At 39.8% G+C, this 144,179-nt stretch overlaps 1 protein-coding gene across 1 annotated transcript; it reads left to right on the forward strand.

Annotated features, from left to right (window-relative positions):
- Positions 1-53,339: 53,339 nt before the first annotated feature.
- On the forward strand, positions 53,340-108,051 carry GUCA1C (guanylate cyclase activator 1C). Its single transcript, XM_068180827.1, has 4 exons — positions 53,340-53,865; positions 99,856-100,005; positions 102,804-102,891; positions 105,841-108,051. Exons 1-4 carry the CDS (start codon positions 53,662-53,664, stop codon positions 105,969-105,971), a joined length of 573 nt encoding a protein of 190 aa, XP_068036928.1. The 5' UTR covers positions 53,340-53,661; the 3' UTR covers positions 105,972-108,051.
- The last annotated feature ends 36,128 nt before the right edge of the window (positions 108,052-144,179 follow it).

A 144,179-nucleotide genomic window follows, 5' to 3' on the forward strand; every position in this document is an offset into this window, starting at 1 on the left:
GTTATTTTATATTGATTGCAATTATGTCTTCTTTAGTGTGCAGACTGCTCAGAGAGGTGCTCTCTGCTATGATATGGCACAGGTGGAGAGACAAGAGCAGCCAGCAACAGATCACAGGGAGGCATGCTGGACTGGCAACAAAGACCCAAATCACCTACTCCTCTTATTTCATCTTAGGAAGCAAGAGCAAGAGATGTGAACGATTTTTCAGGAAGAGGAGTCAAAAAAGTGGTAAAACAAAGGCCATAGATCCCAGATGATCCTGAGTAACCTAAGTCCAGGCTCCCAGAACCTAAAAATAGCCTTGCTCCCATGGTTTCCAAATAAAACCTGGAAAATATTACTTGTCTATATCCTTCACTGATGAAGTCTTGTGTCTGTTATAGGAAAAGTCTTCTCTGAGAGACACAAAATATCTTCTGGTAGGGTCACAAAACATGGTGGGTATGTTGCAATGCCTGGATTTGGCTCAGAGCTCAGAACACAAGGCTTTCTCTGCTGTAGAGTGGAACAGTGGTCAGCCAGATTAGGCTTTGATACAAGATCTGGGAATCAGCTAAATTACAGATAGCATGTCCCTTAAGACATAGAGATCCATGACACCTGAACGCTCCTCCAGTTTTCCTTTGTTTCATCCTCTATCCTGCCATGTTTGCTTCTTGTCTGATTCAGGCCTTGCTCTTGGCCCACACTCTGTCTTGTGTAGGCTGCCCAGCTCTGCATTCTTCCCCTAAGACATGTCTTCCCTCATTGTGTGTTTTGCAAGTTCACATAAAAAAGCATTATGCCTGAAAAACCCAACATCTTTAGATTGAAGAATTTATAGGTCTCTTACGAGGAGAGTGCCTTTCCAGTGTGATTTCCCTTTCCTCCTTTGGTGTCCTGTTTCTCATATCCACCAGGGGTGTTCAGCTCTGAGGTTCGCTCCCTCCCTACCTCCTACCCCAGTCCTGCAGTTGCCAAGTCTCACTTCTGCTCACAATAGCCAGTGTTTCTCCTGAAGCCCTGTAATGTGTACATAGTTTGGGGCTTGCATACGCCCTACTGGCTCACATACAAAAATTTTCAGAAGACAGATGAGTTCTTAGCAGTTCTTTGAGGGCATTATATAGGCAATCTGGATACCACTAAAAACCCATGAAAAGCATGAATTTTTTCATTGAATGTAAAATTTCAGCTGTTAGTCACTAACAGATATGTAGGCTATAATTTTTTGGAAGATTTGTAACTTGGCCCAAAGGCTCAAATTTTCATATGGAGGAATCAATCTTTGTATCATTATCTTATGATGCCCTCCCTCTCCTGTCAGACTTCTATTCCCTACTTTAAAACACAGAAAGCTTAGTCAAAGGAGTTGTCATCAGAATATTCAGTGCAAATTAAGCTTCCCCACACACATCCTTATCTCATTTGCAGAAATTATCAAGATATTGATTAAAGTGGTTCCAAAAACTTCAGCTTGATGCAGATACCTTAGAGAGTAAAAAAAAAAAAAAAAAAAAAAAAACCTAAAAAAACTCAGACCAAATTATAAAAGTTCAAACGAGTTATAGGTTAGTGAAAGTAGGATTATCAGAAGGGACATTTTAGTCTATCTACAATGCTACCAGACTTACCAAGAAGGTGTAAAGTAGACTTCAAGCAGCAGAACTCTGTTAGGAAAAGATCAGACCATTTTTCCTTTTACATTTCATAACCTTAGACAGTAAATCACCATTTCAGAGGAAAGATCTGTGTTCTTCCCCTAATAGTATGAATTATTTTTCTTTAAGGAAAAAGAGTAAAACCCCAAATCTTAGCTGATTATAAATGAAACCATTTTAGCAAGACAAGGATTAAAAGAGGTAGGACTAATCTTAAAAAACATTCTGAGGAAGTCGATGGTGACCAGCTATACAATGTGGTCTCCAGCTCCTTGAATTATTATTTTATGTATTTTTCACAGGTGGAGTGGTAGTAAAATATTTGAGAGGGTTGCTGAATATCCTTAAGATTATTTGTTGCTTCAATTTGTTTGAAAGCAGATAACATAGAAAGTTATTGGGAAGGAGAAGGCAGGTAGGAAATCTTAGTTGGGTTGGGAACAAAAAGCTGAACAACTTGAGCTGGAAAATCCATATTCTTTCTCTTCTTTGGCACCAGCTTCTCATCTGCCTAGGAAGCTTGATTCTTTTGGTTCAATTTCACCAGCTAAGTATAATGCTAATCTATAAGATTTTGTAAACCACTATGTAACTGTTGAATAATGTAATCTTCTGATGTATTTAATATGAAATTCCTCTTTTTTTTTAGCTTGTCTAACACTTAGCAGTTCTCTTTGTACATCTCTAAGATATCTTTGATTTAAGTAGCTATGCCAACACCAGTGTTTAACGTCAGGTTTTGTGTATCTGAAAATGCCTGTTATGTTGCTGTGGTATCTTTTCAGAGTAGAGATTAAAAAAGTGCTAGGTAATATTTAAAGGAACATGAAACATATAGAAAAACCTCTCTGAAGAAAAAGGACTAGGGAGAGGGAAAAGAAAATAATGACCATTGCTGTTGTGACCAGTACCCCATGATCTGTACAACCAACCATGTTGAAGCTCATGACTTGAAATCAGAGGCAGTAGCTTAGTGTTTAGTGTTTCTTGACTGATTCCTCAACACCTTAGTTTTGTAACAACTTCTAATATCCATTGATGAACAAGTTGCATCACTGAACCCTGCCCTTGATCATTATTTGGGCAACATTTCTTCTGTTACTTTTGTCTTGTGGGAAGAGCCTGGCATAATTCTACATCCTATTTCTTGCTTGTAAGAAGGGCAGGAAGGCTACAGTTTGACCTGTTTTCAGTGTGGGTGCTGCTGCAGTTCAGTAGAAAAGACGATCCTTGGAAGGAGTTTTGAGAATGTACCCCTTGACTTTCAGGATTTTGCATCAGTCACTGATTCCAGTGAATGTTTTCTATATTCTGTCCCAGAGCCTCTGAGCAGTGCAAGTCTGGAAAGACATCTGCAATCAGCCTGGCTCTGAAAGCATGTATCCGCACAGGAACTTGGGGAAGCATGCTGGTTCCAGCCATGGCAAGTAGTGCAGGAGAGGATACCTCTCTGGAGTCATCACTGCTGACTGACCTACCTTTAGAAAATATTCCCCCCTTACAGAAATTCATTATTTCCTATTTTTCCAAGGTGATGGTGTAAAGGCAGATTGTATAAATCTGTTTGCAGTGGAATTGAGCTGAGACCCAAAGGGAGGTCTAATTGTGAGCAAGTTAATTGTTGAGATCTTTTATTAACCACTACTTCAAATATCTGTCATGTTTTGAAGTAAGCCTACTGGCACAAGGTGAGATATTTAGCACAGCAGGCCTGTGCACTTTACACCTTTTGACTTGGACATGTGCTTTAGTTCAGTTTTTTCTTCCAAACAACTACAGCTCCACCAGTCCCATCCTGCTGCTCTTGTGCTTGAGCACTTTTGTTCCTCTTATATTTATGACTCCCAAGGCTCAAGTAACTCTCTCTTCATGGTGGGAGAAGACATGAATGCTTTATCTCGACTTGTCTTCCCAGAATTTCATTCTGTAAAACTCTTACCTTTCAACGACATGTATCCATGTATCCTCAGTTTACCAGTTCCAGGAGCAGATTGTGCCCTGGTATTAGTGCAGCACGGCCATGTCTGAGGCAGAATTCCCACACTGGTCTGCACTCCCTCTGGTTTTCTGGGTGTAGATAATAGTTTACAGCCTTGTTCTTTCCATGACCACAGACATTTCAAGCCCCCTACAAGTATCACCCACCAGCTCAAATATCGTAGTCCTTTTCTTAACATGAGTTACCAGCACACACAATGACTGATTGTGGTTTCCTTCCTCCAATTGGTGCAAAGTTTAAGAAAGGATGCCAACATCCAGAAAAGTGGACTAGAAAGCTAATCACTGCTTTAAATGGTCATCTGGTTCCCAAAGTCATGACCTTCATACCTGACTGTAATGCCTAAGAAGTACATTTCTTGTTGCTGAGATTGTGATGACTGAACTTTTAACATTCTTTGCAGAACATTATACATATGCCACAACCAGTATTTTTCTAGAATTTCAGCAACTTCATTATGCTTTGCAATATTTGGTAAAGCTGATTTGATACCTGTTGAGTGCCTTATTTTCATGGGATAATGGGTGTCTTCAATGCAGAGTGAAATTAGAGAAGCAACAAGTATGTGGATTGCCTAGATTTTTTCTTTAACAACTGAACTCAAGTACAGGTCCCAAGGTGTAACTGAGTGACCTGCTTAGTCACCCTCACTGATAACTGAGACACTGGCCTTGTTCTCAGTTCACCTGAATGCAGCTGTTCCAATGTAACAAGAAAATACAGTGGCATCAGAGTGTCCAAGAAAGTAGAGTAGTGTGCAAAATCTCCAAGAGGCTGTCAGTGATTTATCATCTGAATGGTTTCTTACTATTCTGCAGAAGATTATGCAGTCTGGGTGCCTTTTCCTATTTAAACGTCAGGTTTCTACTTTAAAACCTCTTTAAAACCTCTGACAAATTACAGAAAACACTGGGCTTATCTCTGCCTTGTTCCTTTCCTAAGAAATAAATGTAATACCTTGTTTAATTCTTCTACTGTCCACTTTTTCCCCTAGACTACATGTTCTTGATGGTGGTGAGACATAAGGGAGAAGATCTGTTAAAATATGTCATTAGAGGATGAGATAGGAAAAGGTAACTGTGATGAATCCACCTTTGTGAAATCTCTTCCGGTTTGGATCTGACCAGACTCTCACAGTTGGAAATGTGAAACTCCACCCACATCAGCAGCATTCAGGTGTTAATGAAAAATGATCAATAAAATTACAAAGTATCAGTGCTCAAAGGTACCCTCAAATGTCACATCAATCCTGTGATGCTGTAGACACATCCCTGCAAATTCCCTTGGAAAGTGCTGGGTGTTGCTGATGCACATTTAGTGAAGCACTTGCCTTGGCATGAAAACCAGATTGAAATATCAGGATCCTAAAAGCTGCATAACAACATCTGGAAGGCCTAAGGGCTATTTTATTATTTCTTAAGTGTCCCTGAGTTGTTTAAGCTTTGTGACCTTCCCCTTGCATCAGTAGCATTCCCTCCTTCATTTCTTGTGAAATATTCAGTAGCTTGCCTTCTAAAGTTTTCCACCTCTTAATCCTCTCATTGTCTCTCTTGATATCAACCTTAGCTGCTGATGTGACAGCTTTTTCTAATATATATTTGTGAACAAAATGGTTTGGATAAAAGCCAAGAAACATCTTGCCTCTTGGAGAATTGTAGTAAACATATATTGCATTAAGACCTTGCTACTCAGAGTTCAAAAAAAAATCCAAGCAAACTACTGCCTGAACAACAGCTTACTTCTACAAATTGTGTGAAGGACACACAGTACTCACAGCTCTTGGTCAGTCCCACTTGCTTAGAAGAGGTCATCATCCCTGAGCTTCCCACAGATGGGTAGTAATGGCTTTAAAGTTTAAATTACATTTATTCCTTGGAGTGGCTTTATTCCATTCCAGCAGATGACTTGTTAAAATGAAAGCTAAAGCTTTTTTGCATTTTTATTCTGCTTTTTTTACGCTTTTTTCTTTTGACAACATCTAGGTTGACTGTATGATGCTTTTATCCCCAATCATCTGTTCTGTTTATGCTGAATAATAAGTTTTGCACCTTCAAGACTTTTTCGAGGACTGAAGGGCAGGGAGAAGAAGCACGGAGTTTGTTTTCAGAAACTGCACTCACTTCTCCACATTCCTGCTCCTGGACTGTGTTGTCTGCAGACGGACAGACAGCGAAATAGAGCTCTCCTTTGCTTTTAGTTAGTTTTAGCTAGCTGAGGCAAAGAAGCTCCCTGGACTGTGGCTTTTCCTTTTCTTTGGACCTGTTTAAACCTGCTCTGCACTGAACACCCAGAAGAGCAGCAGCAGCTCACACCTCTGGCCCACCGGACCAGGCCTTGGCCGCAGCACTTCCAGTACCAGAGGGACTAATAAGAGACTGAGTGAGCTGAGCTGCAGCCTGGGGGGGATTTTTCTGAGTTTGTCTCTTTTGGAGTGGCAAGAGGTTTTATTGTTTAATATTGTTTAGGTTTTCTTGTTTAATAAACAGTTTTTTCCACTTTTCTCCTAGGAGGTATTTTTCCCGAACCGGTTGGGGGGAGGGGCCAATTGAATCTGCCTTCTAGAGGAACCCCTTTGGGGGTTCTCTCCCAAATTTGTCCTGAACCAGGACAGACTTTTATTCGGAAATCCCTCCCCACTTGGATGAGCCTGCCACGGAACTTTCTGGCACTGCTGGCCTCAGTCAGTGGCCACCAGGTGCTGACAGTTCCTTCAGGCTGATTTGATGTGTTAGACATCCATGTGCATCCCAGCGGCTCCCTCTTCCTATTGCCCCTGGACAAGGCTGGACCAGTCCCTGCTTGTATAAGTGATACCATCAATTTACTGAGGACAGGCCCAGGATGGTGCACTTGGAAGGAAGCCCAACCTGCCTTCACTGCTGCTTCCCTCCTCCTCAAAGGGGAGTGACCCAATCATCAGTATCAGGACTGAAAGGAGGAAATAGCTCTCTTTCCCCCACTGTTTGCATCTCAGGAGGAGGGAGTGAAAGGGGCAGGAGTTTGTTCTGATTACTCCTGTGTGGGAGAGGCTTTCAGCTCCAACTCCCCTCACTAACACTCTGTTAATGTTGACATTTACACAGCTCTTCAGAGGTGATGTTTCTTATAAGTCGTAAAGGCATTTCGAAACAAAAATAATTTTAAATAGTTCTGTGGATTGCTGAGAATTTTAAGAGCTTTGAAGTCATGTACCAGCACTGGTTAACAGCTCCCCCAAGCAGCCTGGTGTGGTCCTCAGGCACTCGGGGCTGCGCTGAGGAAGGGGCAATTCCTGACATCCTGCTGGCTGGGGCACCTCGCTGTTGGGTTGGTGCTTTCAGATTCCTCAGAGGAAGCCTCTAAGGCACGGTGCCTGTGTGTTTGCAGGAAACCTTCTGCCCCTGCATGAAGAATCCAGCTGGGCAAAAAGAAAGGAGGGGATAAATTAGGCAGCCCAAAAGTTTCCTTGAGACAGGTTTTTTGTTAAATATATTCTGGTTTTAAATATATTCTGGTATTCTCTGAGGATGTCACAGGGGACTGCAGAGAACTTTCTTTCAAAGGAATATTCAATTAAAATTGTTTGGTGGTTTTGGGGGGATTTTTTTGAGACCGTATAAGTTAGAAGGATTCATTTTTCAACCTAAAGGTTCTGTCAGTGACTTTGTAGTATTTATTTTCAGAGTGACCAGACCTGACATATTCACTGGCAAGCAGAGTGAGCCCCTTCATAGGGGAAGTGACACTAATTGCCCCAGGGAAACATATGGAGAATGTACTGGTCTGTGACTAGATCATCTATTTAACACTCTTGCTGGCATTCTGTCTCAGGAGTTGAAAGCTCAGCTTCAGAAATGTCAGGTGATGACATTTTCATTTCCCTTTGAAAACTATCCCACAGTCATATGGATCTTGCCTGTTGGGAAGCTTTTTTTCCTTTTTTTTTCCCTCTAAACTGTTTTATGCTTCAAATAGAAGGCATGCAAAACTGCATGTTTTGCATTTGTTTGCAAAGCCTACTTCATGTTATTATGGACATCAATGAGCCTGTGAAAGTACTATTTCTAGGTGAGCTGTTTTCCACTGACCTTTCTACTCTTTGTCATTGGTAGAAAGGAATGTCAGCTCCACAGAGCTGATCATTCTCAAACATGTTCTGCCAGTTAGCTTGCTAGAAACTGGAGTTGAGCTGATCTGATTCCCCTAACAGCACCAGTTTCTGACAATAAAGATCCAATCATAATTATTTTTATTATTATTATTGTTATTATTACTATTGTTATTATTACTACACAGGAGACTTATAAAACAACTCTTTTTATAGTTCTGTGATGTCTCAGAAGCCAGCCTTCACTTGTGCTCCTCCCTTCTTCCACCATGTGTGTCATTTCCTTCACATGCTGCCAGGAGCATCAGATGTGGCCTTGAACGGAGGCCAGCGTTTGCGTAGCTCTCATCAGGTTTGAAAGGGATGCCACGAAAAGTTTCCTTTCTGCACAGTGTGCAACAAAATGAAATATGGCCATATGTAAAACACAACTGCAGTAAATGGCAAAAAATTGAACTAGAATAGCACATCAGAACATTTTATCAGCTCTCTTCTGTGGGTGTAAGGGGAAACTTTTAACCAAAAGAGTGTTAATTTCCTGAATGGTTTTTTTTTTCCAATGTGTAGAGGTGAGCTAAAAGCAATAGCTATCATGTGACCTCAAGTAAGGTAGTTACATAAGTCCTGAGCTGCATAGGTAAATTTCTCTCTGCTGCTGAGAGGTAAATTTCTTTACATTTTTTGGAATACTATGCACATAGACTAATTTATTATAAAAGAAAAAATATTTATAGATCAATGAATATATGTACATTATTTTTATTAGAAGAAAAAAATTAATATGAGACTGGGGGGATTGCTTTTTATTGTTTCTAAGATGACTGTGCATTTTTTTAAAGGAATGTCAGATTGATCTTTAGAGAAGCCTCTCTAACTTGCTTTAAACAGTAGCACCACCACATGTCAGGAAGTGGTCAGAAGTTGAAAATACCATATTAACTCTTAATCCTCTGATTGGGAAATAAAAAACCATAAAAGTACGCTATAAGGTAGTTTTTGTTATTTCTATTAAAACAGGATATTAGTATTATTTGCAAGTCAGAATAATTTTCTAGCTAAATATCTTTCCTATGATTCTTCTTCCTTCTTTGCTCAGTTTTAATTTCTTATACTGTGGCTGAATTGTATAAGGTGGCAGAGAGTCCCCCCTGACTGTTGAACTGCCCTCTCTCCAGAGCCCGTATTTCATTTCTTGTTTGCTGCAGCCCTTGCTGTGTTGTCCTTTCAGTTTATCTCTGCATGTTGGGGTCCTCTGGCAGAAGAGGTAAAGTGAAAATCTAGCCAAAACCCCCAGGTGTGTAAGAATTATGTTTGGGAATCTCATGCTCTCTTAGAGATGTAGCCACAGTGAGAAATCAAAAGAGCACTTGAGAGCGCTCTTTGCTCTGAATTCTCCAACTCTCGTGCTGTACAGCTATTGCCATGGAAAGCTGACCTGCATCAGTGCCGCTGGAGCTCAAAAAAAAATTGTGGCATAAATGAATGTATATGACATTTTGCTTTGAAGTTAGTGAGGGAAGAAGCTTGCAAGGGATTCCCATTTACTTTCTGACCATCAATAAATGTGCTTACTTGTTACTGAGGTGTAGCTGGCACCTGAATTCCAGCCCTTGTATTTTGCTTAAACAAGGTAAAGTGTAACCATTGAAGTTCAGTTATCTGGATAAGGTTATATATTATCTAAATCCAATATGTTAAAGGAATCTGCCTTCAACACCATCTCTTTGCAAGGAAAGGGTCAAGGCAAACTTGCATCATTGCATATTATAGTTTTCTACATGGTCCCACACAGTTTCCTGAAGTTCTTTATAACAAGTGGCTGTAATGGTGGTAACTTTCATTGATTTGGAGGCTCTGTGGTAAAATTGTGTGCACAATTTTGCCATTGTGTTTTTTAAGCTCACATGTGAACACCATTAAAGTGTTCTGGTAAGACAGTGCTCTCATTCACGGGTCGCTTCTCCCTGGGATAAAAGCTACACACTGTTGTAGTAGGGAGCCCTTAGCTGTCTCAAAAGTGTTTTCTGTATTTCTCTTGCTCTCTCTTTATTTATATGTCTCTTTCTAAGACAACATTTGCCCTTTTTCTAGTAGCCAAATAGCATCGTAATCAAAAAAGTGTCTTTGTTATTTGATATCTCTACCACTGTCAAGTAAACAATGCAAAACCTGTCTCCTGGTATCTAAATTTGACACAGGCCACAAATAAGCTGTTCCTAACATGGTGTTGCCAGGTATGCTTGCAGGCCAGCTCTTTGTATTTAAGCCTGTAAAAGACATCAAGTATGTGGATTTTCCTAAGGAACAGAGCTCTTTGTTAGCTTCAGCAGGTACCAGTACCTCCCAGAGCTCCTGAATCTGCATATTTGTGTTCCTTTGCCATGGGATAGAAAATCAGGCTGGTCTCTGTGAAGCCACTCAGCTCTCTGATCTCAAGTATAAGACACTTGCTGTTAACAGTGTTCTCCTTATGCTAGAAATGGGAATACTGCCCTTACATCTTCTGAAGATGGAAGATCAATATACTCATGCTCCTGAAGTATCCAGAGCATTGTATCAAATATAATGCAAATATTGGCTAATTTGTATTTAAATATAAAATATAACTAATATAATATAATATAATATAATATAATATAATATATGATATGATTGATATGATATGATATGATATGATATGATATGATATATATTTATGGTTTTATATGAGTAGAGAGCTGATCCAGCCATTGGAATTTGGCCTCTTGTCTCTGAAATTCTTCTCTGGCTTCTGTTGGTGACTTGGTACAGGTGGAAGGGTGCACATGTTGGCTGTACTGTGCTGAGCAGGAGGAAAATGTGTTAGATTCCCACCAAACTCAACAGATAATATACACTTGAGTTCTGTTAACTGCTTTGTTTTGAAACATTGTGAGTGATAATAGCACTAAAAAAATTACTCTATGTTTTTGAAATTCTGTATTGCAAATAAAATTTGAGCTATTATCTGATGAATGCCTCATAGGCACAACTCAGTAAATGAAAAGCCTGTTTACATTTCAGACAAAGCAAATTATTTCACTTATGCTGGAAAGCTTTCTAAATGGACTTGAGGCTCCAAGATTATTAGCTACAATTGTCTCCAATCTTAAAAAGCTGTTCATTTAGTGACAAATTCTGAAAATCAGGCAGAATGAAGTATATGACTGTGAGTAGTCAAAAACTAATGAGTTATCTAACCCAGTGCTTAGATTACAGTTGTGGCTAATAATGCAGATGAAGCTCTGGAGTACTCATTTTCTGGTTATCTCTAATCTCTACATTTCTTTTCAGAAATGTATTTTTCCTAATCATCCTACTTCCCATTGTCTTACAAGTGTTCAGAAGAATTATGTCAACTGTTATTCATATTCTCACTTTGTATGGATGGAGTTTCTAACTGATCTATACAACTTCCTTGGGACACAAATTCTGCAGGGCAGCCTGGGGTTGAAATGGTTGTTCCCTTCTCCGGAAATCTTGGTTATGCTTGAGTTATAAGGAACACAACACTAGTACTGCAAATTTAACCTTGACATATCAGAGTAAGAGCATCAGATGTAAAATGATTTTAAAATAGAGTAGCATCTTGATAACAAGCTTTTGAGAGTAATCAGCTCTTTATTAATTTTATTGCATGTGAATATTATTCTCTGAAAAAGAAGAGACAATGACATAAATACTACCCTTAACTGTTTTCTCAGAAAGCAGATCTTAGGCAAATTGCTTTTCCTTATTTGCCACATAAGCAGTTTGGGTAAAGCTTTCAGTTAACTGTCTCTTCAGTCTGATCAAACTCAAGGGTATTTAATTAAGTGATGTTTCTAAATCAACAGTTTATATAGTTTTGAAAAGTGCTCTCACTAATAACCCTTCTTGCTCAAAGGCTTGCTCACTGTCTGCTGTTTGAGGAGGGAAAATTAAATGGATATAACAGGCTGTGTCTGACCTCTGTGCAACAGAAAAGAGAGAGAAAGGTAGTAGAGATAGAGTAATATAAAGTCTTACACTTTCACAAGAATTTATTTATGTTTGTCCCAGATTGAAAAGCAAGATGTATTCTATTTGCCATCTGTATGGCAGTTGTCTGGTGTTAAGTGGACAGTTTTTCCTTGTCACTACCACAATCAATCCTCCCTCCAGGGAGACATCTGCTGATAATCGGCCATTGAATGTCACTGCATGACTGGTAAGAACTATAACATCCCATTGTGAAATGCTCCGCCCAGAGGGAGGAGCCAAGCATCCCTACCTGCATATATAGTCTTGAGATTCTGGCCCACCAGCACAGTTTTTTCTGTGCTGGATTTTCCCAGTGGAACAGCTGCCTCTTCCACAGCCTCTTCAGAGGAAGACTACGCCCTTTTTTCTACAGGATCACTGCTCCAACAGAACCACACCTGACACTCCAGGAGGGCTGCAGCCACAATTCCAATTGGACTGCTACCAACACGCCATCCAACAGGGTGTCAGGTTGTATTCTGACTCTGTCAGTGTTGTTTTGGTTCACTGCATTGTTTATTTTATCTTTTTATTTTCTTCCCTAACAAAGAACTGTTATTCCTGCTCCCATATTTTTGCCTGAGAGCCCCCCTTAATTTCAAATTTATAACAATTCAGAGGGAAGGGGTCTACATTTTTCCATTTCAGGGGAGGCTCCTGCCTTCCTTAGCAGACACCTGTCTTTCCGAACCTAGACAATGTTTCTGGCAAAGACAAGTGAGAGTGGGTCTGTGTCCCTGTGAAAACTCCTGGGGAGCAGAAGTCTGAAGCATAATTCAATCTCTCCATAGATGAGACTCAGCATCCTGGCAGTTCATACGCTGGTGTGTTTAAATGCCCGTGAATAAGTAGTGGCCACCAACAACAGCTGATGGATATTTTCTCATACAGTCGAGGCCTCAAGTAAGAAACCCAAGAAATTTTCAGCAAGTGTTCTCCATCTGTAAATGCAGACTTGCATCTGCTGAGGAGAGATGTGAAACCAGCACAACAGTAAAAAGAAATAAAAAAGAAGGGCAAATATCTTCATACTATTAAAAACAAACAAAAAAAAACTGAAAAACATTTCAGGTGTGTTAGGGGAAAAAATTATAAGCTAGAAACCCCAAAATAAACATCATACTTCTGTAAAACAGTTACCAAGGGTAGGAAACTGTGACTGCAGAAAAACAATTTCTTATTATATATTCTTTTTCTGCCCTGCTTCATGTCACATGTTGCAATACACAAAGCATGGATCTAAGTTTCAGATGTGTTTTATATATGTTTTTGTTGCCTTTGGTAACTTTCCCACTCCAAATATATAACTCTGTAACAAGGGTATTAATAAATTCTTATGAGAAAGGACTGTGGGTAGCAGAAAGTGTGATCTGGGGTGTTCCATAACATTTTGTTCTATTAATATTTAACATAACAGTTCATGATGACAGCACTAAGAGCCAAAAAAGATAAAGAATGTTGCATGAGTTCCATTTGGGGTTAATCTTTCCCTAGAAGCATGCCATAGTTGTCTCCCTTGGTTTTGGTTTTGTTGTTTCAATTTTAGTTTGGTTTGGGATTTTTTTTTCTTTTTTTGTATGAGAAAAAGGTTTCTTTTCTTGGAAAAGTAAATTGTCTCTCTCACCTGTTTAGTCATTTCTCCTTGAGGTAATGCAGTAGTGCAGCTGCTTCAAGCATTCCAGATATCCTTATCTTAGTTAAGATATCTTATCCCTTCTTAGTTAACATTTTACAGATTTTGAGAATTTGGCAGTGAAGGCCAAATAGCAGGTAGTATCAAAAATTTTAGAAGAACCTTCCAAGACAGCACCCCTGTGAGAAGGACAGTGCTTTGAGCTGATCTCTAGTCATGCACTTGATTTCTTATTTGCAGTCATTCAATGAATGTGTGGTAGAGAACGGATCTGAACCCAGTTCTTTAGGCTGCAAAGTTACAACAACAAAGTAGTTCAGGCATTCTGCTGTAGGTTTGTCGCTGATATCCATTGTTGGTGTCTGGGTGATCAGCCAATTTTCTACCTTTTTCAGGGGTAGTTTTTGAAAAGATCTCCACAGAAATAGTAGTTCGCAGCATATATTTCAAAACTTTTAATCATATGTCTTGAAAATTTAATGAAAACTATTAGCAGATTTCTCTATGCTTTTCTTTTCCTGAGCTAAAACTCATTACAAATGCCACTCTTCTCATCCTTTCTTTTGTGAGGGTAAATATCTTGAAAGAATAATTCTTTCATTTGTGATTTCTCAAAGAAATTAAAAGTTCAAAAGTAAGAATGTTTCTTTTCTATTCATGAAAAACTAGTGCATGGAGTATACTTTTAATTATTTTAGATAGTTGTCCTAATGCTTTTAGAGTGACTGAGTACCAAAGAACCAATCACAGATTATATTTCTTCATGTTGTGGAGATGTCACTCACTTTTAACTAACCTTTTAAATATTGAGGCTGAATTTATGCAATGGTTTGGTGCCTTCTTTGGTGTAAAGAGTAAGTACACAAAGCTCCCATTTTAAGTGTGATAGTTTTTTTAATGATCTCAGAATATCATTTATATGCAGACATTTTAATGTGCAGTAACAATGAAGTATCATTTATGATGCCATGTAGTCACCACTTTTTATAGTGTTCAGTCCTTAATTTCACTTTGGCCAGGTTTGCCACTGTTAAAATACTTACAGAAAAAGCTGTGCTAAGTGACTCAGGCTACTACAACAGAAGTCAGCCAGACCTACTACATTTTGAGAAGAATTCATATAGATGCTATGTAGACATTTATGGTTTTTTTGCCCTACAGTTGCCTTTGGGGCTGTGCGTTTTTTTATAGTCTTTACATAGGGTGCAATAACATTTGTTTTAGCATGTGCCTTACACGAGTGACATAAATTAATGGGTTTTTTCCCCTCACCTTTACCGTTCTGATTTTACACTTTGAATTTCTCCATGATTTCTCTCAATTTCTTCTCTCATTGCCTTTGCCTGAATCAGCACAGGGTGTTCTCCTAGTTATGGTGTTCCAAGCAGCTAAAAGAGGCAAGATTTGGGAAGAGAGATCAGTGTGCTTCCTCCTCCCCAACACTACTTCTGCAGCAAAAAAAAAGTATTTACATCACTAGTGCCTTTCCTTGTAGGACTGGAACCTAAAACTATGAGCTTTACTTCCATGGTTTTGTCTGAACTGAAGCAGATTTTAGAAAATAATAGCCTTCTTTGTGTGTGTTTGGAAAACAAATATTTTTCTCTAGGACCTTTCATTTTTTTCAATGTCTTAAACTTTGGGGCAATGGCGAACCCAGCTATATACAGAAACAATTTGAATTTGCTGCTGGGCAGGTGGCATGGCTTCATTGGGCTACTGGGATCATTTCTTCAGCAGACACAGCAGGAGCATGGTCTGTTATTACAGCAAGCCAATAACACCTCTGGAGGTGAAAAATAACATGGAAATGGTGCTACTTTTTTAATAAAAAGGAATATGGAGGCCTGGTTGTGAAAATTAAATTAACTATGGAGGCAGTAACAAGGCTTTGTTGTGGAAAATAAATGGGACATCTTTATGGCAATACTCAGGCATTTTTCAGCGAGGTTGGATGAACACTAGAGAAAACATTATAAATAAATAAATAAATAAATCTACTGCCCGTGTTAGCCAGGATTTTTTTACAGGAGCTACCTAAAGGATAAAAAAAAAAAAAAGGCAAGTTCAGCTCTTAGAGAGGAGGAAGCCACACTGGAAATAGGGAATGTTTCAATTACTGATCAATCTTTGCATTTATTTTGGTGGTACTTTTGTGTCTTCCGATCCATAAGGGTACTTTCTGATAGTTTTTTAAAGTGCCATCTTCCGGTGGTACTTTTAGAGGAAAGTTCCAAATTGCTGGGATTTATTTTCTTTAGAGAGCATGTCAGATATAACAATAAATCCTGACTCTCAATTCTTAGAAGGACTTCCTTAGAAATCTTGAGCTTAGAGGCGAAGAAATAGACTAAACAGAAAGGCTGTACCTGGTAACCAAAAGAAGCTGTGAAAAAATAAAAAGAATTGAGGCTGTGAAAGACAAATCTGTGGAAAAGCTGTGGCAGCTGCTGGTGTTCCCTGTGCACAGTCTCCATGTTAATCTCCTGTGCTTTGTTGCAGGTTTCAGCAGGGAGGAACAGTGAGCACAAAGACAGGGAGACAAGGGGGGCTGAATCCTCCTTTGGTCCTGGAGCTGAGCACCCTGAAGATGGGTTGAAGAGCTCCCTAAAGCCACACTCAGTAGGCAGGAAACACAACCTTGTCCTTTGTGGTGAGTCTCCCAAAGCATTTGGCCAAGAACTGCAACCAGGAAAATGCTAACAAAGCAACCTAAGCAGGGCAGAGGAACAAGTCTGACTCTGTTTCTACCAGCAACCCATGCTTGTTTCCGACTTGTTTTTCACTACGACTTTTTTCACACTGACAGTAGTTCCTGCTGATTTAGTAACTCTGCAGGACAGCCATGTCTTGGACCTGCTGATCCGTCATTAAATCCCTCCAACTGGTAAATTTTCATGCAGCATAGCCCCAGTATTCTATTATATGTCTTGTTTCTGGCCAAGCATAGCCAGTGTTTATTTCTGTTAGATTCAACTCTAGTGAAAGTGCTCAACTGCAGGTTCCTTGCAAGGATCTGACAAACTTAACTGTGAGGAAAATTTACAAAATCCTTTAAATTTACACAAAGCTTGTGTAAATTTAGGTCATCTAGGACACTTCAGTCTAATAATTATGTGATGATTGTGTCTTCTTTGCTTATTAAGCACTTCATATTCACTATATAATAGAGTTTTCACTTTGAGATCTGCAAATAAACTTATTTACATGTTAAACATTTCAGCCTTCCAGGATGACAATCACTGGAAGACTAGGTAGCTATTATTGTGTTTTGACCCACAGATGAGAGCATTTCTTCAAGTTGAGAAGGCAGTTGCAAATCACTTGCCTTCTTTTTTTTCTCTAGACTCAGTTGAGCAGATTTGCATTATTATTGCACTCTTGGATATTTTAATTTTCAAACTAATGCACTTGAAAGTTTAAATAACCTTTTTGGTCATAGTGGGAATTGACTTAGATTGTGGGGTGACTTATAATTTAAGTAAAGTTCAAATCACACTGGCAGGCAAGTCTGTTTAAGAGTAACCATCTGTGACAAAAAAAAGGCTTGACAGTCACTGCCACCTAAGGCAGCAAACATGGTACAAAATATCACCTTAATATGGCCCTCTTTTTTTTTACCTTGTCTCCAAAGTGTATTAAAGTTGCCACATTGGAACACAGGTCACTTATGCAGGTGTTTTAAAAGGGACCCTTAATCTTTTAACACATCATTTACACAGAATTGCTCCTGAAGTAAATCTTTCTATACCTAATTAGTGAACAAATTCCCACTCCTGCTGGGATCTGATCCAGCTCTCTCAGATACCAGCATAGAGATTCTAAGTGTACAACCTGAAGCAATCCATTATTTAGCAGCTAAGTTGATAATACAGGTCCTTAATGGAAAGACCAATCATTGGCCTTATCAGTCTGGACCACAGGTACATATGTAAAATGTTGCTGAGTCTTGTCGTGGAGGTCTGAGTAAAAGGGCTCTGCTAAAGCTTTGTTTGAAATGTAGCTCAGCCAAATGAAGATACTGGAATTTCAAAACCCAGACAAATGGCACAGTGTTGGCCTGGATTTTCTGGGTGTTCAGCGTATGTCAGATATGTTCAAGTCTAACACAGCTCTGTAAGAGCTTTGAGTAAGTCTTTAGGAAGGCTTGCTTCCAGTCCTCTTTGTTATGATAAATTACAAGTGTTGGCATGCTGTTCCCTGGGTGATGTATGAACAGACTTGATTTTTATCTTGATCTGGTTGTTGGTTTTTTATCTAGATTAAGTTTACTGCTGTTTAGATGCACATTTTTTTGCATCCTTTGTAGCTGTGGAGTCCAGGAATAAATTTTTCAGTGTTTAACCTTGACCTTATTTCTGTCTTTTTGAGTTAATGGTGTTTGGCCAGTGCTCTTTCCCTGCCCGCTGCTTGTAATCTACCTGCTTGCTGCGGGGTGAGGTGCAGATTATACCTGTCATATACACAGCTGGATTTCATAAATGATTCACACCTATTTTCAAACAAGTGTACTTTTCATAAAATTCCTTGTAGTAGGTGTTTTATAAACTCAGCAAGCCCAATGAGTCCAACAATATAAATCAGAAAAGACCAAGGTTCTGCGGGGGTTTTTTTATTATGACCTTGCCTGTCCTTAAACCTAGATTTCAATCACAAAACCTGCCTTTTCAGCTCAAACTTCTGAAACTGGATCACAAACTCGTGGCTTTCCTCTTTCTTGTCTCATGTTTTCCCAGTGGATTTACTGTCACAAGTAATTCTTGCTCTGTACCTTTAATTTTGTACCCCACCGAGCTTGACTAAGAGCTCTTTTAAGGAATTCTTTTGCGTGAGGTATATAAATTCAAATATTTGGGTTCTATCTAGCAGTGTTAGCATTTTTCCTACTTCTTTTTCTAATTGTGATAAGTGCTTATTTATAATAAGCATAATAAAGTAATTGTTCCTGCTAGGCAGTTTTCCAATCAGAGTGTAAAAAACTTGTACAGTTGCTACCACTCTTTGGATAAATTCAGAACTTATCCAAGTATTTGTGTGAATTTTGTAAACATTTAAGCAGAAAATAGATATCTAAAGTCAACTGTTGAGCTCAGTAGAAAGCAGCACACATAAAACTTAAAGGTACATTTGGTTGGAGGAGCAATATCAAAGTGTGGGTGACATTTTGGAAAATGCTGAGCACAAACTTATTGGGATAACGAGGTACATTAAAGATTGCTGGCTTGAAGAAAGTGAATGTTCAAAAATTGTGGTATTAACATTGTGAAATCTTTAGCTCCTGCCCTAAGGAGTTGCTTTTCATTGCTTGAAGTCACAAGGTGGCTGCCTGTCAAGTAGTGTCAAAAAATGAGTCGCTGCAGGTTTCCTGCTTTGAATTGGAAAGCACTCTGGATCAGAAAGGATTGAAGGAACCTAAGCCTTTCAGTTTCTTCAGCATAAAGCAAGTTAGCTGATGTCTTCTAGATGACCTCTGAAAGTTACTTTTAATTCTTCAGCAGGCTGGAGCCACTGCTGCAATGCCACCGCACCTTGTGCCACGTTGTGATCTGAGTCTGCTGGAACAATAATCATCCAGAGCCACCCTCACTGCAAATGCTAGGTAAATATTAAAATAATTTTTGAGGAACCAAAAAGTCATTCCTGCCAAAAATAAACTACAATTCTTCTATTCTAAATATGTGGAATAGTGACAATATTCACTTTCCCCATCATTTTTGGAGTTGTATCAGTTTTTTGCATAGTATTCATTTCATTTGCATGTTCCTTCTTTGTTCAATCACTTTTTAAATATTAAGCCCATTATCTTGGTTCTCAGTCATATTTAATGGACTTTTCTGTGATTTGTTCTATTTTAAGTATCTATTGCCAGTTCTCTTTTTTTATGTATCATATTTGATTTCCCCTTTTTTACTTAATTTTACTATGTAATCAGAATCTCTTCAAATCTTATAATATGCTGCTACATTCTTACTTTTGTTACAGATTGAGAAAGAGATATTAGAATGAAATTAGGTCTAATGAACTCCATATATTACCTCCCTCACCCAAGAGTTTAGAGCTTTGTTCAGTTGGACTTCACCTGCTCCTTTTCTTCCTCCAGCAATGTGTGCTATTTCAAAATCCTTTTATTTAGTGGGGAGAGGCAGCTGTAAGGCAAAAATTTCAATCCAACTGATTCTTGATTTCCTATAATTCATAAATTGTTTTTGTAACTTGCTCAGTAGTGGAAATGTCACAAAGAGTCACGTTTGTTGTTCATGTCAGCTAAATCCAGTATGCTCTCCACGTTCTTCAGCTTTTCCACAAAACATGTAAATTCAAAAGAGTCTGTGCTGAATGCTGTCATTACTGTTCAACAACCCAAACCCTGAGGTTTGAGTTCCTGGCTTTTATATCTCTTTTTCTTCATTCACTGATTCCATAAGAATCAAAGATGAAAAGGGGATGGCTCATGCTATAAATATCCAATTTTTAAGTCTTGTTTCTTCACGTCCATAGGAATTGCCATCTTCATCCATTCTTGGCTTTTTCAGGACTAGCATCCTTTGAGCTATATTTCCCCCATGCCTGATGTTCCTGCTGGCTTGGGATCCAAGTCTGCACTTCAGATTGTGATTGTTAAGAAAATTCCTTCACACAGACAAGTGTCAAGCAAAATACTCTATATGCAGGACCAAGATGCTCACAACTGTGTCTACCTTTCAAGGAGTCTGACTCCACATTCCCTATCCACTGATGTAAATGGTTTCTTTTTAACATAACTTAAGTTGTTTAATTACAGCATGAAAACATTAGGCATATGTTCATTTTCCAGTTATTATCAGTGTCATTTCTTGTTTGGTTTATGTGCCACAAAGGTTCTTTTTTTAAAAAATATCATTTTGTTTTGACATTCCAGGTTCTGTATATTTTGAGCTGTGCTGTTGCCAGTGCTCTGTGGGTGTTTGGTCTCTGGGAACCCTCTGGACTAAATAAATGCCTTGTCATTCACATTTTATATCTGGCATGTTCTTGAACACTTCATTGCTTCAGGTCCAATATTTTGTTCTGCCTACTTTCTGACTCAGAGAGAGTCATTCTGACTAACTGTAAGAATATTTCAGGTAGCATGAAACATTTATGCTATTCACACTCCTGTTGTGCTGTGCTGCTGTATTTCTTTGTGCTTTTCTTCTTGTGCTAAACACTAGTTATTGATTAAGAACTATTGCTGCAACATCTTTCACTTATTTCTCCCCTGTCAATGTGGTCTCAAGGTGTAGGAAATGCTTATCTGATCTCCTGTTGTCTTAAAGGTTTCTGCAATAACCAGAATTTCTGGCTCTGAGCCACTCTGTGGTCCCATAAGGCATAGATGGATAGATAGATAGATAGATAGATAGATAGATAATAGATATCTAAAACCAGCATTCATTGAAATTGCGTATTTGACTCATGCTAACTGTCCTTAAAGAGATTAATCTTTTGCTAAAAGCATAGCTACACATATTTTTTTCAAAGTGTTTTTTTTAAGCTCCCTGCTATTCCTCCAGCTCAAAGTGAACTTCACATTGGCCAATCTTTTCTTTAGTTTTTGTCATCCAAAAAAAAGTATGCCAAAAGGGTGAGTAAATGCTTGTTCACTTATTCTTGAATAAACAGAGTGTCTGTTGCTTCATCAAAAACACCAGAGTAACAGCATCCTTCTGAAGTGACAAATCTTGACTTTTGTGGTAGTCAGTCACTATAGGAAAAGGCAAAAATGAACTCTTTAAAATTCCTGGGAATTTCAAAAACAAGCTGCTGCTTCAAACAGAGCAAGTTGATTGACTTACATGACTTCAGTATGTATCTGATACGACCTGATCTTAAGCAGGAGTACAAGCACTGATCAGACACCTGTGGCAAATCTGTTCCAGGGTCTACACAGACCCTCAGTTGCTCCAGTTCATTACACTGAGTAATTATACCCCTTCCAATCATTTCTTATTGCTTCAGTAGGTGGAGCTGTAACACGTCCAGATTTTCCCTTGGCTAATATGTGTCATTGCTGGTGCACTGAGAAGCACAGCATCCACCTCCCAGCACTGCACATATTTATCCCTTTTATACAAGTTGGCATTTTGCATCATACTGAAATTGCACATAAAAAGGAAATACAAGTTCTGCGCTCATTCTGTTAGCTGGGAAAAGCAATCAGTCTCTGTTTCTAATATGCAGTCATCAGCTCTTTGATGGCTGTTGTCCACTGTTCAAAAGAACACAAAACATATCTAGACTCAATTTTGGTGTTTTGGGGAAAAATAATCTCTAGCACAGTACATTTTTCTTATTTTGCCAGTTGCTGGTTTGAAACAGACTCTTTGGAGCAGTTGAGAATTCATGAAATCATCTCATTCATTTTTTTTTTCAATGTTAAAATCATATCAAATGCACTGACAATTGTTAGTTTTCATGATCTCAGGAATGTTTACTCTTTATATTGCCAATGAAAGCTCTTTAAATAATAGGACACTATTGTATAAATGGACATTTCTGATAAGTTTTGCAAAATTGCTCTTAAAATTCAGTGCTAGTGAAAAAAAGAAGAGCCTGGTAATGAGGCTAATTTACTCTTCAAATGTTACAGCATCATTTGAACATTGTCACATCATCTCAAATCATTCTTAATTCTAAAAACCCTTTTCCATTTCAATTTTCTCCAGAAAGCTTTCTGCAAAAGCAATGAGAGTATCCAAATTAATTTTAAAGATCACAAAATTGCTATTTCCTTTTAGAGGAAGAGCTGTCTTCTACAGATCTCCTGCATGCAAAATTATCTTAATGGTATCTTCTTTAATCTTAGTATTCTCTCTTGAGCAGTTTGAGTGCTTTCTAGTTCTCTTTGGTTGCAGCTCAATATTTCGAGCAGGCATCAGAAACATTACCAATTTTGGCTTCTCTCCTTTGAGTTCCAAGAGTGTCTCTGATGGGGGCTGGCTGTTCACATCTTTTCTCTGTGCACCGTATAACCCAGCAGTTACTATCATTTTTCTCTACATTTTATTTTTCTAGGAGTTTCTAAGGTCCATGAGTTTTTCTGCCACTTCGCTGCCCTGGCCAGGCACGCCCCCATCTCTCAAAGCACAGCGGGGCTGCTGCAGTGAGTGTCTCCAGCCTTGGCCTTCATCCTTGCCCTGTCTCTTGGGCACATTGCGCTTCTCAGGGGCAGAAGGAATTTAATGGGGTCAGAGGGATGGAGAAAGGACAATTCATTTGCAGATTTAGTGTCTCTCTTGGCTAGCCTGTGTTGCCAGCTCCAGGGTTTATATGCCCAGCAGAGCTCAGCAGCTTGTACACTGACATATCTCTTGATTAAGTTATGCAGCCCCTAGAAACCTCTAGTATAAACAAGGACTAGAAAAGAACCAATCTTTCATAAAATACCTGCTTTTTCTTATTAGCTCTTGTACAAGCTTTTTCGTGATCTCTAACAGCAATTGTACATTCATTTTCAGCTTGAAACGTAGCTGTCCCATTTGGAAAATGTAATTATTGACACTTCATTTTTCTAATCACCAGGGTTGTCAGGTTGAGTTAGCAAATCCATTTGTATGAATCACAGAGAAGCTTGTAGCCCTGGTGTATCTGTTTATGATATTTATTAGGTACGTATGCTGGATAGTCTGGATGCAGAAATTACAATTCTTTTGCCAAAGTCCTATGCAATTCGCCATATGCAAATAATTCTGAAAATCCCTGTGAAAATAGTACTGCAGAGATGAGAAAAAACTTGAGGATTTTACATTGGAGTTGGGTGGCAGACCATATTTTGAGGAACTTGCTTAACATTATAGCTAGCAGGTGCTGTGCATTGTAGAGCCATGTGTTATTGCTTTGTCAGAAGGTAAATTGGTCAAAAATGTGGTAATCCATTACACAGGCCTTAATGTGTTAAGAAACATTGTATGTGCTTGCAAATGTCTTGAGGCGTCTGTAAAATCCACCCTTTGAAGAAAAGATTATAAAGATTTGCTGTACTCCTTCATAACATGTATCCCTTCACCTCAATCATCAATAAAAAGGCTGCAGTAAATGAAGTTAAGAGGCAGAAATGTAGCTGAAGATTGATATGCCGTACCAACCTGCTGGCACTGTTTTGTTGCATTGTGTGCAGTCTCACATTGCTGTTTAGTACATCCTTGTGGTTTACAAAGGTGAGCTAATTAACATTAAAACTCAGTAACATTTTCTTGCGAATCTTCACACTTTGTTCATAGATCTCTATACTTCTAGACTGTTTAAACACAGCATCAACAGTGATAAGTGACCATTATTTAGGGATACCTTCTTTTAGAGAAGAATCTTGCTTATCAAGTGAGATTTTGTGATTGCTCTTGGAACTGGTAAGTGCGAAAGGAGGGGAGAAAGGTCCAGTGTAAAATGTAAACAGGAAAATGAAAATTTACAAAATATATCAGTTTGTTAATGCATAGAGTTCTGTATATTTTCAGTTAAAAAAATAAAAGCAAACTTTTTACTTTGATCAACTGATTTCTCCATGGCAATGGACCTGAATTTTAATAGCAGCAATGAACAACTGTGGAAGCACATTTATTTTCTTTTCTTTTTCCCCATCACTTTTCTCATCCTTAAAAATAAAAAAAAAAAAAAAAGAAAAACACAACAAAGCAAAACCATAACAAAACCCAAAAGTACCTTTCTTTGAAATACATATATCTATATATACATATGCACATGTGTATGAATTACAAATAAAAAACATGTTATTGCTTCATAATTATAGTAAAGAATTGAATTCCAAGTTTCTTAGAAGAAAGAATTGGAAAACAATAATTCTCAAGGAACTAATTAACCCATTGTAGTTAATCTCCCTCTGTCTGGAAGTCATGAAATCCCATCTCTGGGGGGCAGCCATCTTTTCATCTGTACATACCTAAGTCTGCCATCCCATTCCCCTGCACTTCCCCTCTTGCATTTGTAAAAAACATTCATCAGTCAGCATGCTGCTAAGGAATACTTTGGGTTTACTGAACAAGTGTTTTCTGATTGTTGCAGGTTGCATTATTTGCTACTCCTCCTGCATCTCTAGGTCTGCAAACGAACTGCACTTTCTCACTTACACTGGGGTTATTGTGAGATATCCTGAAATGTGAGTGGGGAACACACAGGCTCAGAAACCTCTGGCTAATTGTTGTTGGGGTTGTGCATATGGCTGGGGCTGGGGTGGGTGGCAATGCCCCTCTGCCATCCGCAGTGGCTGTAGCCACACAGCACCAAGGCAGCTCTTAAGGAACAGGTGCCTCCAGGCAGTTCAGCCGGAGCTCCTAGTGCCTGTGTATGCCTGGAGGTGAACAAGGACTCAGTATCTCACAGATGCAAAACTAATGACTTTTAAATCTAATATGGCCAAGTTTTCATGCCAATTATCAAATAAATGTTCCTATTTCCTGTAAAGATTTATAATCTCGCAGCTACACTTTAACTGTGACTACGTGGTGCAGTCTGTCTGGGTGAATAGGCTGTAAAAGAAGCTAAGTGCCAATTAAAGCTTTGGGAAGCAGCTCTTTTGCACGAACCCAGCGAGGCACTGTAGCATACATAATATCACTTATACACATCCTGAATTGCTGCCTTTCATTTCCAATACACTGCAGCAACACCTGGCTTATAGGACCCAGGACATTCCCGTGGAAAATCAACAATGGCAGGCTTTTGGAAAAACATTGTTTATTTTTAATCTAATTGTTCCAAACCATATCAAGAACAAACTGAAGAAAAGGTACTTGGCATTATCCCTCTGGTAGACTTAAATGATAGAGAAGATCAACAGAGCAGTTCGCTGTTAATTACATATTTACTGTTACCAAGCTAGAAGTATTTAGTAGCTTTGGGATAAAATTCTGTCAATCCTCCAAGGCAAGATCTTAAGTACTGAATTTTTTATATTTCCTTTTAAAATCAATTGTCTTGTTTGTGGGAGACAACAAATAAATGTTTTTTTTCCCATTTACTTCTTTCTACAGTCTCCTGTCTCTATATGTACACAGACTAGAATTCTCACTGTAGTTTCTCTAGGGATGATAATAGCAAGGCTTTTTTTCTCTGCAAATATATATAACTTCGGTGAATTAATAAAAATTTGGAGAAGGAGGACCAGCAGTAGATGCAGGTAGGTAAAAAAATTTCTAACCATGGAACTAAATTACTTTCGAAATTATTTTTTCACAGTATTCACACTTTTCAGTATTTGGAAGGAGTCTGCTTGATTTTTACAATTTATTTTATATTTAGTTGCCAAAGCCATTGGTTTTATTTTTTCAATCTTTTTCTCATCTTCTCATCTCACAGGACTGTTTTTGCTTTTTCTTTTTTTTTTTGTGGAGAGAAAATTCCTTCAAGAGGCCAACATCAATGTATCCTGCTGTTGCTTTCAGCTCCATCTCCTCTACTGAAAAGTGTGAGCAAAGGCTTGGCAGCCTTTTAAACTTATTTTGATTCATTTTCCAGCTTACAAACATTCAGAAGAAGCACCAAGTCAGTTTTCTGAATAAGGGGTAGCTTTGCAACTAACATGAGATGCAGATTGTATTCTCTTTTACAGGAGAATGTAACTTGCTCTGTTTTACTTTATGCAATATTATATTTATTTTCTTCCTTCTTCCCCTGAAAAAATAGCCTGCTCAGCTGTACTAGTATCTGTACAGGAAAGCATAGAAAGAATGTGTCAAGAACTTGAAGAGAAACAAGGACAGAATGCAAAATATGAAAAGATTGGTTCCTCCATCTAAGGGACAGAGAAAAAATGCTCTGGGATAATTGTAATGCATAAGGATAGCAGTGTCTCACATTCTGGTTCCCTTTGTTAGAAGTGTGGGGGGAAATCTTCTTCTGTGCCTGGGAGATTAATTTAAAACTATGTCAAAGTGGGTTCTGGAGCCCCCAGTTGCAGCTAAGCCACTCAGGACAGCAAGTATGCAACAGGCAAGGCTGCTGGTAGTTTATAAAGCTGGGGGTTTTGAGGGGAATATTCTGCTGTTAGATTCCAGCTGGTATATTCCTGTACTGGTTTCTGGGTGGAGCCTGTAATTGCTTCTCTGCAACATCCTGTTAAAAAAAAGATTTTTATGAGTATGAATTTGGCTCATATTTCCTAATGTTAGAAATATTTTTATTCATTTAGTGTATTCTTTTGGAAAGCATGAAGGAAATAGAGATCCTGGATTGTCTTTCTTGGCCAGGTCATCTTCAGAGTAGATCTTGGATATCCTTGGGAATACCACATGAAGACACCAGTATTCTGTAGGTACGCTGAGCCTTTTTGTTCGCCTTTTTGAGCCTTTTGTACACTGTGACTTTGTGTTCTCTGGAAGAACAACTGAAATCTAAAGCTATCTCAGTTTTTCTTAAAAACTCTACTTATCTTCCCTTTCAGCCAAGTGCTTTGATTTTTCATCAAGATTGCAGTAGGAATTCTTTGGTGGTTCATATTGTCTGTATCAGTTACCAGTATTCAGAAGCCTCTGACTTTTCTTGCTATCAGAAAGGGCAGATTAGTAATTTTTTTTCTTGCTTTTGCTATTATTTTCTCTCACATATTGACAGCTATTCAATATCAGTGAACACATTCTTTCCAAACACAGCTTGGAAATTGCCATTAAACAGGAAATATGTAAAGCATTAAAAAAAAAAAAATTAGAAGTAACAGCCTGTACATTTTTCACAATCTAGAAAATTATGTAAGTCAAAGAAGTGCTATCAAATATTTGGAATAAATGTAGAAAACAGAATTTAGGGTGGATATTTAAATTGTAACAACTTCTGTGGGATCAGAATGCATGAAAAATTACAACCCAAAAATAAACCACAATCTGAGCAAGGTTTATATTTGGGAGTTTTTTAATCATAAGACCTTGCTTAAAAACTTACATGTGCTTTCCCAGGAAACAACAATTTTTAGTTTATGACAAGACATTTACCAACATTTGTAATATCTGAAATTTGGGATATCTAAAATTATGCCAGGATAAAATAATTTGTAGGAAAGCTAAAAAAGAACTAACTGGTTCTTGCTTTCTTCCAAGTCATCCTGCCTACAAAGTTGTTACTCCTGATTATGCTGTTTCAAGTTGGGGTTTTTGCCGTGGCAAGATAAAAGCAGAGGAAATGTCTTTGTTACTTCCTCAAGCTCCAAAAGCTCTTCCTTTCTCTCATCTGCTATACATTTTCATTTGTTTTATTCACTGTTGCAAGTGCTTTGGGTTTCAACTGGTTTTCTTTGGGTTTGGAGCTCCTGTAATAGTTATGGTGGGTGTGCCTTTGGATGTACTGTGAGCAACTCATGATACACAGACTTTTACTGGGAATGAAGCTCCTTGGAGTCATCCTCGCAATGTATTCAGGTGGAACACTGGGAGGGCACAGCCACAAACAAGTGTGGCCATTTGGCCCAGATAAGCAGGGTTTCTTAGGTTCTTGTTTTTCATGTTGTTTGGTTTTTCTCTCTGGATGTCACTGCTAAACCATTAAATATACTTGGTAAAGTAGAAGGGAAGCACAGCGAGAGGGCATAAGTCAAAAATGGTACCCGTGGCAATTTCTGGATAACTTTTGCACACTGAGCATAAATAGTAAACAGATAACTGATGTATTTGCTCTGCAGCTGTCATCTTGTCTGGGAATATATGTAGGAACAAAGACCAGTAAATACCCTGACACCTCTTAAGAGGCATATTTGGTGTAGAAGGATATTAGCAACTCAAAAGCTAAACTGGGATCTAAGAAAGGTCATTTTCTGGTCAGCCAGTTTATTTTTGACCTAAGCAGTCTTTAATTTAAGAAGCAGAAGGACTGGGATAAGCAAGTACAAACCTAAATAGGCAGCTGGCTGCCAGGTGACGTTGAAGCTAAGTCACCCTGAAGGGCAGCCCACTTGTACCCTCCATCAAGAGAGGAGAAAGATAAAGACAAGAATGAGAGAAAGCACACCTTCCCTGCCCATATGATGCTTTGGTATCAGTGAAATCAAGCCATTTCTGTTACAATAACAAAGAATGAAAGAAAAGAAAAGCAAATAGAGAAAGATGTAAATTTTGAATAAAATCTGCCTATGTATGCTTGCAAATTAGCTGAAACCCTTGGTTTGTCCAAGTAAAAGCCATGTTTTAAAGGTGGCAAACTGGTTTTTGTAGTATTTCTTAATTCCAGTGTGTATTACAAATGTATACAGTATGAATAAATCCTGAGCTTTCTCATAACAACTCAGGAGTGCAAGTAATGAACAATCTTAGTACAGCTTTCTTATTAAAAAAAAAAAAAGCTAATATGTTTTGTTTAGGGTCTTAAGTCCTCAGCTCTATGCTGGTGGCTCGAATGATCATGTTCTTGTTTTAAGGTTGTGATTTTTTTTCAGTATAAGCATTATTTTGTCACTCTTAAAAAGGAACTTTGTTCTGTTTCAGATAATATTTTTCTCATAGTTTGGGCCTCTTTCATCACCCAGCTCTGTTTCTTGACAACTCTATTTTCCTCATCCTTCACTACCATCAAGAGTGTTCTTTTGGGGAGGAGCTTTTGGCTGCCTCAGAAGAGTTGCTGTCTTTTCTATTTCAGCTTAGGTTTCCCTTATAGACCTCCCTCTTCCACCTTGGGCACAGAGGTGTTGTTGCAATACTTAAAAGCAGTATCTAATAGATCAGGTGTGACAGAACTCCCAAAAACCTCTGTAAAAAGTTTTTCGCCCAGTTCCCTCCTGAAATATCACTGAAGTGGTTGTTTCACAGATTTGTGTAGCTATAAAAGCTCTCAATTGCTATTATTACACAAGTCTCTAAAAATATATTGATAGGCTAAAGTCTCCCTATTTCTGATTCCACCCACTAAATACAGCCCCAGTCTGTTTCTCTGGCTGACTACCTTTTTCCTCTTGTCCACTTTCATCTGTTTGTTTGACTCTGGAAGGAAAAAAAATTCATTGCCATGGCCTTGACAGTAGGAAAAAACAGGGTGAAGGAATGAAATATTTCCAGTGCTCCAGTGCATAAATCACCAAAGGCTGAAGAGGAATACCTGCTTAGCACATCCCAGTGCATCAGAAGCCACTTCTGGTGACTTCACCACAGCTCTGACCTGTGTCTGAGAGCCCAGACACCTGTGTCGAGCACACGCTAGGATCTCAGAGACAGAAATGTGGAGTGGAGGAGAAGGTGCCAGTCATCTTTTGAGGCTGCCAATACCTCTGGGTGCAGCATTATGGCTTGTTTGCTTGTTGTTTATGAGATTTAGAAAACTAGTAATAGTTGCTGAGTCATATGGATCGCCTCAAAAGCAATTTGGCTTTGGTAAAGCATAAAATTAAGCGAAGTCCCTCCTTCAAAAAGATGCACAGAGGCCCATAGCTAACCTGGTCAGATGTGCAGAACCCAAGGATGTTTTAAGAGGAGAGGGGCTGGACTGGGGCAATGAACTGCCAGTTCTGCTGTCACAAGAAGCAAGGGTGGTAATTGCAGGGGAAACAGTCACATAGGCTGTGCTGTCATTAACTTTTCCTGCCCGTCTTTGCCCCATCATGCTGTGCAGCAAAGCTGTGGACTTTTTGTGCAGAACACAAACTGAAAGAACTGTCTGGACACCCAGGTAACTGGGCAGTCAAGTCTATTTCCCTGGGACCAGGGCAGAATTTTCAGCAGTTCTCAATGAGCTTCAAACCTAGAGTAAGAAAACAAATTATACCATGTACCATTATAATACACCATATATGGTATGTTTTACCATTATACCTGTGTATGCCTGGTACACTTATCAACACTTCCTGTACTGTGTGCTCCACATGCTTCACCAAAACAAAATTCTCATTCTTCTGGGACACATTCTGTTGGAGACAATGAAAGGATGAGAAATATTTTCTGGAAGTTTAGTCAGCTCTGTATTTTTTGACAGTAAATCTTCCATCGTTTCCTGTGATCATGAGATTCTCAACAATTTATTTTCCAAACCTAAATGCATATGGGTAGGTTTATAAATGTTTTGGAGTTAAAATATGTAGGTTTTAAGCCCCGGAATTAAATATTATACAGAGCATTTACATAATTTAGGACTCAATTATTATTAATTGCTTTGATACAGACATGCCCTTTAAACTGATGAGCTCTCCTCATTTTTTTTAGTTCCTCAGTAAAGTTTTCCCAGAATTTAAATGCATCTGCATTCAGAAACTTTGCCTGGTCTGCCTCTGTTTTTCATCATAGGAGACTGTAATATATTTAGCTTCAAGAAAAATTATTTAGTTAAAGTGTAGTTTGAAAGCTTCCATGGCACTGGAGATTTTTTTAGGGAATGTATTTTACAAATTGATGCTAAAGTATCTTCTTTAGCTTACATTTGTGTCTTGGGGTTTGGGCAGGCTTTCACTCTGAAAAGAAATAACAACACATCTCTGGAGAGTGCTCTACTATCTGTACATCTCCACTTCTATTTTGCACTAGGCACTTTAAGCATGTCTTCAAATTATAGGTATGCAGGAGTTCACAATTTACCGAGTGGAGTTTAATGATTAAGATATGCTTCCTATGCATTTAAGGATTTTCATTGGACTTAGCAGAAATGAGATAATCAATCTTGCTGCAACCCTTATGTCAGGTAGGTAGTTAATTGAAAAAAAGACAACTCTGATGCTTCTGTGGCCTCTGGAAGAAAGCCCTTGAAGGGCAGCATAATGTCACACAGGCCTGTGTCCTGGCAGCTACTTCCTTCAGTTAGCCTCTTGTCCAGGTGTGCTTCTTGATATGGATAAAATTTTCTTCCCATATGTACATTCTTCAGCCATAAACTCTGAAAACTACTCCAACATGTAACTCATGCACAGGATAACTGGCTTTTTTTCGAGTTTAGTTTGTTTGGGTTTTTTTTTAAATGCAAAGATGGTAGCTTCATTCTGGAACATGTTTAGTTTGTAAGTGACAAATGGTCTGGGAAAGCCTCAGGGGCAACTCAATATTAATGAGGCCAGGCAGCAAAAGTCCCCATTGTTACTCAGTGTGGTGAGCCAATGTAATTGGAACTATATAAAGTGAAATAGAGTTAGAATTTTGCAAGGTAGTACCCCTAAAAAGTCATAAAAATAAAACACCTTGATGCTGCTCTTACCAGCACCTCAAGAATACATTGCCATTCTCTCATTTGATTCTTCCCACATATGTTTTATTTCTTAATGCCCCCTTCCTTCATTTTTCATCTCTGCCTAAAAATTGTGTTAATATTTTGTAAAGGCTGATTTGCTGATTTCATTTTTGTCAGTTTTTGTTTGGTCACTTCTGAAGACACACAAGAGACTGCAGCAGTTCAGAGCATCACAGTATACCAGGACTCATTACTTCAAGAAAGGAAGAATGGAGGCAAAATTTTTAATCTAAGTCTAACCATCTAAATCTAACATTAATCATCATTCTAAACTCCTCTTATGAGTATTATCTTACAGAAGTGTGCTCCCTTTAAAGTTGTCTCACTCTTCCTTGCATACCAGAGGCATGCAAGGCAGGACTCTTCGTATCAGCAACACACTGTGAGCAGAGGCCTTGCCAGTTTAGTTCAGATTTAATTTGCAACCTTTTTTTCTCACAGCTTCCAGCCATCCCATGGAAATATTTACTTTACAGATGGTCGGCTTGACCTACTGACTTTATAATAGGGAGCCATTCCTATGTCTCAGTTTATCATAACACGGTTAAACAAGTGCAGCACAAGTCATTCCGAAGAACTGAGGAGACAGATGTTCCAAGTCAAAAGTTTACTAAGAGGTGTCTTCAAGGAGAACCTCCTGTAACAGGGTGGGTATTCTTTCCCCTCAATATCTCTGAAATACAGTATTTTCTTGTTTAGGTTGTCTGTTTTCATGAAGGAGACTACTAATAGTAGTTAGTAATAACACTAAGAGTGAAGAATGTGACATTTAAATTGCGTTTACAGTTAAAAAGGAAAAAGACACAGATGGTGTATGAAATTTTAAATGTCTCTATATTATATATGTTCCTCTGTTCAGTGTAGAGTCAAAAATATAAAATTATTTTCTTTGTCCATGAGATACATTTATTTTCATACACCAAAGATTGAAAAATTGTTGCAGAAGAACCAAATATTTGACTTTTATTTGCACTTAATGCTCAGCCTATGTCAGTGGCAGAAAAGTCTCCACTGTGACACAGAAAAACTATTGATAAATATTAAATGAATAGGACTCACTAAAATTTGCATTAGATCAGAACCTCACACTGACAAAGTAGCATGCAAGGTACTCATTTTCAGATTCAGAAAGACACAATGACTTGAATAATAAATTGCAAGTCCTAAAATTTAATATCTGTCTGATTTTCCTGGGGCACTTGAATTCAAATCCAATTTATCACCTTCTGGAGCAAAACCAGTAAAACAGGAAGTTAAGCCAGAGCTGAAGTGTCAAACTGCTGCTTCCACAACAGCAGCACAATCCTTTGTGCATTTCTGTGACTTCCGTGACACTAAGAGTGTTGGAATTCAGTGGAGTGGGAAAGAAAGCCAGCAGTGTGAATTGCAATATGACAGCAGATTTACTGGTTAGTCATTTCTCAACTATCTTTAAGATGTTGGACGGATAATTAGAAAAATATTGATTTCTCTCACATAGGAAGCAACATTTAGAAAATATTCTCCTCCCTTTATTACTGTTTAAGTCACACAAAAAGACTGTATACAACACCAGATTATCTCAGTTTTGACCAAGTAGGAACCAAAGGAGTGTAAGCATTTAAACTACTGCTAGATAGCAATGAACTTTAAAAAAATCTACCGGGAAAAACAAATCACATGGTTGAGCAGTTTTGATTTTAAATTTGGATGAGTGAAGGAAGGAAATTATTATTCTTTTGAATAACACATACTAATTATGCAAAATCCTCGCACAGAATGGCCTCTGTAAGCAAAATCATACCTACATATCATTAACCTCACATTTTTATTAAGGGTAAAAAAGAAGCACATTATGTGTAATGCCAAGAATTTAATTTAAATCCAAATTGAAAATTTACTCTCTAATTAAATAGTGTTTATTATCCTATTGACGTCATCATTGAAAAAAAATAATTTAAAAGGAAAAGTATAATATTATAGAACTGTCATATTCATGCTTCATAGTATCTTCTACTTCTCCTGATATTATTTTCAGACTTCCCTTGGGCATTGAAGCTTTCAGAAATAACAAGGGATCATGCAGCTCAAATCTTTAGCCATGAAGAATACGATCTTTTTGATTTCTCCTGTCTCATCTTGGGAGCCTCTTGAGTAATGTTTCTATGTTTGCTAATGTGTCATGCACCTTGCTTGCTCATTACTGAGTAGTTCATGGTGCAGCTGAATTTCCTAGAATTCCTAGGATTCATGGGCTATTTCACATAAGCTGCATGTTTGTTCTCCATTTTCTTTGTATCTCTGAAGGAGGTGTTGCTCAGTTGTCAGTCTGCATTTCTCCAGCTGACCATTGGTGAGTTGTGAATAGTGCAAAGTCTCCTGTGTGAGACTGACCCATCTCTTACCATCCCATGCCTGCACTTCTCTAGACCATCTCCTGTGTACCCACTTTCCAAGGTGCTGTCATACCATGTCTTTTACGGAGAATATCTGGATAAAGCTATTGTACCATACAAAGATAAGCAAAAAATAAAGCAAATTAAGCATAACCACATAGTCATTTGAAAAATTTCTATTGCAGTTAAGATGGGAAATTGCAAGCAGCTCATGAGAAGCTTAGGCAAAGTAAACTTGGAGAGCTGCTGTCCTGAGGCCTTGCAAACTCAATACTGCTGCTAGCATGGCAATACACTATGTACTGGGCACCAGGGCTACACTGCACCAGCTGCAAAATTATATATGTTGTCTTCATTAGTATTGTGATTCCTGTTCGGGACATCATTCTTGGAAACCTTTTGGAAATACTTCAGTTAGTTTTTTATGTGTCATGTCATTTCTATGGCACCATATTTTCTCTCCTTGAAGCATTTATGCTTCCAGGTCCTGCCTTTTTAATGAGAAGGCTGACAGCAGGTTTCAGTCATTCCTACTCCTGCATGGGCCATCATCTCTCACACTTCAAGTCATGGCACTTCATCTACCCTGAGAGTTACCCATTCTGGGATGTGGCAGTAGGTCAGGGAATATGAAAAGCAGGCCCCTCTATGATGGGCTACTCTGAAGATTTGCTTTTGTTTTTAACAACAGCTGTTTGCTTGCATTCATCTTGATACATTAAATTAATACAAGGTCCAAGAAATGATTGGTCATGAAGGATGCAGTTAAACATATTATTCAGAAGAAATGGAAAAATGGGGCACAGGGTTAGACATTAGGTCCCACATTTACAATAATTTGGTAACTGCTTTGGTTTGCTGTCTCTGGTTGTCGCCTAGTTTGTGTCTTACATGGAGAGTTCAAACATACTCCTCTAGTGTAGAAGGCAGGGGTTCTAAGGACTTGTGCAAAATATTCCCATGGCTTTGGAGGAAACTAATCTTTCAATTCATCACTTGAGTCCTTTTGATGTTGTTTTTCCTCCACTAGCTACCTTCCATGCTGATACAGTAACAAATTACACCCAGTAAAATATGTGTAGAAACTGAATGTTGAATGACCTTTTGTGTTTATTATTTGCTCTATTATTGCATATACATGTCTAAATGTAGCTATAGGGAATAAAATACATAGCATCTTTTGACAAGGCCCAGCTGACAGCAAATTCCCTCAGATAAATTCACTCTCATGACCAAATAATAGAGCGTGGCTCTGTTCCATCTCTGCAAACATACATCAAGTATTTATAGCTCCTGTTGGACCCAGCCTAACAGTGAATTTAAACATTTGAGTCACCCAACTTTTTCTCTCATGTTCATAGTTTCAGTTTCCAAAGCCTCATCCTGGTGAGGGTAAACCGATGTGTAACTGAAAACCAGAACCAGGCAGCTTTGTGGGATCTTATCGAAAAACTGTTCTGTGTGGGAAGTGGAGGAGACACATATCCCATGGAGAGAGTTGGAGACCCTTTTCTTTGGGCAGAGGGTACAAAGTCATGTTGGAGACCTGCATGCGTGGTGTAGTTCTAGTCTGAAAATTAACTTTGCAAACAAAATTTCAAATGAAACCTTGCTTCCGGTAGCTCTACTAAAAGAAACTAAGTGACAAGGAAAGGCTGTTGTCCTTGTGATGCTCAGACAGTCTCCTCACATCAGTGCTCTATTCTGGTTGTATAATTTTAGCACCATCTTTACAAATAAGTGGCTTTTACCTGCCTCCATTGCAATTAGCAACTAGCCTTTCTTGCAGATACAGTAAGCAGTGGGACTGGGCATGTGTCTGAGAAGTGTATGCTTCCTAGAGCTGACAGCTAAAATTAAAAATGCCTGTTTTATCATTTGATGTTAACAGGAATGATGCAGAGTGCATTCAGAGAAGGATCTATTGTATAAAACAAAGCCTTTCTTCCAGTCACTCTGGAGAACAACACTGTGTGAGAACAGTGCTGTGCTTTAAATCATTAAAGATAACCTCTTGCCAGGTAATGCGAGATAATGATAGCACATAATATTCTTCTCTTGCTGCTTCTTTCTCATGTATTGATTGTCTCTATATTGTAGGTGTGATAGACCAGGGTGCTTGCCCTCTATTCCTCTGAGCACTTTGAAGAAATTACTACATTTGTCAAATGACAAAAAAAAAATCATCCTAAAAGAGTCAATTGAGAGACATCAAAAGCAACTGGAAAATCTGCAGTCACAGGTGAGCTGTTACTTGAAGATTATCCAGCTTTTGACTAATTTGCAGTTTGTCTTCAAAAAGTTCTGCTGAACTCTGCCGCTGTGCTCTCTCTGAAGCCCCCTAGCTTCACCTGCCCAGCAAAGGCACGGTCAGCAGTGAGGACACTCTCCTGTCTCTCTCGTGGCAGATTCAGGGAGCAGCTAAGACAGAGCGCTTCGCTGTCTGCCTTGTATGGAGGAGAGGCGGCATCTGAGAAGGTGATGAGGGAGTCGACTCATGGCCGGGGAAAAGTTTCAGGTTTATTGCAAGCTCCGAGGAGCTTGGAGTTCCATGTCCCTGCAGCCGAAAGTGAGTCACATGGCTTTCGTAATCACCTTAAGTACTGGGGCGGAGACAAGGGGGAAGGACGCTCACCGCCCAGTGGGGGAGTTCGGGGGAGTGGAAGGCAGGAGGACAGACAGAAACACAAACCAATGGGTGAAGGTTAAGGGAGGGACCCCTGGCCTTTGTCCACTCACTCGATGCTCAAGGTGGAAGATTTTGGGAGGGTGGGATTAGGAGCTGTGTGATGGACAAGGCACCAGGGAGGGGGTGGCATTGGAGGAAGGGCGGGAGAGCTCAGGGTGGAACCATTGGGAGAAAATGGGGGGTGAAAGGGCAAACCATTACAGAACTGTTACAAAGATATAAAAACACAATACAACAGAACTCAGTCTGGATTTGAGAACTGAACAGTGGATATTTTTTGTTTGTTTTCTGGGTTCCCTTCCCTCCCTATGTCCTTGGAAGAAAAGATAAAAAAGCAGAGTGGTTAAAGGAATTGTGGGCCACAGGTACTTGTCCCATGGCATTGACTATACATCACCTATACTATACATCACCTAGTCAAAGATTATTTGTTTGAACACACATTTTGTAAAAAAAAAAAAAAAATCACAAAAAATCTCTAAATCCATCTGTTTTCCACAAAAAATTTTCTGACTGTACAAACACTAAAACAATTATACTACATTTAATATATTAATGTTTTTTAAGTTTGTGTTAACTCAGGGGTTTTCATATGGGCATTAAGAATCTACAATCAGCTGCTGTAACCTCTTATCCAAATGCACTGCAGATGCAAATAACATCTGAAATAATTATACATTTTTGCCAAACACCAAGTTTGCTGGGAATGAAACAGATGTTGACAAGCTTGAAGGACATAGACCTTCTTCTTCCTAAACCTGAAATACAGAAATCAGTGTTTGCTTTAAAGTAGTAATACGTTTAAGAAATTTAGGTTGTAAGGAAGAGGGTATATTAGTAGTTTACAGTCAAGTTGTTTCCTAAATGCTGTTAATGAATTGTTTTCCTTAGTCCCTGGAAGGAGTGGTCAAAAGTGGTTCAAATGCAAGTATGTCTTTCAGGTTCTAGAGCCTAAGCCCAGCATATGGTTTCCAAGGAGGAATCTTGCATTAAGAACTGTTGCACTAGATCAAGGGGCAAACATTTGCTGTTCACAGGAATATGCACCACAAAACCGTATAGTTTAGTGCTTCTTCAGATTACAAAGTTCTTGTTCTCAGAAACAAACTTCTAATAGTGTGAGCTAGGACATCTGCTTGTTTCTGCCATATTTAGGGAACAGAAAATTACTGCTTGGTCAAATTTATCATTTTGTGATGCATAATACCATTCTTTTAATCCTCATTTCTGAATATGTCTTTTCTTGAGAGAAAAAGCGATCATAAGACTCTTCTTAAATATATTTGATGTCTAATTGCTGGCTTAATCGTTGAAATTTTCCTTACGGAAAATTAGATATGCAGTGGTTGCATAGTTCTAAAAATTACTTGGTATGTTCATTTTTAGACTACCTCGTTCCATCTTTCTGTCCCATTATGCTCTTTTTCAAACTATTCCACTATTTTCCAAGAAGAGGACTGACAGAGTTGTTACTAATAATCAGAGATGAAGGCACAGCATCTCAGGTAATTTCTGCCCTTTGCTAGGTAGCAATAAAAGGATAGAAAATTGCTTTATGTTTTATTTGTCATTATAGCACCACGAGTGTATATTAAGCTGATTTTCTTAACTGATATGAAATCAGTTCTCCTGTGTCCATTGTGCTGTGTGCTCACAGGTTATGCAGTGTCACACAAACCCTTCTGCCCCCTGCAGCAGCTGGAGCTGCAGTAGTTGTGCCATGGCACCAGCTGCTCTTCAGCTGCACAGGGAGCACCTCCAGAGCCTGGGTCTCAGCACCACAGCCTGTTCTGTGACAGAGAGACAGCTATTGAAGCTTCCTTCAGGAAGTGGGACTTCTCCACCCTGGTTTCTGAACACAGTTTATATAAGAATCAGATGCTTGGACACATCTCAAGTCTTGCAAAAGTTGCCAGCCAGAAACATGCTCACATAAGGATGGTCAGTAGTTGTGTGGATTATCTTTGAATCTGTTTTTAATAAAAAAACTGAAATCACTCCAGCTACAGGAAAGCACTCTGACTCCACCTCTCATGATCTTCTTTGCAAGGCTGGTAATACTCTTCTTTTATCCCTTCAGCTCATCTATATACTTGATCATTTTTCTGCTCTTAAGGGATTTGCAAACAATTTCCTCATTACCAAACATCACAGTTCCTATTTATATTTCTTTCTCTCTAGAACAAATTACATCTTCCTATATAGTTGATACATTGATCAGAAATTACCAATAATTTAAGTTACAAGTAAAATTACCTTTATTTCAGAATTTCTCCTTTAGTTTGCCAAATGCACACGTTTTCTTAGTATTATTTGCTTAAAATTTCTTTTGGGAATGTTGCTTCTCACCAAGTCAACCACTTGGATTACTCTTGTCTTCATCTAGTTTTCTCTTTTTTTCTGAAGCTTGTCTATTCCAGCATTTATTATCTTTCTTTTTGTTGTGCATATCTTCTATATCTTGGTATTTAATTGCTTAGTAGCATAATCCCTATGTTCTATTTAGCCCAATGTTTTCAGTTCTTACTTAATCCTGGTTCATTTATGCCAAGTTGTTTGCTCTCCCAGAAGAATTATGAGACAAGAATTTTAAAAAGTTAGGAGTTTGGAGCATGTAGAATATAGGAATACACTAATGGTCCATAAATTAGGCAAATAAAGGTTTCAGGAGTCATCATGCACCAGCTATCACAGAAATGCTGAAACTTTAAAATTTAATTTGATACACTTGTGTTACTGCCATACTGACTTTTATTTTTCCTTAGAACATCTCACATTTATCTAAACTATATATAAACTATTGGCTTTTCAGTCTGAGGGCAGACTCTAGCTCCTAGAACTGACTCTCCAGAGGGTAGAAAGGGTGCAGGATTGGAGCCTCCTCTGCTGAACTGAAAGCTTCCCGCTATGAAGGATTTTTTTTTTCCTTTGGACAGCTTTATTATTCCATATTCTGTTGTACCTTCTTTGATTTAAATCCCTTGCCAATTGCTCCTGAAAAATCTAAATATAACTCCACCCTCTGAATTTGCCTTTATCTTAGTGGTAATACCTTCAAAGGACCCTTGCAGTTAAGATAAATGTTTTTTCCACTGTACAAATGAATAAGGAATAACACTTCAGTTGTGCATGGATCCAAAGGAATTTTGACAAATGTATGCATTTTATCATGGTGGCTTTTTACTACCTCTTTATACACCAGTCTTTTCAAGTAGAACACCATTGCTTTCACTAGAGTCCCTTTTTCCTAAATTCTCTCTCAAACTACAAAATCTTTTGAGGATTTCCAAGTGAAGAGGGGTAAAGCTCTTTATTGCAGGCTTCTTGAAATTAAGTCACTTACCAAAGAATAGTAAATGAATTCCAAAAATGTAGTGATAGCACAATACAGAAAAGTGATGCATAATATATACTTTTCAAAATGCAATGCAAACCTTTATTCTTAGGAAAGAAAAAAGAAAAAAAAGAAGAGAAAATAGGCATTGTTACACATGGTTTAAGTGGTACTAATTTTTTTCCCAGAAAGGAAGTATAAATGCATTCATAATTTGAGAATTTGTGTTAGGTTTTATGTATAAACATACTTTAGCTATTTTCTAAAAAATGAATGGAAATCTCATGTAAAAGAATTCAGCTGAAAGTAGCTGAAAGTTGTTGCAGCAGTATTACATATGGCTTGCCCTGTTCCTCTTCTTCCTTTAGAATTTTTTATAGCATTTCTGGCAACAGATTAGGTGGTGAGAAGGGCCCTTGGGCTAAACCAGATCACAAATTTACCTGTAGGATTTTGGCCTCACACTTATGAAATTGATACATGCATTTATTCCATCAAGAAATTCGAAATATAATTTTATGCTGAGTGACCACTTTTACAAAGCCACTATTCTTTGTGCAAAGAATATTATGGAAAAAATTTCTGCATATAATGTGGTTTTTATGTGTTGAAAATGTATGCAAAATAGCTCTTAAAGAATCTCAAAGTGTGATATAATTTAGAGTTGAACTAGTGTGATCTACGAAAATTTACCATGCAAACTGCTCATATTAAAACATATTCCTATTCCCATTTTTGGTAAGTAGTTTTATTTGATAAAATTGCATTCTGCTCATCCTCCAGTCTTCTTGAGAGTCTAGTTAACACCCGACCTCAAGACCTTTGAGAAGAAAAAATGAAGGGACATTTCATATTTCCATTTTTTAAGTTTTCTAAGAACATACAGAGTTCCAGTGGTAACGCCCAGAAAATTGTATGCTTGCAGTTTGTGTCTTTGCCCTGCATGGGAGTAGGGAGAGGTGGTTTGATATTACCAGAACAGGCTGAACAATCTCTGAGAAAGGAGATGTCCATGGCTGAAGTGACCTTTTTTTCCCACCTGCTTGTAAGGGTAGTTATGCATTTGGAAAGGGGGGTTTACAGCTTATTTCTGTAGTTGTTTCTTTGTGCTGCTACATCAGGGGGCATGCTGAGTCTGAGCATTAACTTAAAATGTCAGTAGCTAACCTTTTGAACAGTCATTCAGTGAGTCTTTACCGTTTTAATGAGAGGCATATATAATGACTTGCCAAAATTTCACGCACCTTTTTCCTAGAGGGCTTTTCATTAGGACCACAAACAGCTAGCTCTTCATTATGGAGGCAGCAGAGCTCCAGGAACATATTTATTTCTTTGGTTTCATGCTTTCTAACAAATACTTATGAAATGGTGCTAGAATAAAAATGAAAATGCTCCATGCACACAGCCAGCTTTTGGCTTAACATAGTGCAAAATAGAAACTCGTCCCCAGAAAATTCATGCTGTGTCTCACAGGGATAGTCTACCTCATTAGAAACCCATTCAGTGTTAGCAGGGAACTAGAAAAGGTCAAACTTTACACTTACTCGTGAGTTATTCTGTAAAATCAAACATGGGTAATTCTTAAGTAGTCTAACCAAGCAGAAGTGATGGAGGTCTCAGCATAGTTGGCCTCTTCCCATCTCTGAGGAGTACATGAATGCTCACAAAAACAAGCAGCAAAACTAATTTTACTTGAGTGATCAGTTCTGTCATTTCTCTGCCCAGAGAACTGTAGGGGGAAAAGGGCCACTTGCAAAAAGTGGGTTCTAAAAGCTGCTGTACTCAGGATAAAGACTTCCCATCTCCAAAGAAAACTAGATCACCTGGATGATGAGCATATTGTCTTTCCCTTTGGATCCATGAGGATCATCCCATGCTCCTGATATAGAGTATCACAGTCTCTCTTTCTTCACCTTACCTTTAGCTCTGCAAAGTGTTTCTTTTGTAACCAAGCAGGTTCAAATGTGCTTTCAGAAACACGGAAGATTATGCAAATGCTGTCAAAAGTGATTTGCCAGACCTAATTAGAAGTAAAATATTTGTTCTTTCTTTGTGAGCCCTGCTTGATGGCTGACACACAGCTTGTGGGAGAGGTGTGCAGGTGAGCCACACAGGTCTCCCCACCACGGCTGTCTCCTGGGCTGCCCCTGAGCTGGGTTTGTGCAGCTCTCGAGCTGCTGGGCCACTGTGGTAGCAGTCACTTGCTTCACTAAAGCTCTGTGCACTAAACACCAAGAGATTAAAGCAAGACAAACTTCCAAAAGGCATTTGTCACAAAGCAGGAGCTGATGTAAGACAGCCCCACATGCTGAATCTTGCTTGTTTTAGACTCATTGAAGAGTGAATTTCTTGAAGGAGGAATTGTTCTCCGTATTTTTTAAAGGGTTCTTGCACAAATAAAACAAACCCTGGGCTGAAAATGTTTTTGGAGTGTGCATAGTAAATGCTTTTGTGCTTTCTTTTCCAAGAGCATTAGAAACCTCATTTCAAATTCTGAGGTAGTTTTAATAATTAAATAACCACTGATTTTTCCCAGGGGATCATTTGTGTGCATAGGCCAGAGTGTCACTGAAACACAAGTTTTTCCTTTTGTCATTTGACAGACAGAGGCACATAGAAGAGGAGACACAGTAAAATTTTTAAAAAATTAAAAAAAAATCTGTTCTTTTAAATACCACATAGGGGAGACCAAACAATCAGATCAAATAAAGGGCAGCCTATGGCGCAGTTGCAGGAACTTCTGTACTCTGTAAGTGGTATTTGACTTTATAGGAAAAATTAACAGATTTAATGTTGAGCTGGTTTAGTTAGGTTTTAATGTATAAATTATGACATTCCTTAGCACTTCAATGGATACTAACTTTCCTGGAACAATCTCCAGGTCTCCCAGAAATAGGTGTGTGCTGCTTTTGCTATTGTTACACACTTATTTTCATTTAACTCTCTATTGTTTCACTTACCTTTCCAAATGATGGCGGTACTAATACTTCTCTAGAAAGGGTTGGAAGAGTTTGGAAGAAGTGGACTGAAAACAGCTCAGGTATTAAATGTCTGCTTGTGCTTTGGGAATAAGAGTATATGTTTTTTGGAAAAGCATGGAATCCTTGACTACCTAGCTGTACAGGGTAGAGTGTAAAACACACAGTGCAAGCTGGATAAATGTTGATTAAATAGTTTATTTTGCCCATTGGAGTTCAATAGTGTCGGTCAGGGATGAACAGAAGTCATCCAACATATTCTTTCATCCAGGAGGAGACAGGTGCTTTTGAAGCAGGGAGACAAGTGAATTAGAGTTGTAAATTTTATTCAAGAACAAATAAGAAGTGAAGTGAAACCTTAGAAATGAATTAACTTAAACATGCAAAATCAAACAACAGATGAATAGGCACTTCTGCATAAAAATAAAGTTAAGCAGACTAAAACCTTTAAGAAACACCTAGTGTTCTTTATTTTGGATTTTAAAAAAGTGTTGGATATTTTTCATTAAAATATCTAGTATTTCAGTACCACACCAATATTCTAACTGTTGCCATCTTCAGAAATATTACATTATTTGAGAAATAAGCTAAAACGAAAACTTTGGCAGGCTTCCTTTCACTGACCTTTAAAAGAAGCACAGGAAAAAATTCAAAGCAACAATCCCCAGTTTTGATATGTACTGTAAAGTGCAGAAATTGATGCTTCACACAGCAGCAGTTCAAGATACCATATAAAGAGTTGACCTGCAGTCCAGTTCTTTACATTTAATCAAATTATACATTATGTTGGCCAGATGGTTTGGTTTTACTTTATACAGCTAGTTGAAAAAAACAGAATTAATTATCATAAAAATGAGAAGTTTTCAGCTACTTAAAAGTGTACTAAATTAGAAACTGCCCATTAAGGACATTTTCTGCTACTTCTTCTGGTGGAATGGTGTGCACTGAAGTCTTGTAAGCACTTTGTATATATGATTTTAATCTTTCTCCGTAAAAGCCCTGACCAAGTTACATGAAGTTAAAGCCTTGTAGAATTTAAAAACATTGGTTTCATTTGTTGCACATAGTTTGTTTCCCTCCACTGTATGAGGAGATAGCTGCATTACAAAATTCTTAGTAAGATGCCCTGATTGAGTGACCCAGACATGGCTTTCCTAGCCTTGGTGCTTTGGAAATCTTCATCACTGATGTGTATTTGCTTTTATTGTCATTGAACTTTTCAGAGATCTGCTGTTGTTTTTTTTCCAAACATAGGCTATTAAGAGAACAGTTTGCCTGCACACCTGGAGGTCTTACATCTGTGTTTACAGTCTGAAAACCAACAGCTGCCTCATTGTATTCACTCAGAATGCAGAACGCCTGTTTTATGATGACCCTGACTGTGGCATTGTCACAATTTTTTCAGTGAGTTTTTTATGGGAAGTGATAGGTTTCTCCTGTGTTTTGATACAGACAGACAGGGTCTGCTTTTGTCCCCATCCTCAGCTACACTGAAATTGTGGTTGAAGCAATGTACAGGGTGCTGGTGGGGGGCTGCAGAGTGGCCTTGGTGAGGAGTGGTGAGGACTGCCCCATACTGAGCACAGCCAGTTCCAGCTCATTCCACGAGGCTGACCACAAGGCACAGCTGAACCCTGCAGCCACAATGGCAGTGCCTTGGGAAAAGTCCATGTGAGAAAGGGCAAAAGGGCACAGTCAGTGAGGAGTGAGGGGAGGGTGTGAAAAGCAGCCCTGCAGACACCGAAGTCAGAGGACAAGAAGATGTTCCAGGTGTCCAAGCTGAGATTCTCCCTGCAGGAGCTCACACTGGAGCAGGCATCCACACTGCAGCCCATGGAAAGGACCACACTGTGGCAGGTGCACATGCCCTGAAGGAGCCATGGTCCATGGAGAACCCATGTTGGAGCAGGTTGATCCTGAAGTGCTGTAGCCCATAGGAAGGAGCCACTCTGCAGGAGAGGAAAAGAATGCAGAGGAAGGAGAGGCAAAGAGGAGCTGTTATGGACTTACCACAGCCCCCATTCCCTGTACTTCTTGGAAGGAGGGAGTAGAGAAGTCAGGAATGAGAGAGAGAATTTGAGCAGGTCACAAAGAGGGACTTTGGGGAAGTTTTTGTTTTGTCTTTCTGTCTTTCTCTGGTTGGTACTCTATTTTAATGGAGAATAAACTAAATTAATTTTCTCCAAATCAAGACTGTTTTCCTCATGAGAGTAATTGGTAAGCAAACTCCCTCTCTTTAACTTGACCCTCGAGCTTTTTGATCTTCTTTTTTCCCCTGTCCTGCTGAGGAGATGGAATCAGAACAGTTGGGTGGGCATCTGGCCACAGGCAACCCACCCACAACAGAAGTTGTTACACTTCAGGAGTCACTCTGGCTAAGTACAGCTATTCAGCTTGATTATTTTTACCACTCCAAGTTACATGTGCTTAGTTGCCATGTTTTGCCTCTGTGGACAAATTTGCCTCCAATTGTTTCTACAGCTGTAGAACTGTAGCACTGCAGCACCATTCAGAGAAGCTACAGCTTACCCTCTTCCCATTAATAAGTTGCTTTTCTGCAGCTTCTGCAAACTGCTAATTCAATTTAGAATTAAAAGCTTTCAGATACCTTTAAGGTGAAAAGGTGAAAAGTAAAGATCAGATATTTGTATGCAAAGTTTGAATTGTTTCCCCATCAAGGACCCAGGACTTTTTTTTTCAGAGACATTTACTCCAGTACTGCAGACTTACTATTTTTAAATACTCCAATGTCACCTTTAAGGCATAAGAGGACAAATCAACTGTCATTATTCACCTACTGATGATAAAGAGTTAATTTGTTCAGCTAGGGCTTCTATACCCTCCTGAATGTAATTACCATTCTCTCTCTATTAGCTTTTGTTCAGTATTTCTTCTTTACAAATTTTTTGACTCCTCTTATACACACACTATACCTTGTGAATGTAAATGCTAATTATTTTTCTTTCTAAATAAGATTCCTCCTAAATAATTAAAATAATCCTATGTCCAAGTAAAAAAATTTTCTTTAAAGACATGCTACTGAATAGGTGTTACAATGCTTTGTGGACGCTCTTTCCAAAAAAAAGAGCATGATTTTATTTGTATTCTTGAATTTATTAACAAAAATATGTTTAATACTTCAAAGAGTTTTCTTAAATTATGTGAAGTAGACACACAGGTCAAGCCTAATTCAGAAAACCTGAGCATGGCTTTAGCCTTCAGTTACTGTTGCAAAATATTTTGGCAGTTAAAACTAGCAAAAGAGTAATGAAGACAGAATTTATTTCACTTAACTGGTTTTTGTGGGGGTTTTCTTTGTGGCTTTTTTGTTTGCTTTGTTGATTTTTTTGTTTGTTTTCTTTGGGGTTTTTGGTGGGGTTTTTTTTTGGGTTTTTTTGGTTTTTTGTTTTGTTTGGTTTGGTTTGGTTTGGTTTGGTTTTTTTTTTTGTTTTTGTTGTTGTTGTTTTGGTTTTTTGTTTTTTTGAGAAGGAGGAGGAGAGTGAATACATTAATTTCTTTGCTAACAGCCTGGAAAATTGGTCTCCAACTCATTAATGCAAAAGCAAGGAATAATTTTGAGTAACTCTTCATACTGAGAGAATTGCTCTAAGAGGTGTATCTTATGTTTTAGACAAATCATATCAACATGGTGATTTTTAAGAACTGTGAGAGAAAGAAAAACTAGTCTATAAAAGGTCTTAGTCTAACAGCTGAGGGCAACCTACCTGGTTTCACAAACAGTATAGGAAACTCCCACTTCTTAAGCTACAGAGCACATTTCTTTTCATGAAATTAAACCTTCAGACAGTTTTGGAACCCCAATCTGTTTTTTTCCCCCTTAGCTTCTTTTCAAATTGTGATTGCAAGTCTGAATCAAATTTTTCACAGCTTAGAGTTCAAGTGATTTACTCTTAATAGTGAATGCTGATATTATGACCTGTTCCACGATGATGAAAACACTTTAAAAATGCAAAAAAGAAGTCTGCAATAGATCAGCAAAAATGTCTGGAAACAATGATCTTTGCATTCTAAACACTAACAGATTTTCTTACCTTTATTTTAATTGCATGTGCTGATTAAGCACATGCATTCCTCCTCTAAATACACTGGAGTTGTGCCTTCTTACTCATAGAGTGCAGCTTCTCAGTGTAAGTTCTCTAACGTGCATTTTTATCAGTTTTGCAGACAAAAACACAGAGCAATAGTCTTTGTCAATACTCAATTAAAAGAACACTCGAATAAATGTTGTTCATGCCAGTATTTTTCATATCTAAAGTTGGTCAAGAATTCCAGCAGCTGGGAACTACCTTGAGATTGCTGTGGCAGCATGAGACAACTTTAGAGCATAGTCAGAACTGCATAGCACAGTGGTTATGAAATTCCTCTTGAAGAATATAAACTATAAAAGGTTGAAAGACCTTCATGCATCTTTTTTTTTTAATTAAATTCCATGCTGGTTTCATTATTGTGCATTGCCTCTCAGGATGCAATATCAAATATTGCATATTTGATATCAGCAATATCAAATGCTGATAGTAAGATAAAAAGATATTATTTTCCTCTTTGTTTTCTTTGTCCTATCCCATTATTATTATACTTTGTTCTCAACCCTTCAGAGTCCTTCGACAGAAAAATACAGGAGTAAAAAAAGTTACCAGGTTCTTTCAGTCTGAACTCATGTAAAAAATTGGCATCGCGGCTAGCCAGAGGCTTTGGATATGGTACAAAATAAGTGACTGGAATCACACAAGTCCATTCTACATCAGTTGCTGCTGACCAGGCATGAACCATGGATGGACCTTACAGGCCATTCCTTGCATGTCCTCTGTTAGGGATTATTAACCATGCTGAGTTACTAGCTAATAGTTCTCTACATGCTTATGAATATTTGTGGGAGTTCTCAGTAGTTCTCACTAGAAATACATTTTAAAGGGAATTTCAGGTTGCCTATATTCAGGATATAAAATGAAATGTTCTGTTTAGATTTAAAAGATCTCATACTGTTTAAAAATGAAAGAGAAAAATTCTATCCATCACCATATCCACAAAGCGGACTATGTTTGCAAACTGCAGCAAACCTGTGAACTGCCATCATAGCTTTTCAAGGGAAACTTAGTCTGAGGGGAAACATGGCAGAATATCTGAAGTCCTTTCACAGGGTAAATTACATTAAATTACATTTAATTTTCAAATATTTTCTCCCATATGTTTTCTCTCAAATTTCCCCTAAACCAGAACATTTTGTTGTTTAACAAAAGAAGCAAAATGTGGCTGATTCTGGGCTTCCAGAGCTAGTAGCATGTTCAGCTATAAGCACAGATACACACAGATAGCACAGATATCCATCTTTGGATTTTTCGTAGGGAGGCATCCCCTGCTGCACTGGACTTGAACATGTGGACTGCACTTGTGTTTCCCACTGAGTCCTTCTGGTTTGTGAGAGAATCTGGTGCTTTGTGTGCCATGAATTCCTCTGCCTCTTCACTTTGCACTAATCTTGCCACTTAGATAATCCCAGACTCTGTCTCAGGGAGGGACTGACAGATTACATGCAATACTTCTCTCAAATCAAATTGTGACTTATTAAATGTCAGAATTCTTTTAAAGGTGGTGTAAGCATGTTATGTATGTTCTTCAAATTGAGTTTATATAATCACTAACCAAATTTATTCCATTTTTTCACTAATTCCTTTTAGTGAATTTTATTATATTTACTATCCTTCTGAAGAAAAAAAAAAAGCTTTTTTTATCCTATCTCTTTTTTCTACTTAGGTAGAAGAAAGGGGATGGTTGCCTTTCTTTTTTTCTTTTTTTTTTTTTAATACAGAGTAGTGTGTGTTGTGTAAGAGTCCCGGAAAGATTATGGTGTCACCTTAATGCTTTATAAAGGGCTTTAGTAGCATTAGGGTATTACTTAAGTAACCTTAACAACAATTCAGAACCCAGTTACAAAACTAATTTTAAAAGGCATCTAATGAAGTTTGAGAACCACAAGAAATTATTATTAATTGCAAAAAGAGAAGAGGAAGAATTAAAGTTTAATTGCCATCTAGTAATCTCCTCAGTATAGGCTACCACAACAATTTGTTCTCTTATAAGTTGGTATCAGTAGAACCTTGTTGTTCCTTTATGCTTCATGACTTTGATAGCAGACAGATTCTTGCAAAAGTATTTTTGTCATGTAAGAAAACAGATACAGGACCTAAAACAATAACAAGGCACTAATTTACAGGTTTATTATTGTGTATTCAGAGTTGTGTATTTTCACATACAAGCACACTGTGAAGCTTACAAGCAAATTAAATCAGAAAATATCCTGATAAAGAAGCATTAAACCTGTGTGAAGAAAAAATTATAGGAAGATGCAAATAGAAACTGTAGAGAAAATATAATTTACATTAATGTTTTTATGGTAAATATGCAATTTACAAATAAACCTTTTATTTATAAGTAAACCTGCAATGAAGGCAAACCTGCATTGTACCCAGACATCCATCTAAGACAAGACCTTCAGAACACCGTAATTTTTCCAAAATTATTGATCTTCAGTCAGTCAGTCTGACCACCAGCTGGATAAAGGTAAGCCAGTTAAACACTCTCTGGGTCATGTCTGGTATAAAAATAGCTACACTTCACTAGGCAGGTCTAAGATACCCAGGTCAACTCTCCTGTCTCTGCTCTCCTGTCTCTGGCAAAAGCCAGGAGCATATGCCTAGGGAACAGGCACCCCTTAGTCACCCTCTCAGCTTCCAGCAGCCTGTGGCCACTCATTCAAATAAGAGATTCAACAAATGAGTTAAATGTGCTTTTCCTGCCTGAAATTATCTGTTTTTTTTAAACTCATATTTACTTTTAGACTCCATACCACCTCGTGCTAATCAGTTCCACATTATAATTGCACAAACATTCTTTTTTCTTTTTTCTTTCTTTTTTTTTTAAGACATCTAATTCTTTCTCAAATTGTTTTGCACCAATGTTTCAAAGAATTCCAGAAAGGCTGCCTTGACGTTAAAGGAAAATAAGACTTTTCATTTCAGGGACCTGTGGTTTTTATGTCTACACATAAGATTATTGCCTGCCACTGTAGTAGGGAGATCAGATAAAACATTTAAATGGTGCTGTCTTCCTACATCTTTAAGTCCAAATATTTTATTCTTGTGGCTTGCAGAGACTGATGGTGCTAATATATAACATTGAGAGAGACTTAGTGTGAATTTTACTTTGGGGAAAAGTTGGGGTCAGAGTTTAGTCTCTTGAAGCTTCTCCCTATAATAGATGTGGATTTCTCTGTCCTGATATTGTTGTCCTCATTGTCTGCAATCCTTAAGTTTCAAATGCTTCATTGAACTTTCCCCTATCTTTTATAGCATCATCTATAGAAAACTTGAAATTTCCTAGATATAGTCTATCACACCCTTAAGGCTTTTTATTTTATAACCTATGTTAGTAGCCTTGAGTCCCTACCATCACATATGAAGGTCTAAGTGCCATCTGGAACAGGGCTAGGAGGTTCCAGGTGACATGGGTGGTTCTTTACAATCATATTCAGAGGCAAATAAGCACATACTTATTTGAAAGAGACACTGCTCAATAGGCAATAGGTTTCTGTGTGTGTGACCATTGTTACTGGATTTAAGTCTTTGGAACTAAATGTTGTTTTTTACTGTAAGCATAAGTTCAGTTTTTTTCTCTTCAGGCCTCACATTTATGGCATAATTTAATATATAATTTTTTCATCCTTTCTTGGAGAGCCTTTCATTCAGTCCCTCTGATAGGTGTTGCTTTTCTTTTCCATTTGCCTTTCCTCCCTTTTGTATTACATTGCTTGCAGACCTACAATGAGAGTTCCCTGCTTCTACATTCTCTTTCATTCTACTTCTGGACTTTGTTGGAGGGTAATACACATGAAAAAAAATGTACTTCCCAGCTAATGTGGATGTGGACATGCAATAGGTCTGTGAAAAGCAGCTTCTTCTCCTACTTGCACCTAATTCTAGCTTCTGTGTTTCCATTTTAGTCTGGTTTATTGCACTGCTTCTTGAAGTCTTCTCATGTTTTCTTTTAATTATTTTTAAATAATGACCTTTGCTGATAAGCATGTCATGCTTGTTCATATGCTTATTTTTTCAAATGTTCCACCTTAAAATTTGATGGGTTTTTTTCAGATTCATCAAATAGATAATTTAGAATAGCTTGATGATTATCATTAAGAGTTATTTAAATGAACTGTAGATTTTTCTGACATTTTAACCTTGTCTTCCAGAAGGAAAATAACAACAGAGTTCGGAGAGTCTTCCATGCCATATTTAAGAAATATGCACATTTTCAAGGACTGAGATGGCTTATTTCTTAATATACCCATTTATGCTGTTGCTTTTTTCAGAAGAAAGTTTGAAAATGAAAATGTACAAAAACAATTGCAGGCCACTTTATTTACTAAAAAACCCCGTCTATGGCTTCTTAAATCTGTGGTTCAAAGGTTTGATTTTTTTGTTTTCCTTTGAACACTGCTGTTATTTCGGGAGGGCAGGGGGTGAGGGGGAATGAATTCTGAGTAACATTTAAGGTTTTTAAAACTTCCTCTTTTCATTGAACAAGAAATTTGGTAGATATATACTTGGGAAATTCTGTGTTGGCATTTCCAATTCCTAACTATTGAAAATTTAAATGTGATGAAAAACAATAAAAGACTGAAGATTTCCATTTTAAGCTATCTTTCTTTTGCCTGTTGTTCTTTGTTATTTAAAATATGGCATTCTCTGCCTGCTAGGGATATTTTGAAGTGATATATTTCCAAATACCACTTCACATGTTTCAGATTCTAGTTTTATTCAGTATTTCATAGAGAAAATCCCTGCTGTTTCTCAGTATTGAAGGTCTTGATCTTATAACTGACAGGATGTTAGTGGGCAGCTATTTTTGCTCTGGGGAGACTGTTAGAAGTGATGCAAAGAATGAGTAGAGATTAGGAAAAAATCACATTTTAATGATAACTACATTATATGTCTCTGTTGAAGTCCTCCAGGTGTTCATGTACACTTTTTTCCCCCTTCTCTCCCTCCTGAGCAGCATTGCCCTGACTAGCTGCAGACTCTGGTTTACGCAACATAGGTGCAAATATGTGCTGAAAGTCTGTCCTAGCAACAGCCCAGCTCATTGCCCTTTTACACTGAAGGCTTGTACCCATTTCTGAAAACTATCTTGCAATTCTGATCTTACATGATTAGCAATTCATAGCTCTTTATTTGCCTAAAAATACTGAAGAACCACATGAACCTGCATGCTGTGATCCTAAACGTTATGTATCAGGGGCAGCTTGCCTAGCTGGTTCCGCCACCAGTGCACACTCCATGGATGCACCACGACAATGCTCATCACTCCTAGCACCTGAAAACCAGGACTCCTGACATGTCCAACAGTAGCATTCAGTTCTTTTGCCATCTTGAAGGAACTCTCCTGACTGTTGATGCTGCTTTTGCAACTGAGCAAGCAGGAGCCTTGGCCCAGAGGAAAATTGATCTCATGCAGCTGCACAGCCCTCAAAGGCAATGGGACTGTGCCCTGCTCTCCAGAGTAAAGTTGCTTGAGTGGTGCTCACCTTCCTCTGGTGAGACATCACTGCAGTGCCAGTAGTGAGACACTGTCTTGGCAGCAGCCTTAGGTGTAACAGCTGTATCTTTACATTCTACCAGGGTAGTCTCTAACCACTGCATGCCATAGTATCTGCTGTAGGCCTCAAATGCTGTAAACCCATACACTGCTATCTACTGCAATACAGCACAGTCATGACACTACAAGTTTCCACAAGCAATTTTGAAGCAGCAGAAGCAGCAGTCCTGCACCCCCCATACTGCTGGCCACCCTTTCCACCCTCACTTTATCAGTTCTCTTGTAAAACCCACTATTGTGACACCAGGCAATGCAAAAATGTAAGCAATGTTTTCTAAATCTAACTATATTTATTTTGCAATCTTATTGCAAGCTTTGCCATGAATCTGTTCTAACAATTGTCCCCAAGTGCAACCACAAACACTTCTGCTGGCCTAAGGGAAGGGAAAGGATGGGATTGAAAGAGAAGTGGCAGTGGGGAAGAAATTTTCCAGACAACATTGGCTTACAGGAGACTCAGTTGCTTGTAGAACTCCTGTTTAAAGACAACAAGTTTTTTGTGCTTAGTGTATGGCCACATTCAGTTTTTTCAGGTTATCCAAGTCAAATTGTGTTGCAGTTTTGACCTGTAAGGTAAGATTTGTATCACCATATATACAGAAATAATAAAAATTAAAAGTCAGCTGCACAAAATGTATACAAGTTCCAAGGCAGCTGTCCAAAATTTATACAAGTATTAAAATGGTTCTAAGCTTTTGTTAAAACTTTATAAATTGTAAAAATGAAGGTTTAGAAACTACCCTCAAAGTTCCTGTGTGTTGCTTTTTTAATATTCATCCAGTTTAAACACCTTTAGGACCACAAGTGCAAGTGCAAGATGAGAACTGGTATAATCAGTTCATCTGAGCGTCTGCAGACTGACTGTGCACAAAGACTCTAATTAGCTGCTAAAACCAGAGGGTACTAAAACTGGGTGCCAGTAATCTTTCTAGGGTGCTATATTTACTTAGTCTATCTTGGTAGTGATCTGTAAGAGGTTTAAACTAGCTCTCAAAGGCAGAGTTGGTGTTTGAATGATCATTGTTGGGAAGCGAGAATCAACATTTGGATTAATAAATACTGAAAAAGATTACTTGGTATGTTTGATGCAATGGGTGCTGCTGGATCAGCAGATGACATTAATGCTATGGAAATTCACCACTGGTACACAAAGTTTATGAAGGAGTGCCCATCTGGACAGCTTTGCCTGCATGAATTTAAACATGTCCTGGATCTACACGGACTTACTCCTGAAGCTAACAACTATGTTGAACAAGTATTTCACACATTTGACATGAATAAGGTAAGAATTCATTCTTGACTTCCTGGCTTTTTTATCGCTGTATCATTTGGTGCACTCAGAGACATGTCTCAGAGAGCTGCAAGCTCCCTGCTCAGAGGTAATAGAAAACTCCGTGCCGATAACCAAGAATGGCTGGCAAACAATGTTGAATGCTCTGATCCCAGTACATTTGCAAATTTGAAAGTTTCATACAGTCATTCTAATACATGCTGATGGTTTCTTATTTTTGAAAACCAGATTTTTATTGATATTTTCAGTGTGCATTAATAATTGCATTTTTTTTATATAGCTGCTTGAAAAATCTTTCTAAGGCAGTGAGTGTTCAGCTGGATCCATATGTATTAGTGCTTTCAGATTATGCAACATAGACACAATAAGATTGCTTCTGTTGAGGGATTCATTCGGAACACCTTCTGTGGCCTAATTTGGTATCAGTCAATCCCCCTTTTTCCAAAGGCACTTCTGTTTGGTTTTGATCCATCATCCCAATTTTACTGCTTAACATCCTAGGTCCTGCTAAAGATCTGTCCAGCAGCTGTTAGATGTGTTGCTGTATTATGTTATTCCAACTCAGACTTCGTACAGGTTCCTCCTAGCTACAAGACTCATGCAGAGTCATTTTCCCCTTAAGCCGCAGTAACACTTTCTACCAAATGTGACAAAAGGAGTGAAGAGTCATCTGTAATTCCTAAAAGAGTCACAGAAATTAGGCTCAGGCTGAATTGTCAATAATACAAACTCAGCTTTCAGCTAATAGAGCAGATGGGCCCATCTTGGTATAAAAAAATATTTTAAAAAAACAATAAAGCATTAATGTTCTCTACCCATATTATTTATCTCAATGAGTTCAGAGATATTGAATTATGTAATTAATTATACTAGTTTCAGAAAATGCTGAGAGTATAAGGTACTTTGTGTGTTTTTACATGCAGCAGTAACTCTATTACACTGTTTTCTTGTGTTTCCATACACATCTCCACTCCCAATTCAGCTTGCTTTTTTGGAATTTTGTAATTCTTTTCCATAATCTTCAAGGACTCTTCCTATAAAACAGGGCTCCTTGCATGCTCTTTTCTTCCCACTGCCAATTACCAGATGGTTAAACATACTGAAATTTGATTAAGTAGTATCACCTAACTCAATAAATGTGCTAATTACAGATAATGAGCAAACTTCCAGTCTGCCTGACTGGCAGAAATTGTTGATTTGCTGTCCTCTTTTGATCTAAAAATTTGATGCATTAAGTTCCCCAGAAAAGCTTTATGAATGCTAACCTTCCTGGACAGCGCACATGGACAGTGTCTGATCTCACCTAAGAGCTTTTCCAGTTTAAGTTGTTTAAGCATTAATGTCCACTGCAAAAAGCCCTTGACACTTCAGTGCTCTTGAAAAGTGTGGGGAGCTTTGAGTGTTGGGGATTTTGACTCTTTATTTTATGGGGGAACATCTTTTTGGTATTGTTGGTATTTTAGAAATTCCTAATAGCCTTTCCCCCACTACAACTAGCTTATCAGCCATGGAGCAGTTTGCTCAAGTCATCTGAGGAATATTAAGATGCATGCCTTAAAGTTCTCAGGTTATGTACACATCAGTTAGACTCTTGCTACCAATCAAGTTCTCATCCCCTTCTCTGGTATCCCCAGAATTTTTTAATCAATTGGTATATTTCCACCAAATTTCAAAGAGTAAGCATTTCAGTTAATCAGTTCCTAATGTTTTCATAAAATTTGGCAGCTGGGTAGCAGGGACATACCCAGAATGAATGCCCCATTCATGTAGAATTAAGCTTTTATTCATTGTTTAAGGCAACAGTTGGCCGACAGAATCATCAGGAACTTGTTTTCTTTGGCCTAGAGAAAATAAAGGATGGAGCTGGGGTACCAGCATTTGGGGTTTTAGGGGACAAAAGACATCGTTTGTATGGGTCTAAGCTTTTGTTTTGCTATTCTCAGAAGGGCTTTTTAAATTAATGTTCCGTGTTAGACAGAAAAAAGATGCTTCAGTTTTTTATCAGTTTGGAAGTCTTCCCCCCCATTTAAATGAAATTTAACAATGATTTGGCCTTTAGGGCTTCATAAATTCCACTGTAAACCTGCTTTTCCTAGGCTTAAAGCCTCATTATTTAATAATGTGCTCACACTAAATATCTGATATTCATTTCCTGTTCTGCAAGATGCTGTAACAATCCTCCACTAGCTACTACTAATCTGAGGCATAGATTTTATTGTGTTCTTTCTTAATTGAGCTGTTGCTCAGCTCCAGCAATAGGACCAGGCAAAGTTATTTAGAAAGCAGAATAGTAATGGCACATTTAGAATTGTCAGTTACACAAGATTGTACAGTCTATATCCATTTGGATATGGAAATAAGATAAAGAATGGGGCTTCCATTCCTAGAAAAAACGGCTGGCAAGTTTTAATCCCTGCCCGATCCATTTGTATAATTTAGTAGTTGGAAAGGCTTAAACACTTAGGAAAATTAATCAAGTGACCCAGAATGTTTTATTAGAATGTTTCATGTTTTTTCTTTAAATACTAATTTTAAAAATCTATTTTTGATTAAATGGCAACAGTTTAGCTGCATTATTCAGATACAGCACACAACACCTAGATAAGCTGTAGCTCGGTTTTATTCTTATCTTGCTTTGAATAAAGTCTTGTGAAAGCCTCATTGAAAACCCTGTGGCAAACAAGAACCAGGACTTCTCAAACAGCGTGCCAGGATTTCATAAGTTTCCTCTTTGGCATTTACACTGCATCTGTTTAGTTAGACATGATGTGTATGTTTATCTGTTGTAATTTATGTTTTCTTTGAAGTCATTCTGTGGGGCTTCAGGCTGGCTTAGGGGGCTGATTTACGTAACAAGCAGAATGAGCTGTGCCCATACCAGCTTTCCAAGAGAAATGCATTTGTGAGCTCGATGGCTTGGTGTGACTTTCTCAATAACAGTATCCTCATAGTATTTTTGGTCATTCCAACTGTATCAACACTTCTAACGAGAGGATGGCTCAGGCAGAGTACAATGGAAAAGCATTTGTCTTCTGGATTCTGGTCTTAATGCAGAAATCCAGTTCAAGACTCCTTTCCATGCTTAGCAGAGACAAAGGATCTTACTTCAAGATGACTCAGCTCTTTCCAAGTTAGATGAACCAAGTCTCTCTGCCCTGCCTCATGCATCAAGAGAAAAACAACCTACATGAGTCAGTGGAAACTAACTCTTGCTTAACAGAAGATTTTTTTTTAATCAGTTTATGAAAAAATCCTACACGTAAATCAAGGTTCCGAAGTGGCATAATACACACAGATGTAAAAAACCATAATGCCGTTTTATTTTGCCATTGAAAATTGCACCATTCATTTTCTTTTGTTTTCTTCACCCTGTCCCTTCCAAACACACTCCACCCTGAATTCTGCATGTTAATTTTCTCTCATCGAGGATCAAATTTTCTCTGCTGCCATGGTGGTAAAAATCACTATCAGATCTATGACATTAGTGGATGAGGAAAAGAATTTGAGATGAAATTTCTTGCAGCATGCATGCATTTAGATTTTAGGAAGTGAGATTCCAAGAAAACAACAAACTTATGTGAATGCAAGCTTCTCCCTGAACCTGAAATTGCTGAAGATTACTCTGTCAACTTCCAGTTTCTATGATAACAAAAGTGCTAGGCTTTAAATATTCAAATTTCTATCACTTTATTATCTGAAAACCCATCACTAAGCCTGTGAACAGAACATGTGTGTTAAGTGGATTATGCAAATAAAGCAATATGATTACTTTTTAGTGTCTCCCCATGCTCTTGCTGTTTCAGAATTATATACATAAAGACATTTTGCTAGATCTTTTTAACCTTAGGATTATATTAGGAAGAGTACTTATGCCATGCTTAGTTTAGATGGGATTTTAAATCAAAGTACGTACCTTTAATTGGAGAGTCATGAAGAGTCTGTTTTCACTAAGAAGTTTCCTTCCCAAATTTCACTAGCCCTGATTTATACCCTTTCTTCAGGTGCTCTCATGTGAATTTCATCCGTGTTTGTATTTAAATAACCTGATATTTTCTATGAGACATTTCTGTGAGATCTGAACATTTTTTTCCCAATGCTAACGATGCTGTATGGTCTATTTCAAGTCCAGCAAGAGTACCAAGGCTGCAAACCTGACACAAGCTCTTATACAACATGAGCATAAATGTCATGTTTTGTCTTCAAGAGAGTCCTTGCAGAAGCACCTGAGAACGTGTCAAGGTCACTCCAAAGAGAAGGACCCACCTATTGACAAGCTCTTCAAAAATCTCCTAAACAAGTCTGTTTCCTTGTAGGTGGGGATGGATGAGAGCCTTAAAACCCTCAGGTTTTCCCCTTTCACTACTGGTAGGTTGCGTGAATATTTTTGTCTTCATTCTCCTTTTTCAAAATTACTTTCTCCACCATTTCTAAAGTAAATTCTGTTCAGAGCTGCATTTTCAGACAGTTACAATAGATCTTTTTTGGTTTTCTTCTTTATTTTATCATTGCCATTTTTATTCTTATTTGGAAAGCTTTTAAAAGAGTTATATACCTGTTTTACTTCCTTGTTCACCTTTTTTAAAAAACAACTTTTAAAGCTAGGTAGTGGAAGGAAGGCAGACTTCAATTTTTGCATGGATCAGAAAGAGGATTTTTTATAATTTTTTTTTTTTTTTTTTTACTTCAAGAAGATAAATGGAAATAATTGATAAATGGAGTGGGAGGAATGCAGTCAAAAAAAAACCCAGGAATACACAGGAATAAATAGATAACAGCTTTTGAGGAGAGGAAAAAAAACAAGTGAAATGTAAAAAAAGCAAAATTTACAAAATCGAGGCACAAGTATAAAGAGATGGGAATAAGTGTTCAAGAAGTAGCAGGAGGAAATAGTGCATAACCCCTTCTTTGTATATTAATTTAAATCCTTGTGGAACTGAAATGCCAGCTATGGAGAAAAAGTGTTGAAAAGATAGTTAAAATCTTAACCAGAGATTCATTCTCCATCAGAAAGAGAGCTGACAGTCGGACAGAAACAACATGCGGGAAAAAATGTGGTTGGTTGCTCTCTATAGTGAGAGGGGGAGAGGGCTGGCAGTGGCAGCCACAGGATCCAACCCCTGGAGGTGTCTTTCCACAAAGCCTCCCCAGTGTCCCAGACAAGCACTGGAACAGGGATTACTGGACAGAAATACCAGCGTGCTCATTAGCAAGAACACGAGCCCTTGTGTTGCGAGCCCAGGCCACTAGGAGATGCCAGTGGCTCAGCGTCTGCTCAGCTGGGGAAAGACTTCAAACACTAGGAAGGAAAACGTCTCCAATCAAAACAACGGCACCTAATTAGGGAAGACAGCCTCGTCTTTTAATTAAATGTTTGCCGATGACTCTGTTGGTTTGGCTTTCCTTTTTCCAAAGTGCTTAACTCCGGGAATTCTATTGCTAGTAAGAAAGAAAAGGAAAAAAATTGAAATGTTTTCCAAATAGCTGTGCCATGTAGGCAGATAAAAACAAGAAGTCAGGATTTAGAGTTAAGGATCTATATGTAGCATTATTAAATGGAAAAATCCAATTTGTCTAAGCTGAAATCCTTCATGAAAACAGCCTGTGGCATCAAAACATTGTTGGGGGTGAGAGTGAATTTGGATCTAGTACCATTAACACAAAGATTTCTGCAGATCTCCCATCTAGTTTATCAGCATGGAAAAGCTCAGTGATTTTTTTTTCTTCTTAGTTGTCCCAGCTGGAGACAGGATATTTCATTGGCCTCTCAGATTTTCCCTGGATGACAGGACTCTTTCACTTCATTTCTAATAAGACCACTGAAAAGTAGCAGGTTGGCAGTAGTAGGGATTGTTAGTCCCACTTGCAGTTCCCTGATGCCCACCGGACCAGGTGCAGCCTAAGCTCTTGCCCACCCTGAGTTCAGGAAAATCAGTGAATTCACAATAGCTACTAAAAGAAAGTATTCCTGACTCATTCTCCTGACAAAGGAGGATGCACCTCTTCGGCAACTAGAAACTTTGATGAAAATAACAGCTTCAGCAGCGGGTCTTCATTGTAAATCATGAACCAAAAAATGGAAAATGTAAAATTGGTATTTCAGAGCACTTCCCATAATCATTGAAACTAAAGGAATGGCACCACAAATGGTTCTGTGGGATGAGTAAGACTTGTTATTTCATTATGCATGGTTTGCTGGTTATTTATAGATACAGGCACACTGTAGCATGTGTGGCTAACAGCACCCACAAAATTATGTCTGTAACTGGTTTAGTGACCAAAAAAACCTCTTGGTCTGGGCTCTGCACAACTAAGATAAGCACAGTTGACTTTCTAATCACCAAGATGTGTTTCACTGAGCAATACTCATAATCTCCATGTCAGGAATAATGAAGCAGTACTACAAAAAGAAATCAGACATAATAGGCTCTTATAGATGTATTGCTTTAATGATCACTGCCTTCTTTTTCAGTTTTAAAGCTATACAAAAACTCAAGGAGTTAATTGTTTGTACAACTATGGTAGGATGCACACAAGAAATGTGGCTGTGAACTAGCAAAGTTGGGCCAGCGCTTGACCAGTATTTTTAATGAGAGAATAATTCAGCAATTGTGTGTCTCACAATGGTGCCAGGGTTTAAACACCACAGAAAGCAGCAATGACCTCTCTTTTCCCCATCCCCACTCTTGAGTTAGCAAGAATTTGTGAGTCCTCTTACCTCAGATTAGGGGGTTGTGTCCTACTAGAAATTTGTCTCATTGGGGCAAAATCTTTCTGGTTTATAAAGGAGAGAAGTACAGCCCTTAAAAGCAAGATACATTCTGATGAAGATAATAGAAAGGTCAGCTTGGTCTTCCCCCTTGTATCATGCATAGAAGAAATGCAGAATTTAGAAGCTAAACACTCATTCAAATAGTTAGAAAACTGTTGAGTGGTCCATAGGGAGAAGATGGTGATGGTTGGGATCTAATAGTCTGGGTCTTAAAAATAAAAAAAAAGAAAAATTAAAATTTAAAAAAAGCCCTTAACACTGAAAGCCTTCCTAGGTACATTTTCTGACTAGGATAGGCCATTCCAGCTCTTCTGGGAGGATAGCCTTCTCTTTCCAAAATTTTGTGTCTTGTCCAGATGACTGTTTCATTTGTCCAGGCAGTCTCTCTGAAAACACCTCAACCAGATTTGTTTGAGCTGGGAGGTAGGTTGCATCTACCTTAAGGACATAAATGGACTCTGAAGTTGGCTATAGATGATGACTGGCCACATGCCTATGGGGAGCTGGAAGGTACTAGAGGAAGATGGCAGGATAGGGGTGTTATAAATGCCAATCACTTGGTTTTTAAAATTTTAAAAGTTTAATAATAATAAAATAGTTATAAAAATAGTAATACAATTAGAGTAATGAAAATTTAGAGTTAGGACAATTACAAGACAATAAAAAGCAAAGAATTACGGACGTCCGGATGCTCTCGGGCACTTAAGCCCAATAAGCATGCCTTGTGAACAAAGGAATAATCTTTAAAAGCAGTAGCCTGTTGCATATTCATACATCTCATACATGATGCATAAATTCCTTGCAAATTAAGAACTTTTCTGGTTTTTGTCAACTTCTTCCCCTTAATCCTGGTGGTTCCATAAAGACGGAGAGAAGGTGGAAGAATGTTTGTCTTTTCCGATAAGGAGGCAGTAATTCTTTATGGGCCCCCATCATTGTCATCTCTGTGTGAAGAGTTTCTTCATTATCTCATCTCTTGCTTGAGCTAGTAAAAAAAAACCCCACATACATAGGCTCTATTTTAACTACAAAACTACATTTACCATACTATTAAAATGTTAATACAGCACTTCTAATCAATATAACATAATACATATAGTATTCAATTTAATATTTGCGAAAAGCCAATCATAAAATATGCATTTTTCACAATCCCTCCTCTTATTCTTTATAAATCATTTGGCTTGAGCAATATTTCTTATCCAATTGTATTCTTTAGACTATGTTAGTAATCAAATAAAAGATGGGATTAAACAAGGAAGAAACATCAGAACAGTTGTAATCCTAATTTCTTCCACTATCCATTCTTCAATACATTACCCCATTAGTTAGTTTTTAACATTGTTTTCCCACTTTTGGACCAGTATCTGGGTTATTTCTTTAATTCTAATGCCTGAGTGGCTTTATTTGTTATCTTCTTTATGACTGCTTGGAGTCTTATAATACGATTTAGTATATAATTTGGGTTTAATACAGAGGTAGATTGCTGTGCTGGTTTCACCTTTTTGTTTACTAATGGCCTTTTCGCCAAATCTTGGATTGTATTCCTGAAATCAAATGTAAAACAAATCCATCTCTCATTTTGGACATTCAATGCCCTATCTATTACCACTTTTTCCTAAGTTCCTTGTAATTCAATATTTTTCCCTATTTTTTTTTTCTTGCAGGTACTCAGTTTGGATGGGTTATAACAGTGGCTGTTGACATGGGGGTGTGTAACAAAAAAGGAACTTTGGTTTCTTTCCATGTAATATTTTTTTGTAGCATTTGTGACACGATCTTGCCAGTATCTCAAAAGGTAAAAGACAACAAATGAGAGACAAAAACAGGAATAACAGAGGTCTGGTATGGCTTATACCCCCACCTCCCCTGCCTATGGAGTTGCTTCCCATAGCAGGTATGTGTGATCTTCTCGCTGGCGAGTACAGTGGTCAATCCAGGCTTGCCCTCTGTTTCCTTTGTTACTCCTTTTTACTAAATATTTTTAGGCAAGTCCTTTTCAACACTCTTTAACTGAGGTTTCTTACCATTCCTCAGGTATCTCTCAGTCAACAGGCACTGATAATTCCCATCCACAAAACAAAGTTATTACTTCAGTTGCTTTGAGTTCTATCTCTATAGGGGATAGATTCAGTACTCAATACTTATTACAATGAGAACATAGATTTTGTGAGGTCCAATACCAATCATTCTCATAATTTGAACATTTACTTATAACCCAGTTAGCATGTCCAGCACTGGGATGAATCAAATAAAGTATACAGTATAATACTAATGGTAATTTCCCTTCTTCCTTGTACAAGTCACAGGCTAAGGCCAGAATGTGAGAACTCTGATTAAAATAATCTTGATCTTCCTGTTTGAAGTGGCAATGTTCCTCTCCTAAGGAGGCGTTGGAGGCGTCTGAGGCAGTGCTTAAAACCAGTGATGTAAGCTTTAGTGAGTGATTTAAGCACTTATTTAGGCAGTGCTTAAAACCAGTGATGTAAGCTTTACCTTATTCTCAGTTAGGTGTTATTCTTTGTACCTTCTTTGGTTCATTTGGGTTTTCTCAAACTATTACCACCCAGTCCCAGTCGAAAGTCAATTTGGTATCACACAGTTTAGATGTGATAGTCCACTCTTCAAGGTTCTTCACAAGTTCTTTGATTTTGCTGTCGTGAATTCACCCTCTTTCTGTAGTTCAGATTGCTGCTTTAGTGGTATCTGGAAAGGACTTCTTAATAACACAGTGTTAAAAGAAAGACAATACTGCATTAACTTTTACCATTAGTTTTCTTCAAAACTTTCTGGGTTTAACTAAAAGCTTTTTCTACAGCTGCTTCTTCTTCTTGTGTCCAGCTGTTTTAATAGCTACAGAGGCCAATTCTTCTTCTTGTGAGCTATAAGTAATTAAATAGAAAGACCAGGCCAATTTTAACACAACATGTATCACATCTCTTGTTTTTTACTTTTTGGGCAACATTTAACCCATTCTTCAGAACAAAAAGCCTCCTCTTCTTAACAACAAAAAACCAGAAAGAGAAAAGAGTTCTTGCTTAAACAAATAAATCACTTTGTGAAAGTCAGCTATCTCTGCCTTGATCTTATCTCTAGTGGTGGTTCCTTTCTTTTATTTTTTTTTTTTTAACAGTCTTGCGTTTAACTCTGTCCTTTGCCTGCCTCTCTCTTTTTCTCTCCCTCTCTTTCTCTCTTCACATTTTAACATCCACATTCCAGCATCAGTCCACCTTCTAAGATCAGTCCACATTCCAGTGTCTCAGAGAGGTAAGTCTGCCAATCACCCCTCCCCCTTTTTCAACGTCTTTACAAATTAAATTACTTTTGTTATGTGCGTTCTGCAAGCATGCAATTCATGGCACTCTCCACCAAGGCTACTAGCCACTCACAGCTGACACAGTACTAAAACTAAAGACTTGTTTTTCTAACACAATTTTTTCCATTCACAAGCTCAAAAAGGTTGTAGGAACATGGTAAACAACAACTTACTTCCAAAGTGACCCTACCTGCACCAAAAAATTTAAGACAATGCTAGTTAGTGCAATACAATTTGCAACGAAGCCAAGGTTTGATTTGGGAAGGGCATCTGAGGACACAGAGCATGAGTTTTACACATCCATATTTTGAAGAGAGAATGGACAAAACATGAATACAGTGGGGGGAGACAGAAAGTAAGGAATTTGTCTCTGCAATACCTTCTCTTTGACTGCTAGGAAACGCTGTTCAAAGAGGCTTCTGTGGTACAAACAATAATTGGATGGAAAGAGGCACTCTTGAATTTAAGCTTTAATGTCACAATAGGAAACAGCACCTGAGCACTGCAGTGGTGAAGCACCCTGCCTGCAAACTCACTAGAGGCAAGCTACTGCTGCCACGCTGCACGGCTACCTGCAGCACAGAGGGAATCACGACAAAGCCCTCCCTGCAGGCCTGGGTAAACCACACAAGGAGCCCACAACTTCTTCATAGCTGTCTAACTCATTCCAGAAATAAAACTATAGCAAGCAGAGATTCCCCCCTACCGTCTTTTTTTTTTTTTTTTTTTTTTTTTTTTTTATGTGTGTGTGTCACACACCCACAGTGATGCTGAAAGTAACAAATTAACAGCTTATATTAGAAGATACTGAAACCTTTTCTTCATCCAGCTTTGTGTGTTCCCATTTATATATGTAGCCATCTCCAATTCGAGGTCAAAAAAATAAGCCCTATTTTTCAAAAGTGCTATGCATGCACAACTCTAGCTGCTGTTCTAGGTGCACTGCAAGTAGTCAGCACTTCCAAAAACACAAACAAAACAAAAAACTAAAAAAGCAAAACACATTTGGGTACATGTAAAAGGACTGGCTGGAAGAAAAAAATGTTTCTCATTGACCTGCCAAGTAGCTGGTGTTACCTTTAGTTTAACTTTACACACTGAGAACCATGTGATTGAACAGCTTCACATCGATTCAAAATAAATTAAAAGTAGGTCTGGTTATGTCACAGCTGTAAACTAGTTTCTCAACTTTAGAGTATAGCAAGTTACAAATTTCAAAATAAAAAATCACAATGCAAATTGAAAGAAATAATTTAAACTACTTGTACACAGTAATGGGAAAAGAATTAGCTGAATCAACAGCTCAGTTAAGACATTTGCTCAGTATGAAGCATCCTTCCCCTATTTCCTTCTCTAGCCCAAACTTCCTTGTTATTTTTTTTTTCTTGTTACTTTTACAGTATCTTTGCTCACACTATAATATTTTAGAATATTTAACAGACAAGTTCTTTTTGCCCCTGTGTCTACTACAAATTCTAATTCTTTTTCTTGGGGACCCACTTTTAAAGTTATCACAGACTCTAGATGGTATTTTTCCCTTAAAAAAATAGAGCCTCTAATCGACAGCGAGTGGTGTGGTTCCCTCTTGTTCCACTCTCTTTTCCCCTTTTTTTTTCTTTTTTTACTGGTTTTCTGTCCCATTTTTTTTTTCCCAAAATCTTATCTATTCATTCCATGCTCTGTTTTTTTTTTCTCACATTTTCTAACAACCTAAATACTACCTTCTTTCAACTACCCATGCAAAAAATCCTTTCTCTCACAAACCATTCGACATAATACACCTCCCTCTAAAAAATAAAGCTCAAAATAAACAATCTACATTACATATCTTCCACTCATTTCCATTTACTCACCTTTATCTCTCGCTCACTCTCACTCACATTCACACCCTCAAGCCTGTTCATTTATACTTCTGGACTTCACAATACTGTTACATATACTTTCATTCGTGCACACTTACTTTTATTTAGCTCAAAACAAACAATCTACATTGCATATCTTCCACTAATTTCCATTTACTCGCCTTTATTTTCCACTTACTTTCGCACACACATCCACACCCTCAGGCCTGTTCATTCATACTTTTACATTTCCCTTTATTTTATTGCACAGAGGAAGGAAACGTTAGCAAACCTCTTAGACTTACACAAAGGGATTTCTGTTGCCAGAGAATCATGAATTGTGTAAGCCCCCACCCTGACCCCTTCCACCTCCCCGAGGTTTGGCTATCCCTCTTCCCTAGAGATAGCCTCAGAGTCAGGGGTTCGGACCTCCGTACCTTGCCCGATCTGGACTCCCCACACCCCCTCCTCCCAGGGGGAATGGGTTAGACGACTACTTTACGCAGCCGTGGAGCTAAAAGGTCCTATGATACTGAGCCTTCCTTGCTTTGGGGGCAGCCTCTCTGGGCTTCAGTACCGCTGGGCCTCTGGGAAGTGCCCTGAGTTACTCAATCCTGGGTGCTCTCGAAGGTTAATATCTCAACCCAGCAGACTTTTTCACTCAAGTTTATTTTTGGTTGCCTCTGGTGCCAATTCACCTTTGAGGCTGGCTGCATGCGACTCACACTTGGTGCGAGTCACAGCTTCCCCCTCACGCCCGGGGGAACAAGGCTAAGTTTGCAGGGTTTTGCCTAAGCTCCCACCCGCAGGGGACTTGTTGGTGCAGGACCCACCCTCGCGTACACAACAAGGAAAGGTACCTTTTGTTTGCCTCTGATTCCAATTCACCTTTGAGGCTGGCTGCAGTCACAACTTCCCCCTCACACCCAGGGGAACAAGGCTAGTTTTGTGGGTTTTGCCTAAGCTCCCACCCACAGGGGACTTGGTGCGGGACCCACCCTCGCGTACACAACAAGAAGGTACCTTTTGTTTCACCTAATAGGTGTTACTGGCCAGTGTTGGTATTCTTGGATATCCCTCAATCTAGCTGTGTTGTCCAAAGCAGAATTTTTAGGGGCCCCTCCCACACATTATACCTTTTGAATTTTTTTCTCCAATTAATTATGCCAAGAAAACCCTCTTTTTACCTTTTATTCTTCTCTAATTAATTATGCCAAGAAAACCCTCTTTTTACCTTTTATTCTTCTCTAATTAATTATGCCAAGAAAACCCTCTTTTTACCTTTTATTTTACCCAATGGATTATACCAGGAACACCCTCGGCTTCTTCTCTCCAAGGGGTCCCACTCCTTCCCCGAGACCCAATCCCAATTTTCCCCGGGGGGATTCTCTCACTCTTTTATCATTCGCTTCGTCTCTGTACTGGTCGCTTTTCTCGCGAAAAAGAGGGAAACGCAGCATACGAAACTCTGCAATCGCTTAGCAGGTCTGGGGTACCCAGCCCGCCTCTCATTCACACACATTCATCCCCCCTTATCCACCCCATCCCAACAAATACTTACCTATCCCTTGTCCTTGGGTCTTTGTTCTTTGTGTACACTTTGGTCTTAGGGGCTAATTACCACGGTTTTAGGGAATCCTTTCCCTTTTCTTTGTTTTATTGTCTCCTTTTGTCCATCGGATCGTAACCTGTATCCCTCGGTAGCACCAGGGGAGCAGAGTGAGGCTGCCTAATCAGGGCAGGACGCGTCTCCCTCACTCTGACTCTCCTAAGGCACCGGCAGAGAGGTGTTAGGAACCATCCTCTGCTACCATTTGTTATAAACGCCAATCACTTGGTTTTTAAAATTTTAAAAGTTTAATAATAATAAAATAGTTATAAAAATAGTAATACAATTAGAGTAATGAAAATTTAGAGTTAGGACAATTACAAGACAATAAAAAGCAAAGAATTACGGACGTCCGGATGCTCTCGGGCACTTAAGCCCAATAAGCATGCCTTGTGAACAAAGGAATAATCTTTAAAAGCAGTAGCCTGTTGCATATTCATACATCTCATACATGATGCATAAATTCCTTGCAAATTAAGAACTTTTCTGGTTTTTGTCAACTTCTTCCCCTTAATCCTGGTGGTTCCATAAAGATGGAGAGAAGGTGGAAGAATGTTTGTCTTTTCCGATAAGGAGGCAGTAATTCTTTATGGGCCCCCATCACTGTCATCTCTGTGTGAAGAGTTTCTTCATTATCTCATCTCTTGCTTGAGCTAGTAAAAAAAAAAAAACCCACATACATAGGCTCTATTTTAACTACAAAACTACATATACCATACTATTAAAATGTTAATACAGCACTTCTAATCAATATAATACATATAGTATTCAATTTAATATTTGTGAAAAGCCAATCATAAAATATGCATTTTTCACAACCAGTGTCTGCAAAAGGTCATGTGAAGAGATGGAAGGGAGCTGTTATTGCCCAAGAGAAAGAGAGAAAAGAGGAAGGATGATTAGCACTGGGTGACTTACTGATGGACAGCTCTTAACCTTACCATATCATGTCACATTTTCAACCTGCTTAAGTCTTGTTCCTGACACTCTGTTTTCTTGGTTTCAGCTGGGATAGAGTTCATTTTCTTAGTATCCAATACAATACAGTGGTTTTGATTTAGTAGGAGCAATATTGATAACACACTGATGCTTTGGTTGTTGCTGTGTAGTATTTATTCTAACTCAAGGACTTTTCATTGTCTCATGCTCTGCTACTGAGGAGGTGCACCAGAAGCTGGGAGGGATCACAGCAAGGATAGGTGACCCAAACTGGCCAAACAGATACTCCATACCATAGAATGTCATGCTCAATATATAAACTAAGGGGAGCTGGGAGTGGCCAATTTTTGCTCAGGGACAGACTGGGCATCTCTCAGAGGGTGGTGAGAAATTGTATTGTACACCACTGTTTTTTCTTGGGTTTTATTCCTCTCCTGCATTATTATTATTAGTTACTATATTTATTTTATTTCAATTATTAAACTATTCCTATCTAAACTCACTAGTTCTACCCAGGTTTTTTTCCTAGTCTCCTCTCCATCCCACCAGGGGCAGGGTGGGGTGAGAGTGAGAGCACAACTGTCTCAGCTGTGCTCAGCTGCCACTTGGGGTTAAACCACAATACCTGTCTTTGTTGTTTGACACAATCGCTGGTCATTTCTTTAAGAGCAGGGCATGATGGCAGAAAAAGCAAGTTCAGAATTGTCATCAGACTGTGCATCCCCAAGAGGTTTGTCTGCTTTCCTTTCACCTCCCTTGTCCTTGCACGCCCTTCATTCACCCTCAGTGTTCTAGCCAGTACACTCCTGCAGATGAAATGTCTGCACAGGGTGTGTTCCCATTCTCTCTCAGTCACTGGGCTCACACAGCAGGTCTAGGGCTGGTACATGGTCTCTGCAGAAAAGGCAACACACTGACTATCCACTTTGCTCTATGTTCTTTGCCTATTAAACCAGTTTTGGCTAAACTGAAGGCAGTGTCTGTATCTTTCTGTTTGATCTTCAGAGGTTCATGGGCACCTGAGAAGTGTTCAAGCTTTCTTACTAGTATGCCATATTTTGAAGTATATGATAATAATCTTGTTGATATCCTTGTGAAGAAAGCTGAAGCACAGACCATTAGGAGTGTGGGAGTCCTTCTCAAAAACTGATCTGATCCTATAATATTAATTGTTCCCTGGCTGAATTCAGATTGGAGGATGGTTGTCATTTTTCATGGGCACTCACCACCTCAACAGGACTGTGCTCTTAAACTCCCCTGATTATAAATAAAAAGGGTAAGTGGCAGTGTCTTGTTTCTGTGTCACAAACATCCTATATGTTTACACTGGTATTTACAGCTCCTCTTTTCTTTGTCCTATAGTAACGCTCCTGAGCTGCTCATCTCCTTGTATAAAAGCTAATCAGTACACAAGTATTACTGATACCTAACCCCTTCCCTAAGCTTATGGAGGAAGAAGGAATTCAGCTCCTGAAAGCTGTAAAATAAAAAGCATGACTGCAGCACTGACCAAGAGCAAACCTGTTTTTAATTTACTTGCCAGACTAGGTTGATTCCTGTTAAGGAAGTTACTGTAAAAGATTCCTCTTCTACTCAAATTCTGTGACAAAACCGTGACCAAAACCGTGTGTTATATCTGGAAACCTATGCTGAGAGGGAAGAAATAGGATGCAATTTGCACACAAATACAAGATCCTGCACAGCATATTTATGATACAAAGTACATAAAGGAGGAATCCAAAGGGCTCAATTTTTAGAAAGGCTTAATCCACTTACAGCAAAGAGGATGTAATTACAGGCATTGCTGTTTGCACTCTCAACTTTTCCATCCTTATTTGCAGCAAAAATTATAGATATTCCTTATAATTATTCCAGAATTAGTCTCTTGTGTTTTGCTAATGGTTTGTACATAATTCAAAATCAATCATTTTTATAATATTCTCTTTATTTTTTTAAAAACAGACATGTTTGTAGTCAATGGAAGCATGATGAACTATAATTTAATTATGGTGCTCTTTGCTTCTACTTTAGCCACAATTTGAAATCCCATCTATTTTAGACTTGAGCATTAAAGGTAATCTCATGAGTAGAGATAGGCATTACATAAAAATAGAAACTTATGCTGTAAGATGTTTAACGTAGCCATTTAAAAGCCATATTAACCTGAGCTGTGGTCATGAGCAAGACTTTGAACCTGGGAGATAGAAATGTGAACAGACAAAAAGGGACACTTCCTGTGTAACAACATGGGCTCCCAAGAATCCTTACCAGATCCCCCTGCACAGATGCACCATTATTACAGCAAATTTATGAGAGAATGTCCATCTGGGCTGCTTAGTCTGCATGAATTCAAGAAACTTTTGGATCTTCAAGGGCTGGATCCTCAAGGAGACCTATACATTAAACGAGTGTTTGATATCTTTGACCTGAACCAGGTAAACCTTCTTTTTTTTTTTTTTTTTTTTTTTTAATCTCATACTATTGCTTTGTTTGCGAGTTGTAGACTGCAGGCTCTTTTTTGTGCTATCCTCTCAAAACTGCTCTTATGGACAGGCTTGCCATTAAGGTGCACTAGAAGTGAAAAAGTGCAACTGTGCTTTGAGGGTTTGGATTAGGACTTCTGTTAGTATTTTCTGGGGACACTTAAAAAATGTCAGGAAGCAATTCTTAAAAAGACAGGTAATTTCCAGTTCACTGGTTATTTTTGTATTCATTGCTTATCCTGTGCTTGTATATAAGCATATGAAAACATTGGTGTGCTCAAAGTTAGTAAGTTCTTACAACAATGTTAGACAAAGGGGAAATATAGTCTGCACATAACTGAAGATGAAGTGCAGTGTATATAAATGGATTTAAGTGGATTTTCTTAGAGTACTATATTGAACGTGCGGCAGAGGGGGAAACAATGCAGATAAGGAGTTCACACTCGGTGTACAAGTCACAAGATCAAATACTACTGAATGAAGAGGTCAAGAAGTTTCTCCAGCCTATACTTCTAATTTACTCTCTTTTCTACTGCAATAACTGCTTATGATTGCAATCATCTCTCTGTAATGTAGCTGGCTCCCAGAGAGACGAGATATATTTTCCTTAGTAGTACAGACAAGGCTGAAGACACGGTCATCTGGTACTTCTGTGTAGCACTCTTTTATAGGTCTGTCTTGAGCACTGCCTCATGTTTGTAAGGTCCTGGAGCTTACCTTGAGCCCTCCACTCATTGTGATGCTGAGTGGCCTGGGGCACATGCTCTGCAGTACTGTGAAACCTTCATATTTGCTGAGACCTCCAGATTCTGGATTAATGTAGAAGTGAGGAGAGTGGAATCAAAGCAGGTTAGAGAAAGAGCTGTGGCAGTGGCCAAAGACACTTAAAACAAAATAGGAATCATCTGCTAATTGCTGCTACTCTATTTGGTGTTACAGAGTTGTGTCACTCCTCTGCAGGCTGTCATCACTTGTACACAAAGTGGTTAAGCTGCCAGACACTAAAACAGCTGCTTTTATGAGAAATAGAAGACAGATGCTTGGGGGGATTTAACACGCATTTTAAATGTAGATGGGAGGTATGTGTGGCGTCAGAAACAGAGAGGCATGAAGAGCTGCACCAGGAGTGTGAGCTGGAGAACACACTGCCTTTTCAGCGCAGCTTTCAGGATCGCTGTCCTGAAAGATCTCAGCTGCCTAATCTGTGTGACTGAACTCTCTTTTACTGCAAACTTTCTGGCTGCATCTTTCTGAACTTTTGTCTTCATCCTTTTGTCTTCCTCAGATGTGCTAAGATCAATACAGGCTAAAGAATGGGGTAATGACCAGGAATTCAGTCTCACAGGAAAACTAGTTCATTGCCCATCCCATTGCTGACCATCACAACTTTCAGTAGCACATCCCTGGGGGACTGTGGAGTATGGTGTTGCATCGTGGTTTGGGGTTTAGGTCAGGGGTTCTGATCTGTTAGCTAGCCGTGTTCTGTGTACCCCCGCGCACCCCCTGTGTTTGTTCCCCTTTCTCCCCTCCCCCGCGGCTGTTCACTCCGGGTCCCTGGCTGTTGGAGTCACTCTGAATTCCCATCCCCGTCCGCCCCAGCGCCCAGGGTTCGCCCTGGTCGCATCCCCATTGGGTGCCGTGGTCCACATCATCGCCACAGCACCTGCCCCCATTGGGCAGGAGGGCCCCTGCTCTCCTTGCTCTCTCCCCGATACAATCCGGTGCTTTGGTGCTTCAGAGTGCCCGAGGCCGTGTTTCCTCACGCACCAGCTGGGAGCGGGTCACGGCGCCTCGGCACAGCTCCCCGCAGCAATAAAGGACTTTCAGCCTTCCACGCGTGGGGAATCTGGACATTCCTTCACTCTTTACTGGTGTCTCTTGCTCGCAGTGGTAAGAATCCGCTGGCACCCCCGCCCGGACTGCGGCACGGAGCCGAGTCTGGAAACACACGGCGATCCCGGATCCCGGATGGAGGCAGTACTGCTCTAGGTGCCGGAGATGCCCAGGGATCGGGAAAACACAGAGAGACGCGCAGTACGGCTGTATAGTCAGCACGGGAGAAAGCATTTCCCCCTACTGTCTTCTCCCTTGTCTGTATTTTGTAATTCTTGGGGTCACATATACCAGACCAGTGAGTGCTGTCCTGTTTGACTACAGAAATTGGGTAGGTTGGAATGCAGTCCCTTCACCAGAGAAGGTCATGTGTGTCCATATAGTGTCTTAGTGTAGCACTCTACCAGTCCCTACAGATATCCTTTCTTTTCAGGTGTCTCACAACTAGTTTTTCTAAAATATTCAGCTTTCCACATAATGTGTAGTTGAACGGTGATTACACCAAGCACACCCCAACCTGTAGATCACTTTCCAAGCAAAAAGAAAAATGAGGAAATAACCCCCCAGAAAGCAGGGTAGAGAAATAGGTATTAAACAGTAGAGCAGCTGGGAATCAAGCTAAAGTGCAGCAAAGCTCAGAAATCTATGCTGATCAATAGCCTGTGAGCATTTGTAAAGGTACGTTAGATATTGAGAGGATCAACCTTGCTAGGGAAGGATGTCAGGCAAATGAAACCAAAACTGGCATATTTGAGACCAACAGATATTTTTATTCAGAAAAAAATGGAAAGGAGCAATTTAAGAAGCAAGATTTATATCCTGTGCCCATGGCAACTTTTTACAGAGCTTTACAGATTTGCTGTATTTTAATTTCTATTCAGTATAATGATTATATTACTTTTCTTTTTCTAGCATTGTTAAAAGCACTCTGTTTTCATAAATTTAATTTTTTTTTATTTATTACCATGATGAATGGCCACTATGTTCAAGGAATACTTTTAGAAACAAGAAGCATCGATCAAATGTTTTTCAAATACATGGCTGTGATGTTTTTTATGTTATTAAGCTGAGAATAAAGTGGCAACAGCCAGCTTCTTAGGGTGGGAAGAAAGGAATGTATGTAGTTGATGAGGTAAAATAAGAGTATCTCTTTATTCCATATACTCGCTTTTTGTCCTATAAGCTTTCTACAGATTTTTCTCTGCCCCAGGATTGTTGACAAAAATGTAGAATTTCATCCTGAAAAGTTTTTAGTTAAGTACAGATGCCTGAAGAGCCGTCAATGGATGGCTGACTGGGGGTATCACACTATAGGCTCTGAAATGGCAGCTATTATTGTATAAATAAGGTGTCTGTGACATTATGTAGAACATTTAAGCACTGTTCTGTACTAAACAGATGAGAATCTTTCATCTCCAAGCCACAGAAGTTATTGGATGTAAGTGCATAATGCACAAATTCAGAAATAATTTGGTCATTTTTGCTTGCATTCAGTTCCTTCCGTATTTTAACAGCATCTGTGGTATAAAGATCAAAATTTTGCTTCCTTTTCTGCCACATTCAAACAGGTATACTTCAACAAAACTTAAAGTCATCTTCACTAAAACTTAACCTTAATAAATATATCTAAAAGTGAAAATTTGTCATATAACAATCAAACATCAAAATAAACAACATGTAAGTAAACAACTGTACTGAAATCTTTACAATAAAATTATCTTGTTAGAACTATGGAGTAAAAAGCAAGCACTTAATAAAGCTGACAGTGGAGTTCATGTATTAATTATAGTTAAGTCTCAAGTAACTGCTGCAGATAAAGTTCAAGGTTTGTCTTGAATGTGAGCTAAAGAATCTTGAATTTATGACTCATCCAATTACTCTCAGTGAACCATGTAGTTTTGCTATGTTATTAATACGTAAAAAGACAACACCTCTGTATGTACCAACACCTTTGAATTTTTCTAGTAACAATCCTGTTAAAAATCACAATTCACAAGTTAGAAGGTAAATTTTAACACTGGCTGGTGCCAGGCAGGGGGGGGGGGCCGCACCCCCCGCAACAGCTTTAAAGATTGCTTGTACGATAGATTTAAGTTTGGCTTAGTAAGAGTAATAGGATATAAACACTGAAGGCTAAAACAAAGAGATTTAGTTATATAGTACTAAATGGCTGTACCAAAAAATTCACAACAAAATACATTGTTAATAAAAAACAAGCGACTGGTAATATAATCAGTTTGACTAGGGCTAGGTGTCCCTCAGGGCTTTAGATCTGTATCAAGTGTCCCTTTGAAAGTTGCTGCTCCTTCCAATGCTTGCAAGTGCCTGAGGCAGTTTAGCCAGGGACCATTGTCGGGGTGTCCAGTGTCCCCAATGACTCCTGTACAAAATTTGAATGCATAAAAATTTCCCACCGTGTCAACAGATCCCTCTCCCTCAAAACCAGGGAGACAGCACAAAAAGTTTAACTGTGGCGATCCGCCCCATCAGGCCCTGTTATTTGCGGCGGGTGCTGGCTTTGCAGGCTTTCGCTCTTTCCGTCCACGCCGGAGTCCCTGAGGCACAGTCATTAGTGGCCACTCACCGGGCTTTTTGAGATAGCATCGGCTCCTGTATCAATAAGTCCTGTCAGGACTATGTCTTTACCTTTCAGTGACACTTTGCATTGGCATGTTAGACGTTCAGATGTAATACAGTTGTGTCCATAAAATCTGCGGGACCTCTGTGGAACCGAATCCCCCCTCCCTCTGCTCAGCTATCGGGGGTGCACACGGGTGCTGCTGGAAAAGTGTAAGTTGGGCTGTACTGCTCCCGGACGGGCCTACACAGGGCGGCCCTGGGGTCCATGCCATCAGTCAGAGTCAATAGCTCCAAGGAGAACAAAGAAAGTATGTATACAAATAAACAAAGTATGTCCAGGTGGTCCGAAAACTCCTGTGGGAATCAAATGAACAGATGAATGAAGTAACGTTACTGTGGTTGATATGTCCCGTTCTGTTCTCCCTGGTGTGGCTGGTCATGTCAGCGACAGTGGTCTGGCCAGGGCTGCCTGTGGTCCGGCGAAGGCTGCGTGGGGAGACTGGGCTGAGGCTTGCGGCAGTTGCAGTCCACTGAGGAGTTGGCTGGGGCATCTGTGTCTTCGCGTGGTGCCGCTTCGTGCTTCGGCTCGTTTCCCGATAACGGACGCCCTTCAAAATCATACTTGGACTGACATTGATTACTGCACCGAGGGCAAATACCGGGAGTTTTGGATCTGGCCTCCCCAGCTTCAAAACAGTCCTTTTTCAAATGCCCGGATATCCCATACCCGAAGCAAGTTTAGGGGTCCCCCTCCTTAAGAGCCTTTTTCTTTAGTTGCATCCAGTTATCATGAGGGTCAGGAGGGAACGGATCAGTTTCATAGTCTGAATCTATTGGTCCTGGATCGAAAGGCTTCCCCTCCTCCTTACTGCTAGAGCCGCGGTCAGCGATATAAACTGCTAACGACCGTGAGAAAGGATGCTTTCCCCTCCTTTGTCTGGGCGTGAGAGGTGCCAGTTTCAAGTGGGCAGGGAGAGTCAGAGCGAGGCAGGGGGCCGGCGGCATCCACAGAGGATACAGCCCAAGACTGCTCTTGCTTTTTTAATGTCTTAAAAAGTATTCTCCAGGACGGAAGCATATGTGATACCCATTGTGAAAGTGACTTAAGGTCCTCCTTTAGGATGAGGGAGTCATGCTTGTCCAGAAGGGCGAGCATGGTTTCATAGACTTCTGTCTGTTTGGACATTTCTTTTCTCATTTTTAGTTCTTATTTTAGTTCCCCTGGCTCACCTGTCAGATGCAACAGACAGGTGATTGTGGGCCCAGACGCAGTTCTCTCACCCTCATGATCAGTTCCAGAGGCTCGCCGACTGCCGCCAGTCAGGCCAATTCATTTCCTCACACGGAGGTACCAATTGTCGGCAATGGAGAGAGACAGGGAAGACTGACTCGGTGATCAGAATCCGCATTTATTGTGCACTACCAATGCTTATATACTGTTTTAGGAAGACTAGTAATGTTTGCTACAATGATTAGGTTAAAATCACATACACAAACTTATGCATATCACAACATCTCTTGCGTACTGAGTTTAATGTGATTTTCTTTTTCCAGTAAACCTGTCTGATTGAATCTTCCTGCAATCTAGGTCTAATTTTCAAAGTTCCATTTGCTTTTGCCAAGGCATCCTGTTATCAAATCTCTTATGTTAACCAGGTCCAAAGTACATAGTCTGTCTTGCGTCCCCTAACATCCCAATAACATTATTTTCTGGTTTTTGCTTCCTAATCAGGGAGTCACTATCCCAGTGACTGGTGAAGTATACAAAACTTTTTGATAGAAATTATTTCCTTTGACTTAAAGGAAATATAAAAGTGCTGTTATAAATAGATGGTTGGCAAACTTGAACCTCCTCCCATGCTTCCCCCAGCTGAATTTTATAGATATATGACCTGATTTTTTCCTGCTCTAACCATGGTTTAATAGCGTGATTTACTAAAATATGAATATTGATCTAATATCGATATCCAACTGAGACGGATATCAAAAAACTAACAGTTTAAAGTTAGAAAGGGTATGTTTATTACAACCACCGGGAAGTACGTGGGATAATTCCCTAATACGCACTGCAAAAATTACAGGTATTACAAAACCCTTTTATTTACAGAAGTCTTGAATACACAAAATATGAATGCATATTCATATCCCTGTCACTTCCTCTGCTCCACTTCCTATGCTAATTGGCAAAAAGGCTATTAAGCATGCGTAGTTTTGTTCCCTGAAATGAGTCAGGGGTCCATTTTGGGGAGGGGTCTCCAAAATGAAGAAGTAAAATAAGTCTTCCTCGTTCTGACCCTTCTACCTTTTCAATGCATATGTGACAAATGAATCCTTGTAGTTTTCCTGTGTTCAATGGATTCCTCAAGTATGAGAAGTCTGCAACTGTTTTTGTGTCCCTGAAATCTGTTTATCTCATTCTGTTTTTCATGATAAGCGCAGCTACCCAAACATAAAGTTGAAAAGCAATGAGTTACGAGATCCTGGATATCTTATCTAAGATCCAGCTACTGTTAACTATGAACAAAGCCTATATATCTACTTCTGCCAACTCAGCAACATAACATCCCTAAAATTCTTAATTCTTCAAAATTAATGCCTCAAGTGGACTTTTACAGTTTAAAATTGTTATGACTTCCATTGCTGAAGCTTATAAAAATAATATAGTTTAGGGACTTGTTTACAGTTGATCTAAATCTAGAGAAACCCATTATGGAAAACTTGAGTAATTTAATACGGTCTTCTCAGCATAAAATGTATTTTTCACATGTAGGCTTCTGTTTTCTCAAAATAGGAATCTGCTCAGAAAGCTCTGCTAAAGAATTAGTCCTGTGATTAATCTACAATTCCAATTATAGCAGCCTAATGCCTCGAGTTGATGTGACAACATCCATGTATGGAGGTATTTAACATAGAACAAGATGGTAAAACACTCTTGAAAGGTGCATAGATTTTCTCCTCTGTGTTTCATGTGTACCCAGTTTAAAACCTCTAGTATGTAAGGTGTGGAAAATTAACCTCATAGGCTGCCAGTGCAACTGTGGGATGTAATTACTGATGTGAATTTCACCTCATCAGCTTTGCTGCTTCCAGCTGAAGCCTGTTACAGACACTCTTCTCCCTCTTAGGATTTCCAGCAAAACCAATAAATTTCCAGTAAACCCAAAATAGTTTAAAAGGAATAATAGCAGCATGGTAAGATTTTTTTTTTTGACAATTTGTGATAGATAGAAAGCCCATTCAAAACTCATTACATTCAAGTTATCCATACAAATACCTACAGGAATACAGTTGCAACTGTAATCCAAACCTTATCATTCCCTGCCTTTCTTTATGTTGGAGATAAAAAAGTAGTTCAGCTCCCCACTCATGGAAATTAATGGCCAGTGGACAAATGACAGGGAAGGGGACATCTTCACAGAGTAATTTAATGCCATGTGGAGATTGTGGTCTCCTCTGGTCTCACAGCAGGCAAATCATTTCATGCCAAAGAGGCAATGGTTCTGTAGCTGTTTGGCTTCTTGGGTTCAGTTATCTCACATGCTAATGTGTGTGAGGGCACACCTGTGAGGTACAGGCACACCTGTGAGGTACAGGCACACCTGTGAGCACTGTACAGGTATTCATAACTCTGGCTCACCAGAGTGCCCCTGTTCAATGCACAAAGACCACTTCCAGGCAGGGCCTGTTTCTGTGTGAGGTTAGCGACAAAGGCTGTGTCTGAAAACCTTTCTTCCCAGGAACATACTAAATAAGCACTAACCCTTTCTAGTGTGTCTCTTGTGCAGACCACCAGTGGTTTCAGAACTAAATTACTCTATACATCAGGGACACAGATGTCTTTTAAATGTTTTTTGAGTTCAGCCCTTCCTCACCCTTTGTGGGATGCTTTGCTAATAATTAAACATACAAACAAGCAAACAAATACGCTAGTGACATTTGAAAGCTGTTCTTGATCATTCTTAACAGCATTGAAAAGTAAAGGTGCTGAACATTCAGAACTGTAATTGCAAAATTCACTTTCCTTGAGATTATCACAAGGAGTGCAGAAGGTAGCATTTCAGCAAATGCTTTGTTGATGACTCATACATTAATACTGGTAAGCATTATTTATATAATGACATTGACAGGATAATAAGTGATAGGTTTATATTTTGTCACAGCTTTCCAATGAAAACTTTCAAAAATAAAGTGTTTATTAAAATACAAGTGCAACCAAATTATTTTTTAAGGATTTCCTTTCTTAGATTTGAAGAGTCCCTTCTTAGGGAAAAATTATCTCTGTCTTCTTTGCCCTTAAGCTATTTGTAATACAAAAAGGATAAACCTGCAAGCACATACAAACACATTTAATTCTTCCTACTCTTTTTCCTTCCCTTGTGTCTCAGTCCACTCATAACTAGCAGTCCTAGTTCATGCATCCTAATGATGAATTTTAGAGAGGAAACGGTTATGTTCACCTAAAATATCGCAGTAGTTGCCAAGTATAGTGATATATATTTGGTTTTCAGTGAGAATATGTATCATATTTTAGTGCTATTATATCCATGAAAATGAGGTTTCACTGATGTTGAAGGAGAAAACATATCTAGAAAAATAATGTCTGGTGTATCCATAATACATTGGAAGTGTTATTTGCTCTTAGGCAGAAATAAGGACAAATTCTACTGTCAGCACGGCTACTATTCAAAACTTATTCTGAAATATCTTCTTTCTTTAAATCAGAAACCCAGATCACTGCCATTCATTTCCCATTAGCTTGCAGATAGGTTTTGCCACCACTAAAAATAAAAATTGAACATTGTGATTGATTGATTGATTGATTGAGCTCTTATGACCTCTGAAGGACAAAATTTGCATAGCCATTTAACAAGTGAAGCAATGGACTGAAAATGGGATGCTGCTGTTGTAGTTCTCTTACTGCTTCTTTTGGCATTAATTGAAACTAGCTACAGGAATAAGTGTATGTTGCTTTGTAAGAAAATTGGATTTTAAAAGTTAGGATTACTGTGAAGAGTAAAGAAGATTAACGGGTATGTGGCACTGAGGGAAAATTATGCAAGCTCAAGGATTTCTGTTAAAATTTATAAATAATTGGACAGACCACGTCAGAGTACACTATTTTCTGCTACTTCTTATGTAGAGCTAAAGTTGGTAGATACACAAAAATGGACACTCCACAGCAGTTTTAGAAATATTTAGATAAGGAGCCACCAGCTGATGTCAATCCTTAATCATTTTTCTACTTTGTGCTTTTTGTTTAAAATGTAAAGTAGTTCTCTGATAGAGTTCATCTGACATCATTATACAGATTAGAATGATTTTAAAAGATTTTTTAATTAATCCATTTGAAACATAAAGAAGAAAATTTTAAAAGGATGTTTGATGTAGAACAGATAATAAGAAATGCAAAAATGTGTTACTTCAATAGAACTTTGTTGTGAGTATGGCTGACTAATAGCAATGTAAACTAAATCTCAAGTTAATTTTTTTTTTTTTCTTTACTGAAGAATAACTGTTTCCCTTCACTCCTTATACTCTGAACAAAGTTAAGAAGTGTTGGGAGGTAGACCATCTTTCCTTTTTTTCCTCATCCTCGCTCCTTCCCCAGTGTCCTGCTGTCTTTATAATTCCAATTATCATGTAGACTTTTCGGCATCTGATTTTGTGTTCTGGATATAAATAGATGTTATCTTCTTTTGGTTATAGGGACATGAATGTGGTTAGCCAAGTACAACATCTTCAGTATTGTAGTAGAAGGAAATGAGAGTCCTTTGGCAATGAAATTCTCTATTAAAGCAGTGGTTGCACCTCATATTCCATGAAAAGCATACCAATGTCCACAGAAAGATATAATAATTTTCAGAGGTCTTTTGCTGCTTATTGTAATTTATTCTTCATTTGACTTTCAGTTGTTTATTTCCTTCCACTTTTTCCACCTTAAGAATTGTGTGTGAGAGAGAGAGGAATGTTATTTTCATCTCTATGAAGCATCTAGTCTAGAGAGTCTAGTGAAGACATTATTTTGTTAAAGACTGCAGGGCCAAACTGAGCAATTGTTACTTAGCACGATGTGTTAGCTGCCTTCCACATGATCACAGAAGGTACGAAGAGCTCTTAAAGGATTAAAAATATGGGTTGTAGAGAGTAATGCCTCAAAAACTACCTGGAACCTAAATTTTAAGTATTTCCAATTCTTGTAGGATTAACTGTAATGGCTCTGGATAACTTTGCTAACTGTCCTTTCCTGGAAAATATAATTTTCAGTTGGGCTTCCTTTCCCAGACTGTCTTGCTCTGCTGTGTCCTCTGAACTGGGAATAGCAGCTGTAATATGAATTGTCAGGCTGCCTAAGGAGCCACTTAACCCCTTTGCTACATCCTTACATGTTTGCAGGCATTACCAAAAGTGACACAACAAAATTGGGTGCAATAGTTAATAGAAAGTAAGGATGATAATCAGAGAAATATTTCCCCAAACTTTCCTGAACTACATTCTTTTTTGTCATGAGTCTCTGAATAATTGAGCAAACATTAAGTTCAGCAGCACACATAAACTTCAGGGATGCCTTCAGCCTGAAATGACTCCTTGGACACTTTTCTTAGCCTACTCTAACCAATCAGCTTAGCCAATTCAACAAAGTTGCAGCAGCAACATCTGCATTACATTACACTATGGGCCAATAACCATATAAACTTATACTGCATTGGGGCAGGATGTTTTACGTTATTCCTTTTCCATGGTTATTGTATTGGCCCAGCACGTTCATTTTGCCCAGAGAAGTCTAACTCTTGCTTTTTGTGATTTTGAACACTTTGTCACTCTCATAAATGTCCCCACAACAATAAAAGCCTAGAAAGCTTATTTCTGTTTTATGACAGTCATTGCTATCACATTGTAGTCAGCAATAAAAGCCTGTATGTCAAAAAATTAATCACCTTCTAAACCAAGGGCTAGAAAAAAATAAGGCACTAGATATGTCTTAGAAAGAATTCTTCTGTCAGAAGTAACAAAAATCTACAGCCCCTACTTCCCGATATATTTGGACATTTTGAAGGTGACATGTAAAAATCCTGTTCCCATTAGTTTCAAACACAGTCCAACAAAAGCAACAAAAAGAACAAATCCAAATAATTTGCTTCTCCTTAATTTGGAGTAATGTTGCATAAAATTATCTCAAATGTAAAGCAACTAGCCTGATTACTGTAAATGAAGAGGTTAAATTATGCTTTGCTGTGTTCAAGGCAGTATAGTTACCTTTTTTTTCTCAGTATGCTTAAGTGCCTTTGAAAGGTGCAGTGCCCTGATAAAAAATTCCATGTTCTATGAATATTTAATCTGTTTGCAAATACTACTCTATTTATTTACAACTATACTAAAGAATGGCTTTATTCTCCCTCTAAACTGTCTCCCAAAATTTTTACATTCAATTTTATATATTGGTTCCAAAAAAAAAAAAAAGTATTTTATAAGCTAAAAATTTCAGACCAGAGGTAATTCCCCAGTAGTGACACAGCACCATCAAGCATGGAGGCCAGTGCTTTACATGGGACATTAAAGAAATGCCTGTCTCAGATCTCTGCTACAGCACTGCAGAATTCAGTGGCCTCCTTTGTTCTGTTCTTGGTTTTTTGGGTGTTTTTTTTTTGTTGTTGTTGTTTTTTGTTTTTTGCATTTCGAAAAGGGCAATCTGAATTTCCAATAAATGTTTATCTTTAAAATCTAAATTTTAAAATATTCAAGTAGGTAAGTGTTACAGATTAATACTCAATTAAATTTTCCTTGCACCATACAGCCTTGATACATAGCTGGTCTGGATTAGGTTAGGGTTTCTTTGAAATGTTCATTTAAGTACAAACAAATTAACATGTATTCTGCAGCTGTCACTGAGCTTAAGAAGCATTTGGAGCATGCCATTATTAAGTAACACTGTAATTTTGTCACATTATGTGACTAGGCAATGGAGATTAACTTTGGACAATTAATCTTAATTATTTTTAAGTATTACTTGTTAAATTATTGTGAAGATAAATGAGAAATTAATTTTAATGGGAAACAGTTCAGGAAGGTGCTTCTATTATTCAAAGAAATTTTAAGATTTCTTTTAAGGCATAGCTGTCCTTTTTTCTATTTATTTATAAATTAATTAAGAATAAAGTTATTATAGTAACAGCCTATTATAATAATACAAGTAGTTTAGGCAATGATAGTATATGTATGTAACTTTTAGGAGCTTTCATACATCCCTTGAGATTCACAGAGCATTATACAGAAGCACCCAAATCTGCCCAATAGAACATCTTTGCCACTAGAAAATATATGTCTTCAATGTACCTTTGTTGGCAGTTAGGATTTTTCCTTTTGTTTCTTTCTCTCATGGAATTTTGTCCCATCTGTTGGCAAGAGACAGAATGACTGGTACCTCGTAGGTGTAGAAGAAGGGATTACAGGTGACCTTTCTCCTGATAAATCACAGTTGTACTAATTACCAAAAGAACAGCCTTGCCCTGAATGGGTCACAGCTGTGACTAATAAAGATAAGTGTGATAAAAAGGGTGGGTCCATGGGTCAGGGGGTGCCTACAGGAAGAAGACCTTAAGGAGGTAGATGAGCCCTGAGGAAGAAGTAATGCTCCAGAAACACACAAAGAAGAATGAAACAAGGAAGAGAGTTGCTGCTGCAAAAGATCTGCTGTGAGGTCAGTCTGGGTCTGATAGAGCTGGAGCCTGTGGTCAGAGGCAGCAAGGAAATAAATACTTGCAGTCATATTCTAGCAGGATATAGCCAGCAGTCAGAGACTGACAGAGAAGCCGACTGTAGGAACTTGTTGCAGTCAGAGTCAGGATGGCTAAGCTGTAAAGAAGAATAAACTGGGACCCTTTTCACATTGTTAAATGAGAGTGTATCTTGGCTCATTTCTACCCCTAATGAAAGGTCTGCTGTAACAGAGAGACAAGAGAAATGGCCAAGGTGGAGGAATTAATGGTAGAGATGAACAGCACAGTAGTGATACTGACAAGGTCAGGTGCACATGGCAGATGTTGTGGGCTCTGGAAGAGCTAGGGACATCTCAATACATTACCTTCATTGCAATTATTAATGCCATTAATAGCAGGAACAGCTATTACAAAGACCCAAAGTGACTCAGATGGGCTTTTGACATAGCTGCTGTGGAGGCAGAGGGCATTAAGCAATTGAACACCTTGCCTGGACTATCAGAGAATCCTTCTGCAGCTGGACTTTGGAAAGTGGAGGAAAAACAAGTACCAATTGCCACCTTGACAGTGCACTGCTGGCAGTACCAGATGAATTGAGATGCTGTGATCCACATCCACAAAATGATCCATGAACTGGAGAGCCAAGGGGTAGTCAGCAAAACCCACTGCACCAGTCTGAGAGGGAATGGAGACTGACTGTGGACTACCATGCATTGAGCGAAGTTACTCCACCACTGAGCGCTGCTGTGCCGGACATGCTGGGATTCCAGTATGAGATGGAGTCCAAGGCAGCAAAGTGGTATGCCACTGTTGACATTGCTAATGCATTTTTCTCCATTCCTCTGGCAGCAGAGTGCAGGCCTCAGTTTGCTTTCACCTGGAGGGGTGTGCAGTACACCTAGAACCAACTGCCTCAGGAGTAGAAGCACAGTCCCACCATCTTCCATGGACTGATCCAGGCTACACTGGAAAAGGGTGAGTCTCCAGAACATCTGCAGTACATCAGTGACATCATTGTGTGTGGGAACATGGCAATAGAAGTATTTGAGAAAGGAGAGCAAATAATTCAAATTCTCCTGGAAGCTGGCTTTGCCATAAAGAAGAGCAAAATTAAGGGAGCTGCTTGAGAGATCCAGTTCCTGGGAGTAAAGTGGCAAAATGGATGGCATCAGATTCCTACCAAGGTCATCAATAAGATCACCCTCAATGTCTCCACCAATCAGCAAGAAGGAAACACAAGCTTTCCTAGGTGCCGTAGGTTTTTGGAGAATGCATATTCCTGAGTACAGCCAGATTGTGAACCCTCTCTACCTGGTCACCCGCAAAAAGAACGATTTCCACTGGGGCCCTGAGCAGCAACAAGCCTTTGCCGAGATCACTCATGTGGTATCCTTTGGCTGAGTCAGGACAGGACCAGAGGTGAAGAATGTGCTTTACTCTGCTGCTGGGAACAATGGCTTGTCCTGGAGCCTTTGGCAGAAGGTGCCTGGGGAGACTCAGGTCACTGGGATTCTGGAGCCAAAGGTACAGAGGGTCCAAAGCCAGCACTGCCGTGATAATACAAACTTTTGCTGCAATAATTTGTCATTACCAACTAAAAGCCTACATTATCATTAAAATCATCACTTGCTTAATGCAAGTACAGTTGAATTCTTGACTGTAGGATTTAACATCATGAATTTTGAGTTATGATCGGAATGTTTTAGACCACGTGAGGAAGATGTGATTGTGCTTGTGCCACAGCGCCCCCTGCAGCTGTGGGGGAAGCATTGCACCTGCCCTGCCTGGCCAGGAGCCAACAGTGCCCCTGCTGGCTTGTGGATGTAACCACACCGAAGGGGAAGTGCCTGACAGCCGATAGAAGGCTGTGGTTGGGATTCTGGTTCTGCCTGCTGTTGTTTGCTTGTTTGCCTTGTTATACATACTAGTAAAGAACTGTTATTCCTTTTCCCATATCTCTGCCTGAAAACACCTGAATTTTAAAGTTATAATAACTTGGAGGGAAGGGGGTCATATTTCTTCCAACATTCCTAGGGAGATATCTTTCAAACCAAGACAACTTTTCCTGGAGGTTTGTTCTGCCATGTTTTTGAATTTGTCAAACAAGAAAAATTTGCTAGGATTATCAGCAAGGAATTTGCTGGAAAATCTGTTAAGTTGTCATGGCTGCATTTTTCAGTGCTTTTCCTCTCTTGCCTACTGCTTTAATTTGGGAAAGATGTTCCTAAAAGCACAGGCAAAGGCTCAAAATCAGGAGTGCAGAAAGCTAAACCCCAGGATCCTGGTGACTTCCCTGTCTTCTCCAGTAATCTTGAAAGAAAATTGTCTATGATGGCAAGGAGTTAGGGGGTAGTTGTTAATTTTAAAGAAAAAAAAATGTTTGTCATCTTAATATTTTGGATTTCACCAGGTTTTACCAGTGTAGCTTACAAGTCTGAGAGCCAGGACACATAGCTGGCTCTGTATTTCCAACTCCTCTAATGCAAATGTCCTGGTAATTTTCAAGTCCCTGAGCCTTGCAGGTCCTTTTCATCTGGGTAAAGCAGAACCTTGTGTAACAGTCTGGTCAATGCAGCCTCATCTCTTTACCTAACAGAATGCAAATGATTACAAAACCACTTAACAATCTGCAGCTCCTAATTCCTTGCTTTGTTCTTCATCCTTATTAAATTATCTTTGCTTGCTGAGGTCTCCCCCACCCCATGACAAATGTCAGCTCTATTTACTTATGAAACTGTGAGTCTGGCCAAGCCCAAACGCCAATATAAGATCCTAGGGAAATATCAAAGTAAGAGAGTTACAAGTAGTTCTTTATTTCTTCAATAACTGCACATGCAACCGCTGAGGAACAGATGAAAATACTCATAAGCAAAACGAATTGAGGATGGTTGGACTCAATGATCTTTGAGGCCTTTTCCAACCAACATGATTCTATAATTCTTTGATTCCATGCAATGGGGGAAGAAGAAATTGAGTGAAATGAGTCCTCCTTTAGGTTGCTGAGTGTTATAAATGAAAAATGATCCAGCCAAATTAAAAAAATAAAAAGAACTTATTTTAGCAATAGAGATCTAACTTAGCCAGCCACAATGTAAAGGACAGTGCCGAGCCCGGGATCGGCGCTGGGTGCAAGACACAGAGATCAGCCTCAGCAGAGGTTTCACTCTATGCCCCCACACCACCATCCTGGTACAAGCGATTTTTATAGGGAAAATTTTGCCTGAAGCCAGGATTTCGGCATTCAGTCCTTTGTTTCATTCAAAGTCCCATAAGTTGATGAGATTTCCTTCTCGGCGACAAGGCAGAGAAATTCAAAGTCTGGTGTCATGGAAACTCTTGATGAAATTTACGGGAACAGAGTATTCACATGTATCGGCCCGGGGGGGATGTTCCTGATGATGATCAGCGCCTGGGTGCCTCCATATCGCCTCAGATAAGGACCATCTCCTGGTGAGCCACATCCCCTTGCTTGTAAATCAGGTTTTAACACACACTCAGTTTTGCCTGAGAAGGGAGGCTTTTAATGCCAAAGGGTACATCCTAACAATTATTTAATATTTTATAAATATCATGCAAAAAAAATGGCATAAATTATACCTGTTACATATAACAAGCCCCCACCTTTTATATTAACCCATTAATTCGCGCCTTACTTATTATTTCTACTAGTTTCTATAGTTTTTATTTTATCTTACCATTACAGAGCCTACAACTTCTGAGTATTCTCTACCTTCTCTGCTGAGACAGAAAGTTCCAATTACCCGTTTATCCAACACCCACCGATCCATACAGTACGGTTACATTTGCTACAGGCTGGGATGGAAATTTCCCCTGGGCTCTTTCGGTGCAATTTATGTGCTGACTGTCCATTTTCGAGGTATTTTAATTTTTCCTTGAATTTATATGCCCCCTGTTGAGTGTTAATTTTAGAACAAGGTTTATTAGCCTTACCCTTACTGCAGTTCCATGGGGTCTGGGGCACTGGGCCTCCTGGGTACTTGCCACCGGATTCCCCTGCTTCAGGGTTAGGTAGGTTACTGAGGCATGTGGCTAGACTCAGGCTCATTAGGATTACTCCCACTGCGAGGATTCCTCTGCCGTTCCCTGCGCCCACTGGGGTGCTTCCAGCAGCAGGGTAGACCATCTTCTTGGCAGCAGGAATCTTCGTCAGTGGTTTCGTACCAAGACTGAGCTGCATACTTTCGCTTAAAGGTGTCTCACCAGCGTAATTCAACAGGATCTGCACTGCAGGGTACCTTGTTCCACCTACGGCACTCAACAGTAATGATTTAAGCTTTTGTCTGTAATTTCCCCCTCAATCCATTCTGATATAGACGAAACCAAATTATTGAATCCAATTGAATCAGTCTCAGCCTGGTGGCTAATACCAGAAAATGGTTAGTCAGGTTTTGTTTTTGTTTAAAGCACTTTGCACACAGCCCACTAGGTCTTATTCCTCTCTGACAGTGAACAACCCACTTCTTATAACAGTATTTGCGAATGAAATATGCAAAGGGGTAACAGATACAATCTGGTACAGAACATCTGACCAAGTTACTCTCGGTCATTTACTAGGCCGGCGCAAAGTTATTTTCAAATCTCCAGGGGAGGAGGTGACTTTCCACTCTGGGGCTCGGTCCCGAAGGTCAATTTTCTTCACCCTTGACACGTGTGTCCACCCCTTCTCTGCAGTGCGTATAGCAGTGTCTGTAGTTAGAAGAACGATATAGGGTCCCTCCCAATGAGGGGATAATGGAACTTCTTTCCATGTTTTTATGAGAACCCTGTCCCCAGGCTGTATCTTATGTATTGAGAAGCCAAGGGGGCTGTGCTGCATGATTACACCCTGCTTTCGCAATTCCTCGAGATTCTTATTTAATGTTATCAGGTATGGTTGTATTTGCCCATCCTCTAATTTCGGATGCCCTACAGGCATACCATGAGTATAAGGCATTCCATATAACATTTCAAAAGGTGGAAGCCCCATTTTGGAATGAGGCATAGCTCTTATGTTTAATAAGGCCAATGGGAGACATTTTATCCATGACATTTTTGTTTCTAACATTAGTTTGGCTAGTTGGGCTTTTAATGTTTGATTCATCCTTTCCACTTGCCCAGAGCTCTGAGGGTGCCACGGGGTGTGATAACCCCATCTGATACCTAAGGTATCTGCCAATTGTTTAATAATTTTTGAAGTAAAATGTGTTCCTTGGTCCGAATCAATGTAGCTTGCTAACCCGTATTGAGGTATAATTTCCTCCAATAAGAACCTTGATACTGTCTGGGCTGTAGCCCTGGAGCTTGGAAAAGCCTCCACCCAGTGGGTTAGTTTGTCTACTATGACTAGTAAAAATTTGTATCTCCTGACCTTAGGTAGATCAGTGAAATCTACCTGGATTCTTTTAAAAGGTCAGTAAGCTGCTGGGCGACTCCCCAGTGTTAATTTCCAGGAGTTTGCCCTATTTTTTTTTTTTTTTGCAGATTATGCACCCCTGTACCTCTTGCTTAGTCAGTTCATATATCCCTTTACAGCCAAAGAATCTCAGGAATTGCTAGGCTAGTGCTTGGGCCCCCCAGTGTGTTTGTTGGTGCAATCTCCTTAAAATCTTCCTATTGTATTCTTTCAATAATAATTCCCTCCCATCTGGCAACTTCCACTTACCTCTTTCCAGAGGCCCCCCAATCTTCTGATAATCTTCTATTTCCTTTTTGGAGGGTTGGGGGGGTGGTTCCTGGGTTTCCTCCTTTTCAACCTCCGGGATACTTACCTTTAACAAAGCTGCACTTTTTGCCTCTTTGTCAGCTAAGTTGTTCCCCCAAGTTCGGAAGTGCTTCCCGGCTTGGTGTCCTTTTACATGGACTACAGCAACTGCCTTTGGCCCTCTGATAGCTTTTAATATTTGTTTAATTATTTCTTCATTAATTAGCCCCTTTCCCTGGGTATTTAGCAGTCCCCTTTCTTCCCAAATTTTCCCAAATGTATGTACTACCCCAACTGCATATTTGGAATCAGTGAAAATCGTCCCCTTTTTCCATTCAAGTCCCAGCAATGCCCTGTATACAGCCTATAGCTCACAGGCTTGAGCCGACCATCCTGCATTCAGGAGTCCGGACTCTATCACTTTTCCTGTTTGCCCATCAATGACCGCATATCCCGACTTTCTTTTGCCTTCTATTACCCTTGCAGAACTATCCACAAACCATTTTCCCCTTCCTCGAGCTCTTCTTCTTCTAAATCCAGTCTTATTTTGGTTTGTAGTTCCACCATCTCAACACAATCATGAGACGGGTCTCCTGGAGCGTCCCCAAATAGGAAATGGGCCGGGTTTTGTGCCGGGGTGGTTTTTAGCTCCAAGTAGTGGGAATGAATTAAAATGGCTTCGTATTTCAGAAGCCTAGCGTCTGTCAGCCACTTGTCAGCTTTTTGCTGTAAAATGCTTCTCACATTGTGGGGGGAGTAGATGGTCAATGAAGCCCCAAACGTTACCTTTTTGGCTTCTTCTATCAATATTGCCACGGCCACAATTGCTTGTAAGCAAGTGGGCCACCCCCTGCTGACAGGATCCGGGAGCTTGGATAGGTATCCGACCGGTTTCTTGGCCCCTGCCCAGTCTTGAGTTAGAACTCCATGGGCAGTATGATTGCTAACATCTACAAAAAGCTGAAAGGGCCTTTTTATATCAGGAAGACTCAATACAGGGGCTGCCATAAGGGTCTCCTTTAATTCCTTGAAGCCTTCTTCATCTTGTTCGGTCCATTTGAGCCTATCCGTGGTAAGTTTGTCATAGAGAAACCTTACCTTTTCACTGTATCCTTCAATCCATTGCCTACAGTAACCCAAAAGTCCCAGCAACTGCCTAACCTCCCTTTTTGTTTTCGGGGGAGGCAGTGCAATTATTCCGGCCACCCAGTCTGGATTTAATTTCTTTTTCCCTTTTGTTAACCAGTGCCCTAAGTATTTCACTTCAGGCTCCATGAATTGTAATTTGGACTTTGATACCTTCAACCCCTGTTTTCCCAGGAAATTCAATAAAGCTATAGTTCCCATTCGTACCTCCTCTTCATTAGAACCAGCTACCAATAAATCATCTACATATTGTAACAGTTTGGTCCCAGGAATTGGCACAAATTCATTAAGCAGTCTTTCAAGGGCTTGACCAAAAAGATTAGGTGAATCCACAAACCCTTGAGGGAGGGAAGTCCACCTCAGTTGCTGTTTTCTTTGTGTGTCCGGGTACTCCCGTTGGAAGGCAAAGAAATCCCAGCTCCCCTTGGCTAGGGGGCAAGTCCAGAAGGCGTCTTTCAAGTCAATCACACTATACCATATATCTTCCAGGGAGATATTATTCAATAAAGTATACAGATTAGAGACCGTGGGAAATAGGGGTTTTGTTCTTAGATTTACTGCTCTTAAATCTTGTACCAATCGGTAACTACCATCCGGTTTCTGAACTGCCAGGATAGGTGTATTATGTCTTGACATGCAAGGTTCTAATGTGCCTCTCTTTATTAAATCCTCAATTATTGGTTTCAATCTCTTTCTTCTCTCTAAAGGGATGGGATATTGTTTGATCCTTATGGGATCTTCTGGTCTCTCAATTTTGATGTGGATTGGTTCCATGTTTAATTTTCCAGCTTCCCCCGGAGTGTGCCAAACTCTGGGATCAATCTTTTCCTCATCCTCGGTGGTTAGCTTATATAAACTTACCATGAGTCTTGAGTCCTTCGTAATTATGCTTATTCCTAGCATTACAATCAGGTCTCTTCTCAGTAAATTGTATTCTGTTTCTTCTGCTAATAAGATGTCCCCCACACAGATCTTATTCTCAGATTCTATTTCTACATCCCTCAAGACAGGGACTTGAAAGGGTTCCCCCTTTGCTCCAACTACGGTCATAGAATCCTTACTTTTTGTGCACCCAGGGGGTAGTTGCTGGACTGTGGTTCTTTCTGCTCCTGAATCAACTAAAAAAATCAACTCTTGCTTTTGGGGTCCAACCTTTAATTTTATCAAGGGCTCTTCAGATGTTTGCGACCCCAAATTATAGAGCCCCTGACACCTCTAATCTTCCTGAAAAATCATTTCATCTTTCATCCCTTTTTTACAGTCCCTCTTGAGGTGTCCTCTTTTTTTACAGTAAAAGCATTCAGGAGCACTTACCTGTTTGTTCTCCCTTTGTGTAGGTCCCAGCTTTCCCTGGGGCTTTCGGGCTTGTGCTGGCTTTCCCATTGTTTGGACTTGCTCTTGTTTGTTTGCTTCCCTGACTGCTGCTACCAACACCTTGGCTTGTATCTTTTGTTTCTCCTCATCCCTCCTCATATATACCTTTTGCACTTCTTTTAACAATTCTTGTAGGCTTTTCTCTTGCCAATTATCTATTTCCTGCAATTTTCTCCAAATGTCCTCCCATGATTTTGCAACAAATTGCGTTTTTAAAAGGATTCCCCCTACAGGGGATTCGGGATCAGTACTTGAGTACATTTGAAGGCTCTTCCTGAGCCTTTCAAACCATTCTGTGGGAGTTTCGTCCTTCCCTTGACACTCCCCTAGTGCTTTACTAATATTTTGTACTTTGGGGACTGCTCCCCAGATACCTTGTATTACCATGTTTCTTAGTCCCATCATTTTGGGCCGATCCTCCTCCGCCTGAGCGTTCCATGATGGTCTTTGTTCTGGCCACTTCTCCGCCCCACTCCCTCCCTGGGGGTTTCTGAATTCCCAATCCTTGATGGCAGCCTGCCTTATCATATCTCGTTCCTCTGCATTAAACAAAGATCTTAATATGGCTGAGATGTCATCATATGAGTATATACTATTTCCCTAGAATTCATCCAACCTCTCCGCCACCCCCAACAGGTCATCTATTAGTTTCCCCATCTCCTTTTTAAAAGCCTTTACATCCCCTGTATTGATGGGAACGTTTACAAATCCGATGACTCCGGGGGCGGTTGGGACTTCCCTTAAAGGGTATAGATTAGATCTGTCCCTTTCATCATCACTATTTTCCGTATTTTCTCTCCTTGCTTTACGCCGAGTTCTACTGGTGGGAGGAGATGAGTTTTCCCCAGTGTGAAGCAGCTGTGTGTGTGTGTGTCCCCGTGTTGTGTGGGGAGGGGTGGGTTGAGAAGGTCCCGGTGTGTCTGCAGCCAGTATTTGGGCATTAGGTGGTGATGCAGACTGAGCTGGAGGTGCTGTTGGTGGGGCGGCCGGGACCTGTGCTTGTGATGGAGGAACTTGGTATGGGGGTGGTAGGTTTTCCAGGGGTTCCCAAGTTTTACGTGAACTTACCTTGCTGCCGGAGGTCTTAATAGGGAACAGCTGCGCACTAGCATATTCCCACAGCCTGGCATACCCCAGCTCTTCATCATCCCACTCTCCTTCTTCGTGTAAGTGTTCAGAGAGTGCTTGGCAAAACTTACTTTCAAAGGTACCAAAAATGGGCCAGTATAGGAATTTTCCAATTTCCCTGTTTCCCCATACCTCTACACAGTAGTATATCATTTTTTCTTTGGACTTCCTCCGCCTCAAGGAGCAGTCTTCCCAGTGTTCTAACATCCAGCCCAGGGGACTTTCTCTCGGAATTTCGGGCAACCCGTCCTTTTCCCCTCCTCCCGATTTATTTTTCCCTGATTTTAAGTTCTTACCTTTTCCAGATTTAGAATTCTTCTCTTGAGTTCTCCCCTGGACTTTACTGTTCCTTTGTCCCATGTTTGAAGTTCTTCCTTACCGTGTTTCCGAGTCGGTGTCTGCAAGCCGTTCCAAGAAGTCAGTAACTCGCGTGCTAATGTATACTCCAGTCCTGTCCCGGACCGAGTCTTAACTCGAGTCCTGTCCTGGACCGAGTCTTACCAAATGGTTAAACCGGTCTGTCCCCGACCAAGCCTTGCCAACTTAGTAGCCGCACAGTGAACCGCTCTGTGGGTTTTCAGTTGGAAGAAGGGTGAGCTCTCTTTTACCTGTTTCCCTGGACTCCCCGAGTCCAGAAGTCGGTGAGGTTTACCAATTTCTTGAATCCACGAGAACGTACCTTCCCTCCCCCAACCTGTCCATGAGTGGATCCCCATAACTCCCCCGAGTTTCAGGTCATATGCGTGTTGTGAGTGTACCCAAGTTCTTTCGCCTCCCACGTAGCCGACCACTTCCCTCACGGGATAGTGAAACTGTGGTTTATTGGGGTCCACTCTCGCCCCGTGACGAGGTCACGTCTCACACACACACCCACTCACGCCTCACTCAACCACGCGATACTTACAGCTCCTTTTCCCGCGTGGATTCTTCGTGCACGTTGATTTTATGAGTGAAAAAATTTCTGCTGCAGCCTCGGAGACATAGGCTCCGAATTCCGAGAGCTCTGGGCCCACCTTTTTTTTTCCTTACCGTGGCTTTTGCAGCTTTTCGTAATCTGGTTGGTTCCGTGGGATTCCTCCTCCCCGTCCGGCCGCTGAACTCAGTGAGGCGCCACCCGGATCGAGGACAGGGAACCCCCCAGATACCCCAAACCAGATCACGTCTGGGGTCACCAAGATTGTTATAAATGAAAAATGATCCAGCCAAATTAAAAAAATAAAAAGAACTTATTTTAGCAATAGAGATCTAACTTAGCCAGCCACACGGAAAAGGACAGTGCCGAGCCCGAGATCGGCGCTGGGTGCAAGACACAGAGATCAGCCTCAGCAGAGGTTTCACTCTATGCCCCCACACCACCATCCTGGTACAAGCGATTTTTATAGGGAAAATTTTGCCTGAGGCCAGGATTTCGGCATTCAGTCCTTTGTTTCATTCAAAGTCCCATAAGTTGATGAGATTTCCTTCTCAGCGACAAGGCAGAGAAATTCAAAGTCTGGTGTCGTGGAAACTCTTGATGAAATTTACGGGAACAGAGTATTCACATGTATCGGCCCGGGGGGGGGATGTTCCTGATGATGATCAGCGCCTGGGTGCCTCCATATCGCCTCAGATAAGGACCATCTCCTGGCGAGCCACATCCCCTTGCTTGTAAATCAGGTTTCAACACACACTCAGTGTTGCCTGAGAAGGGAGGCTTTTAATGCCAAAGGGTACATCCTAACAATTATTTAATATTTTATATATATCATGCAAAAAAATGGCACAAATTATACCTGTTACATATAACAGAGAGGCAGAGAAAGCAGTGCCATATTTGGAATTGGACCCAGAAAAAAAGAAAGAAGCACATAGGTTTAGCTATAAATTTCCACAGTTATTCTGAGCAGTTTGACCCATGCCTCCCTTAAGAGGTTTAAGGACTATTCACAAAGACAAGCAGTTGGGAAAGAAGGTGGCTTAATGACCTACGGCCTAAGTTTGAAATACGTGGACTATCTATGTTTGAACACTTATTAATCCTGATAAACAATTTGAGCTATTCTCCTGCTGTCAGATTGAGTTTAGAGATTTTTCAGGAACAAATTTTGGAAAAAAGGCACTGCTTATTGTGTACAGACTCTTAGTAGAGCCCACAGTGGTTCAAGTAAGATGATAAGCTCAGTCACCCTAGGGTTTTCAGGGACAGAAATTGTTCCTTCCCACATGCGTGGTCTCAGCATGTGGTGTGAGGCTGCTGACTATCCCTGTAGGGGATCCCTGCCACTGCCAGAAAATCACTCTCAGGGAAGAGTTAGGCAGCCAAAACACCACGTTCAGATCACTCTGGCACAGCCTTGGATAACCGCGCTATTTCAGATCGGCTGTGTATTCATAACTGACAAGTCAATCATTTTAAATCTCTACTACAGTTCGAAGTCCTATGAGGTTTTAAGGATCTGTGAAGATTAGCAGTGCTGTTCTGGGAGCCAATAATGCCCTCCTACAGCTCCAGGGCTGGGGTGTTAATGGCTCTCGTATAATGTGCCAGTCTAGCCCCGCCCAGCTCTGCTCCAGGGGACACACATCTCTCTCCTCACCGAATAATGGTGAGCAGCCTTCAGTAAAGGTACGTAGACCGACAGCCTGAAGCAAAAACCTCTCATAAAAGGACAAAATTAAATTCCTTTTTCCTCAGGAGATCCAGTAGCTAATGAAAAACTGAAATGGGCTCTGGGCCTTAGGCACTCACTAATGATAGTGCCCTGAGGACCAATTTCATACCATCAGCAAGCTCTACTTCCATTTTTGGAGCCTCTTTTTGTCTTTGTTGTGTGAATCAATCTGTTGCAAGTGGCTTAAAAAATCACTCACCAGCAAAAGCAAACCCAGTTAAAAAAGCACAGTATCAAAGGGCACAATCACATGCATGAACCTAAAGCGTCCTTAAACTTCTAGTCCATCCAGTCAAGCTGTTAAAAGAATAAAAATAGGTCTACATTTTTATTAAGCCTACTATGTATAGAAATACAGGAGACTTTGGGGCATGTAAAAGAAGATCTGAACCCATTCTTTTGTTATGTCTCCAGGCCACTCCTCAAAAGCACATTAGGAGAGTTCTGTCCCTCTATTTTACACCACACCCAGAAGGGTACCCTGGCAACTGACTCCACATGCCTCTGTTTGTTTGGGCAGGGGAGGGTGCAGGACCTCACCATCCCTAGAGGTGCCCATGTCAATGTGCTGCAGGCAAGGAAGGCAGAGCCAGCACCATACAGACATGGAAAAGAAACCTTCACACACCCGATTTTGTCTTGTATCCTAACCTGATGAATAAGCAGGTTTCACTAGCATTGATTCCATTTAAGAAAAATATTTGACAGAGTTAAACACCAAAAGTAAATAATTTTTATCTTCCACCACTGGTAATCAGCTCTGCTTATTATGTTGTTGGGCATTATTTAAAATTTTATTTTATTATTCTTACAGTAGCCCTTTGCTTGTGAATTAACAGGCAACAGATACATTGCTGTGCATGCTGCAGAGAGGCGTTTTACAGAGCCCAGAGACACATAAGGACCTACCTAGATACTTGTATTGAGAATGATTATAGAACAGCAGATGGGTAAATCAGCACAGCAGTATTCTTTTAATAACATTATAACACATTTATTGCATTATTTATTGTACTCACAGAACCACAGGATGATCTTCATAGGTTACTGTTATGATGCTTTTCACTGTTTAATGTAGTGTTTTGAGATGCTACTGTAAAAAGTGCAGTCTTTCTCTTTATCTTCGAAAGTTCTGTATATGTGCGACAAGATCACTGTAGCCTTCTGCATCCCATAAATGTTTTCTTTTTTACCTACAATGTATGTTTTTTGGTGTACAAAGGAAAACATTACATATCTCATCAATGCTTTTATGAAATGCTTCTGGTTCCACATCAAGTAGACAAACATCTCTAAGTCTTCTCAGTATTTCTATTCCTGAGAAATAGAAATCAGTTACTAGCTACCATGTCACCAGTAGTTTTCACAAGACTGCAGAAAGTGGCAAGGGCTTTCCTGACAACTACAATTTCTCCCAGGTGTTTTTTAGAGGTGGGAGTTTTTTGACACTGACCTTCAGTCTCTTCCTGTTTGGGACAGGCCATAGAATCCAGCAGGTCAGAATTACATACCCAGACACATTAGACTGGTTATTACATTGTCCAGACTCCTGATGGTTTTGTAAGAGCAACAACAGTGACACCAAGATGCAAAAAGAAAGCAAACAAAAAAATATTTTCCAAAATCCCAAGTGAAATGTAAGAAGAAAATTAATCTGGTCATGGACACCCAGCAATCCTTAAATTAATTTGTAGTTGCAATAAGCACTATGAAATGCAGTAAAAAAGCAGCAATATGAAATGCATTTAACCACATTCTTAATAGATATATCAAATCAGATGATAGAAATACAATCAGCAAAATACATTTTAACCGCCAATAAAATACTTTATGAGATCCTTCATGAAATAATACTTGCAAAATGGAAATTAAAACCAGTGTGCCAGAAAGAAGATTGAGATTGTAGTGAGTGATATGTCATTTTTGGTTAAGCATCTGCTTTTAATACTGGGCCTAACTTTATTAGAAAAATATGTGTAGTTACTGTCAAATTTCATTTAATCTTAAACAGTGGTTGAATGGTGTCTTTGCTGCATTTGCTTGTGATGGCAATTAGAGGAAAACAAGCAACCACTAGAGAACCTGCAGAGGGTCTGTGAAGCAATGGTCAGTCTGCACAACTTATGCACACACCATTTCTGCATGAGGGCTGAATCCAGTGTGCTTGAATACATTGGAATTATCTCTTAAGTGCCCCTCTGCTGATCAGCCTTGCACAGAAATCAAAACAAACACTACAAGAGGCTCCCAGGAGCTCTGACCCAGATCAGTACCATGAGGGCACAATTGTGAGGAATCTAAAAGGAGAATGAAGAAAAGAAAAAAAAAAAAAAAAAAAAAAAAAAAAGAGGATGGACTCCTATTAAAAAAAATATCCAGTCTTTGAGAACCTATATTCACTTCCACAATCTATTGTGATTGAACCTAGGCAGGTAGATATGTGGGGATGGTTTTAGGCATTTTGGTTTGGTTTCCATTGAAGGTTGGTCAGAAGAGCTGTCAACTTCAGTATATTCTAGCCTTTATAAATTCCTGTTTGTCATCATTCTTTGCATGCTCACATGTTTGGTTCCTTGTCACAAAAATATACTGATAGTGGCTGGAGGTCTTCAAAAGACATGTAAGTTGTGACACTTAGGGGCCACAGTTTAGTGATGGACTTGGCAGTTGTGGGTTAACTGTTGGACCTGGTGACCTTGAGGGTCTTTTCCAACCTAAATGATTTTAGGATTCTGATTTTGGCAATGAGTCACACTGCATCCTTACAGGTCTTCTTTTCCTGTAGTACAATAATGAGGACTGATTAATGCCTGCTGATTGTAAACCTCTTCTTTTCCTGTAGTACAATAATGAGGACTGATTAATGCCTGCTGATTGTAAACCTCAACTGGCAAGATGTCTGTTGATATATGACAATAAAACTAAGTAACATGCTAAAGCTATTGGATATTCATCCAACCTTCTCTTTTCAGTCAAAGGCCATCAGAAACTGACAAGTCTTTCCAAGGTTTTCTGAGCAATTGGATTCTGACCAATTGGATTCTGATCACAAGACTAAATTTATCAGCTGTTAATTCTTTTTGTATGCACATGAGAAACAGTTGGAGCAAGTAGGATCCAAATTCAGCAACTGTTTCTTCCATCCTAACCACATTTCTACATAAACAGAAGAACCTGACTATGTAGGCCTGTCCTTGACAGGCTTCTATCAGTAGCTTGAGCAAAGCAGTAAGAAAATAATGAATCTGAAATCAATCTGAAATGCTGTATCCCTACGAATACCCCAAATCCTCAATATTTAGAGACTGGTTTATGCCTTGAAGGCTTTGTCTGAGAGCAAAATGTTTGTCAGAGAGACTTGGTTTTTATTTGGATAAACCACAGTACTTAGGGTTCATGCCAGAGAATTGGTTACAATTTTAAAACACTTATTACATGATCTCTCAGATAAATAACACCCGGAACAGCTCTGGAAAGCATACATAGTTCTGCAGTATAGATGTAAAGAACTCCACTGTAGATACCTCATTAGTACCAAACCAGATATCCCAAACTCCTCTTTTTCACAAGGCAGTGTGCCACAAAACTGTTTTTTTTTCCTTTTAAAAGCTGTCAATAACAGTTGCTCAGAATAGATTTGCCCCTCACCTCCACAACGCCCAGATTTCAAGGGAGAACAAAACTGTCCTTCCTAATACCTCTTCCTATAGCTCTTCCAGTTGAGCATATCCTTTAATCCTTTTTTAGTACCACAGAAGATTTCTATGTTAAGGTGCTTCATAAATCAATGTGTATTGTAGGGACTTTGATGACCTGTTTCTGTGCAATTGTCAGAAAGAACAGAAAACCAATGTTGTTAAATAGGTGTGTTTTTTCTGCTCCCTCCCTCTCTCTTAGGACGGATTTATAGACTTCTTGGAGTTCATAGCTGCAATAAATTTGGTTATACGAGGGAAAATTGACCAAAAATTGAAATGGTATTTCAAGCTATACGATGCTGATGGAAACGGATGCATTGACAAAAAAGAACTATTAAGCATATTCAGGGTAAGTTATGACCAATAGCAAGAGCATTTGATACAGTGCATTGCCCCTGAAACAGTGGTAGATCATGTGGTCTAAATGGATTGTCAGTATTTTATCTAATGTTTTATGGTTGTAAAACCAGAATTAACAGTGGCTAGAAGTGACAGTCCTGACATTAGTTTCTTCCTTATTGAACACATCTAAGTAGTATTTTACTATAACTATAGTTCTACAGATAAGGTACTTCACTGAAAATGAAATGCTGTAGAAACAGGAGAGACATTACTGTGATAAACTGTACTATAAGGCAGGGGAAGACAGTAGCAGCATAATGAACAAAACAGATGGTTACAAGTATATGTGCCAGTCTATTGTGGAAAACTGGCTTCTCAAACTGATCTTGCAGCAAGAAAAATATAGATGTCATCAAAATATTACAATATTTTAATTTTTTGGAAGGCTTTTAGATTTGTTTACTACAAACCCAATTACCCCCATTTTAAAACTAAATCACTGAAATGTAATTTTACTATTAAATCATGCAGTGATATTTGGATAAAAATACTTCCAAAATTTTGCAGAAAATGGGTCCACTTCAAACCCATAAAACCAAAGAAGTGCAATTCTTTCTTTAAAATTATCTTCATAATTTTCAACTTGCTCTAATGAAACAACATTGTGCTCTTCATTAGCTGCTGTCATCCAAAAGGTATGTTAAGGCTCCTAACAAATATATATGACTCAATACTGCTCCCTAAATGTTCAGGACTCATTACAGATCAAAATTTTGCTGCAGGGGGTATCAAACCTAAATAGAGCTTTAATGCCATAACAAACAAGGAACCTAGTTTTCCTGGATTCTGCATTACTGCTGGTGCTAAGCCAGTTGCTGCTAGGGACTTTAAATAGCTGCTGCCAAAACTGAAAAGAACTGGAGCCAGATGGAGCTACCAGGTCAAACAAATAAAGCTGATCAAATAAATAAATTTATTTTATTTATTTGATTTAAAAAATTAATTTTTTTAATTTTTTAAAATTTTTAAATTTAAATTTAAAATTTTTATTTTTTAAATTTTTTTAAATTTAAAAAAAATTAATATTTGATAAATAAAAAAAAAAAATAAAGAGCAGCTTTCTGAAGATTGAAGGAGAGGCTGAATCTTCCAGATTTCTCCTTTGAGACTAATGAAATCTTTCTTTCACAAATATTCACCATTAATTTTCACCCAGAGCCAATGAGTCAACAGTGTTTTGCCTCGGGCTTTATCCAAAATGAGAGTTAAAATTAAAATCCTTTCAATGTAAAGAATATTTATTTTTCAACTTACCTGGTTTTAAAACCAGTTTATATCTATGTGTGTTTACATCTCTTTTGGAGCATAAGAACTTTAATTTAAACCTGCCTATGTTATTGACCTAGACTAGATTAAAAATGGTGGGCCCAAAAAGAAAAAAAGAACAAACAGGATCACAGCCATTAAGGGGTGCCCAGCCTATAATAAGCATCAGTAAACAAGGGTTTGTCCAAAAAGATGTGTCATAACTGAGACACTAATTTTGAAACACAGAAGTGCTATTGAAATGAAATCTGTCTCTACAGCTATGCAAACTATGGACCAGCATATCCATCAAAACTCCTTCCAGATAACCATGCACCCTTTTAACACCCAGTATTTTACTATTTAAGGGGCTTCTCTGGTAGTCAGTGACACAAGTACTTCAGGAACCACTGCTTTACTCTTGGCACTGCAATAAATTTAACTGTGGAAGTGATACAACTTTCTACTGAAGACTGCAGAAGGGTCAGACATATAAAGCACCAAAAGTACCTAAAGTACAAATTGGTAATAGAAACAAGTTTATGTAACTATTTTTGTAAAATTATTGCTGCTTTTGGAAACAGACAGGAATTCGGGACATTTTTATGATTTTATTTGGTCAAGAATTCTAGATCAGTGTTGAATAGGTTTAACTTACATTGTTTTAAAATATAATATAATATTTGGAAAGAGACACCAGAAGAAACAAGTGACACATGCACTGACTTAACTTACACAACACAGCTCACCTCAAGATAATTCAAGTGCAGAAAAACAAATTCTATAGTGTGCCCATTACATAATGCATGTGCATGTTTATATATGCACATTTTTTCCCAGTCAATTAGACACAATTTTGCAAAAACATACATTTATACCTTTACTCCAAATATTGAGTCCTTTTGCCACCAAAAAAAGAAAAAAAAAACAAAACAAAAAAAAAAAAAAACCCACCACAACCCACCAAAACAAACAAACAAAAAAAAAAGTAGAGGGGATTCTTCTGGTTTTCTTAACTTCTCTGGAGGACAAGTAAACTGCCAACTTCCAGGACTGCTGGTCTGACTTTATTTGTGATTATTAAATTGAACATGTCTTAAAAGAAAAATAACTTAGGCTTTCTCTGCATGTGCTTTCAGATGGGAAAAACAATACTGTACTTAAATCACACAGACCAAAGGGCACTCTATGAAGGCATGGAACTCTCTAGGGCCAGATAAAAATGCTGATGTGGAATCGAAAGTGAATTACAGATCAGAGGTGCCACAGGGTTCTTCAGACCTTCAGAGATATGCAAATTATCTGTAATCTCTAGGTTGTGTTAATTAAATTTCCAGTCCTTATTACTGACGACTTACTTGAAGTAGCTATTTATTTAGTGATTTTTGAAAGGGTTTGTGAACTAAAGAGTTGCACTTCAAGTAATGCTTTTGCCAGTGTATTGTTTTCACAGCTTGATGGGAAAAACTGTGAAAGAACTTTCTATGTTTCTGCCCTCAGGCAATCCAGGCTATTAATGGCTACACCAACATGAGTGCTGAAGAGTTCACAAACATGATATTTCAGAAGATAGATGTGAACAATGACGGTAAGGATCTAGGTTTTGTTGGCATTGGCAGGGACTCCTCTGCAAGAAGGGATTTGAACATGCAGCTGAAGGATGACTGGTTTAGATTACTGAAAGCCCGAATCTGCTCTTCTTTGCCCTTATTTTACTTCAGCTTTACAGTGGAGTGTAAGTCAACTGACAAAGGAATTACATGCAGTAAAAACAGCTCCTGCACCATTCATCCAAAATGCCAGTTCTCAGGTTGCACAGCAAAATGAAAGCATGATTGGCAGTGGGGGAGTAATATATTTGGGTTGGTATAATCTATTTTAAATCCTTAAAAAAAAAATAGGTTGCCTGGTTGCACATGTTCTAGCATGTTCTAAAGACTAGTGAGCATATTGGATGTTCCTTGAAAGTTGACTGTCAACACATGCTAAGATACTTGCTCCTGGTTTTTCCTCAACATACTAAATTAAGCCATTTGGTCTTGCATGTGGAAACTACAATTTCATTTCACAGCTTCAGAGTTGTTGCTAATTGAAAATTTGTTATGGATTAATGTTCCCCCTCATACTTATAATCATGAAGATACTCCTTCCACTGGCAACTATGTTTTACAGCAATTGCTGCTATCATTGATAAATTAGGAACATTAGGAAAGCTAAAAAGAGCAAAGTAAGGTCACAGACAGGAATTTTGGGCAGTTTGGCAAAGGGAGGGGCATTTTTATGGTCTTATTTCATGTATTGAGGTTACTCTTTTAAAAAGTTATTCGCAATATATAATCAGAGTATAAACAGTGGTCTTGCGATGCATAAGGAGGATGCCTTAGTGGAGAATGTTTTAAACCTCCTCCTTGGCCTCCTCTTTGGTGAAGACAAATTATGAAAGGAGTCCAAATAACATAGTCAAAATCTAACCCAAATTCTATGATTATTCACTGCTTTGACCATACGTTTACTGACAAGTAATAATTGTATCTGAGCTAGACCATAATTTGTGTCATACATTTTAGCAAGGAAAATCCAAAACATGACATATTCAGGATTATCTTCATAGTGGTTCTGTTTCAAACTGTTTTCCATAGTTTCTTAGTTTTAAAATTGCTGGAAAGCAACAGGACTAGCTTGACCTGAGGAATGGGCCAAGTTTCAGTAAGTTTAGCTTCAACTATGCTACCTCCCTGTAGCTTATTAAAGTGCAAATAGACAAATAAATTGCAAAGTCCTTCCTCAAATTAATATACAATAAATAATCCCATGTGTTGTAAAGAACAATTCTTAAAACAAATCTCCTGTTGGTTTTTGCAATTTATTTTCATTATCTCACAGAAATCTGAGGCCCATCGCAGCAGCAGTGAGTCTGGGCCTGCTAGTGTAACCTCACCCAGTAAATGCAGTGTGGTTTGTATGCCTGCTATTGGTACCTCAAAATGCACAGTTTGGATCAAGAGGAGGGAATCCAAGCCCAGTTGACCAAAATAAGCAGGAAAATGGTGCACCATGTCCACGTGATGAGTCCAGGAACTCCATCCATCCAAATACCTGAGGCAAAGGCAATACAGAGGGAAGGAGAGGGGAGCTAAAAGGGATAGGAGGAGAGTTCAGAGGAAGTGAGTGGATGAGTGATGAAGCAGAATGATGCATGCAAGTGTACAGAGATGGCTTGTTCTAAGTCTGCCTGTGGAATGATTATATAGGCTGTTGTTGAAAAAAGAAGTACAAACTTCCTCAGGGCTCTGTATGCCAGCTCCTGGAGAGGGTCTTAGTACTTTCATTGAAGCCTAAGAACTAGGACTTCTGTCAAATGATGAATTTCTTCTTTATATGAGCCTGTCACCAGTGTAGCAAGGACATTTGTGACTAAACAGAAAGCAAACTTTACTGACTATGGCTAGAAAGTGTTTTTCATATTTTTCAAATGCTGATTGTTTTCCTTTTTCATGTCAGATGAAGTTTCCAAGGCTGCCATGGACAAAAAAACATGACACAAAAAAAAAAAACCCTACAGGGAGCACTTAAACCTGAAAACAGCCAAAAGTCAGCATGCTAAGCATTTGCCAGACATATACATGATGGGAATTGCTGCTCCCCTGCACCACCGGGGCCTTAACTCATCCAGCTATTTTCCTCTTTGCCTGGTCCTTGTCATTTCTAATTTTACTGAGAAATTAATTGTTGTGAATTTAACAAGAAACTTTAAAGCATTCTCAGAGGAAACAATCTGGCTCTTCTTATTAAACCAAGATTTATTTCTCCTCTTAAGGTAAAACAGTATCACTGGAATAACCCCTAGACAGAGAACTGTGGACATTTCTGTGTACTATGCAAATAAACACATGCCTAGAATTGGCCTTTGTTGACAGGGAAAAGAGCAGGAAAAGAGGAAGAACATTAAACAGCATTCCTACTCTTCAATAAAAGAAATTTTATTGTTGTCTTGAAACTTCGAAGTTATTAGCTGATTTTGACATGAGCCCAAAAAAATCACACTCCAAATGACCATTTCAGTTCCTTGAAAGAATTTATCTATCAAACCACTCAGCTGATTTTTCCCTCCTACATCTGATAATGGCTCTAAATAATCCTAGTAGTCAACACAGGGACTATGACCAATAATCCTTAGCAAATCATACCCTAATCTCTTTTAAAACCAGCTCTAAGATAAATTCCAGTTAGTTTAGTGAGATGTGGCCAGTACACCCAAATTCAGCCCTAATACAGGCTTCATTAGAGCCCCTTTACACACATTAATGAGCACTTACAGTTGTCTCAGACTTCAGTGAAAGCTGTGTTTGACCTGTTTTAACAGAAAAATGTGTGAGGATCTGACTGATGCAAAGTGAGAAAACCTTAGCAAATACTCTACCTGCATTTGCCTATCAGCAACTTTCATAAGGGATTCAATCTGGCATGAATGGTCTTTTGTTCACTAGAGAGATTACTGCGTTTCTCAGCTTCTAAAGACTATCTGACTTTCTTTTAGGGGAACTGACTTTAGAAGAGTTTATCAATGGTGTGGAAAAAGACGAAGACCTAATGGAATTAATTACGAAAAGTTTTGACCTTTCCAACGTACTCAAAGTCATACAGAATGGCAGGAGAAACAGTGTCTGAAGGATCCAGTCATGGAGGTGGTCTCTGTCTCATCATTTCAAGGAAGATAATATTTGATATATTCAGAGAACCTGATGTCAAAGCCTGCCTGGGCAATACCGAGCAGCCTTCTCCAGGAGTAACAATTTTCAATCTTTCTATATCTCCTTTTATTTTCTTTATTCTTTCCCTTGCTCATGACTGTGACAGCCACAGGAGAAAAAATAACCAAAAAAAAAAAAAAAAAACCCAACAACTTTTGCCTGCATATAATAGAAAATATATTTGATGCCGTAAAAGTAACTTATTTGATCTCTCTGAACATGTTGTGGTCAAACCCTGGCTAGCTGCTCACTCACTCCACTCTAGTGGGATGGAAAAGAGAATTGGAAGAGTGAAAGTGAGATAACGACAGTTTAATATGGAAAGAAAATGTGCGTAAGTAAAGCAAAGCAAGGAATTCATTCATCATTTCCCACAGGCAGGAAGATGTTCAACTATCTCCATGGTAAGCATGGATCCATCAAGCATAAGGGTGACTTGAGAAGACAAATGCCATCACTTCAAACATCCTCTCCCTTCCTTCTTCTCACCCAGCTTTATATGCAGAACATGACTCCACATAGTGTGGGACATCCCTGTGGTCGTTTGGGGCCAGCTGTCCTGGCTCTGTCCCCTCACAACTCCTCGTGAGCCCCCAGTCCACTCGGTGATAGGGTGGGGTGAGAGGCAGAAAAGGACTTGTCACTGTGCAAGTGCTTCTCAGCAGTAATGAAAACACCTTTGTGTTATCAATATTGTCTTGGTCACAAAATTAAAACACAGTCTCACACCAGGTACTATGAAGAAAATTACCACTATCCAAACTGAAAACAGCATATTCTCTTCTGTTCAGACTAATCAATAAAATAATGAAAGTAATGTAAACTGCAACTTTTCTAGAAGACACAAAGTTAATATTTTTTTTCTTTTAATAATGTGTTCTTTAACCTACTATCTAAAGTGTGGACACAAACTTTTAGGTAGGATTGTGTTCTATCCAGATGAATTAAGAACAAAGCCTGCTTTGCATTAACCTAACACTTGCTCTAATCAGTACCCAAAACTGGATTAAGTTCTCTGGGAAGAACTTCAGCTAGCTTAATATTCCCAAGATGTATATCCTCCTTAACAAGCTCTCTACTACTCTTGATTTTATTGCATTTGTTAATTTAAAAATTGTGATATTTTGATGTTTTTTCCAGTGCTCAGATACTGTTCTTTTAAATTAACCTTTTATAAAAGTCTTGAAATTAAATTTATTTGTCTTTGTAAAGCAAAATTAGAAGTTCAAAGAATAGCAAAACCCAAATAATTTTGTAAGCACTTCCAGAGATTTGTGTCCTTTGACTTGTATGTCCTCCTTTGCAAAAAAATGTTTTTACTGGGCTCTTTGCCATGGCTGTATGAAATAAATATAAGGGAAATAGGGTCACTTGTACTTCTGAAAAACAGACAGCCTTTCCCTGACTAATTTAGGTATCTTTGCCCTGCCCAAATACCTGGGTGAAAGCTTTTAGCAATGGAGTCTTTCTGAGATTTCTACCTCCTGTCAAACTGGCTTGCAATTTTCTCTGAAGGTGGTAGCCAGGACTGCAGGGAAGGCATTTACAGATGGCATGATCACATGTTCCTCATTTTTTTTAGGAAAGCAAGCTTAAAGTACAACCTTACTTTGTAAATAACAAGACTAATTCTACGAACTGAAATGGAATAGTATGAAATATGTGCAAAGGGAAAACTGTAGTTCTTTCTGCTTCTATTGGGATTGATTCTCTCAAGTCTGTGACAAGTTTTATCAAATTACTATATTATATCATAAGACTAAATTCTCCTTGCCTCACAATGCCCTGCAAGAATCACACTAATATTAATTACTGTTAGAAACATCATAATTAAACAAAATAATTAGTGCAAGGATTGGTGCAGGTTGAACAAAACAGTTATTAAGACTTCAATATGAAAGAGTTTTCTTCCAAATTCACTCCAAATCCATGTCCATTTGCGCATGAAATGTACTCCATCATCTACAATAATTATTCCAGGTTCTGGTTGGTCAATGGAATATAGAAAGAATATGCAACATGCATCACTTGACATTATAAACAATTCTGACATCATAGTTCTGACATTTGAATCTTTTACATCCTTAATAAAAATAAATAAATAAAATTATGTATGAGATTGCTGGTGCTTTGAATTTTAAGTTCTTATATTTATTAATCTTTGACACATAAATATATCACTGTCAGCTTTCTCACAACCAGATTTAAGAAAGTCACTGTTCTTAGTCTGATGCTTTTGAACTTAAAGCCTATAAGGGTGGTGTCTTTCAGAACTGGCTTTACAATATTTAAAATAAAATGGTCCAATCTAAGCAACTTGGGCATAGGGAAACAGTTGTATTTGGGATTTTTGTTTTTAAACTAATAGTTTAAAAGTGTTTAGTTTCAAAGTTTAATAGTTTAAAAGTTTAGAAGTGATAGACTTGCAAAAATAACTACTATCTATATACACCAACTCTTTTTTTAATAAGTGGATTTTTAAAATAGTATTTCCAGTTAAATTTGAGTAATTTTTCTGTAAAACTGTAATTGTATGAAGTGAATTACCAATTCTGGGAGATTTCTGTGTTTCATTATAAAACAATGTATGTAAGGAAATTCTTGGCCATATTTTGTTAGACTAAATTAGGAAGGTGTATCTGAAATGCTCATTTCCTACACTAATTTACAATCATTTAGCAGAAACCAGTGTAATTAAGATGCAAGTATCTGTGTATTTTAATGTAAACACTGTGGCACATAATTTCAAAAATTATTTATCTACAGTAACTCCACATGTTGGTGACGATACATAAGATTGTACCCAATTTTTTTTTTTTTTTTGGTAAGTTGATTAACATACATTTCCTTTGACTAGTTAAACACAATTTGATAGCAGCTGCTTGAGATAAATGCATTACGGCCATAATTTCTATCTAAACTTGTCAGCTGCCCATCAAGTGTATCAGTAAAATCAGGTGACACATGGGAAACCTGTCAAGTGTGACCCCTCCTCTCAAAATCTCATGTTCAGAAATTGGAAGCTGCAACTCATTCTGGAAGAAATTTATAGCCACAAAGGTACACTGTAAGCTGACCTGACCATCAGAATGCCTTTTGCTGGTTGAATGGACAGCAGAAAAGGAAAAAGAAAGCCCAGTGTTAGTGCATGTTATGTGCACACCTTAGCAAATACTTCTGTGGTTCAGGCCATTGCTGACCTGATGATCCTGAGGGTGCTTGAGCCCACAGGGTGCTTTTGCTTAGAAGCCCTGCAGCAGAGAGAAAAGGTTCTTCACCCAGAGGGTGGCTGGGCACTGGAACAGGCTCCCCAGAAAAGCAGTCACAAGCACTAAGCCTAAGAGAGTTCAAGAAGTGTTTGGACAATGCTCTCAGGCACAGGGTGTGACTCTTGGGGATATTGCTGTGCAGGGCCAGGAGTTGGACTTCATTGTTGGACTACATAGATTGACCTGAAAATTGACATCTCCTGCTTAGGCCTGCGCTGATTTTTGCCTTACAGCAGCCATGTGACAGAAGAGTCAGTCATTAAAGGTAACTTAGTTATTCTAAAGGTGTTGCTGTATCACTGCTTAATTTTTATTTCCACCACCTCTGTAGTAGAATCACAGAAGTGTTTGCGTTGAAAGGGACATTAAAAATCACCTAGTTCCAAATCCCCTGCCATGGGCAGGGAACCTTCCACTAGACCAGTTTACTCAGAGCTTCATCCAGCCTGATCTTGAACACCCCAAGGACAGAGAGTCCACAACCTGTAAGAAAATTCAAGACACCTTGCTAGAAAGTTTTTACTGTGCTTGAAAACAACACTGTATTGAAACAATAACTTTTGAGTTCCTAAACCATCTGGCTCCAGTTTGAAATTAAGGCCTGAATTTTTTGTCACATTTGAAGCTGCATTGTTTACAGAAACTCATGTCCTGTGCAGAATACTGGAGATGCTGGGAGGGAGGACTGGATGGAGTCACAGAACACCCAAAAGCCATAAAGGAAAATAAGCAGGGGAAGAAACTTTAAAAGGGAAAGGAGGCAGCAAAGATCAGGCCTCATCAAAGGAATATCATGATGTGACAATCTCTGTCCCTAATGACATATTCTAAAGATGAGTCTAAATGTCAAAGTAGGGAAAAGAAGAAAAGGAAGAAGAGGCTGAGGCGATACAGGGGCACATTCATGTTCTGTACCTCAGACAATACCTGATAACAAGTGCACAACAAAACCAGGAATATATGGTACTTAATCTGAGGGTCTGTCTGAAATTTGGCTGTCCTTGCTGCCCTAATAGAACCAAAATCTTTTCCAACCATGCACTGAAGGTAAACCTCAAAGGAGGTCAGACACATTAGTCTGTCATCTCTTTATCATCTCCTGTGCAAAGGTACAAAAATCAATAGTCTTCTGAAATTTTCTAGCATTCAGAAAAGATCAGATTAACAATGTTACAAATAAAGAATCTGAAATAGTGATAATCTGCCCAGCAGTTTCTTCTGCACTGGTACTGCACCTGATTTCTCCAATACCAAGGGAACTAACCACTCAAGACGACTTCTGTTTATTCACTGAGAATATTCAAAAGCTTAATAAAACAAAGATACTTTTCATTGTCCCTCTCTAGATTATTTTCATTAGCTGTGCAAGTTAGTAAGGTAGCAACTGATGTGTTGGCATGGAGAGTTTTCCATGCTGTGGAAAACTGCTATTTATTTAGGAACCACAGTAAATTCTTCCTCACAAGTGCCCTCTGAATGGCAATTGGCAGCTGAGTGTAAGCAACTGACAAAAAGAGAAAATGGTAGTATTTCAGATCTTCCATCCCATGAGCCATCCAGTCACTTGCATATACATAGCTATTACAGATGTTTTAAAATTTCTCCTTTCCTGGAAAACTCAAAGTACACTCAGAATGACAAAGGAATATGAAATTGCAATCTATTTGTGGTCCCATATAAGTCAATTATCCCATCGATTGCAAACCAGAACAGAATTTTTTCACTAGCATCTAAAGAATATATCAAAGTCTTGATTTATTCAGACTCTTATTAACTTTTTGTGTAGCATTCATTAACCTTTTATTAACCTTTTATGCATTTCAGTGGGCTACTGGTGAAGGATGTAGGGAAGAAATGAAAGAAGTATTTTGTAGACATTTTGTAAAAACAGGTGATGTATTAGAATCATGATAATTTTCCTTTTAAAAACTAATGAAATATTAATGGAAAGGGTTGACACAGTTTTGAGAGTATCAAAAGAGACTAAAATCCCATCAGGCTTCAGGGACAGCTTTTCATTCTTACAATCCAGTCACATGTCCCTTCCATCTTTGTTCCCAAAGCAATAAAAATGATATGGTGGGTTGTTTTTTTTTTTGGGTTTTGTTTGTTTGTTTGTTTGTTTAACTTGCAGCATACCTCCAGCACTTAGCTTTAATGGTTCTGGACAATATTGAAGAGTTTACACTTTTTCTTCTCTTTTTTATTTAAATTACAAATATTTGACAAATTGCTTCTCTCCTGGAAGATTTCAAACCCTTTTTCTTAGATCATCAGTGGAAAGAGGAAGTTCTTGTAGTGGTAGGTCAGCACATGAGACCCACCCACCATCTTAAGAAGCTTAACTATAAAAGAACAAGCAAAATAAATGCATAGTCTTGCCCCCCAAAGAGGGAAGCCCTCAGAAATGTGTTCTGTCTGCCAGGGTTAGTAAATGCCTCTGGAGGACACAATTATAAATCTTAATTTGCTATTTTCTGGTGGTTTTGATTGTTGTAGAAAGCACATTTGTGCCTACTCAGATTCAGGATGTGTTCTGCTATCTCCTTCACAGCCTCCTCTCTAGAAAAGTGCCAAATGCTGCCACATCCTTAGAGAGAAGCCAAATGTGCACAATAGGCAAGAACCAGTTGCCAGGACTAAAGGGAAGTAGTAATCAATGGTCTTAAAACAGACAAAAGGAGGATGGAGCAGCAAGGAATTACCTTCCTGCAGGTATAAAAGTTAGGGGGTAACAGTCAAATAAATCACACAATCACGGAATGGCTTGGATTGGAAGGGACCTCAAAGATCATCTGCTTACAGCCCCTCTGCCACGGGCAGGGACATCTCCCACCAGACTAGGTTGTACATAGCCCCAGCCAACCCAGCCTTGAACACTTCCAGGGATGGGGTGTTCACAGCTTCTCTGGACGCGTTCCAGAGTCTCACCACCTCACAGAAAAAAATTCTTCCTAATATCCAATCGAAACCTGCCCTCTTTCAGTGTGAAGCCGCTCTCCCTTGTCCTGTCACTACCTGCCCTTGTAAAAAGTCTCTCTTCTTCTTTCTTGCAGGTACCCATCAGGTAGTGGAAGGCTGCAATTAAGTCACCTAAAAGCCTTTTCTTCTCTAGGCTGAACAATCCCAATTCCCTCAGCCTTTCCCCTGGAAGATGGGATCCATCCCTTTAATTATCTTGGTGACTCTCCTCTGGACTCACTGACTGTTCATGTCTTTTTTTCTATTCTCAGTGTTTTGGTCTGCTTGTTGCTGAGGTGGGGTTTTTCCCTCTCCAAATCCTTCCTGCTTTCTTCTGCTTGTCCAAAGTACTACTGCAAGATCAAGCAAGAGGGAAACAGATCCTGAGAACAAGCAGGAGGGGACAGATGAAAATGGCTTTTCGACATCTAGGGAGCAGCTTTGTGATAGAGAAAACTTCTTACTTACATATGTGCCACTCGTGCTGCTTGGTTTAATTTCTTTCATTTCTGCTTTGCATTAACATTCAAGGCACACTGAGAAGAAGAATCTTCCTTTTTACTGAAGAGATATAATCAAGCATCCTTTTATTATAAATGAAAAATGATCCAGCCAAATTAAAAAAATAAAAAGAATTTATTTTAGCAATAGAGATCTAACTTAGCCAGCCACACGGAAAAGGACAGTGCCGAGCCCGGGATCGGCGCTGGGTGCAAGACACAGAGATCAGCCTCAGCAGAGGTTTCACTCTATGCCTCCACACCGCTATCCTGGTACAAGCGATTTTTATAGGGAAAATTTTGCCTGAGGCCAGGATTTCGGCATTCAGTCCTTTGTTTCATTCAAAGTCCCATAAGTTGATGAGATTTCCTTCTCGGCGACAAGGCAGAGAAATTCAAAGTCTGGTGTCGTGGAAACTCTTGATGAAATTTACGGGAACAGAGTATTCACATGTATCGGCCCGGGGGGGGGGGGAGGGGGGGGGGGGAGGGGATGTTCCTGATGGTGATCAGCGCCTGAGTGTCTCCATATTGCTTCAGATAAGGCCCATCTCCTGGTGAGCTACATCCCCTTGCTTGTAAATCAGGTTTTAACACACACTCAGTTCTGCCTGAGAAGGGAGGCTTTTAATGCCAAAGGGTACATCCTAACAATTATTTAACATTATATAAATATATATTAAAAAAATGGCGCAAATTATACCTGTTACATATAACAAGCCCCCACCTTTTATATTAACCCATTAATTCGCGCCTTACTTATTATTTCTACTAGTTTCTATAGTTTTTATTTTATCTTACCATTACAGAGCCTACAACTTCTGAGTATTCTCTACCTTCTCTGCTGAGACAGAAAGTTCCAATTACCCGTTTATCCAACACCCACCGATCCATACAGTACGGTTACATTTGCTACAGGCTGGGATGGAAATTTCCCCTGGGCTCTTTCGGTGCAATTTATGTGCTGACTGTCCATTTTCGAGGTATTTTAATTTTTCCTTGAATTTATATGCCCCCTGTTGAGTGTTAATTTTAGAACAAGGTTTATTAGCCTTACCCTTACTGCAGTTCCATGGGGTCAGGGGCACTGGGCCTCCTGGGTACTTGCCACCGGATTCCCCTGCTTCAGGGAAGGTTACTGAGGCATGTGGCTAGACTTAGGCTCATTAGGATTACTCCCACTGCTAGGATTCCTCTGCCGTTCCCTGCGCCCACTGGGGTGCCTCCAGCGGCGGGGTAGACCATCTTCTTGGCAGCAGGAATCTTCGTCAGTGGTTTCGTACCAAGACCGAGCTGCATACTTTCGCTTAAAGGTGTCTCACCAGCATAATTCAACAGGATCTGCACTGCAGGGTACCTTGTTCCACCTACGGCACTCAACAGTAATGATTTAAGCTTTTGTCTGTAATTTCCCCCTCAATCCATTCTGATATAGACGAAACCAAATTATTGAATCCAATTGAATCAGTCTCAGCCTGGTGGCTAATACCAGAAAATGGTTAGTCAGGTTTTGTTTTTGTTTAAAGCACTTTGCACACAGCCCACTAGGTCTTATTCCTCTCCGACAGTGAACAACCCACTTCTTATAACAGTATTTGCGAATGAAATATGCAAAGGGGTAACAGATACAATCTGGTACAGAACATCTGACCAAGTTACTCTCGGTCATTTACTAGGCCGGCGCAAAGTTATTTTCAAATCTCCAGGGGAGGAGGTGACTTTCCACTCTGGGGCTCGGTCCCGAAGGTCAATTTTCTTCACCCTTGACACGTGTGTCCACCCCTTCTCTGCAGTGCGTATAGCAGTGTCTGTAGTTAGAAGAACGATATAGGGTCCCTCCCAATGAGGGGATAATGGAACTTCTTTCCATGTTTTTATGAGAACCCTGTCCCCAGGCTGTATCTTATGTATTGAGAAGCCAAGGGGGCTGTGCTGCATGATTACACCCTGCTTTCGCAATTCCTCGAGATTCTTATTTAATGTTATCAGGTATGGTTGTATTTGCCCATCCTCTAATTTCGGATGCCCTACAGGCATACCATGAGTATAAGGCATTCCATATAACATTTCAAAAGGTGGAAGCCCCATTTTGGAATGAGGCATAGCTCTTATGTTTAATAAGGCCAATGGGAGACATTTTATCCATGACATTTTTGTTTCTAACATTAGTTTGGCTAGTTGGGCTTTTAATGTTTGATTCATCCTTTCCACTTGCCCAGAGCTCTGAGGGTGCCACGGGGTGTGATAACCCCATCTGATACCTAAGGTATCTGCCAATTGTTTAATAATTTTTGAAGTAAAATGTGTTCCTTGGTCCGAATCAATGTAGCTTGCTAACCCGTATTGAGGTATAATTTCCTCCAATAAGAACCTTGATACTGTCTGGGCTGTAGCCCTGGAGCTTGGAAAAAGCCTCCACCCAGTGGGTTAGTTTGTCAACTATGACTAGTAAAAATTTGTATCTCCTGACCTTAGGTAGATCAGTGAAATCTACCTGGATTCTTTTAAAAGGTCAGTAAGCTGCTGGGCGACTCCCCAGTGTTAATTTCCAGGAGTTTGCCCTATTTTTTTTTTTGCAGATTATGCACCCCTGTACCTCTTGCTTAGTCAGTTCATATATCCCTTTATAGCCAAAGAATCTCAGGAATTGCTAGGCTAGTGCTTGGGCCCCCCAGTGTGTTTGTTGGTGCAATCTCCTTAGAATCTTCCTAGTGTATTCTTTCAATAATAATTCCCTCCTCTCTGGCAACTTCCACTTACCTCTTTCCAGAGGCCCCCCAATCTTCTGATAATCTTCTATTTCCTTTTTGGAGGGTTGGGGGGGCGGTTCCTGGGTTTCCTCCCTTTCAACCTCCGGGATACTTACATTTAACAAAGCTGCACTTTTTGCCTCTTTGTCGGTTAAGTTGTTCCCACACACAGATTTTATTCTCAGATTCTATTTCTACATCTATCAAGACAGGGACTTGAAAGGGTTCCCCTTTTGCCCCAATTAGTCATAGAATCCTTACCTTTTGTGCACCCGGGAGGTAGTTGCCAGACTGTGGTTCATTCTGCTCCTGAATCAACTAAAAAATCAACTCTTGCTTTTGGGGTCCAACTTTTAATTTTATCAAGGGCTCTCCAGATGTTCGCAACCCCAAATTATAGAGCCCCTGACACCTCTAATCCTCCTGAAAAATCATTTCAACTTTTATCCTTTTTTTTCTTTACAGTCCCTCTTGAGGAGTCCTCTTTTCAGTAAAAGCATTCAGGGGCACTTACCTGTTTGTCCTTCTTTTGCGTAGGTCCCCTAGTGCTTTACTAATATTTTGTCTTTTGGGGACTGCTCCCCGGATACCTTGTATTACCATGTTTCTTAGTCCCATCATTTTGGCCCAATCATCTTCCGCCTGAGCGTTCCATGACGGTCTTTGTTCTGGCCACTTCTCCGCCCCGCTCCCTCCCTGGGGGTTTCTGAATTCCCAGTCCTTGATGGCAGCCTGCTTTATCATATCTCGTTCTTCTGCATTAAACAAGGATCTTAATATGGCTGAGATGTCATCGTATGAGTATATACCATTTCCCAAGAATTTGTCCAATCTCTCTGCTACCCCTAACGGGTCATCTATTAGTTTCCCCATCTCCTTTTTAAAAGCCTTTACATCCCCCGTATTGATGGGAACGTTTACAAATCCGATGACTCCGGGGGCGGTTGGGACTTCCCTTAAAGGGTATAGATTAGGTCTGTCCTTTTCATCATCACTATTTTCCGTATTTTCTCTCCTTGCTTTACGCCGAGTTCTACTGGTGGGAGGAGATGAGTTTTCCCCAGTGTGAAGCGGCTGTGTGTGTGTGTCCCCGTGTTGTGGGGGAGGGAGGGGAGGGGACGGGTCGGGGGGGGGGGGGGGGGGGGGGGTTTGTTGAGAAGGTCCCGGTGCGTCTGCAGCCAGTATTTGGGCATTAGGTGGCGATGCAGACTGAGCTGGAGGTGCTGTTGGTGGGGCGGCTGGGACCTGTGCTTGTGATGGAGGAACTTGGTATGGGGGTGGTAGGTTTTCCAGGGGTTCCCAAGTTTTACCTGAACTTACCTTGCTGCCGGAGGTCTTAATAGGGAACAGCTGCGCGCTAGCATATTCCCACAGCCTGGCATACCCCACCCCCTCATCATCCCACTCCCCTTCTTCGTACACGTGCTCAGAGAGTGCTTGGCAAAACCCACCCTCAAAGGTACCAAAAATGGGCCAGTATAGGAATCCTCCAACTTCCCTGTTTCCCCATACTTCCACACAGTAGTGCATCATCTCCTCTCCGGACCTCCCCCGCCCCAAGGAGCAGCCCTCCCAGCGCTCTAACATCCAGCCCAGGGGACCCTCCCTCGGAGCCTCAGGCTACCTATCTTCCCTCCTCCCGATTTATTTTTCCCTGATTTTAAGTTCGTACCCTTTCAGGATTTAGAGCTCTTCTCTTGAGTTCTCCCCTGGACTTTACTGTTCCTTTATCCCATGTTTGAAGTTTTTCCTTACCGCGTTTCCGAGTCGGTGTCCGTAAGCCGTTCCAAGAAGTCAGTAACTCGCGTGCTAAATGTATACTCCGGTCCTGTCCCGGACCGAGTCTTAATTCCAGTCCTGTCCTGGACCGAGTCTTAATTCCAGTCCTGTCCCGGACCGAGTCTTACCAAATGTTTAAACCGGTCTGTCCCCGACCGAGCCTTGCCAACTTAGTAGCCGCACAGTGAACCGCTCTGTGGGTTTTCAGTTGGAAGAAGGGTGAGCTCTCTTTTACCTGTTTCCCTGGACTCCCCGAGTCCAGAAGTCAGTGAGGTTTACCAATTTCTAGAACCCACGAGAACGTACCTTCCCTCCCCCGACCTGTCCGTGAGTGGATCCCCGTAACTCCCCTGAGTTTCAGGTCGTATGCGTGTTGTGAGTGTACCCAAGTTCTTTTGCTTCCCCCGTAGCTGACCACTTCCCTCGCGGGATAGTGAAACTGTGATTTATTGGGGTTCGCTCTCGCCCCATGACGAGGTCACGTCTCACACACACACACCCACTCACGCCTCACTCAACCACGCGATACTTACGGCTCCTTTTCCCGCGTGGATTCTTCGTGCACGTTGATATTATGAGTGAAAAATTTCTGCTGCAGCCTCGGAGACTTAGGCTCTGAATTCCGAGAGCTCTGGGCCCACCTTTTTTTTTCCTTTCCGTGGCTTTTGCGGCTTTTTGTAATCCAGTTGATTCCGTGGGATTCCTCCTCCCCGTTCGGCCGCTGAACTCAGCGAGGCGCCACCCGGATCGAGGATAGGGAACCCCCTGGATACCCCAAACCAGATCACGTCTGGGGTCACCAAGATTTGTTATAAATGAAAAATGATCCAGCCAAATTAAAAAAATAAAAAGAATTTATTTTAGCAATAGAGATCTAACTTAGCCAGCCACACGGAAAAGGACAGTGCCGAGCCCGGGATCGGCGCTGGGTGCAAGGGAACCAAGGGAACTAACCACTCAAGACGTCTTCTGTTTATTCACTGAGAATATTCAAAAGCTTAATAAAACAAAGATACTTTTCATTGTCCCTCTCTAGATTATTTTCATTAGCTGTGCAAGTTAGTAAGGTAGCAACTGATGTGTTGGCATGGAGAGTTTTCCATGCTGTGGAAAACTGCTATTTATTTAGGAACCACAGTAAATTCTTCCTCACAAGTGCCCTCTGAATGGCAATTGGCAGCTGAGTGTAAGCAACTGACAAAAAGAGAAAATGGTAGTATTTCAGATCTTCCATCCCATGAGCCATCCAGTCACTTGCATATACATAGCTATTACAGATGTTTTAAAATTTCTCCTTTCCTGGAAAACTCAAAGTACACTCAGAATGACAAAGGAATATGAAATTGCAATCTATTTGTGGTCCCATATAAGTCAATTATCCCATCGATTGCAAACCAGAACAGAATTTTTTCACTAGCATCTAAAGAATATATCAAAGTCTTGATTTATTCAGACTCTTATTAACTTTTTGTGTAGCATTCATTAACCTTTTATTAACCTTTTATGCATTTCAGTGGGCTACTGGTGAAGGATGTAGGGAAGAAATGAAAGAAGTATTTTGTAGACATTTTGTAAAAACAGGTGATGTATTAGAATCATGATAATTTTCCTTTTAAAAACTAATGAAATATTAATGGAAAGGGTTGACACAGTTTTGAGAGTATCAAAAGAGACTAAAATCCCATCAGGCTTCAGGGACAGCTTTTCATTCTTACAATCCAGTCACATGTCCCTTCCATCTTTGTTCCCAAAGCAATAAAAATGATATGGTGGGTTGTTTTTTTTTTTGGGTTTTGTTTGTTTGTTTGTTTGTTTAACTTGCAGCATACCTCCAGCACTTAGCTTTAATGGTTCTGGACAATATTGAAGAGTTTACACTTTTTCTTCTCTTTTCTATTTAAATTACAAATATTTGACAAATTGCTTCTCTCCTGGAAGATTTCAAACCCTTTTTCTTAGATCATCAGTGGAAAGAGGAAGTTCTTGTAGTGGTAGGTCAGCACATGAGACCCACCCACCATCTTAAGAAGCTTAACTATAAAAGAACAAGCAAAATAAATGCATAGTCTTGCCCCCCAAAAAGGGAAGCCCTCAGAAATGTGTTCTGTCTGCCAGGGTTAGTAAATGCCTCTGGAGGACACAATTATAAATCTTAATTTGCTATTTTCTGGTGGTTTTGATTGTTGTAGAAAGCACATTTGTGCCTACTCAGATTCAGGATGTGTTCTGCTATCTCCTTCACAGCCTCCTCTCTAGAAAAGTGCCAAATGCTGCCACATCCTTAGAGAGAAGCCAAATGTGCACAATAGGCAAGAACCAGTTGCCAGGACTAAAGGGAAGTAGTAATCAATGGTCTTAAAACAGACAAAAGGAGGATGGAGCAGCAAGGAATTACCTTCCTGCAGGTATAAAAGTTAGGGGGTAACAGTCAAATAAATCACACAATCACGGAATGGCTTGGATTGGAAGGGACCTCAAAGATCATCTGCTTACAGCCCCTCTGCCACGGGCAGGGACATCTCCCACCAGACTAGGTTGTACATAGCCCCAGCCAACCCAGCCTTGAACACTTCCAGGGATGGGGTGTTCACAGCTTCTCTGGACGCGTTCCAGAGTCTCACCACCTCACAGAAAAAAATTCTTCCTAATATCCAATCGAAACCTGCCCTCTTTCAGTGTGAAGCCGCTCTCCCTTGTCCTGTCACTACCTGCCCTTGTAAAAAGTCTCTCTTCTTCTTTCTTGCAGGTACCCATCAGGTAGTGGAAGGCTGCAATTAAGTCACCTAAAAGCCTTTTCTTCTCTAGGCTGAACAATCCCAATTCCCTCAGCCTTTCCCCTGGAAGATGGGATCCATCCCTTTAATTATCTTGGTGACTCTCCTCTGGACTCACTGACTGTTCATGTCTTTTTTTCTATTCTCAGTGTTTTGGTCTGCTTGTTGCTGAGGTGGGGTTTTTCCCTCTCCAAATCCTTCCTGCTTTCTTCTGCTTGTCCAAAGTACTACTGCAAGATCAAGCAAGAGGATAACAGATCCTGAGAACAAGCAGGAGGGGACAGATGAAAATGGCTTTTCGACATCTAGGGAGCAGCTTTGTGATAGAGAAAACTTCTTACTTACATATGTGCCACTCGTGCTGCTTGGTTTAATTTCTTTCATTTCTGCTTTGCATTAACATTCAAGGCACACTGAGAAGAAGAATCTTCCTTTTTACTGAAGAGATATAATCAAGCATCCTTTTATTATAAATGAAAAATGATCCAGCCAAATTAAAAAAATAAAAAGAATTTATTTTAGCAATAGAGATCTAACTTAGCCAGCCACACGGAAAAGGACAGTGCCGAGCCCGGGATCGGCGCTGGGTGCAAGACACAGAGATCAGCCTCAGCAGAGGTTTCACTCTATGCCTCCACACCGCTATCCTGGTACAAGCGATTTTTATAGGGAAAATTTTGCCTGAGGCCAGGATTTCGGCATTCAGTCCTTTGTTTCATTCAAAGTCCCATAAGTTGATGAGATTTCCTTCTCGGCGACAAGGCAGAGAAATTCAAAGTCTGGTGTCGTGGAAACTCTTGATGAAATTTACGGGAACAGAGTATTCACATGTATCGGCCCGGGGGGGGGGGGAGGGAGGGGGGAATGTTCCTGATGATGATCAGCGCCTGAGTGTCTCCATATTGCTTCAGATAAGGCCCATCTCCTGGTGAGCTACATCCCCTTGCTTGTAAATCAGGTTTTAACACACACTCAGTTCTGCCTGAGAAGGGAGGCTTTTAATGCCAAAGGGTACATCCTAACAATTATTTAACATTATATAAATATATATTAAAAAATGGCGCAAATTATACCTGTTACATGTAACACTTTCCTATATATCTGAAACAGAGACATCTGGAAATGAGAGCCATGGTGCAAGGAGGCCTTGTGACACTATTCTCAGGACAAGGCTCTACTAATCACGGAAAAACGTTTCACATGTTGTTGCGGTGTGTTTCGGGGGGGGGGGGGGGGACCCCCCAGGGGTGTCCCCGGGGGGGCCCCCCTAGGCTGTGAGTTCGCTGGTAGCAGCAGGCAGGCAAGGAGACTCCACGCGGCTTCTGAGGGTGCTAATTAGATGAGGGTTTATTGGGGGTCCCACCCCCGGGAGGCAGCATAAAACATCCCATTCCCCACCCCACCCCCCCCCCCCCCCCCCGCCCCGGCACACTTAACAGGGAGATTCAAAGTGGGCGCTGAACAGAGTGGGCCAATGGGATTACAGACACAGGATACTGCAGGGGAGGATCACAGGCTTGGAATAAACCATACATTTCCATACATTTTCCAGGGGTGAGACAGAGCATACCATTCAACTAAAATATAACACCACAACAAACTGTGGTAATTTGCAGTAAAAACTGACACAGATGGTGTTAGTTAACTTCTGTGGAATTTGTGAGATTAGTATTTGGTTACAAGTCTGTCTTCACATGTTTCTGTGATACTGAAAAGAGCGCAGAGATGGAGCAGCCCAAATAAGCAAATTTTTTCTTAAAGGAGATTTTGTTGAGACTCAGTATCACAACAACCTCCATGGTAATCTGGGAACCAGATATAGTGAGCTGCATAAATACAGTTCTAACTTCCTCTCTATAAATAATCCTACTATATATCTGTAAATGATTCCTGATCGGCTGTTGTTTCTCCACACGTTGCTAATCCATGTAATCCTTTAAAACACAGAAGAAAAAGGTACAACCCCTTCACTAGCAGCTCCTTTGCTCCCTCCCAGCACCCATCTCCTTGCTGAGATGGTCTTACCCCCCACTTCACAGGATAGGTCTTTTTTGACCTTACCAGACATCCTCTAATCACAGAGGAATGTCTAAGCAAATAAATGTTAACCTCATGTATCATAAGAGTACGGCAGAAAACGCAATACTTTTTGTTTTCTTTCTGAATTATTTGATTTAATTGTGCCAAAAAGCAAACTGAATCTTTAACTGAGCATATTGGGTTAATTTACAGGGAGCATAACACTCATCTTGTCAAAGCAGCACAATAAACAGACATGCAGCTCAGAGTTACACAAAAGGCACTAGGGGTGCTGGATGATGGGAAGGACCATGGTGTAAGAGTGTAGACTGGGAACATATCCTCAAATGGGGCATTTCCAAGCACAGGTTCCATTAGGAAGCACTGTACTGGCTTGTGTAGAGGGCATACAGCTGGAGCTAGGGGTACTGTACTATGAATCCATGAGCGCGAGATGCAGAATTGGATAAGTGAATGTAGGCAAGGTGCTTCATGACACCACAGCTCTGCAGAGCCCTGTGCTCTGGACTTGCTACTTTGGCTGTTTCCTTCCCAGATAAATCACAAGAAGAATTAGTTTATATCTTCTTGTTGGTTTTGTGTTGCTTATTGGTATTTTCTCAAGTAGGAAGATGCTGTTCCTTCTTCTTGCCTTGAGAAAAGAGCCTACATACATACATACTGTGAGCATCTGTTGACAGATTTTCAAGGCTTTCCCGGTTCCTCTTGACCTTGCTCCTAATTGTATCTACCTCCACCCAAGCCACCCCCACCAATGATACACGTTTTTATTTTCTACCTAGCACTTGCTGCTAGGTCTTTTATCCCTTTTGATTTTTTTTTTTCCACTCTGATTTTGCAGCCACCTTCACACAGACACTGTCTTAATTTTAAAGTATTCTTCATGTATGAAATTTCGTTCCACTTCCTTGAAGAGATCTCACAGAAGGCAACAGAAGGGTGGGGGCAGAAAGAGAAAGGACAGAAATTCAGAACTCCAGGTACCAATGCAACTGTCCTTTGCATCTCAGAAGTGACAGGCCAGACAAAGAAACTTGAAGCCTATGAGCCCAGACAGGTTTAGCTCCTCATTTGCAGTTCACAGTCATCAGGAGTCAGAGACCATCAGGATATATCTGTAAAGCTATGCCACCCACCGACCCTGTAGCCATAAATTCCTACAAGCTTTGCAAAGGGGGAAGGATTCACAGCACACCCTTTTTTGGGTAGGAAATAAGTAAATTTTACAACATATAAGTGTACATACCACATAACTGTGACTTAGCCAGGTACCTCCTATACAAAAATACCTGAGAACACAGCAGCACGTTTGAGGACTTCCTGATGTGTAGAGAAGGTGCCCATGCCCTGTGTAACCCTACCATCCTTGCTAATGCTGCAGTCTCAGTTATTTAGAAGTCACTGAAATACTGCTGCCCTGGCTACATTAACATCTCCCTTTGCAGGACAGACCCAGTAACACTTGTCTTCCATAAAGATTGCCACAGATGTAAGAGAAGCAGAGGATTGAAAGGGGAAGGGAAATAGTAGTTCAGCTCTGTTCTGGTCTTGTTCTCCACAGCAGTGAGCTTAGCTTAGAAAAGTGTAAGTCTTCACAACCAGAGCACAGAAAAGCAATTTCCTGTTTTCTCCTGGCAAACACTTGTTGTGCTTTTTAACCCCACGGACCCTCTATAACTAGACACTGCCACAGCACCTTTGCCATTCTGAACGTGGCCTTTCACTCCCTGCACACAGTAGTTCTCTCAGCCAATTGTAAATGCTTATGAGCAGTTTTCTAATTAAGTCATAGACACATCCTTGTAATGAAACAAATCTTTTCTAGCTGAGGAATCATTTGAGTTTCATATGATTTGAGGGACCAGGCATATGTTGTTCAATCATGAAGACCAAATATTTATTCTGACCACTTCAAGTGTTAGCCAACCTTGTGGGCTTGAGCTTGTTTGTGCATAATTTGTACACTTGGTGTAGAATGCACTGTGTATAAATCTCAGCTAAATCATTTGCAATGAAAAATTGCAAGAAATTCATCTGGTACTTGTCAAGAAATTTTCTGTAATCCCCAGGCGCCTTCCCGTCTAAGTCCGGCTTGAAGAAGCCCGTTTCTGCTGATAAGGAAAACCATAAACTCCTCTCCTCTGGAAAATGTATGGGTTTCTGTAATTGTTATCTCTGTGCGAAGAATTTCTTGATTATCTTCTCCTTTTCTTGAGCTAATTAAAAGAATACCTTACACACATAATTTCTATTTTAACTACTAAAGCTTAATTTTAATTACAAAACTACATTTACTATATTATTAAAATGTTAATACAACATAACTTTCCAACCTAGCATAATACATATAGTAAATATCTGCGTAGAGCCATATAATGTGCATTTTTCACAATCCTTCCTCTTTCTTTTTTATAATTACTTTGGCTCGAGCAATATTTATTGCTTTCTAGCCTTCATTTTTTGTTCATTTTCTTCATAAATCAGTCTAGCTTCCTGAAAGGGGTCTTCTATATTATTTTGTTTCTTTAATACCATAATCCTTTGCACCGTTTTTGTTGTATCCAATTTTTGATCCATGGTCACTATTTGCATGCCTTGAACTACACTGGTGATGAGTCGAATGAAACAGGGGATCAAACAAGGAAGGAATATTAGACCAGCTGTAGCGCATAACAGGAAGAAGCCTAGCTTTTTCCACCATTCTACTCCCAACACGTTATCCCACCAGCTAGTATTCAGCATTGGTTCCCACCTTTTGAACTGGTACATGGGCTATTTTTCTGATATCATTGACTATATCTAGGACGGCATCCCCGTTATCATCTATTTTCGAACAGCAATCTGATGTATTGAATTTTCCACAAACACCCCCTTCTTCAGCTAATAGATAATCCAAAGCCAACCTATTCTGATACACGGCTGCTCTGATTTGGGTCTGTTGTCTTGACATTAATACCATTGCCCGACCAGTTTTGTTTGTTATTATCTCTACAGCTGCTTGGAGTCTTATAATACGATTTAACATATAAATTGGGGTTCGATATCCCCAACTCCCATCTTGTGCCCAGGTGGCTGGCCCATATGTTTCCAATATACGTTCAGGGGGCCATTCCTCGTCTCCCCATTTTTGGAATCCTCCAATTAAGTCTCTCTTGTTTCTTTTTAGATCCTCATAAACTGGTATCCCTAAGTGATCCCCTTCAGACCCTGGCAAAAGAAAAAATCCCGGCTGTATGACTCCCAGAGTACAGCTCCCTTTCCACTGAGAGGGGAGTTTTGGGTATGCCCTTTTCCCACATATCCAGAATAAGCCATCTGGGGCTTTCCAATAATCAAATTTTTGCTCATCTATATTCTCCCAAAATTTAGAAATCTCTGGGATGCCAACGTAAGGATTTTTTCCTGTGTCATTACACTGAAAAAGTCTGGTTTTATTATTATACTTACAATTTCCTTTTTTTACTTTTTCCTGGGTCCAATACATGGTGGGTTCTTCTGGGAGCCGCCATACAGAAGTTCCATTACTGACCTTATATCTTTTACAGGGAGTTTTTCCTACTTCATGAAGGAACTTTTTCCCATTTCACCAAAGACATTCTTCCCCTATGACTACTGAACTCAAAACCCACCCCTCTGGTCGGTTTTCTCCCCTTATACTTGTCTGGTTCCACTTAAGAAGCTCAGTTGGGCCTAAGCTGCTGCCTTTCCATGGCCGTTCTTCTGGCATCAGAGCCCCTCCACAGACCCAACAATTGGTTATGTTAAGTTCCTTACTTATTCTTTCTCCCAATTCTACAAACTGATTTTTACCCATCCTTGAAATATATATTTCTTTTTCTAATTGTTGTTCCAGTTTTGTATACAAATTGTCAAGTGAGATTGGTACAGGTTTAGGTGGTGGTGCCGGCTTAGCTTTTTTGTTTATCAATTGCTCTTTTACCAAATCCTGGGCTTTATTCCCAATAGCGTATGTGAAACAAATCCATTTCTCCCCTTTTGGGCATTCACTTCCCATCCTCTTACCACTTATTCCTAAATTCTCAGTAATCCAGTACTTTTGTCCATTGTGCATGCAGTTTCCTAATTTAGATGGGTTATAACAGTGACTGTTGACATGAGTGTGAGAGATAAAGAAGGAACATCGGTGCCTTTCCGTATACAGCTTCCGGTAACACCTGTAGCATGGCTTTGTCAATATCCCAAAAGGGAAAAGACAGAAAATGAGTGACAAAAAAAAAGGAGAGGTCCAGTATGGCTTATACTCCCACTTCCCATGCCTATGGGAACCCACATGCAACCCACAGCAGGTGTATGTGATCTTCTTGGTGGCGATTACAGAGGCCAATCTGGTCTTGCCCTCTCTTCTCTTGTCACTTTCTCTTAGCTAATTTCCAGGCAAATCGTTTTTGACACTCCTGAACGGTGGTCTCCCACTGTTCCTCAGCTATTTCCCATTCAACAGACACTAATAATTCCCATCCACAAAACAAAGTTATTGTTTCAGTTGCTTCGAGCTCTACTTGAATAGGGGCTCTAGTTGGCACTCGACACTTCCTGCAACGAGGGCGTCGCTTGTGTGAACTACAATACCAGTTTTTCCCACAATTCAAACATTTACATTTAACCCAACTAACGTGCCCAGTATTTGGGTGAATCAAACAGGGTATATGACGTGGCACTGACTGAGATTGTAATTCACCCTCCTCTTTGTATAAATCACAGGCTAAGGGCAAAATACAGGTGTTTTCTGTCTGAAACAGTCCTGATCCTCCTGTCTGTGGTGGCAGTATTCCTTCCCAAGGAGGATATCGGAGGCGCCTTACTCCCCAGTCAGGTGTGATCCTGTGTATATTTCTTGGATCATTTGGGTCTTCCCAGTTCATTACCACCCATTCCCCGTTTAAGAGTCAATTTTGTATCACCCGGTTCAGAGGTTATCGTCCACTCCTTAGGTTCTTCCACAGGTCCTTTGATCCTGCTGGCGTGGATCCACCCTCGTTCCCTGGTCCGGATCGCAGCCTCGGTCGTCAGCAATACCTGAAAAGGACCTTCCCATTGTGGAGTTAAAGATTGTTCTTTCCATGTTTTTACCAACACCCATTCCCCTGGATGAATATTATGGATTTTAAAGTCTAAAGGTGTGGTTTGGGGGATTATTCCTTTTAACCTCAAATTTTCAAGAGTTTTTGCAATAGTGTTCACATATCTTTTAACAGTTTTTTCCCCTACCTCATAGGTAGCATTTTCATGTAGAGTAGTCAAAAAAGGTAATCCAAACATCATTTCATAAGGTGACACTCCCAGGTCTGACCTGGGTTGTGTTCGAATCTTCAGTAAGGCTAAAGGCAGGCATTGTACCCACGACATTCGGGTTTCAACTATTAATTTAGTTAAAGTTCTTTTTAAAGTCTGGTTCATCCTCTCTACTCGGCCAGAACTCTGTGGATGCCATGGGGTGTGTAATTCCCATTTTATCCCCAAGGTCTGAATTAATTGTTGTAACACTTTTGACATAAAATGTCTTCCTCTGTCTGAGTCTATCCTATTAACCATTCCATATCTTGGAATAATCTGTTCCAAAAGGGTTTTACTTACCACGTTGGCTGTGGCCGTGGCAGTGGGAATCGCTTCCACCCAATGAGTTAGATGGTCTGTTATTACTAATAAATACTTCCATCTTTGAACTTGAGGAAGTTCAGTAAAATCTACTTGGATACTTTGAAATGGCCTAAGAGCTAATTCCTGACCTCCCAATGTGGTTTTTCTCATTACCTTTTTATTTATCCTTTGGCAAGTTATACATTTTTCAGTTACCTTCTCTGCTATCCCAAAAATCCCAATATACCCGTAGTTCCTTAGAAAATGATCACACAGAGCCTGAGTACCCCAGTGAGTTTTCTGATGCATGTCTTCTAATATTCTTCTAGTAAGTATTTTATTAAGTAATTGTCTTCCATCAGGAAGTTTCCATTTCCCTGATTCATCTTGTTCACCTCCTATCTCCTTTCATTCTTTTTCCTCTGCTTCACTAAATTTTGGAATTTCCAATTTCTCCTCATTTGGAGTTAATATTAGCATAACTCTTTCAGTTCCATCTTCTGCTGCATCCTTAGCTTCCTGGTCTGCCAAATTATTTCCTCTTACTTCTGGAGTCACTCCCTTTTGGTGACCTTTAATATGCACTACAGCTATCTCTTCTGGTAATTTTAATGCTTCTAAAACCTCTAAAATGAGCCCCTCATGTACTAATCCTTTTCCTCTTGAATTAAGCAATCCTCTTTCTTCCCAAATTTTCCCAAAGGTATGTACTACTCCAAAGGCATACCTTGAATCAGTATATATAGTTCCCTTTTTGTGTGCTAAATATTCCAGTGCCCTTTTTAGAGCATATAATTCACAGGTTTGAGCTGACCAGTTTGAAGGTAATTTCCCCTTTTCAATAGTTTGCATGTTTTTCCCATCAACTACTGCATACCCTGACATTCTTTTTCCTTGTAGACACCTGGAGGAACCATCCACAAAAATTATCTCCCCTTCTGAAAGGGCTTGTTCTTCAAGGTCTTCTGGAACTTTTGTTTGGTATTGGATAATTTCTAGACAATCATGCATTAGATTATCTGTTGGTTCCCCATATAAAAATTGAGCTGGATTTAAACTTCTGTTTACTTCTAGTGTCAAGTCATCACTGTCTATCAAGATTGCTTCATATTTTAACATCCTAGAGTCTGTCAACCATTTTTCAGCCTTTTGATTTAACACATTTCGTACTGCATGAGGTGTGCACACAATTAGTTTACCTCCAAAAGTCAGTTTATGACTTTCTTCCACCAGGATTGCAGTAGCTGCTATAGCTTGAATACACACTGGCCAGCCGTGGCTTACTGGATCTAACATCTTTGATAAATAAGCCACTGGTCTCTTTACTCCTCCCCACTCCTGAACCAGACCTCCATGAGCCACCCCCTTTTCTGCATTCACATACAGATGAAAGGGTTTTTCTAGTGAAGGTAAGCTTAAAGCAGGTATTGAGGCCAGTTTTAACTTCAGTTCTCCTAATTTATCATCATCTTCCTTGGTCCATTTTATGTCATCTCCCTCGGTCAATTTTTCATACAAAAACTTTACTGCCTGTGTGTATCCCTCAATCCATAATCTACAATATCCCAATAACCCGAGTAGTTTTCTGATCTCCCTCTTGGAAGAGGGAGGGGGAAGGGATAAAATTCCAGCAATTCTCTCTGGGTTAAGCTTCCGACTACCCTTACTTATTAAGTGTCCAAGATATTTTACCTCTGGTTCCACAAATTGCAGCTTCCCTTTTGATACCCTTAATCCTTTTTCCCCAAGAAAATTCAAAAGTTTTATAGTAGCCTCCCTGACTTCAGCTTCAACTTCCCCCGATAGTAGAAGATCATCCACATATTGGAGAATTTGTATCCCAGGGGGAGTGGGGAAAGCTTGTAATATTGTTTCTAAAGCTTGTCCAAATGAGTTCGGGGACTCTGTAAAGCCTTGTGGTAATTTCGTCCATCTTAATTGCTGCTTTCTCCCAGTTTGTGGATCCTCCCATTCAAAGGCAAAGATATCTCGGCTCTCCTTGGCTAATGGGCAAGCCCAAAAAGCATCTTTAAGATCCACTACACTAAACCACTGATGCTGGGGAGGGACCTTACTTTGGAGAGTATAGGGATTTGGTACCACTGGGTAGCGAGTCCGAGTTCTTTTGTTTACCTCCCTTAAATCTTGTACCAGTCTGTAACTCCCATCAGACTTCTTTACTGGGAGAATAGGGGTATTGTGAGGAGACATGCAAGATTCTAATGTCCCATCCTTTATTAGCCCTTCTATTACTGGCTTCAAACCTTCCCGTCCTTCTAATGAGATAGGATACTCATAGGATAGGATAGGATAGGATAGGATAGGATAGGATAGGATAGGATAGGATAGCACACGTATGGGACAATCTTCTCTCTCAATTGTACCTTTTATGGGATCGATATTTAGTCCTCCCCTATTTCCTTCACCAGCCCAAACTTCCTTTTTAATTTTCTTTTCATCCTCTTGGTCTAATTTTAGCACTTTAGCTGTCATCTTCCCATCTTCTGGTATAACTCCTATTCCTAATTTCACTTGAAAATCTCGTCCCAATAAATTACTACCTGCTCCTGGGACTAACAAGACATCCCCCATCCAAAATCTAGTTTCTCCCTCCATTACCACGTCTTTAATGACAGGAACAGTGAAACTCTCTCCTTTTGCTCCTGTTACTTTTACAGTATCTTTACTTACACTATAACCTTTTGGAATATTTAACAAACAGGTTCTTTCTGCTCCTGTATCTACCACAAATTCCAATTCTTCTTCTTGGGGACCTACTTTTAAAGTTATCACAGGCTCCAGATGGTATCTGTCCCCTAGAAAATAGAGCCTTTGACACCCCTATTCTTCCTCGGTGCTCATCTCTTTGAAGATTTTCAGATCTTTTGCCCGTTTAGGACAGTCCCTCCTATAATGTCCTTCGCCCTGACAGTAAAAACAGACATTCCTGGAATGCTCCTGAGGCTTGGTTTGTACTGGGGTTTTATTCTTTTCTGTTCCTCTGTCTCTACGACCGTTAGGAGTAGTGTCTGTGTGTTTCTGATTTTTCTTGTACTTGTTTTCTCTCATGGTGACTGCCATAATTTTTGCCTTCAGTTTAGCTTTTTCTTCATCTCTCCGGACATAAGCTTTCTGAGCTTCCTTTAATAAGTCATCTAATGGTTTATCATGCCAATCCTCAATTTTTTCTGATTTCTTTCTAATATCTGGCCAAGCATTTGTTACAAAGTTAATCCTTTACAAAGCTTTTCCCACATCTGTTTCAGGATCTATTCCTGAATATTGTTTTATATTTCTCCTAAGTCTGTCTAACCATTCAGTTGGGGTCTCTTCTTTCCCCTGCTGTGCCTCAAAAGCCTTTTTAGCATTTTGCCCTCGAGGTGCTGCCCCTTTTATTCCCTTGATTGATGTATTGCGATAGTCATTCATAAGTTTTCTCCCCTCCTCACTATTTTGACCCCACTCCGGAGGTTCAGTTGGCATTATGTCTTCTCCAGAGGGCCCCTGTGGATGTTCTTTATTCCAGGCTTTTATGCCTGCAACTCTGATAATTTCCCTTTCTTCCTGAGAAAATAGTATCTTCATTATAGACTGCATTTCTTCCCAGGTACAAATGTTTGGACCTAAAAATTGGTCAAGTTGTTCAGCTGTGCCGATGGGATCCTCTAAAATCCCTTTGATTTCTTTTTTAAAATTTCTGACTTCGGAAGAAGTCAGGGGAGCATTCACAAATCCAATCCCACCCCCTCCCATCGGGACCTCTCTTGGTGGAAATAGACCAATTTCTTTATTCCAGTGTTTTTCTCGTGTGGTGAGGAAAAATCAGGAGAAAGCTGCCTCTTAACTGCACCTCTAGTATTTTTATAAGGAACATCTTCTAGGGACAGGGAGTTCCTTGGAGCCGGAGCTGCGGTTTCCAAGGGAACGGGACTCTGGGCCGGAAGGGGGGTGTGAGGGGGGTGTACCCTAGAGACGTGGTCCTCCAGAGGCGGAGCACGGGCGGGGTTTGCTGCCGGAGCTGCTGAAGGGGGGAGCATGTCCGGGGAGTACCCGGCAGCGCGGTCAGCCTCCGTGTGGCTGCTGGCGGCAGAGCCAGCCGCTCCCAGCAGAGGCAGGGCAGCGGCAGCAGCACTCAGCGCAGCCGGAATGGGCAAAGCCGCGGGGGATGGAGCCGAGAAAACTGCTGCGGGAGAAGCGGCCAGAGACGGGACAGCCGGGACTAACGGGAGCCCGCCGGGCGCGGCCAGCGGACCAGCCGCGGACAAACTGGGCAGGATGGGGGAGGGGGTCGGTCGGGCAGCCGCGAGCAGCGAGGTGGGGGCCGGTACCGAAGCGGCAGGCGGCGAAACAGGGACCGGGAGGGCCGCCGCAGGCAGCGGGACGGGAACCCGCAGAGCCGCCGCCGCGGGCACGGGAACCGGGGCAGGAACACGCGGCGAGCCAGAGCCCGGGGTGGGCGCAGGCACCGGGACAGGCACCGACACCGGGGCTGGCGGAGCTGAAGGGAGCAGCTCGCTGGGCCCCGAAACCGGTGCTGGGGCCGCAGGCGGTGCAGGCGCGAATGGGAAGGGAGGAGGCAAAACCTGCAAAGGATCCCATTCTTTTTCTTTTCCTCTTTTTTCCTCTTGCTCCCCTCCCTTCTCTTTCCCTTTTTTCTTTTCTTGTTTTGTTTCGGGGATTTCTGATACCTTAAAGATTTTTATTTTCCTAAAAGCCCCTGTCCAACACGTGGCAGATTCTCTTTCTTCTGAATTAAACGATTCCTTTGAGTTTACAAATACATTTAGAGCCTGACAAATCCATCTTTCAAAAGAACCATATCTAGGCCAATAAACGTGGTCAGATCTTATTTCCTTTGTTGGCCATTCAAGCATACAAAATTGTATCATCTTTACTTTGTCCTTTTTTCTTGTACAAGGGTTTTTTTTCCCCAGTTGGCTAACATAACTCCCAGGGGACTATCTTGGGGTATCTCTGTTGATAATTTCTTACTCCTTTTTTTCTTTCCTGTATTTTCCTTACTGGATTTCTGTCCCATTTTTCAAGATCTTATCTATTCACCCCCTGCCTCTGTTTTTCACTTTCCTCCCCCTACCTAAATACCACTTTTCTTTCGACTATATGCTCAAAAAAAACCTCCTTTTCTCACACTACTTTTCAGTACAATACACTTTCCTCCAAGGAACTATAATAAAGCTTAAAATAAGCAATCTGAATTACATATACTTTCATTCGTCCCCATTCACTCAAGTTTATTTTTCACTTACTCACACACACAACAAAACGACCACAACAACAAGGTACTTTTTATTTTTCAACACACCTATTACACTTTTAGGTGTCCCTGGCCAGTCCCGGTGTTCTTGGATACCCCTCAATCTGGCTGTGTTGTTCCCAACCCCAGATTCTCTCGGGTGTACCCTCACTCCGGCAAAATTTTCCTCAATCCTGGGTGCTCTCGAAGATTCATATCTCAACCCAGCAGATTTTTATTCAACCCTGGGTGCTCTTCAGGATTAATATCTCAACCCAGCAGACTTTTATTCAACCCTGGGTGCTCTTGAAGATTAATCCCTCAACCCAGCCCATTTAATTCAACCTAGCAAAAAGAAAAAAAAAGGGAAAAAAAAAAATTTTAAAGGCCCCTTCCACACATTTTACCTTCTTATTTTCCCCAATGGATTATGCCAGGAACACCCTCGGCTTCTTCTCTCCAAGGGGTCCCACTCCTTCCCCTAGACGCAATCCCAATTTTCCCCGGGGGGATGGATTCTCTCACTCTTGTATCATTCGCTTCGTCTCTGTACTGGCCGCTTTTCTCGCGAAAAAGACGGAAACGCAGCATAAGAAACCCCGCAATCGCTTAGCAGGTCTGGGGTACCCAGCCCGCCTCTCATTCACACACATTCATCCCCCCCTTATCCACCCCGACCCAACAAATACTTACCTATCCCTTGTCCTTGGGTCTTTGTTCTTCGTGCACACGTTGATCTTCGGAGCTAATTACCGCGGTTTAGGGAATCCTTTCCCTTTTCTTTGCTTTATTGTCTCTTTTGTCCCTGGATCGTTATCTGCGTTCTGTGGTCACACCAGGGGAACAGAGCGAGGCTGCCTAATCAGGGCAGGACGCGTCTTCTCGCTCTAATTCTCCTACAGCACCCACAGCGAGGTATTAAGAACCATCCTCTGCTACCATTTGTTATAAACGCCAATCACTTGTTTCAAAAATTTAGAAAAGTTTAATAAAAAATAAAATGGTTATAAAAATAATACAAGTGTAGTAATAAAGGTTAAGCAATTAGAGTTAGGACAATTAATGAGACAATAACAGCAAAGAGTTACAGCCCGAGCTGGGTACCTCTTTGTGGACAAAAGTGAGCCAGGAAAAAGGACCCCGTTAAAAGAAAATTTACTCCTTAAGAAGGGTAATCTGTTGCATATACAAAACACTTTATGAATATGCATATATTTTATTTAAAACAAGAAATTCATCTGGTACTTGTCAAGAAATTTTCTGTAATCCCCAGGCGCCTTCCCGTCTAAGTCCGGCTTGAAGAAGCCCATTTCTGCTGATAAGGAAAACCATAAACTCCTCTCCTCTGGAAAATGTATGGGTTTCTGTAATTGTTATCTCTGTGCGAAGAATTTCTTGATTATCTTCTCCTTTTCTTGAGCTAATTAAAAGAATACCTTACACACATAATTTCTATTTTAACTACTAAAGCTTAATTTTAATTACAAAACTACATTTACTATATTATTAAAATGTTAATACAACATAACTTTCCAACCTAGCATAATACATATAGTAAATATCTGCGTAGAGCCATATAATATGCATTTTTCACAATTACTATTTTTATAACTATTTTATTATTATTAAACTTTTAAAATTTTAAAAACCAAGTTGTTATAAACGCCAATCACTTGTTTTAAAAATTTATAAAAGTTTACTAAAAATAAAATGGAAAAAAATTAATACAAGTATAGTAATAAAGATTAAACAATTAGAGTTAGGACAATTAAAGAGACAATAACAGCAAAAAGTTACAGCCCAGGCTGGGTACCTCTCTCTGGACAAAAGTGAGCCAGGAGAAGGACCCCGTTAAAAAAGAATTCCCTCCTTAAGAGGGGTAACCTGTTGCATACACGAATCACTTCATGAATATGCATATATTTATTTAAAACAAGAAGTTCGTCTGGTACTTGTTGAGGAATTCCTGTTAATCCCAGGCGCCTTGAAGTCTAAGTCGAGTTTGGAGAAGTTCGGTTTTTTGTTGATAAGGAAAGCCATAAATTCCTCTCCTCTGGAAGATTTAGGGGTTTTTGTAATTGTTATCTCTGTGTGAAGAATTTCTTGATTATCTTCTCCTTCTCTTGAGCAAAAAGAATACCACACACACACATATTTTCTATTTTAACTACTAAAGCTTAATTTCAATTACAAAACTACATTTACTATATTATTAAAGTGTTACTACAGCATAACTTTCCAACCTAGCATAATACATATTGTAAATATCTGCGTAGAGCCATATAATCTGCATTTTTCACACAAGTGATTGGCGTTTTTCACAATGAAGAACCAGAGAAAGGGCAAGACCTGCCAGAAACAGGGTAAGGCCTTAGGGCAGATCTTGTCAGCTGCGAAAACTTCGCAATCATACTGGTAAGAATGCTTAAATATGGATCAAAGATTTTTTCTGAAGTCCTACCGTTTAAAAAGTAAAATTTAATACAACCGAATAATAAGTAAATACAGATCAGTTTTTTAAAATAAGGGATTACAAAAAAATGCATCTGTCTTTACATTACTGTGAAAAATGCATATTTTATGATTGGCTTTTCGCAAATATTAAATTGAATACTATATGTATTATGTTATATTGATTAGAAGTGCTGTATTAACATTTTAATAGTATGGTAAATGTAGTTTTGTAGTTAAAATAGAGCCTATGTATGTGGGGTTTTTTTTACTAACTCAAGCAAGAGATGAGATAATGAAGAAACTCTTCACACAGAGATGACAATGAAGGGGGCCCATAAAGAATTACTGCCTCCTTATCGGAAAAGACAAACATTCTTCCACCTTCTCTCCGTCTTTATGGAACCACCAGGATTAAGGGGAAGAAGTTGACAAAACCCAGAAAAAGTTCTTAATTTGCAAGGAATTTATGCATCATGTATGAGATGTATGAATATGCAACAGGCTACTGCTTTTAAAGATTATTCCTTTGTTCACAAGGCATGCTTATTGGGCTTAAGTGCCCGAGAGCATCCGGACGTCCGTAATTCTTTGCTTTTTATTGTCTTGTAATTGTCCTAACTCTAAATTTTCATTACTCTAATTGTATTACTATTTTTATAACCATTTTATTATTATTAAACTTTTAAAATTTTAAAAAACCAAGTGATTGGCGTTTATAACAAATGGTAGCAGAGGATGGTTCCTAACACCTCTCTGCCGGTGCCTTAGGAGAGTCAGAGTGAGAAGACGCGTCCTGCCCTGATTAGGCAGCCTCACTCTGCTCCCCTGGTGCTGCCGACAGATGCAGGTTACGATCCGATGGACAAAAGGAGACAATAAAACAAAGAAAAGGGAAAGGATTCCCTAAAACCGCGGTAATTGGCCCCTAAGACCAAAGTGTACACGAAGAACAAAGACCCAAGGACAAGGGATAGGGAAGTATTTGTTGGGTCGGGGTGGATAAGGGGGGATGAATGTGTGTGAATGGGGTGGATAAGGGGGGATGAATGTGTGTGAATGAGAGGCGGGCTGGTTACCCCAGACCTGCTAAGTGAGTGCTGTAGTCTCCCATGCTGCGTTTCCGTCTTTTTCGCGAGAAAAGCGGCCATTACAGAGACGAAGCGAATGATAAAAGAGTGAGAGAATCCCCCCGGCGAGATTGAATTGAATGGGCTGGGTTGAGGGATTAATATTCAAGAGCACCCAGGGTTGCTGCTGGGTTGAGATATTAATCCTCAAGAGCACCCAGGGTTGACAAAAGGTACCTTTACTTGTTGTGTACGCGACGGTGGGTCCCGCACCAACAAGTCCCCTGAGGGTGGGGGCTTAGGCAAAACCCTGCAAAACTCAGGGCCCTTCCCAGAGGCCCAGCGGTACTGAAACCCAGAGAGGCTGCCCCCAAAGCAAGGATGGCTCAGTATCGTAGGACCTTTTAGCACCGCGGCTGCGTAAAGTAGTCGTCTAACCCATTCCCCCGGGGGGAGGGGGTGTGGGGAGTCCAGATCGGGCAAGGTACGGAGGTCCGAACCCCTGACTCTGAGGCTATCTCTAGGGAAGAGGGATAGCCAAACCTCGGGGAGGTGGAAGGGGTCAGGGTGGGGGCTTACACGATTCACGATTCTCTGGCAACAGAAATCCCTTTGTGTAAGTCTAAGAGGTTTGCTAACGTTTCCTTCCTCTGTGCAATAAAATAAAGGGAAATGTAGAAGTATGAATGGACAGGCTTGAGGGTGTAGATGTGTGTGCGAAAGTTAGTGGAAAATAAAGGTGAGTAAATAGAAATTAGTGAAAGATATGCAATGCAGATTGTTTGTTTTGAGTTAAATAAAAGTGAGTAAGTGTGCACGAATGTAAGTATATGTAACAGTATTGTGAAGTTTGGAAGTATGAATTAACAGGCTTGAGGGTGTGAATGTGAGTGAGAGTGAGCGAGAGATAAAGGTGAGTAAATGGAAACGAGTGGAAGATATGTGGTGTGGATTGTTTATTTTGAGCTTTGTTTTTTTTGGAGGGAGGTGTATTGTGTTGAATGGTTTGTGAGAGAAAGGATTTTTTGCATGGGTAGTTGAAAGAAGGTAGTATTTAGGTTGTTAGAAAATGTGAGGAAGATTTTGGAGGAAAAAAAAAAAAAATGGGACAGAAAACCAGTAAAAAGGAAAAGGGAGTGGAACAAGAGAGAACCACACCACTCGCAGTCGAGCCGCTTGTCCCGGGCCCTGGCTCGCCGCTTGTTTCAGCTCCGCCTGTCCCAGTCCCGGCATTTGTCCCAGGTCCCAGCGAGCCGCTCGTTTCGGCTCCGCCTGCCCCGGTGCCGGCGCCTGTCCCGGTGCCTGTTTCGCCGCCCGCAGCCTCTGTACCAGTCCCCGTCTCGCTGCTCGCGGCTGCCCAACCGGTCCCTGCCCCCATCCCGCCCGGCTGGTCCGAGGCCGCTCCGCCGGCCGCGCCTGGCGGGCTCCCGTCCGTCCCGTCTGTCCCATCCTTGGCAGCTCCTCCTGCGGCTGTTTCCTCTGCCCCATCCCCGGCGACTCTGACCGTGCCAGCTGCTCTGGGCACCGCCGCTGCTGCTTCGCCTCTGCTGGGAACAGCTGACCCAGCCGCCATTAACCACACTCCCGGCTGGTATCCCCTAGAAATGCCCCCTCGTTTGGCGGTTCCGGCAGCGAGCCCTGCCCATGCTCCCCTGAGCTCCGTTCCCCTGGTAACCGCAGCTCCAGCTCAAAGAAAATCGCACCTGGAGGACGCCCCTTATAGGAACACGAGAAGTTCAGTTAGAAAACAACATTCTCCAGACTCTTCCTCACAACACGGGAGCAAAGCTATAGAAAAAGACTGGGATCTGTTTCCACTAAGAGAAGTCCCGATGGGAGGGGGTGGAACTGAGTTTGTAAATGCTCCTTTAACTTCTTCTGAGGTCAGGAATTTTAAAGAGGAAATCAAAGGGATTTTAAAGGATCCCATAAGCACTGCTGAACAATTAGACCAATTTTTATGTTCAAGCATTTATACCTGGGAAGAAATGTGGTCGATAATAAAGATACTATTTTCTCCAGAAGAAAGGGAAATGATCAAAATTGCAAACAAAGAAGCCGGGAGTAATAAAAAAAAAACCACATCCCCTCCCTGGAGAGGACAAAATGCCAACTGCACCTCCTGAGCAGGGTCGAAATAATGAGGAGGGGAGAAAACATATGAATGAGTATTGTAATTTAATAATCAAGAAAAAAAAAGGGGCATCATCTCGAGGGCAAAATGCTGAAGAGACTTTTGAGGCACAACAAGGGAAAGGGGAGGCTCCAACTGAATGGTTGGACAGACTTGGGAAAAATATAAGGCAACGTTCCAGAATGGATCCTGAGACTGATGTGAGAAAAGCTTTGTTAAAGATTAACTTTGTGCTTAGCCAGATAATGGAAAAAATTGAAGATCAGCATAACAAATCATTAGATGATTTATTAAAGGAGGCTCAGAAAGTCTATGGCCAAAGCCAAACTAAAAGCAAAGATTGTGGCAGTCACCATGTGAGAAAACAATTACAAGAAAAAAATCAAAAACACACAAACACTACTAGATATGACAGTAGTAGAGACAGGGGAACAGAAAAAAATAAAACCCCAATACAAACCAAGTCTCAGGAGCATTCCAGGAATGTCTGCTTTTACTGTAAGAACAAAGGACATTATAAGAGAGATTGTCCTAAGAGAGCAACAGATCTGAAAATCTTCTGAGAGAAGAGCAAAGAAGAAGAATGGGGATATTAGAGGCTCTATTTTTTTAAGGGAAAAATACCGTCTAGAGTCTGTGATAACTTTAAAAGTGAGTCCCCAAGAAAAAAAAAAAGGATTAGAATTTGTAGTAGACACAGGGGCAAAAAGAACCTGTCTGTTAAATATTCCAAAATATTATAGTGTGAGCAAAGATACTGTAAAAGTAACAAGAAAAAAAAATTAACAAGGAAGTTTGGGCTAGAGAAGGAAATAGGGAAGGATGCTTCATACTGAGCAAATGTTTTAATTGAGCTGTTGATTCAGCTAATTCTTTTCCCATTACTGTGTACAAGTAGTTTAAATTATTTCTTTCAATTTGCATTGTGATTTTTTATTTTGAAATTTGTAACTTGCTATACTCTAAAGTTGAGAAACTAGTTTACAGCTGTGACATAACCAGACCTACTTTTAATTTATTTTGAATCGATGTGAAGCTGTTCAATCACATGGTTCTCAGTGTGTAAAGTTAAACTAAAGGTAACACCAGCTACTTGGCAGGTCAATGAGAAACATTTTTTTCTTCCAGCCAGTCCTTTTACATGTACCCAAATGTGTTTTGCTTTTTTAGTTTTTTGTTTTGTTTGTGTTTTTGGAAGTGCTGACTACTTGCAGTGCACCTAGAACAGCAGCTAGAGTTGTGCATGCATAGCACTTTTGAAAAATAGGGCTTATTTTTTTGACCTCGAATTGGAGATGGCTACATATATAAATGGGAACACACAAAGCTGGATGAAGAAAAGGTTTCAGTATCTTCTAATATAAGCTGTTAATTTGTTACTTTCAGCATCACTGTGGGTGTGTGACACACACACACATTAAAAAAAAAAAATTGGTGGGGGGAATCTGTGCTTGCTGTAGTTTTATTTCTGGAATGAGTTAGACAGCTATGAAGAAGTTGTGGGTTCCTTGTGTGGTTTACCCAAGCCTGCAGGGAGGGCTTAGTCGTGATTCCTTCTGTGCTGCAGGTAGCCCTGCAGCGTGGCAGCAGTAGCTTGCCTCTAGTGAGTTTGCAGGCAGGGTGCTTCACCACTGCAGTGCTCAGGTGCTGTTTCCTATTGTGACATTAAAGCTTAAATTCAAGAGTGCCTCTTTCCATCCAATTATTGTTTGCACCACAGGAGCCTCTTTGATCAGCGTTTCCTAGCAGTCAAAGAGATGGTATTGCAGAGACAAATTCCTTACTTTCTGTCTCCCCCCACTGTATTCATGTTTTGTCCATTCTCTCTTCAAAATATGGATTTGTAAAACTCATGCTCTGTGTTCTCAGATGCCCTTCCCAAATCAAACCTTGGCTTCGTTGCAAATTGCAGTACACTAACTAACATTGTCTTAAATTTTTTGGTACAAGTAGAGTCACTTTGGAAGTAAGTTGTTGTTTACCTTGTTCTTATAACCTTTTTGAGCTTGTGAATGGAGAAAATTGTGATAAAAAAACAAGTCTTTAGTTTTAGTACTGTGTCAGCTGTGAGTGGCTTGTAGCCTTGGTGAAGAGTGCCATGAATTGCATGAAAGAAGTTGAAAAAGGGGGAGGGGTGGTTGGCAGACTTACCTCTCTGAGACATTGGAATGTGGACTGATGTTAGAAGGTGGACTGATGCTGGAATGTGAATGTTAAAATGCGAAGAGAGAGAAAGAAATGGAGAGGAAAAAGAGAGAGGGAGGTGAAGGACAGAGTTAATGGCAAGACTGTTAAAATAAATAAATAAATAAAAGAAAGGGACCACCACTAGAGATAAGATCAAGGCAGAGATAGCTGACTTTCACAAAGTGATTTATTTGTTTAAGCAAGAACTCTTTTCTCTTTCTAGTTTTTGTTGTTAAGAAGAAGAGGCTTTTTGTTCTGAAGAATGAGTTAAATGTTGCCCAAAAAGTAAAAAACAAAAGATGTGATTCATGTCGTGTTAAAATTGGCCTGGTCTTTCTATTTAACTACTTATAGCTCACAAGAAGAATTGGCCTCTGCAGCTATTGAAACAGCTGGATACAAGAAGAAGAAGCAGCTGTAAAAAAAGCTTTTAGTTAAACCCAGAAAGTTTTGAAGAAAACTAATGGTAAAAGTTAATGCAGTATTGTCTTTCTTTTAACACTGTGTTATTAAGAAGTCCTTTCCAGGTACCACTAAAGCAGCAATCTGAGCTACGGAAAGAGAGTGAATTCACGACAGCAAAATCAAAGAACTTGTGAAGAACCTTGAAGAATGGACTATCACATCTAAACCGGGTGATATCAAATTGACTTTCGACTGGGACTGGGTGGTAATAGTCTGGGAAAACCCAAATGAACCAAGGAAAGTACAAAAAAAATAACACCTAACTGAGAAATAAGGCAAAGCTTACATCACTAGTTTTAAGCACTGCCTAAATAAGTCCTCAGACGCCTCCGACACCTCCTTAGGAGAGGAACATTTCCACTTCAAACAAGAAGAACAAGATTATTTTAATCAGAGTTCTCACATTCTGGCCTTAGCCTGTGACTTATATAAGGAAGAAGGGAAATTACCATCAGTATTATACTGTATACTTTATTTGATTCATCCCAGTGCTGGACACGCTAACTGGGTTATAAGTAAATGTTCAAATTATGAGAATAATTGGTATTGGACCTCACAAAATCTATGTTCTCATTGCAATAAGTATTGAGTACTGAATCTATCCCCTATAGAGATAGAACTCAAAGCAACTGAGGTAATAACTTTGTTTTGTGGATGGGAATTATCAGTGCCTGTTGACTGAGAGATACTTGAGGAATGGTAAGAAACCTCAGTTAAAGAGTGTTGAAAAGGACTTGCCTAAAAATATTTAGTAAAAAGAGTAACAAAGGAAACAGAGGGCAAGCCTGGATTGACCACTGTACTCGCCACCGAGAAGATCACACATACCTGCTATGGAAAGCAACTCCATAGGCAGGGGAGGTGGGGGTATAAGCCATACCAGACCTCTGTTATTCCTGTTTCTGTCTCTCATTTGTTGTCTTTTACCTTTTGAGATACTGGCAAGATCGTGTCACAAATGCTACAAAAATATTACATGGAAAAAAAACAAAGTTCCTTTTTTGTTACACACTCCCATGTCAACAGCCATTGTCATAACCCATCCAAACTGAGTACCTGCAGGAAAAATGGGGAAAAATATTGAATTACAAGGAACTTAGGAAAAAGTGGTAATAGATGGGGCATTGAATGTCCAAAATGAGAGAGATTAATTTGTTTTACATTTGATTTCAGGAATACAGTCCAAGATTAGGCAAAAAGGCCATTAGTAAAAAAAAAAAGTGAAATCAGCACAGCAATCTACCTCTGTATTAAACCCAAATTATATACTGAATCGTATTATAAGACTCCAAGCAGTCATAAAAAGATAACAAACAAAGCCGCTCAGGCGTTAGAATTAAAGAAATAACCCAGATACCAGTCCAAAAGTGGGAAAACAATGTTAAAAACTAACTGATGGGATAATGTATTGAAGAATGGATAGTGGAAGAAATTAAGATTACAACTGTTCCGATGTTTCTTCCTTGTTTAATCCCATCCTTAATTTGATTACTAACATAGTCTAAAGAATGCAATTAGATAAGAAATATTGCTCAAGCCAAATGATTTATAAAGAATAAGAGGAGGGATTGTGAAAAATGCATATTTTATGATTGGCTTTTCGCAAATATTAAATTGAATACTATATGTATTATGTTATATTGATTAGAAGTGCTGTATTAACATTTTAATAGTATGGTAAATGTAGTTTTGTAGTTAAAATAGAGCCTATGTATGTGGGGTTTTTTTTACTAACTCAAGCAAGAGATGAGATAATGAAGAAACTCTTCACACAGAGATGACAATGAAGGGGGCCCATAAAGAATTACTGCCTCCTTATCGGAAAAGACAAACATTCTTCCACCTTCTCTCTGTCTTTATGGAACCACCAGGATTAAGGGGAAGAAGTTGACAAAACCCAGAAAAAGTTCTTAATTTGCAAGGAATTTATGCATCATGTATGAGATGTATGAATATGCAACAGGCTACTGCTTTTAAAGATTATTCCTTTGTTCACAAGGCATGCTTATTGGGCTTAAGTGCCCGAGAGCATCCGGACGTCCGTAATTCTTTGCTTTTTATTGTCTTGTAATTGTCCTAACTCTAAATTTTCATTACTCTAATTGTATTACTATTTTTATAACCATTTTATTATTATTAAACTTTTAAAATTTTAAAAAACCAAGTGATTGGCGTTTATAACATTACCAAAATGGCAAATGTTTTTTAATGGGAGGTTCCAGGGACTTTAATGTGCTGATGGTATTTTACTTTAAAAAAAAAAAAAAATCTTTATTTACAGAAAACCAATGGTTACTTGAAGAATACTGGGAAGGAACAGAATGGCATCCAAAACAGCAGTGCCAATGGGCAGGTAACGCTTTGGCTTTGCCAGTTCCAGAGGCCTGCAGCCTTCAGGGAGTAACTGGAGAGCGACTGGGGAGGGCGTGACCGCCGGCCGCTGAACGCCAAATTCCCCAGCCCCGACTCCTCGGGCCGTCTGCGTCGAATCCGACAGAGACACAACATTCTGTAAATCTCTGCCAGGAGCTGCGCAGGCCGGAGCGCGCCTCGAGGCGGCGGCGCGTCTGGCCAGCGGGACGCAGATCTTGTGCCCAGGCAGAGCTGTGCGCCGCAGCCAATGGGAGACCGCGGCCGGCCGCTGCCGCCAGCCCCGCAGCCAATGGGAGACCACGGCAGGCCGATGTTGACAGGCGGAACAGTGTTCCGCGTCACGCCTGGCTTGGCGCCCAAAGCCCAGGACTCGGAGGCGGAGTGATCGGGCATACAGGAGGGCCAGCAACCGATCAGAATACAAAGCCCGCCCACCGCGGAATCCCATTGGTTGTAGCGTCAGAACTGATTTGAACAACAACCAATCGGAGGTGGCGAAGGGTGGTGCGCGCGGTTTGAG

This window comes from Anomalospiza imberbis, chromosome 2 (genome assembly GCF_031753505.1).
Source record: "Anomalospiza imberbis isolate Cuckoo-Finch-1a 21T00152 chromosome 2, ASM3175350v1, whole genome shotgun sequence".
NCBI classification, from domain to species: Eukaryota; Metazoa; Chordata; class Aves; order Passeriformes; family Viduidae; genus Anomalospiza; species Anomalospiza imberbis.

Coding starts and splice junctions, on each gene's coding strand:
- GUCA1C (XM_068180827.1), top strand. CDS start 53,662: ATGTTTGATGCAATGGGTGCTGCTGGATCAGCAGATGACATTAATGCT. Junction 100,006..102,803: donor AACTATTAAGCATATTCAGG/GTAAGTTATGAC, acceptor TTCTGCCCTCAG/GCAATCCAGGCTATTAATGG. Junction 102,892..105,840: donor GATAGATGTGAACAATGACG/GTAAGGATCTAG, acceptor ACTTTCTTTTAG/GGGAACTGACTTTAGAAGAG.